This window comes from Giraffa tippelskirchi, chromosome 10, assembly GCF_054371585.1.
Source record: "Giraffa tippelskirchi isolate mGirTip1 chromosome 10, T2T-mGirTip1v1.2.pri, whole genome shotgun sequence".
Lineage (NCBI taxonomy): Eukaryota > Metazoa > Chordata > Mammalia > Artiodactyla > Giraffidae > Giraffa > Giraffa tippelskirchi.
In genome coordinates, this window is record NC_137284.1 from 25,432,152 (window position 1) to 25,564,528 (window position 132,377).

Here is a 132,377-nt window from a genome sequence, read left to right on the forward strand (position 1 = left end):
TTATTACCCCTTATGAGCTCCATCACATTTTCAAAGCCAAGTCAAATGACATAAAAATACATTATAAGCAATGAGACTGCCATATAAAACAGTTTCAGGATAACTGTATTCCAAATAGGTTGCAGTGCTTAACATCTATGTAACATCCTAGACAACTTTTTGATTATCCTCAAATATTATTCTTTAACTCATTTGTTTATTGTCTGTCTGGCACACTAGAGTGTAAACTTCCAGGGGTTGCCAATACAAAATAGCACATGATCCAATAAATTTACATCAGTTTAGTAAAAAATTGAATCAACTCACAGGCACAACTAGAATCACAAAATCAATAGAATATGAAGTACATGATATTTCTATTGCCTTTTCTTCCCTCACCCTTCAGTAACTTATTAAATTCTTGATTCATTTACTCAAATATTTGATGAGGATTACATATCTAGGGTCTGAGGACACAGAATTGAAAAAACAAACAAAAATCACTGCCCTCAATAATTTTATATTTTAGCTGAAGGAGACAGACAAATGAATATAACAAATAAGCAAACTACAATTGACCATTGAATGATATGGGTTTGAATATCACAGGTCCACTTCAATGTGATTTTTTTTTTTTTTCCCAGTAACAAAAACCCAATTTGATCAGAGGTTGTCTGAATCCATGGATAAGAAACCCAGATTTTAGAATCTGGGTAGACTGTGTCGGGGATAGACTGACCTAACCCCGCCTTGTCCAAGGGTCAACAGTATATGGTAAGTTAAATTATGGGAAAAATAAATCAGAGTAAGGAAATAGGAAGTATCAAGAGAAAAGTGGTAAATTTAAATAGGGCCATCACCACAGGGAACACGTAAGCATAGAGTCAAAGGCTGTAAGTTGCAATTTGTCAGGATAGGTTTCATTAAATATGGTAGTTGTCGGGATCTTAGTCATAGCATGATGGGCCAGAAAGAGGTTTTAGAGATTTCTTTGTGATGGGGGCTCCCAATCGGAAACTAAGCCACAAGTTTCCAAAGAGATTCAAATATTGATACAACTGAGAATATCGGAGTAAGCCTGAATGTGCCAGAACTCAGTTCACCTGCACTCTTTCTTTGTTTTAGTTTGTTAGTTTGCTTGGTGTATGTTTTACTTCATTATGTTTTATTTTGTGTGTGACCACAATAAACGAACACTAGAGGAAAGGAGGGACTATGTTGGAAGATTAACTTCCTGACCCAAATCTGTAAATATGTGTCTTGCTCTCAAGAATGAATTTAAACTGTCGCCTCACACATTAGCTGGTGCAAAGCAAGCACTTAGACATTGTTAGTGATCAAGATCCTTTTTTATTATTGTTATCCTCATTATCTCTTTTAATCCTCATGGCAGAATTTTGAAGGAGGTCCTAGCATTACTTCTATTTAACAGATAAGAATTGGAGAAGGAAATGGCAACCCCCTGCAGTATCCTTGCCTGGGAAATCCCACGGACAGAGGAGCCAGGTGGCCTACAGTCCAAACAGGTCTGTCGAGGGCTCCAAAAGGCATTATAGAGTCAGACACAACTTAGCGACTAAACGATGATGAACAGAGAAGAATACTGAGAGTAGAGAGAGTAGATTAAGCTAACTTCTCAAGTGAATCTAAATATTCTATTACAATTATATTCAATTAAATTATACTAACAAATTTAGTTGTCATTTGAGAGAATGGGAGCTTAGAGAAGACATTGTACTTCCTGCTCCATCTCCTCTAGTTGCCATTCATATTTTCAACAGGAAGAAACAAATAAATCTCCCCACCCAGACTTCTTTGTAAAGACTGCAAGGATTTCCCTGTCCAAGTTTACTGTCACCTCCCCTTAGGCAGAGAATCAAAATGGCTTAAAAATGTTTTGTACATGGGGTACTAGCTCTAGTCATGGTCCAGAGCTTTTGTGATATAAGCTATTTTTTTAAAAAGAAACTCCAGAAATGTTGAAAATGTTAAAACATTTTAAAACAAAGAGAAATCAAGTTCAGAGATCCAGAGTTATCATGGTATCTCCTTCCTTTCAGAAGCATATTTGGCTGCTGAATTAAATAAGAACAGAAGGCTCAAGAGATGCTCTAACAAGCTGAAAAACAGCCAGAAAATGCACTAAAAGTACCAATTTGGAATTGTCTACTCTGTCTCCCTCGAAGATAAGTTTAAACATTTACATTTTTTAAAATTCCCTAATCTGACTTACCTCAATAATTGTTTCTCACACTTTCTGATTTGTAATCATTACAAATCAGTTTCTCTCCCAAAGGCAAAATCTGCAGAAATATATATATGTGTGTGTGTATATATACATACACTCACATATATAGATGCTTATCTATATTCATTCCAAGGCAGTCAACAACTGACATGGTTTTTCTCTATTTTTATGTTGCCCACAGAAAGGCTGTAAATTAATGTAGTGCCTCCTTGCCACCTAGTGGGAAACTCAGTATTGATACTTCTTCCCTACTTCTTGTTTTCCAAGAAATGATGAAAGTCTATGCAAACCACAAAAGAAAAGGGGAAGGCTTTATCTCTGCCTTCAGCATAGAATATCAGAAATACAATAAATATTCTAGAGAGAAGTCTTTTCAGAAGTTGGATTTGCAGGAGTAACATTCTCCCAAGTCTAAAGTCCAATATTCTTTGATATGATTGCCCTATTATTTTTTCTGTATTTATCTTTTAGATTTCATTTCATCAGATCAATACTGTATATAAAGTCTTATTCTGAAGAAAGTGAAAGTGAAGTCACTCAGTCGTGTCCGACTCTTTGTGACCCCATTGACTGTAGCCTACCAGGCTCCTCTGTTCATAGGATTATCCAGGCAAGAGTACTGGAGTGGGTTGCCATTTCCTTCTCCAGCAGATCTTCCCAATCCAGGGATCAAACCCAGGTCTCCCACATTGTAGGCAGATGCTTTACTGTCTGAGCCACCATGGAAGTCCCTTATTCTGAAGAGCCCCTATAAAATCGGTTACATTCAAATTCAGTGTGCCTGTCGACTTCACATTCACTTAAAAGAAAAAAATCCAAAGCTCAAATGTCCAATAATTTAAAATCCACATCAACAACTTCCTATTAGCTATCTATTTTATACATGGTAGTGTAAATATGTCAAATATTACTCTCTAGGGAGCTCAGCTCAGTGCTCTCGGATGATCAAAGGGATGGGATGGGGCAAGAGAGAGGTTTAAGAAGAAGAGGATATATACATACTTGCCACCTCAGGCAAAGAGTTGACTCATTGGAAAAGACCCTGATGCTGGGAAGGATTGGGGGCAGGAGGAGAAGGGGACGACAGAGGATGAGATGGTTGGATGGCATCACCGACTCAATGGACATGGGTTTGAGTGGACTCTGGGAGTTGGTGATGGAAAGGGAGGCCTGGCGTGCTGCAATTCATGGGGTCACAAAGAGTCGGACACAACTGAGCAACTGAACTGAACTGACAGCTGATTCATGTTGTTGCATAGCAAAAACTAACAACATTGTACAGCAATTACCCTCAAATTAAAAAAATATCCTTTGGTAAAAAATGAAATTCACATCAATAACAGTAAGCACTACAATTTAATGAGGAGTTATGATATAATACAATAATATAAGATGTAATATGATAATGCATGTGAAATGCTGAGCACAGTGACTGTCAAATAGTGAGAATCCAATAAATGGTAGTTATTTGACACCCAACTCTTTGTTAATTACCTCACATGTGTTATCTTTGTTTATCTTCACTAATGCCTTCAAAGGAATAATTTTTACCCACTTTATAATAAAGGAATTGAGACACTTCCAATGATAAATGGGGAAGCCATAATATGATTTTTACTATACGACAAAGGTCCATATAGTCAAAGCTATGGTTTTCCCAGTCAGTCAGTTCAGTTCAGTCGCTCAGTCGTGTCCAACTCTTAGTGACCCCATGAATCACAGCATGCCAGGACTCCCTGTCCATCACCAACTCCCGGAGTTTACCCAAACCCATGTCCATTGAGTCGGTGATGCTATCCAACCATCTCATCCTCTGTCGTCCCCTTCTCCTCCTGCCCCCAATCCTTCCCAGCATTAGGGTATTTTCCAATGAGTCAACTCTTCGCATGAGGTGGCCAAAGTATTGGAGTTTCAGCTTCAACATCAGTCCTTACAATGAACACCCAGGACTGATCTCCTTTAGGATGGACTGGTTGGATCTCCTTACAGTGCAAGGGACTCTCAAGAGTCTTCTCCAACACCACAATTCAAAAGCATCAATTCTTCGGCGCTCAGCTTTCTTCACCGTCCAACTCTCACATCCATACATGACCACTGGAAAAACCGTAGCCTTGACTAGACAGACTTTTGTTGGCAAAGTAATGTCTCTGCTTTTAAATATGCTATCTAGGTTGGTCATAACCTTCCTTCCAAGGAGTAAGCCTGGCATTCTGCAGTCAGTGGGGTTGCAAAGAGTTAGACATGACTAAGAGACTGAACAACAACAACATAATATGGCTTGTGTCTGAAACTAAAAGTCTCTTTTATAACTGTACTCATATTGCCCCAAAAAATTAATAAAAGCTCCTAATAAGTAACAGTTATCTTGAGATATGATTCCATGGCAGTATTGTCTACCTTTTACTCAAGAGAGGTATATCTCTGGATGTCGGGTTCCTATAGATCAGAGATGAGGGGAGGGGAGGAAGCAAAGTAAAAAGGCCATTAATCTTGATGCTTTTGAACTGTGGTGGTGGAGAAGAATCTTCTTGAGAGTCTCTTGGACTGCAAGGAGATCCAACCAGTCAATCCTAAACTAAATCAGTCCTGAATATTCATTGGAAGGACTGATGCTGAAGCTGAAACTCCAATACTTTCACCACCTGATGCGAAGAACTGACTTATTTGAAAAGACCCTGATGCTGGGAAAGACTGAAGGCAGGAGGAGAAGGGGACGACAGAGGATGAGATGGTTGGATGGCATCACCGACTCGATGGACATGAGTTTGAGCAAGCTCTGGGAGTTGGTGATGGACAAGGAAGCCTGGCGTGCTGCAGTCCATGGCATCACAAAGAGTCAGACATGACTGAGTACTGAACTAAACTGATACCTTTCTACTTCTATGGGTGCTTGTATGTTAGACCAAAGAGCAACAGCATTTAACCAAAGTGCCACGGGCTGTGAATAGATTAATAAAGATCTTAATGAGACCCAGTGATCCAAGAGAGATCCCCATTATTTCAGAGGACTGATGATAGACTTGTTACTATTCAAAACAGTGGGTTATCATCATGGTAGTCTGAACATCATGGGTTGATGGGTGAAATATCAACACAATGAAGGAGGAAGTATGGTGTGCTGGCATGTGAGAGTCCATATAGGATGGTAATAATGAGTATGGGTTCTGGAGCCAAATAAGCTGGGTTTGATGCCTCTGTCTCTGTCATTTATTAAATCTGTTGCTATGAAAGCTACTTAACCCCATTTGCCTCAATTTCTTCATCTTTAAAAACAATACTACTTGCCTCACTGGATTATTGAAAGAATTAAATAAGTAATTTAACTAAAGCCTTTAGAAGGTGATGTCTAGGAAATAGTATCAATACCTTCAACATCATAATCAATCCCAGCTAGAAACTGGATGGAATCTTAATTAATGGCACTAACTACTACCTTAATTTCAAAAGCTCCAATGATGCTTTGAAGCTGCTGCTAAGTCACTTCAGTCGTGTCCGACTCTGTGCGACCCCATAGACGGCAGCCCATGAGGCTGCCCCATCCCTGGGATTCTCCAGGCAAGAACACTGGAGTGGGTTGCCATTTCCTTCTCCAATGCAGGAAAGTGAAAAGTGAAAGTGAAGTCGCTCAGTCGTGTCTGACTCTTAGCGATCCCATGGACTGCAGCTTACCAGGCTCCTCCATCCATGGGATTTTCCAGGCAAGAGTACCAGAGTGGGTTGCCATAATATTATTTTATTACTGAATTTTTTAACTGCAGGATTATAATCACAGGACATTTTAAGTTTCTTTGTAAGACATTTATCAAAGGTATGGTTTAATATAGAATCAAGATTAGAGACTGAGAATATTCTACAGAGAGAAAGTAAGGAACAGCAATGCAAGCAAAGATTAATGGGGCTCATCATTGGTAATGAAGCAAGTTAAAAAGCTGAGAATAGATTAAAACTCTTCCCAATTAATAACAGGCATTTAAAAATTTCACACACATGGTCACATCTATTATCTCATTTAATCTTTATGCTAAACCTTTGAGACAGGACAAAGATTATTTCCATTTCTTTGAAGCAAATACAACAAATTTTAAAAATTACATCTGTACCATAGGGAAAAAAAAATTAGGATGCAAACTTAAGTTGTCTGATCACTTATCTGAAGTTCAGTGTTTTTTTTTTCCTTCAATAGATTTGTGCTGAAGACCAAACAAGGGTTTTACTCCATGCTGTGTCTATAATGAAAAATCTCTTCAACACAAACTATGCCTTCTTGGGAATAATGGCTAGTAGGACTGAAAGGTCACAAACATCTCTCTGGTACAGGAACTGAGTAAGTTGTGTTCCCACACATCTACTTGTATGGGTCTACTTCCTACTCTTTGTACCTCTCAAGAAAATATATCTTAGTAGAGGTAGCTTTAGGCTACTCCACCTAATAGACTTAGGTCCTAAACAACATGTCAGAAGATTTTTGAACATTGTGGTCAGCTGTGTGCTGTAGATACTCAATTACTCTAGTTGCTGTGTCTCAGAGGCAGCTTGTTTTCTAGCCACTAAATAATACTGCTTAATTTCAAAGTAGTTAACATTGATTTGACTGGTTTAAGCCAATACAATTTACGTGCTCCTGTGCTACATAGGTCACTGGAGACTAATTTCCACAGTATTTCCAACAACTCCAATATAAGTAAATCCATATAGCTGATCCTCAATTCTATCACCTGTAAAACTAAAAGGTTAATAGTAAATAATTCATTGGGTTAACAGAACACTATATAGGTTTTTGTACAGAAATACATAATACAAGGTAGGTGCTTAAAAAATATTATCTTTTGTCACTATTTTTACTATTACTATTCTATTATACATATGAGAAAGTTAATTACTTAACCAAGATCATACATGTGGTAAGGAATATTGGCTGACTCTGATTTCCAGAGCCAGAAATTTTAGCCCTTCATCCATCCTGAAGCAGAAATGTAATTATGTCTGGCAATGAGACTGAAGCAAAGGGTCAATGAAAATAGTTAGAATGGTGAGCGTCAGAAAGGGAAGAAAAAACTTTAAAAACCTTTGCAATAACTTGACTCGATGAAAGTAATGACTAGATTCAGTGAATAGAAATATAAGCTAACAAGCCTCAGGGCAAAAATGTAAGAACAGGGATTATTATCTTAATGGCTCATTTGCTTCTAAACATTAAACCAGTGAAGGGTGGAGAGGGTATTGAGAACTAACACACATCAGAAACCTTCTGTGCCTAAAAGAAATCAGAGAGAACATTGAAAGGCAATATGAGCAGATATAATAAGGTGACACAGAAAAGGAAAAGAAATTTACAATGGATATTTTGTTTTTTACAGAAAAGCCAAAAGGAATCTCCCAAATATACAAGAAATGGGGAAAAAATGAGAATAGTCTTACAAATTAGTGTTCAGAAAAAAAATATGAAAAAGAACGTGACATAAAAAATTTTGCCCATCAAAGGAAGCCATCAAGAGAATGAAAAAGCAACCTGCGGAATGGGAGAAAATATTTGCAAACCACATATCCAATAAGGGGTCAATATCCAAAATATACAAGGAACTCATGCAACTCAATAGCAAAAATGCAAATAACCCTACTAAAAGTGGACAAAGAACCCAAATAGAATTGTTTCCAAACAAGAGATACAAATGGCAAATAGGCCATAAAATGGTGTTCAACATCACCATTCATCAAAGAAATACAAATCAATACCCCAGTAAGGTAACACTTCATACCTGTTAAGGTGGCTATTATCAAAAGGTCAAGATATAATCATTTCAAGAGCACAGGGGAGGCGAGCAGGAGTGATTCTGAAGAAGTGTAATGATTGGCTGACCCTCACTGACAGAGAAAGCTCAAGTTTTGCAAAATTTTGCAATCATAGGTGAAAACCTAAGCTTGTGCACCTAGCTAGAGAGAAACGTGACCATATTTCATTTCATTGTCAAATTATTTCTAATCTATATTGGGAGATTTTGAATAGTTAACATAAAGACCAAATTTTCTAGATCCACTTACGGTCTAATACTTAAGAAGTACAAAATGAACTAGCCCCTGTAACATACTATGCAATGTGTCTCAAACATTAGAGTCTAAATTTCTGGACCATTTTTTGTAGCTTGTAGTCATCAGTGGCAATGTACTGGTTCTTTAGATGCTGTTAGACATTGGGTTAGGCTGGACAGCTATGTGTGTTTTTCTGTTTTGCATTCAAATAAAACAGATAATAATGATAAATATTTACAAAGAACCAATAAAGTTTTCATATGTTGTCTCAGGTATTCCCACATGTCTAGTAAAGAGTGAGTCACTTTACACTAACAATGAAATATCAGAATGAAGTAAAAAAAATCCCTTTTAAAAGTGCATTAAAAAATAATTAGGCATAAACCTGAGGGAAGAGGTGAAAGAATAATATGCTGAAAACTATGAAGCAGTGAAAAGGGAACTTAAAGATGATTCAAAGAAACGGAAAACTAAAAACTGATCTACCATATAACCCAGAAACCCCACTCCTGGGAAAGACATGGAGAAAACCATAATTCAAAAAGATACACGCATCCCAATGTTCATTCTGACAGTGTTTACAATAGCTAAGACATGGAAGCAAACTAAATGTCCATCGACAGAGGAATCGATGGAGAAGATATGGTATATACACAATGAAATACTAGTCAGCCATAATAAAGGATGAAATAATGCCATTTGCAGCAGCATAAATGGACTTAGAGATTAGCATATTAAGTGAAGTTAAGTCAGAATGAGGAAGACAAATACCATAAGATATGACTTATGTGTGGAATGTAAAATACGATACAAATAAATTTGCTCATGAAACAGAAATAGACTCAGACATAGAAAACAAACTTATAGTTACCAAAAGGGAAAGGGGGTATGAGAGGGATAGACTAGGAGTTTGGGATTAACAAACTACTATATATATATATGTATAAAATAAATAACAAGTCCTACTGTATAGAACAGGGAACCATATTCAATATCTTGTAATAAGCCACTATGAAAAATAATATATTCATATGTGTGCATATCATTTTGCTGAACAACAGAAACTAAAACAACATTGAAAATCAACTAAACTTCAATTTTTAAAAGAGAGTGAATGAGACCTAGCGAAGAAAAGGGCAATTGGCATCAAATATGGTATATTACTTCTCATATGGGTCAAACTTAGAGTCAACTAGTATGTGAAAGTGTGCAAGAAAGTGAAGTAGCTCAGTCATGTCCGACTCTTTGCAACCTCACAGACTGTAGCCTACCAGGCTCCTCCGTCCATGGGATTTTCCAGGCAAGAGTACTGGAGTGGGTTGCCATTTCCTTCTCCAGAGGATCTTCCCGACCCAGGAATCAAACCCCGGTCTCCCACATTGTAGGCAGACACTTTCCCATCTGAGCCACCAGGGAAGCCTTTTCAACTTACATGTTTGTCATCATCATTTCAACTAAAATCCTGTGACACTCCTGTGTGGCACTTCTGTTAGAAATTTGTCTACACAGCATCCTAGCTAACTGTTAACAAAATGATCATCATGTGCGTTGCATAGTGGTACTGTCTACTTAACACCTGACACCCATTGACAAGTGCATTCAAAAACAATAAAGAAACCAACAATCATTCCTAGACTCCACATCAGTTTTTATATGGTGATTCTATTTATTAATCAAATGGCTGATTCAGGTAGGTTCCTAATTCATGTTAAACTATTCTAACTTTACCTTTCTCTTGCCAAACAAATGAAACATACAAAAGCTACTGGTTTGGGGTGTCTCTGAGCTAAATTCAGGCCTTATAAGGACGAACAATACATACACTTCATGTCCATAAGTGTATATGCTATTTTATTGCAAACCCAACACTCTTATCTCAAGACTGCTTTTCACTCTTAAAAATTATTAAGGATCCTAGAAAACACTTTTATATGTGACTTATATTTATTGATATTTATCATATTAGAAATTCAATTGAGATACTTTGTAAATATTTTAAATAACATTATTAAATTTATCACATGTAAACAAAAATTACATTTTTGTGAAAAAAACTATATTTTCAAAAAAAATATTGACACGTGTGGCACTGATTATAGTTTTAAAATCTACTTAATCTCTTACCTAACGGAGGACAGCTAGATTTTCTTACCTACCCTTGCATTCAATTTTTTATGACATCACCTGTGACGTAGCCTCTGAAAAACTCCACTGCACACCCATGAGAAAATGAGAGTTCAAAAGGCAAATAATGTCTTATTATTGTTACAAAAATAATTTTTTATCTTGTGCAGTCCCTGGGACCATATGTTGAGAATCATTACTCTACTATATAAAGCAAGTTAAATAAGTAATCACATTAGGTAACTACAGCAATAGCATCATTCAGAAACTGCTACTAGGGCATAGAAGGAAACTGTAAAGCAACTGTTGCTTAAAGGCACTTACTTGTTGAAGAAGAGTGGATGGTACCTAAGGTAGAGAGAACACTGCAAAGATGTACAGGTGAGAAATAACATAGTATATAGGAATAATAGGAAGAAACAGCAAATAAAAACAAAGGAAAGTGATAGATAAAACTGGGAGAGCAGACCTGTGGTAGAACAAGATCATTTCTGTATGCCTTGCTTAAGAAATATTTGGATTCTATTTGTGTAATATACAGAAATTTTTAAATTACAGAAGTGACAAGTGTGACATGGTGGTTTAAAAAATATTTGAAACTTCAGCAATGTGACATAAAGTAATTAACTTAGCCATTTAGCTCTCATCCATAAAAACTGGAACAATACTATCACTCTCCATTCTCTTAGCAAACTTATAATGTTGCTTGGAGACAGAAATGATAAAATGATTTTAGCTCACAATCTCAGCTCTCACACAGTATAAATGCTACATAAACATCAATGATTATTACCATCATTGTCACCACATATATATTTTAGAAATGTAATTCTGGAGGCAGAGAGGAGATAGAATGGGGGTAAGAGTAGAATAGGGAGGGCAGAAGAAAGCTGTTAGGAGTCTGAAATACACTCGGTGAGAGATGATAGGAAATTATCTAAGCTAAAGCTGTGACTCAAAGAGGGGTTGAACCCGACAGACACTGAAGGTAATGAAATAACGAGATATGGCAACACCTTGGGTAGGAGAGAAAAACTCGTGGCCTATTTTTAAAGCTTCTCACCTAGTTTAATTGGTGAACTGGGCTAAAGTCAGTAGTCAAGACTGGAAATAAAACAAGATGTTCATTTTACCTTGTTTTGCAGGAGGAGAGAGAAAGGAAAATGAATTTGAATGATAAAATTGTGAAAGGTGCTGAAGAGTAAGACAGTGTCCAAACACAAGGAGATTATCAGTTCATTTCAGTCACTCATTTGCTTCTGACTCTTTGTTACACCATGGACTACAGCACACCAAGCTTCCCTGTCCATCACCAACTCCTGGAGCTTGCTCAAACTCATGTGAGCCATTTGCAGAAACTCAAACTCTATCAACTCGGTGATGCCATCCAACCATCTCATCCTCTGCCATCCCCTTCTTTTCCTGACTTCAATCTTTTCCAGCATCAGAATATTTTCCAATAAGTCAGTTCTCTGTATCAGGTGGCCAAGTATTAGAACTTCAGCTTCAGCATTTGTCCTTCCAATGAATATTCAGGACTGATTTCCTTTAAGATTAACTGGTTTGATCTCCTTGCAGTCCAAGGGACTCTCAAGAGTCTTCTCCAACACCACAGTTCAAAAGCATCAATTCTTCAGTGCTCAGCTTTCATTATTGTCCAACTCTAACATTCATACATGACTACTGGAAAAACCATAGCTTTTACTATACAGACCTTTGTGGGTAAAGTAATGTCTCTGCTTTTTAATATGCTGTCTAGTTTCTCATAGCTTTTCTTCCAAGGGGCATCTTTTAATTTCATGGCTGCACTCACCACCTGCAGTGATTTTGGAGCCCAAGAAAATAAAGCCTGTCACTGCTTCCATTGTTATATATAAAATTCCCAGGAGGTTATAATCAAGTTAAAAAACAAGCAATAGCTAAGCAATGTGCCACTTTTTCTAAGGAAAGGAAGAGATCAGAGAGGAAGAAAATAGAGCAACAAGGTTTATGAATGAAGTACCAAATGAATGAATCTTCTTCCCAAAGAACTGCTCTATCTCCTGGGTTCTTTAACCAAATAAGAGGCCTAACCATGGACTGTAGCCCTCCAGGCTCCTCTGTCCAAGGAATTCTCTAGACAAGAATACTGGAAGGGATAGCCATTGCCAGGGGACCTTCCCAACCCAGGGAACAAACCTGGGTCTCCTGCATTGCAGGTGGAGAACAAAATACACTTTTTAAATTAGTCGACCCTTGAGGCCTGTTCTGACAAAAGCAACTGATGCCAAATCTACATAGAGCTTTTCTACTGAGATGGTTGGAAACTGAATTAATTTCGTAAGAAAAAATTTCCCCTTGTATACGTGTCTATAATTCTAGATTAGCCCAGACTTCAGCTGTAGCTCATGTTCAGTGGTTTTTAATCTGAGTTTGCTTTATGCGTTCACTGTGAGAAGATTTAACCTCTTTTCCCAAGGAGGAAAATGTACGTTTGTTTGTTTTAATAGAAAAGGTAGACAAAAATCCTTTCCCTAAAAATGTATTATTATAATCCTATTTGCTTGACTGACTTTCTGTGAAACATAAATTTTAAAATACCGAGGCGCTGGAAGGTCACAACAGAATACCTGTGGTTATTGTGGAGGATAAACCATTTACCTTGTGAGTTTACATGGTTTTCTATGCGTACTGATTGTAACAATCTATGCCAAATCAAAAAAAAAAAAAAGTGAGACACTATTAATACACCTGAACTAAGAATGATTCTGAATCTTGATTAACACATTAATAAACGTGAAATTTTCCCCAGAAACTCCATTCATAGCTTCTACTCTTAATGTGGAAGGCAGTGTATTAAAAGGCAGAGACATTACTTTGCTAACAAAGGTTTGTCTAATCAAACTTATGGTTTTTCCAGAATCAGGGATGGATGTGAGAGTTGGATGATAAAGAAGGCTGAAGGCAGAAGAATTGATGCTTTTGAATTGTGGTGCTGGAGAAGACTCTTGATATTCCCTTGGACTGTAACAAGATCGAACCAGTCAATCCTAAAGGAAATCAGTCCTGAATATTCATTGGAAGAACTGATGCTAAAGCTGAAACTCCAATATTTTGGCCACCTGATGCGAACAGCCAACTCTTTGAAAAATACCCTGATCCTGGGAAAAATTGAGGGCAGGAGAAGGAGGTGACAGAGGATGAGATGGTCGGATGATATCACCAACTCAATGGACATGAGTTTGAGCAAACTCCAGGAGACAGTGAAGGACAGGGAAGCTTCGCATGCTGCAGTCCATAGGGTCACAAAGAGTCAGACACAACTGAGCAACTGAACAACAACTGTGAATGTATGTATGTGTGTGTGTGCTAAGTTGCTTCAGTCATGTCCTACTCTTTACCACCCTATGGACTGTAGCCTGCCAGGCTCTTTTGTATACGGAATTCTCCAGGCAAGAATACTGGAGTGGGTTGCCATGCCCTCCTCCAGGTGATCTTCCCTACCCAGGGATCAAACCCACATCTCTTATGTCTCTTGCATTGCAGGCAGATTCTTTACCATCTGAGTAAAAGAGTTCAAATAGTAGTAAATAAAATCAATTTCAAATGATAAAGTAATAATTACCTATAGAAAATGAAGTTTTAAGTACCACTAATGTTTTCTGGCTGATGAGGAGGAAATACTGGTACCAAGTCAGAAGGGAAGAATTAGGAAGGAGAGTTAGCTTAGCAGAATAAAACAGATTCTTCTGTGATAAGAAACTTTGAGGTAAAGCAAATGTTGAGGCCTATGGGTTAAAATATTAGTCAGGGAAGTAGGTAAGAAAGTAAGACTGGAAGTAGAAGTGACTTCTGGTCTATGTGGTTCCTTTATACCTCAATATTCTAGGAAATTAAGGATTCTCACTTGGTATTTATGCATCCAATGTGATTCTAACACATTATATTCTGAAGCTCATATTCTTCAGTTGAATGATGAAATGTTTTATCAAAAAAAAGTTAGCATCAATAAAACATGAGCAAATAGAGTTCTTGATTAAGGCAGTTAGTTTATTGAAAAGCCATTATTCCTTCTTCATGATTTTTTAGAAGAGCATCTAGTTTATTTTTGTTAGAAAAGTCACTTCTTTAAGTCATATAGATTATGGCAAATTGTGGAAAACAAAAAAATAAGTGAAAAACTTGAAATTGCTGCTTATACATAATCTCAGACAATAAAATCGAATGCCAATAATTTTTCTTCGTGTTACTTAGGACCACACCTAAAAAATGTGAGGGTTTTTTTTAGCTTTTTTTCTTGTTCAGGATTCTTTGAAATGTGATCTTTATTTTTGAAAAATCTTTGTAAGGCTAGTCCTTTCTACCCATCTAGTCTGCTTCCTTAATTATGTTTCCTTTACTAATAATGCTTTTTATTTCCTTATACAGACTTAAAGCCTTGTCTGGTATTCTTTTATTTCAGTCTGAGGGTTCCCTTTGATATTTCTCATAGGTCGTTTACTAATAAGAAATGCTTTCAGATTCTATTTATGTGGGACTGTCTTAATTTTTTTTCACTGTCACTGTGTATATTATAGAATTCTTGGTTGACAGTTTTTTGCTTTCAGCACTTTGTTATACACTACCTCTTAGCCACCATAGTTTTTGATAAAAAGATATCAGTTAACTTTCTGAGGATCTTTTATATTTGAGGAGTTGTTTTTATCTCATTATTTTCAAGATTCTTTTTGTCTTTGTCTTTCAATAGTGGGGTATTTGAGCTTAAGTAGAAGTCCTCTTGGTTTACCCTATTTGGAGTTTGTTGAGCTTCTAAATGTTTATATTAAGGTTTTTTGTCAGATTTGAGAAGTTTTCAGCCATCATTTCTTCAAATATTTTTTCTGCCCTTTTCTTTCTTTTCCTTGTGGGACTTCCGTTATGTACGTGTTGGAGTACTTGTGGTTTCTCAGAGATCTGAGGTCATGTTCAGCTTCATTCTTTTTCTCTTGCTGTTACTCAGACTGGATAATCTCAACTAATCTATGTTCAAATTTACTGATTCTTCTGAAAGGTCATATCTTCTGTTGAGTCCCTGTAGTGAATTTTTCATTTCAGTTACTGTACTTTCTAACTGAATAATTCCCTTTTGGTTCTTGTCTGTCATTTCTAGCCCTTTATTGTCTACTTGGTGAGACATTATTCTAAGATTTTCCTGTACTTCTGAAGAAATGGTTTCCTTTAGTTGTTTGAATGTATTTATAATAGCTGATTTAAACTCTGCCTAGTAAGTCTCCATTTGTAGTCCCTCATGGTCTATTGCTACTAAAATATTAAATAATATGATATAGTAACTCTGAGAATCAGATTCCCTCTCCTCAGGGTTTGTTGTTACTGCTGTTTGTTCTTGTTGTTGTTTATTTCTTTAGTGACTTTCCTGAACTAATTATGCACATCTGTATTCTTTGTTGCATATGACCACTGAAGTCTCTGCTCAGCTTAGTAATCAGCCAATAATCAGACAGGGGATCTCATCAAATGCCTTGGAGCCTCTCACTCCTTGTTGAAATGCTTTGTATGTATGTTAGGGAATGCCTCCAATGTTCCAGCAATTTGGAATTTTGCCTTAACCTCCATGTTCTGTTGGCACAGAGACTCAATGTCAGGCAGAGGTTAGAGAGTAGGGCCTCTCAGGTATTCTATTGACATATCCACAGCCCCACATGTACATATGGCCTTCTAGATCCCTAGGAATATTTTGGAACTTTTCAATACTCCCTATGGAAATCATATTCTCCCAATGTTTTTCTAACTTTTTATTGATGTATAGATTATTTATAATATTATGTTAGTTCCAGGTGTATGGCATAGTAATTCATTATTTTTAGAGATTATATTCATTAAAATTTATTAAAGATACTGGCTATAATTCCTTGTGCTATGTAATATATCCTTGTTGCTTATCTATTTTGTGCATAGCAGTTTGTATCTGTTAAACCCATACCCATATCTTGCCCCTCTGCTCTTGCCTTTCTTCTCCAGAAGTCACTGCTTTGTTTTCTACACGTGTGAGTCTGTTTCTTTTTTGCATATCCATTCATTTGTTTGTTTGTTTGTTTTTTAGGTTCCACGGTGATATCACACAGTATCCATTTGACTTATTTTGTTAGACATAGTATTCTCTAGGTCCATCCACATTATTGCAAATGGCATTATTTTATTCATTTTAATGTGAATGTGAAAGTCACTCAGTTGTGTTCAACTCTTTGCAACCCCCATGAACTGTAGCCTGACAGGCAACTCCATCCATGGGATTTTCCAGGCAAGAATACTGGAGTGGGTTGCCATTTCCTTCTTCATTTTAATGGCTAAGTAATATTTCATTATGTGAGCTTTGTCGCTCAGTCTTGTCCAACTCTTTGCAACCTCATGGACTGTAGCTTGCCTGGCTCTTCCGTCCATGGGATTCTCCATGCAAGAATACTGGAGTGGGTAAGCCATTCTCTTCTCCAGGGGATCTTCCTGACCCAGGGACAAAACTCAGGTCTCCTGCATTGCAGACAGATTCTTGACTGATTGAGTCACCAAAGAAGTCCAAAATTCCTTTTTATATATATATACATACCATTATATATATATATATATACACATTCCATTATATATATATATATACACACACACACACAAACATATATATATATATATATATGCAATATTTTCTTTATTCATTTCTCTTTGTTGGACATTTGTGTTGCTTCCATGTCTTGACTATTATAATAGAACTGCTACGAACATTTAGGAGCATGTGTCTTTTCAAATTGGTATTTTCATTTTTTTCTGAATATATGTACTTAGGATTGGAGTTGCTGAGTCATATGGTAGGTATATTTTTAGCTTTTTGAGGAAAGTCTATAGTGTTTTCACAGTGGCTGTACCAATTTACATTCCCACAAATGCTCCCTTTTCTCCACATCCTTACCAACATTGTTATTTGTAGACTTTTTGATGATAGCTCTTCTCACAAGTGTGAGGTAATATCTCCTTATGGTTTTGATTTGCATTTCTCTAACAATTAGTGATGTTGACTTCCTTTCATGCTCCTGTTAGCCACCTGCATTTCCTTTTTGGAAAAACACCTATTGAGTTTGACTGTCACTTCTTCATTGAGTTGTTTGGATTTTTCCTATTGAGTTGTATGAGATATTTATAAATTTTGGATATTAACATCTTGTTGAGCATATCATATGTAAATATTTTCTCCCATTCTGTTGGATTTTCTTTCATTTTGTTAATTATTTCCTTTGTTGTGCAAAGACTTTAAACTTTAATTAGTTATCATTTGCTTATTTTTGCTTTTATTTCTTTTTTTTTAGGAGACATCTAAAAATATTACTATGATTTATGTCAAAGAGTCTTCTCTGTTCTCTTCTAAGAGTATTATGGTCTCTGGTATTACATTTCAGCTTATAATCCATTTTCAGTTTATTTTTTATGTTTTGTGAGGAAATGTTCTAAACTCATTGTTCTACATGTAGCAGTCCTGTTTTCTCAGTGCCACCCACTGAAGAGACTGTCTTTGTTCCATTGTATGTTTTTGCTTCCTTTGTCATAGATTAATTGATCATAGGTGCATGGGTTTATTTCTGAGCTCCCTAATTGGTTGCACTGATCTACATGTCTGTTTTTGTGCCACTACCATAATGTTTTGATTTCTGGAACTTTGTAGGATAGTCTGAAATCTGGGAGGGTGATACCTCCAGATTTGTTCTTAAAGTAGGTATAGAGGGAAAAGTGCATCTCAATATAATGAAGGCCATTCATGAAAAACCCAGTTAATAGTGAAAAGCTGAATGCCTTTACTCTAAACTCAGGAGTAAGACAAGGATACCCATTCTTACCACTTTTATGTAACACAGTATTGCAAGTCCTAGATTCAGCAATTAGACAAGAAAAAAAAAATAAAGTCATCCAAAATGAATGGGAAGAAATAAAAGTCTCACTATTTGCAGATGACATGATACTTCATATAGAAAACCCTAAAGTCTCCACCCCAAAAATATCAGAATAAATGAATTCATCAAATTTGTAAGATAAAAGGTGAATATACAGATTGGCTGCTTTTCTACACACTAATAATGAACTATCAGAAAGAGAAAGTTTTTAAAAATCTCATTTTAAATAATATCAAATAGAATAAAACAACCTGGGGATAAACTTAACCAAGGACATGAAAGACCTATAGTCTGAAAACTATAAAACATTGATAAAGGAAATTGAAGATGATACAAAGAAATGGAAAACTATCCCTTACTCTTAGATTAGAAGAATATTGTTAAAATAGCCATACTACCCAAAAGTGAAAGTGAAGTCCTGTCCAACTCTTTCTGATCCCATGGCCATGGGATTCTCCAGGCAAGAATACTGAAGTGGGTTGCCATTTCCTTCTCCCAAAGTAATCTACAAATTTAAGACAATCCTTAACAAAATATCTCTGACATTTTTCATACAACTAGAACAAATAATCCTGTAATTCATATGGAACCACAAAATATCCAGAGCCATCTTGAGAAAAAAGGTCAAAGATTTTCTTTTAAGCATTTTATTCCACCTCTTGTTTGTCTCAAAAGGTATTGGGATCCTCAGGCAACAGTGATGCTAAACAATAGCCAATAATTATTTTTAACAAAACCACTAAAGGCTTTTATCACTGAGTGAACTCTGAGTTAGGTCAAATAAAGACAGGCACTGTGAATGGGGCTTTTCTAAGGAGCTGCAAGACAAAATCAAATAATGATACATTCTCTGAAGATAAGGCTGCTCAGGAGCTTCAAATCCATTCCATCCTTCCAGGCGCTACTAAGTAACTGTTGTTTTTCACAGCTGTCAGGGTTGCAAGCTTGCCTATTTTCAATGCTATCATAGAGCTGGGAATTTGGGAATGAGAACGTGGTGAGTTAAGTGTGTCAAAAATTGATGTTCTTATATAAATTTAGCAATTTTTCTTGAATAAATTCTCCTCAGATTGCTGCAAGACTTAGATTAATTTCCAAAGTTCTGGAAATGTTGATTTTGAATTTTTAGCCATTATTCTCATTCTTTTACAGAGGAATGGATTTTCAAAGTAATGTGTCTACCATTCCTTAAGTGCTCCTTCCTTACATCTTTTAACAGCCAGCTTTTAAAGTCAGAAACTATTATTTGCTGTTCTAGCATTTGATGTATCTGTCTCCAATATTTGATTAGTAAAGTCACGTTTCATTAAATAATTCTTTTCATTTGGTGTTTTATTCATATTAATATTGCCAAGGTTCTGAAGCTAGCCAAACTATCAGCCATGCTGAAGATAACATAAACCAGCATCAATTTAATGAAAATATTTTATAAGAGACTCACTATAAAATGACAAAGATCAAACTATCCACATTATGAAGACTTTCACAAGCTACAAGCAATGATCTATACTTTGTAACGCAGGCTAGATAGCAGAGCAAAATCCTATTGTTCTGGTAAATTTGCTACAATGCATTACTTAAAGAATGATAACCATTAAGCTTCAATGTAAAAGATGGAAATGATCTATATCTTAAGCTAACCTGAAGTGAAAGAGACAGAAGATTTCAAAGAAAAGATTCTAAGCAAAATACAATAGAATCTGGATTAAACTAGTTGGAAATATTGAAGAAAATGGATAAAGACATTGGAATGTTGATTTTCAGAGATGGTCCCCTGTGACTGCTGAAAGACAGATATCTTTCACCTTCATAAATGTTAACAGACATATATAATTCAGATTACATTTTATTAAAATATTCTGTACTTTTCTATGATTACTGATTTTGATTTAGCAGTGTCATTTTATTCTTCCAATGTACGTTTTTAATACATGGAGCTGTATTTCTTCAACTGTCCTCTAAGCTAGATTACATGAAAACAGGGAAAAATTCAATCTACTTAATGTGTTTTACAAATAAATTTTAAATTGTTTGGTTATCGGTTATGTAGAACATGAAAAAGTCATAACAGCTTAGTTCCAAACTCTCACCTCGTTGCTGAATGTCCTCAACAAGAAAACTAATTTCTATTCATCCAACCTGCACGTGGATACTCAGAATGATGGGAAATTCAGTCTTGCACATAGTCTGCTTCTGCTTCTACTGCTGCTGCTGCTAAGTCGCTTCAGTCGTGTCCGACTCTGTGCGACCCCATAGACGGCAGCCCACCAGGCTCCGCCATCCCTGGGATTCTCCAGGCAAGAATACTGGAGTGGGTTGCCATTTCCTTCTCCAGTGCATGAAAGGGAAAAGTGAAAGTGAAGTCGCTCAGTCATGTCTGACTCTTAGCGACCCCAGGGACTACAGCCTACCAGGCTCCTCCGTCCATGGGATTTTCCAGGCAAGAGTACTGGAGTGGGGTGCCACTGCCTTCTCCGTAGTCTGCTTCACAATGGGTTAAATTAGGTTGTTGGAAATGTCTTTTTAAAATTTACTCTAAATCTGTGTCACTATAGCATTTGCTATGATTCTGCACTCTAGACCAGGATTTCTCCATTTCAAGATTATTAAGATTTGGGGTTGGAAAATTATTCATTGTGGGGGCTGTCCTGTGCATTGTAGAGTTTAAGGAGCATCCTGGCCTCTACCCTCTAGATGCCAGAAACACATATTCCCCCCTCATTCATGACAATCAAAAGTGTTTTTAGATATTACCAGCTGTCTCCTAAGGGGTAATACCACTCTAGTTGAGGACTACCTGCCCTGGAGTAATTCAAAAGAACCAAGAATGTATATTAATAATGATACAGTCTCAATATCTTACTCTGCCAAGCAGTGTGAACTTGAGCAAATTATGTTCCTTTTCTGAGACTCAATTCCTTTACTTTCAAAGTGGGACCAATACTATCTACCTCGCAGAAATGATCTCAGATGCAGACAAAGCAGATGCAAAGCACACAGTATGCTTCTTAGTATTCAGTAAGTGATCATTAAATGCGACTTCATTTTACAGCCTCTAAAAAGTTCTTGCTGGTTGATTGACTCTGATAAATAGCTATATATTAAATCATATACAATTTAAAGAAAAACTTGAGCAGTATATGACTACAGACTTTACAAATAAAAATAATCATTCCTGCATTCTGAAGCATTCATGGAAGTGTGGGCACACTCTCCTCCTAAAAATATTCAAAGTGAAAATGGATTTCAGCCCACAGACCCACATTGTACTTCTATGACCTTAAGGGCATTGCCAACTCTGTTGACACTATTACACTTTCCTGCAATCCGTTCTCAATAAATGTTATGTATGCAATTAAATATAGACAGAGAGCATTTTAGGGAAGAATAGGAAGAATGCATTTTCACAAATCAAAAAAAAAGCCCCCAAAGTTTTCAAAGAAAAGGACACTGTTAAAATATTGCCAGAATTAGTTATATTCAAATGACACAGAATATTTCAGTGTGTATTGAATTGTATATGTTATTACAATTTAAGAAAGGATTTGCTGCATTCAGAGGTAAAGTTAGACCAAAGACCAATTTTATAAACTCTTTTCTTTCCTTTAATATTAGTCTTACTAGATAACTTACAGAATACCCAGTTAAATCTATCACATAAACAACACATCAATTTTTAGTGTAAGCATGTCCCAAATATCACATGGGCCATCCACATACTAAAAGATTATTTGTGTTTATTTGAAATTCAAATTTAATTGGTATGAAAGGAAAATCCAAACGGAGTTTTTATTGCTAAGAGAGTTTTCTAAAAATCAGCTGGGAGGCCATTGAGGAAGTATGACTTATGTACAACTCAGCCCAGATGGGGTGGTACCTTTTGAATGCTTATTTTAATGCAGGCATCCAGAACATGTGTCCAATGTTCCAGAAATTCAAGATACTTATAGGATGCTTACACTAAAATAATTTGGGTTAACCTAGCCCTTATGGACAAATATCTCCTTTCTTGCATCAGAGTCAATCATAATTCTTGAACAGCCTTGCGAATTTTATCTTCATAAAACCCTGACTTGAAGCATTCTTTTTGTTTGTTGCTGTTGTTCAGTCTGTAAGTCATGTCTTACAGGGCATGACATACCCAACTCTTTGCAACCCCATGGACTGCAGCACACCAGGCTTCCCTGTCCTTCACTATCTCCCAGAGTTTGCTCAATTTCATGTCCTCTGAGTCCGTGATGCTATCTAACCATCTCATTCTCTGCTGCCCCCTTCCCTTTATGCCTTCAATCTTTCTCAGCATCAGGGTCTTTTCCAGAGTTGTCTGTTTGCATCAGGTGGCCAAAGTATTGAAGCTTCAGCTTCAGCATCAGTCCTTCCAATGAATATTCAGGATTGATTTCCTTTAGGATTGACTGATTTGATTTCCTTGCTATCCAGGGGACTCTCAAGAGTCTTCACCAGCACCACAGTTCAAAATCATCAATTCTTTGGTGCTCAGCCTTCTTTATGGTCTAACTCTCATAACCATACATGACTACTGGAAAAATCATAGCTTTGACTATATGGACCTTTTTTGGCAAAGTGATGTCTCTGCTTTTTAATTCGCTCTCTAAATTTGTCATACCTTTCTTTCCAAGAAGCATGTGTCTTTTAATTTCATGGCTGCAGTCACTGGAGTCTTGGAGACCAAGAAAATAAAATATGTCACTGTCTCCAATTCTCCCCCTCTGTTTGCCATGAAGTGGTGGGCCAGATGCCATGGTCTTAGTTTTTTGAATGTTGAACTTTAAGCCAGCTTTTTCACTCTCCTCTTTCACCTTCATTCGGTTTTACCCAAATCTATGTCTCCCAAATTGCAATTCTTAAGACCCCAAATAAAGTTTTTTGTTTTTGCAGCCTTATATTGATTATTATTCTACACTGGGCATCTTGTTTTTGCTTTTTTTTTTTAATTTTTTTTTTTCTAATACTGGCAAACCTACTGCTCAATAAGCATTAAAGTTAATCCAGGTTCTCATCATCTTTGCTCTGGAATACATGTTCCCAGTCTTTGTTCTCATTCATCTTCTCTACTCCAAAAAGCACAGAATGGTGTGTTGCTCTCCATGGACAGAAGATCATGTCCACACACACCATCTTTCAAAACGATGTACTTCAACGTGCGTTTACTGCTTTAACTCCCCCCTCTCCTCCAAAACACACAAATAAACACATTTCTTCCCTGACAGTCTGTGCTCCCGCCACATCATAGCTTTTGTATGATGCTCCTTCTGCCTGTAATAAGCTTTCTTTCCTGTATTCTCCCATCTTCTGCCTACTCTACACCTATTCACATGTCAAGTTCAAAATCAAATGCAACCCCTTTCTGTAGGCTTCCCCTCCTGCAGACAGAGCTAGGGAGTTTCTTCTCTATGGAATTGTGTTTTAACCTAACTATACATCTATTCCCATTGTGCTATTTATTCTACATTTGAATTACAATTCAATATGCACTGCCCTGCAATAACAAGAAATGGGGTAGTGCTCTGTTAAAAGTGGGTTTCTTCACATACTCTTTATTCTTATAATTGGATAGAAGGCAAGTTAACATTTCATCTTGGTGTGGGGAAAGAGATAGGAGACTGGCAAGAGATACTACAGGCAACCCGATCTTGAAAGTATTGCAGGGGTAAACTGTGGATACTTGTCTCCAGTGTCCCCTGGGTACAACTTCCACTGACTTGAAAGTAGCACAAGCTCCTATCCCAAACCATCCAGAAACTTCCTAAATCTCTAACAGTGTCCATAAGTGTCTCCATTCTTATTTCAGCTGGAACAGACAAGCACCACTACTTGACATTAAATTACAACTCTCAAAGAAAAATACAGGCTGAATTCTGGAATATGAGGAAGGTCATTCAATGCAGACTTGCATTCAGTAACCTTCTCATAATGATACTTACTTTTTCATAAGAGTTGCTATTTGAGGAAATGAACTTATTAAGTTAAGGCTGGATATTCTGTGTTATTTTCCCCCCAAATACTTGCTGTGTTGGACAATGACTTCCTTACATACAATATGTATGGTTTACTCATCTCTGTAATCTTAGAGGCCAGCATAGTATCGGAATCAAGAGAAGTAATTCATAAAAGAATATAGGCATTTAGTATATCACTTGCTCTATCGAAACTGGAAACTAATTTGGTTTTAGTATGAATATACAAATTCATCCAAATTGCAGAAACATGCCATTGATATCAACACTCATTTCAACACCACTTATTTCCCGATTAAAAAGATATTTTTTGACATTCATTTTGATAGTTAACAAACCTTCTTGTATTGATTTTGATCACACTATTGTCATGTTCTAAAAACATCATACTTGACAGTGTATATTTATGAGTAAGGTGCCCTAGGTTCCAATTAAACACACCTCCAGGGAGTTTTTTTACAATTTAACTAACGATCACTAAGGTGCAGGTTTGAGTTAACTTATATACATACAAACTGAATTGTTTATCCTTAAGTGTTTTTAAATAATAATTTTTAAAATAATTTCTAACACCAACACTACCACCATATCTCCTGATAAGGGATGGTGGTATGCACATGTATTAAAATATATAAATACTGAAGAAACCTCAGTTCACAAAATCACTTGTCATTTTAATATGATTGCATTTCAGGATTTTTTGTAATAGTCCCTGTTTTAAGGATTTAAACATTTCTATCATTGAGTAATAGCTATATATTCAATGAAATAATTCACACAGTTAAATGTGATTTAATTTACATATCTCTTTAGGAGCTCTCCTAATGATAATTTTACTTTTTAAAATAAATTCCTCTGAAGACCATGTTAACTGCTTTATTTCAGAAATATGGTAATCTACAAAGCAGCCCTTTCATATTCATCCTTACCCAAAACACTCATGCATTGCTCCATATCTACAGATACTTTGAATTTAACATTTTCCAACCCTTTTGACCTTTTCTTCATTCATTTTATTCTCTTTCCTCTTTTCCTTATTGGCTAAGCCTGTCTTCTATAAGCTTCATGAAAATGCAAGAAAACACCTGAACTTTTTTTTTTAAGTGCTATTTGGCTGCATTGAATTGCTCTCCAGAACAATGCTGTATATTATATTACAATGACATAGATTATAACAAGCATGGAACTCTTTTCTCATTATGATGAATATAATGAGATTTTCAAATCATATTGCTAAATTTCCTATCTCCTCCTTAGATGCCCTACATAGCCCTGCTTCATGATGCTATTATCTTTTTTGGAAATTAAAGAAAAAACAGCTCTCAGTTTAAAGAATGTACCACATACATTTTATATATGTATGCTGCAGTTTCTCTAATTTAGGAGATATTTAAAGAATGTACCACATACATTTTATATATGTATACTGCAGTTTCTCTGATTTAGGAGACATTTCCCTATCATGGAATTGCTCAGTCCATACTTAATCTGTTTGCCATTGAGTTTATAAGAATTTTGAATCACTAAAGATGATGATGATGTAGGGGGGTGGGGAGCAGGTTGGGAAAGAAAGGATACATGTATACGTATGGCTGAGTCCCTTCACTGTTCACCTGAAACTTACAGGAACAGAATGAAGGGACAAAATAGGTGATTAAATAGTTAATCCCAGGAGATTATAAATAGAAAAATATGGGAAACTCCTGTAAGCTAATGATTACTCCAGAAAGTAGGTTTGCCTAACCACAAAACCTAGCAGGCTTGCTTAGCAACAAAACCATGCAAGAGAAGCACAGAACATAATCCTAAATGATAAAACAACGATGGCATGAGACCCACATCCAGCTCAGTGAGCTCCGTAAGCTACTGACCCTCAAACGGACTCTGTGCACACGAAAAAACAATCCTTTACGGGAAGATAGCTTTTCAAATAAAGAACTAAAGAGCCTCTTGATGAAGGTGAAAGAGGAGAGTGAAAAAGTTGGCTTAAAGCTCAACGTTCAGAAAACTAAGATCATGGCATCTGGTCGCATCACTTCATGGGAAATAGATGGGGAAACAGTGGAAACAGTGTCAGACTTTCTTTTTTTGGGCTCCAAAATCACTGCTGATGGTGACTGCAGCCATGAAATTAAAAGACGCTTACTCCTTGGAAGGAAGGTTATGGCCAACCTAGATAGCATATTTAAAAGCAGAGACATTACTTTGCCAACAAAAGTCCGTCTAGTCAAGGCTATGGTTTTTCCAGTGGTCATGTATGGATGTGAGAGTTGGACAGTGAAGAAAGCTGAGCGCCGCAGAATTGATGCTTTTGAACTGTGGTGTTGGAGAAGACTCTTGAGAGTACCTTGGACTGCAAGGAGATCCAATCAACCCATCCTAAAAGAGATCAATCCTGGGTGTTCATTGGAATGTCTGATGTTGAAGCTGAAACTCCAATACTTTGGGCACCTCATGCGAAGTGTTGACTCATTGGAAAAGACCCTAATGCTGGGTAGGATTGGGGGCGGGAGGAGAAGGGGATGACAGAGGATGAGATGGTTGGATGGCATCACCGACTCGATGGACATGGGTTTGGGTAGACTCCAGGAGTTGGTGATGGACAGAGAGGCCTGGCGTGCTGCAATTCCTGGGGTCGCAAAGATTCGGACACGACTGAGCGACTGAACTGAACTGAACCGAGCTTTTCAAATGGAAAACGCTCATTGTTCTGAGATCTGAAAATATTTTTTCCAAAGTGCTATGACAGTCCTGGCCTGATCATACAGGGAGAGACATCTCCTGCTTTCAGTCTTTCACAGCATCAGGGTCTTTTCCCATGAGTCAGCTCATCACATCAGGTGGTAGTATTGGGATGTCAGCTTCAGCATCAGTCCTTCCAATGAGTATTTAGAGTTGATTTTTTTTAGGATTGACTGGTTGGATCTCCTTGCTGTCCAGGGGAATCTCAAGAGTCTTCTCCAGCACCACAATTTGAAAGTATCAATTCTTCAATGGTCAGCCGTCTTTATGGTCCAATTCTCACATCCATACATGACTACTGAAAAAATCATAGCTTTGACAATATGGACCTTTGTCAGAAAAATGGTGTCTCTGCTTTTTAATACACTGTCTAGGTTTGTCATTGCTTTTCTTCCAAGGATCAAGCGTCTTTTAATTTTGCGTCTGTAGTCACTGTCCGCAGTGATTTTGGAGTCCAAGAAAATAAAATCTGTCACGGTTTCCACTTTTTCCCCATATAGTTGCCATGAGTGATGGGACCAGATGCCATGATCTTAGTTTTTTGAATGCTGAGTTTTAAGTCAGCTTTTTCACTCTCCTCTTTCACCCTTATCATCAGCTATACTCTAATACAAAATAAACAGTTTAAAGTTTGGGAAAAACAAAACAAAAAGATGACATGTAGTGTAGTGTGAAGAAATCCAAAGTAGGAGTCAGCTGATCTGAGTGCAGTTTCAGCCATGTATCAGTTTCCTATTGCAGCTGTAACAAATTAACACAAACTTATCAATCCTGAATATTCATTAGAAGGACTGATGCTGAAGCTGAAGCTCCCATATTTTGACCATCTTATGCAAAGAACTGACTCATTAGAAAAGATTCTGATCCTGGGAGAGATTGAAAGCAGGAGAAGAAGGGAATGACAGATGATAAGATGGTTGGATGGCATCACTGACTCAGTGGACGAGAGTTTCACCAAGCTCTGGGAGATGATGAAGGACTGGGAAGCCTGGAGTGCTGCAGTCCATGGGATCACAAAGAGTCGGACATGACTGAGTGACTGAACAACAAATGTCTTAAGACAATATAAATTTATTATCCTATAATTCTGCAGGATGCAAGGCTGATACAGGTCTCACTGGGCTTAAATCAAGATCTGAGCAAGGCAATGTTTTTTGGAGGCTCTAGGGGAGAATCCATTGCATTGACTTTACCAGGTTCTTTTTCTTGTGGTCCCCTTCCTCCATCCTCAAAACCAGGAATTTTGTATCTTTCCAACCAGGGAAGACAGAGAAGCCTGGGGTGCTGCAGTCCATGGGGTCGCAAAGAGTAGGACATGACTGAGCAACTGAACAACAACAACAACAACCATTCTTTCCCATTAACATTCCCTCTGACCCTGATCTCCTTGGGAAAGGTGAAATTAGAACCATATAGATCATCCAGGATAAGGATCTCATTTCAAGGTCTTTAACTTTTATCTTATTTGCAAAGCCCCTCTTCTTCACGTAAGGCAACATATTCACAGGTTACAGGAATTAGACATGGACATTTTTTGTGCCTTGTTCAGTTGAGTTCAGTCACTCAGTCATGTCCGACTCTTTGCGACCCCATGCACTGCAGTACTCCAGGCCTCCCTGTCCATCACCAACTCCCGGAGTTTACACAAATTCATGTCCATTGAGTCAGTAATGCCACCCAACCATGTCATCCTCTGTCCTCCCCTTCTCCTCCTGCCTTCAATCTTTCCCAGAATCAGGGTCTTCTCAAATGAGTCAGTTCTTCACATCAGGTGGCCAAACTATTCGAGTTTCAGCTTCAGCATCAGCCCTTACAATGAATATTCAGGACTGATTTCCTTTAGGATGGACTGGTCGGATCTCCTTGCAGTCTAAGGGACTCTCAAGAGTCTTCTCCAACACCACAGTTCAAAAGCATCAATTCTTCAGTGCTCAGCTTTCTTTATTGTCCAATTCTCACATCCATACATGACCACTGGAAAAATCATAGCTTTGACTCAACAGACTTTTGTTGGCAAAGTACTGTCTCTGCTTTTTAATATGCTGTCTAGTTTTGTCATAGCTTTTCTTCCAAGGAGCAAGCGTCTTTTAATTTCATGGCTGCAGTCACCATCTGTAGTGATTTTGCAGCCCCCAAAAATAAAGTCTGTCACTGTTTCCACTGTTTCCCCATCTATTTCCCATGAAGTGATGGGACCAGATGCTATGATCTTAGTTTTCTGAATGTTGAGTTTTAAACCAACTTTTTCAATCTCCTCTTTCACTTTCATCAACAGTCTCTTTAGTTTTTCTTTGCTTTCTGCCATAAGGGTGGTGTCATCTGCATATCTGAGGTTATTGATATTTTTCCTGGAAATCTTGATTCCAGATTGTGCTTCATCTAGTCCTGCATTTCTCATGGTGTACTCTGCATATAAGTTAAATAAGCAGGGTGACAATATACAGCCTTGAGGTACTCCTTTTCTGATTTGGAACCAGTCTGTTGTTCCATGTCCAGTTCTAACTGTTGCTTCTTGACCTGTATATGGATTTCTCAGGAGGCAGGTCAGGTGGTCTGGTATTCCCATCTCTTTCAGAATTGTCCACAGTTTGTTGTGATCCACACAGTGAAAGGCTTTGGCATAGTCAATAAAGCAGTAGTAGATGTCTTTCGGGAGCTCTCTTGCTTTTTCAATAATCCAACGGATGTTGGCAATTTGATCTCTAATTTGTCTGGCTTTCTAAATGAAGTTTGAACACCTGGAAGTTCACAGTTCATGTACTGTTGAAGCCTGGCTTGGAGAATTTTGAGCGTTACTTTGCTAGCATGTGAGATGAATGCAATTGTGTGATAGTTTGAGCATTCTTTGGCATTGCCTTTCTTTGGGATTGGAATGAAAACTGACCTTTTCCAGTCCTGCGGCCACTGCTGAGTTTTCCAAATTTGTTGGTATACTGAGTGTAGCACTTTCACAGCATCATCTTTTAGGATTTGAAACAGCTCAACTGGAATACCATCACCTCCACTAGCTTTGTTCGTAGTGATGCTTCCTAAGGCCCACTTGACTTCTCATTCCAGGATGTGTGGCTCTAGGTGAGTGATCACACCATTGTGATTATCTGGGTCATGAAGATCTTTTTTGTATAGCTCTTCTTTGTATTCTTGTCCCTTCTTCTTAATATCTTCTGCTTCTGTTAGGTCCATATCATTTCTTTCCTTTACTATTCCCATTTTTGAATGAAATGTTCCCTTGGTATCTCTAATTTTCTTAAGAGTTCTCTAGTCTTTCCAATTCTATTGTTTTCCTTTATTTCTTTACATTGTTCACTGAGGAAGGCTTTCTTATCTCTCTTTGCTATTCTTTGGAACTCTGCATTGAAATGGGTATATATTTCCTTTCTCCTTTGCCTTTCATTTCTCTTCTTTTTTCTCCTTGTAGTAAAGTAGTAGTAAACTATTAACCACTTACTCTTGTTTTTCTCTTCAGCAAAATGAGGATAATTAATCTTTCTGCCAACCAGAGTGGTATTTTTTTCACTTTATTCTTTGTCCCTATTCCTAAGAATTGTCATGAAGACTAAATGTGGTAATAAGTGTGAAGTTCTTTGTGTTAGAAATCAAGTGTTTATTAGTCCTGCACTTGAATGCAGTTTGCTAAGTTATTGATTAATTCATGTAGTCAGTAAATAACTATGGAGTACTTACTATGACTCTAACATTATTCTATATCTTATAGACATCATGGTAAACCAATAGACAGGGTACCTATTGTCATGGAGTTTCAGTGGAAAGATGGGCAAGTTTTGGTAATTGAAAAAATACTGAGTGACTACTCCTGTTAGAGTGGACAAGGACTACATTTCTAAGGAAGAAAGCAGAAAGTTCCATGACAAGATTGGAAATAAATTCAGATTTGCTTTGCAAGACAGTGGAAAGAGGATTCCAGGCAGAGAGAACGGATCTAAGATGAAACAGCAGGAAGGCCTAATAGAGCATAATGAGCAACAGGGAAAGAGGTAAGATCAGTGGGATAGGCAAGTAGTTGACAGCGTTAGTAATTAAGCAGTGAGAAATGCTGAGGACTGAAATATATGTTCATGTGAAGACCATTGAAGTTTCCCTGTTTCTATTTTATTGATCTTAAAAGATAGGTGCTGGAGAGGAATTTATTAAAGTCAATACAGTTTCTTAGATGAATCTGGATAATAAAGTAACATAATATTAAATGATTCTGTAGGAACCTTGGAAAAAATAAAACGTTAAAACCAATACTTAAATACTATCATGAATGCCATTCTCTTATTAGAGAGTCCTGAGAAATACTTGGTCTTTGACAACTGTGATCTGAGAATGAATGAAATATTGTCTTCATCTAAATATATCTTTATCACATCACCATTACTCTTAAAGATGAAGTTTAGCTGAGTACTATATTCTAGTTGGGTAATGTCCCATTAATATATTAAGATCTTTTTTCACTATCTTCTGACATCAATTTTTACTGAAGAAAATAAAATTGTATTCCTTAGTAGGTAATTGGCCATTCCTGTTTTTACCAATTATTATTTTCCTCTTACCTTTGGTTTTTGAAGTTTTACTATGAATTGCCTAAATTACATCTTTCTAAAACTTCAATATGATTTTCAAATTGAGAATATATATCTTTTTAAAAATCTTTTAATTATCATCTCCTAAAATGTTGCCTCTTCCACATTCTCTCTTTCTTGAATTTCTGTTAGATATATGTTGGCCTTTTTTATTCTATCCTTCATGTCTTTTCATCTCACAGTTTTCTTGCCTGGAGAATCCCATGAACAGAAGAGCTTGGCAGGGTGCAGTCCATAGGGTCACACAGAGTCAGACACAATTGAAGCAACTTAGTATGCACACACATATTGTTGACTTTCATACTATGAGATGGGGAACTCCTCCTGTGTACTTTGGGTTGTTTGGAACTTGATAGATTTTCTAAAGCTAAAAACTTGATAGATTTTCTAAAGATGACTCTAAAGAGTCATCTTTACATACTTACTTAATGAGTATATTTATTTTAGGCTAGTTGGTTTGGTCTTATAATATTTTGCTTAATATATATGCAGATATTTTTAAAAGTAAACTTATTCTTTTAGTTATTTTTTTCTCATATTGTCCTCACTCAACTTTTGGATCAAGACTATGTCAACCTCATAAGAGATCTTAGATAACTTTCCTATTTTTATTTTCTGGAACAACTTGTATTAGATAAATATTAATTCTCTAACTTCTGTGTATGGAAGTTTTTGTGGAGAAGGTGTTATAATTTCATTTCCAGTGTTCTCTTTTTCTATTTCTCCTTCTGTCAATTATTCCATTTTAAAATTTTTTGTCTATTTTATCTCTCAAATGTATTGACTAATGCTTTTTATAATAATTTTACTGATTCATCTCTTAAAATAGATACTGTTATTCCCTGCTGTGTCATCTCGTATTTTTTTTAAAAAGATATTATCTCCTCTTGTCCATTTTTTTTCCCCCCAGTCTTACCTGAGCTTTGTCAATAATGTTAGACTTTCAGAAAACTATGCTTTGGTTGTATTATTTATCTATTTGTATTTCCTATTTCCTTGATTTACCCTTAACTTTACTATTTCTTTCTTTCCTGATTCTCTATGTCTGTCTGATCTTCCCAACCCAGGGATCAAACCCAGGTCTCCTGCATTGAAGGCGGATTCTTTACCAGCTGAGCCACAAGGGAAGCCCCAAAAATACTAGAGTAGGTAGCCTATCCCTTCTCCAGGGGATCTTCCCGACCCAGGGATGGAACCCGTGTCTCTTGTATCTCCTGCATTGGCAGACAGGTTCTTTACTATTAGTGCCACTTAGGAAGCCCTAAAAGCTATATATACAGAACTCAATATTTTACAATAAAAATTAATAAAGCACAATGCCTATCTAGACATATCCTGGAAAAATCTCTGAATTAGATGAATAAAGAAAATCCTCTAAGCATTTATGCAGAAAAAGCAGTTAATCGAAAAAGAACCAAGAACCATGTTTGGCTCAGTCCCCACCTTAAGATGCTTAATGTCAGAAAACAATGAAGTAATTTATAGAGAATTTGAGAAGGGAAATAGTGTGATCTTAAGAGACTACAGTCAGTCAATTTATGTCTTACACATCGAAAACAGAAAAAAGATATTCTCAAATATACAAGAGCTAAGTCTATGTCACTCGCTTAACTCAAGTGACCAGAAAGCCAAAACATTAACACACAAGTGAAAAAATGTGTAAAGAAAGCCTGGACAATGTTCCTATGGGGGTATACAGAAATGCATCCAAATCATTAGAACAGTGTCGCTGGCAGTGACTGCTATAGAGATTAAACCCAGCACAACACTGAATCTGCCAAAGTGGAAATATTTGGAATTCCTTTCACAATGACACTAAAATGAAGCTAATGTATCTTGTTCAATGAGATTAATACTGTGTGAATAATTTCCCCTAAAAATCATTCTCAGGCAAGTTTATCAAAAAGTTGAAAAGTCTAATAACTATAATTGTAACTTTTTAATTGAAGAACTTAAGTCATTCTTGAAAAAGAATTCTTACAAAGAAACATGCCAGAATGTTGAAGTGAATTTCCTTGGTTATTTGCGTAAGACTGACTTCTTTATTCATGATATTTTTCTGCAGTTTAATTTAGTAGTAAACAATATTACTTTGTAAATAAGAAAATAAACTTCATATGAAAAAGAACCAGGAATTTCCTGGCAGTCCAGTGTTTAGGACTGCACACTTCCACTGCCAGGGGACAGAGTTTGATCCTTGGTCAGGGAACTAAAATCCCACAAGCCACACAGTGCAGCCAAAATAAATAGATATAAATTAAAGTTCAAAATTAAAACACAAAATAAATAAGCAAATGTCCAAATCTAGATTTCCCAAAGAAATGTAAATTATTAATTATAAGCTCAGGTCAATTGTTCCCCTCATCTTCACCTTGTTCTCCTGAACTATATTTCTAGAAATTGTTCTTATCTATTGAAAAAGCAAAAAATATCTCTCCAGGCAACAGAAGATGACAGAATATACAACGAGGAAGGGAATTTAGGTATATTTAGTACAGTGTTTCAAAATCAGGAAGGATTTTGGCCCAGGGACATATGACAATGCCTGGAGACATTTTTGGTTGTCAAAACTGGGAACAGAGTGGGCTACGAGCATCACATGTTAGAGATGCTGCTAAACATAATGCACAGGACTGCCTCCCACAACAAAGTAGCATCCTTGATTAAACTATATATAATTATATATAATATATAAATTATATTACTTAATATATATTACCATATATTAGATTTTATGTATACTTAAACACAAGTGCAAAGAAATTGCAAATGCTGTCCAAAGTTGAACAACTATTCTATAACGAAAAGAGTAAGCAATGAGTGATAATGCAAGTGATCACAGAAGAGTATAGTTGTTTCTACCCTTGAAGTAGAGAAATGGCCAAGGTGAGGCTCTGAATTGTTCACGTGGACCATTTCCATCTTTTCTTTATCTTTTCTTTAGGCAAAGGTCCATGCAGCCCCCCAAGTGGGCAGATGCAGATTTTTCCTGCTGTCCATCTGTCTCCCAGTCCATGACACTGGCCCTGAAGCGCATCGAGGTAGTTATTCCTACTGAAATGTATAAATGAGAAAATGCTTTTCCTCCATAGTTAATGAGGACCTAAAGAAGGGTGCAGATTTTTTAAGTCTCTGCCAGATGTTGTTTAATAATATCATCAGCCTTTGAGGAGAATAAATTATATCTGCCGTCTGCCAGGTCATTGGCCCTAAAAGTTTATAGTTTCATTAATTTTCTTTATGTGGACACAGACAAGGCCTAAGCTTCAACCCCCTACTTGTTCTTTATAAGCACATTTTCCTCAGGCCATTAGATACACGCAGATATAACCAAGTTGAAGCTATTTGGGGCAAGGGTAGTATCTGAATTTGAATTTTCTTCATGTTAAAGTCAAAAAATTATGGATAGCCACTCAATTAGAACTCTCAAGTTTGAATCATGTTGTATTTAGTCGGGGGCCATTGGGTCTGTGAGGCTGAAGCAAATTGTGTGAATAGGAGGTACCAATTTATAGGGGTTTCAAGGAGAAAATAAACAATGTTATCAAGGGGAAGTCTTATTAATATTCAGAAAAAATAATATCAAGGTCCAATAAAGGTAAAGCAATAAATGAGACATTAACAATGAAGTAAGATATCTGATATTTCAGAAATAGGACAAAGTTAAGCTCAGGCCAAAAACCATTAATAGGTTAAGAACCCTTTTTGTTGTCTTGTTAAGGATGCTTTTTCTATGTCATTTGAGAGGGGGGGGGGGAGAATTTCCTTAAATGGACCAGTCAATCTTAAAGGAAATCAACCCTGAATACTCATTGGAAGGACTGATGCTGAAGCTCCAATACTATGGCCGCCTGATGCAAAGAGTCGACTCTTTGAAAATCTGATGCTGGGAAAGATTGAGGGCAGGAGAAGGGGGTGACAGTGGATGAGATGGTTGGATGGCATCTCTAACTCAATGGACATGAGTTTGAGGAAATTCTGGGAGACAGTGAAGGACAGGAAAACCTGGCATGTTACAGTCCACAGGGTTGCAAAGAGTCGGACATGACTTAGTGACTAAACAACAGCAACAAAGGGACTGTACAAGAGTCCAATAATTAGGATTCAATTTTGGTTTTAACAAAAATTTTAAAAGCTGAAGTTTAAGAAGGAAACTTGTATTTCTTTGGTATAGAACACAAAAGAAGGGAGCTCAGTAGTGGAACAGGGATTGACAGTACATCCAGACTTCCCGAGGAAATAGATTGAAGTAGATTGTAGTAGATCAAAGGACCTCAGGATGGAGCTAGGGAGTTAGTGTGAAACAGATGTAGATTCTAAAGGTGTAAGCAATCACGATTCCTATATATTCAAGTGACTCAACTTTGAATCCAACCTAGGTTAATATAAAGGTCAAATTTGAGAGGGAGTACAAAAATATTGGATTGGGGAAGCTCTAGATTGCTTTCAAATCATAAAACCTAAGTATTGTAATTCCACGTAGAAGAAATAGGTTGTTGTTTGACAGACATGGTAGAAAGTATGTGTGTTTTGGAGCAAAACAGATGTAGGTTTCAGCTCATGCTTTTTCTCATTCCTTGATTTCTAGATTTTTCATCTGTGTCATGGAAAAATGAATACAAATCTCATCCAGTAGTCATCTCAATTAGAGACCCAGAAGAGTGTCTGGTCCATGCAAGATCTCAATAAGTGAGCTATTTGCTTATTGCTAAAGCTTTTATATTCCACCTCAGGCTTAGTGTTCATGTATTTAGCTTCCAGTCTTACATGCCCTGCCACATACTCCTCACGACACATCCTCAGCCTTTCCCTGAACTTGATACTGATCACAAAGCCTATTCCCATACTTCATCAGCCTTCTTACAGCTTGATGCAAGTTCTAGCCGCCCCAGTCAATTTTCTCCTCCCCTTCACTATGCTTTAATCTGTCATCCTTGGCTCAATATATTCCCTGGCAACTCTAAAGGTGATAAACATTGCACCTTGACCTGGGCCCCTGACCTAGAGTAACCATAAGTCCCAGCTTACCTGAAACAGTCCCCACTGGTGTGTCTGACTTCCTATCCAGTTAAAGATTGGTCCATAGTTTTCAACTTTTATGAAGTTTCATTATTAATAATTGTATGAAAGTACACTGGAATGGATTTGGCAGGCCTCCCTCCACTTGGTACTCTCAGTTTCTGCCGTGGTTTCTCCTAGTAGTGTGTGAGCTGCATGGACAATCAACAGAACACTCACTGTAACAGGAATATAAATCTGAAATATAACCAGTGATAATCCCTCTCTGGTTTCATGATCACTTTCAGGAGCTCCATTTCAAGAAGAGCATATAGGACAGTCATTCATAAAATAAAGTGATCTCAGACCTAAGTAGCCAGGCACAGCTAACTCCTTTGGTTTAAGGTAATAGGGGTGATAGCTCCTAGTTACTCAACACATTAGCTTATTTTACTGTGCCATGGCATGCAAAATATATTAATCAGGCAGACCACCAGCTAGTGGGGTTAATGGGAATCAAAAGATACTATGGTTGACTTGTACATACAATATGCATGGGATATAAAGGCTAAGCAATCCTACCATAGACCAGAGAGTATTTGGAATGCTCTTGTTAAAACAGCTCTATGTGGTACAAATCTAAAACTGTTTGTGTGATTTTTAAGTAACACTTTAGTTTACAATAAACGCCTTGGCAGAAATGAGTTAAAAAATGAAAAAGTGTCTAGAACTGAGTTTTCTTTTCTCACAAAAATTCATGTTTATGTTGTGCATAAGTGGGTGTTCAGTCATGTCCAACTCTTTGCAACCCCATAGACTATAGCCTTGCCAGGCTCCTCTGTCCATGGGATTTTTCAGGCAAGAATGCTGGAGTGGATTGTCATTTCCTCCTCTAGGGCATCTTCCCGACCCAGAAATCGAACTCATGTCTCTTGGTCTCCTGCATTGCAGGCAGATTCTGTACCTCTGAGCCACTGGGGAAGCCTGGTGCTTATGTTACTTGCATAAAATATTTGTCAATATTTACAATCCACCATGGAGGCCAGAGTGACATCAGTGACCACACAAAGACATAAATCTGTAGAAGAAACATAGATGTCTATACTTCAAAAGTTAGTCATTAAAAAAGACGTGCCTGAAAATGACAATTTAACATTGGCAACTGTGTGTTTACATATTGTTGTGTGAAGCATGTCTGTTTGATTAGATCAAATGGCTGTTTTTCAAAATTACATTTGTTCATTTTCAATTGCAAGTTTTCTTGGACATATACACAAACAAAGGATAGTAGTGTGCTAACTCTATTAGCAGAAGAACTTTGCAAAGAGTTTTATATGACAACAGTTTTATATCTGAATCATCAAATACTTGAATTAGAAAAATCACTTAAGTCCAATATTTTAATTATTTCAACAAATTCATAGAATCATAGTGATGCTATTTAGAGTTCATTCCATCAAAGATAAAATATCTGACATAACTTTAAATACTATTACAAACTCAGTTTAAAAGTGAAATATTGAAGAAAAGTATCTGTTATTAGGATGACACGAACAGATACTTTGGTGGATCACAATGTTATGATGAAAACAAAACAATGTTCTTAGAGATCTATGGAACAGAAATCTACTTGGAATTAGTTGTACTAAAAATACAATTCACATTTATATTAAACTGTGCTATTCTACTGATTAAAATAAAAGTTGCAATTGTCAAGATTTACAAATTCATATATACATGTGTGTTTGTGTGTGTATGTGTGTGTGTGTGTGTGTGTATATTTATATATATTCACACCTACAGAGAGAAATGGTAATACACAGTAATTAAACTATAACTTTTTTAAGAAAAGTTCGATATTATATATAAAAAAAAATGCTTTAGGATGGCAGGTCTAAACTCTATACTATGTTTCATCAATTGAATTTTAGAAAAGTATCACCTTTTAAGAATCATCTTCTATGTAAGCATAAGATTTTTAGTATTATTTAACTTTTTTGTTAAAGAAAATATTTTAAATATTAGTACCTTTTTTTAATTTTTAAAATCTGTTGAAATTTTCAGTGAAAATGTTCAAAAAATGGAGCACAAAACAATGCTGCATAACAAGAACTGAACAAAGTAATAAGATCTAAAATGGTTTGCAAACATAATTTTGAAATTCTATAATTCCACTTTAATACACCTGATTCTTGGAGAAAGTTTTTTGATGGTACTCTCACTCTCAATTATATGTGATACATTCTGTACCATGTTGGAATGAAAGTAAGAAACCCTATCATGTTATATATTTAATTTTGATGATATTTGGAAAAACCACCACAGAGAAAAGTAATTAGATGATTTTGTCCTGTAAAAATATGTGAGGAGGAGAAATGCTGTGAATAAAAACTCAAAGTACAGTGAAAACATTGGACAGAACTATTTATACACATCAATATGAAACAAAAATCTGAATTGAGAAAATGCTTCATTTAGAGTAATTTGTTCTAAGCCTACCAAGATTATTGTACATGGTCAAGAGATTATTTTCTCTCAAACTACAGTCCACCAAAGAGTCAACTGAAGATGTTCACTCTTTCATTGAGCCCAGGTGGCTCAATGTTAAAGAATTTGCCTGCCAATGCAGGAGACACAAGAGACATGGGTTCGATCCCTGTGTTGGGAATATTCCCTGGAGGAGGAAATGGCAATCCACTTCAATATTCTTGCACAGAAAATCCCATGGACAGAAGAGCCTGGCAGACTACAGACCACAGGGTCACAAAAGAATTGAGCATGTTCACAACTGAGCATGCACACAAGACACAAGACAAGACTCTCTCAAATGTGCTAACCAGAAGACTATAGGCAATTTCATCAAAACTTCAATAAGTCTACATTAAAATACATTGTTCAGATAAATATCAGTGATACAATATTAAAGATAGATATAGCCACAAAACCAATTCAAGCATGTGAAAATGTGCTGAGAATAATTATCATACTTGCCTATTTTTTTAATGCTCGGTCAGCGTAATGAAGGGTGAGTGATATTTGTGTTAATAATCCATCACATCTATTTCTAACTAATTTTGAAAATAGTTTTAAGCATTATTATGAAATTCGGGGAGTAATGAACAAGCATTTTAAAATACGTGTATATAGATAGATAACACTACTATGTATAAAATAGATAACTAACAAGGACATACTACAGAGCATGAGCAACTATACTTAATATTTTATAATAACTTATAAGGGACAAGAAACTGAAAAAATACACACACACACACATAAAACTGATTCACCATACTATACACCGAAATTAACACAACAGTAAATCAGCTATACTTCAATAACGTTAAAGTATATATGTATATTTATAGTTACTTTAGAGCATCTTTACATTCTCAGAAGCGCCCTGCTTTGGGTAATAAATCACATGGTAAACCTGCCTAGCTTATTTTCTTTTACGTCACCTTCTTCTCCTAAATTGGGTTCAGCCAATGGATGAAAAGCTCACCTATATAAGCATCTTATAAAGAAAGGCAGAAGAGTTAGGGAGAGAGAAAAGAGGGGAAAAGGAAAGGGAGGAGGAGAGGAGGTGGAGGAGAAAGAAGGAAGGAGCGAGGTAGAGGGAAATGTCTCCAATATCTGGTGGGAAAAAGGGTCCAAAAGCTGCCATGATCTCTGTTATACCATTTCAAATTTTCCTTCTGCTTTTCTATTTTAATTTTTTTAAACTGAGATATAATTTACTTATAGTCTAATGCAAGTATCTGGTCCACATACTTCTCTACAAATTTTTATCTCTGTATGCACTATATGGCCACTACCCAGGTCAAGATTTATACCACATCCATATCCCAGAAAGCTCCCTCCTGTGCATCCCAGGCAACATGACCACAACCAAATCAGACAGAGGAAATCACTACTCTAATTTCTATCACCATAGATTAATTCTGCCTTTGTCCTTGAAATTCAAATAAGCATAACCATACAATATGCACTCTTTTGTGTCTGACTTACTGTGTTCAAAATGTTTTTGATATTCATCCATGTTAGCTTTGTTATGTTTTTGTATCATTCATTCTCTTATTGATAAATATTTAGGTGGTTTTCTTCTTAGGGTTATTACAACCAAAGCTATTATGAATATGTTGTACAAATCTTTTTGTGGATATATCAGCTTTTTTCTCTTAGATATATATATATATATAAGTGGTGAATGGAAGTGTAGTGATATTGTGGTTTTAATTGGCAATTCTCTCATGAGTAATAGTGTCAAACAGCTTCTTCATAAGTCTATGGTTCATTTGAATATACCCTTTTTGAAGGGTATATTTCTCTTCTGCTACTGAGTGTAGGGATGGTGTCTTTTTCTTATTGACTCATAGGAATTCTATATATTTCCTGAATATGAGTCCTTTGTCAGTATTGTGTACTTTATTATGAATATTTTCACCCAGTGTATAGTTTGACTTTTCTCTTTTTCGCCAGTACTTATTGATGAACACTAGTTTTTAACTTTGAAGTCAAATTTATCATTTTTATTCTTGGTGCTTAATATCTTCACCTATGCTAATGTCACAAGGACATTTTCCTATATTTTCTTCCAGCTCTTATGTTTAGATCTATAATCTACCTCAAATTAATTTTCATTTATGGTGTGAAGTAGGTGTCAAAGCTTATTTCTTTTTCCACTGGCTATCTAATTATTCAAATGCTACTTATTAGAAAGACTTTCCTTTCTCCCATTGAATTTTATTAGTGTCTTTTGTCAAAATAATTATTTTTTCTTTACACCAAAACAGAGAGGGTGAATCACTTTGCTAAACAGTCATTATGCAATTCAGCACACCCTGTCCTTCAAAGAGGAGAACAGAGAAATCTGAGGCCACCTTGGGGATAAAAGCAAGTTGAACCTCCATTCGCTTTTATAATCAAAAAAAGCTCATTGCTCTTGCTCATTTCTTTATAACCATTTCCCATTCACACAAGGAGTGCCAAGCTGCTATTTTTCCTTCCAATTTTTATGTTAATTGTGTGATTCTTTGATCGAAACAGTTATTAATAAGCATATATGGTTCCTGGATGGCTTTAAAATCTCTTCTGATTGTTCCCACAGTGACACATCCTTAGTACAATGGTTTGTACTTGGAAAAGTTCTAGCTTGGGAAACCAAACACAAGTCCTTCCATTAATTGGCACTGTGGATGACCTTGAGCATGTCACTGATCAATCCTTATTCTTAATGTCCCCATTTAACAAATGATAGTGTTAGATGGTTGATCTAAAACCCTTTCACTCTGACATTCTAGGATTCAGTGAGGGAAGCGGAGGTTTTGACTTGATTAACTGCATCTCCTTCATCACCTGTTAGTGTGTTTGGTAGCAGAGGAAAACTGAAAGGTTTTTTCCCTCCCCTATTTCTTTCATTCAACTACCCAATCCAATTAACTACAATTAAAATTTGTAGTTTGTAATTAGTGTGTCTGATAGGTTTGTTAAAAACCTCATAAGTGTAAATCTTTGGCCTCCCTTTTTCAGGCTTGGCAGCTGTCTTACTCCTTTAAATTTGAGCTCTGCTCACCCATTTGTGCCACTTCTGATTCATTATTCCCTGTTCTTGCTTATTGATGGTCTTTCCTCCTCCCCACTTTTCTCCTTATAGTGATAACACATTGCTTAAACAGAATTTAGGAAAGATTTTAAATTACCTGGAAACTATTCTATTCAAGGAAGAATGGAGCATTGTTACAGGACTTCAAGCCCAGTTGAAATATGTCAGCATCTCAGACACATGTTCTAAACACTTCCCATGCTGTATAGCATAAATCTGTATGTCATGAGACATGACTCCTCTTGTGACCTGTGAAAACTGATTGTCAATCACATGTCCTGAGAAGTGCCAAGAAAATCCCTCACACCCCAATATATTTCCCATAGTGGGACATGTTCACTGATGCTTGGTTTTGTAAATTTTATTTTTATTTATTTCCATTTTATTGAATGTATGTGCATCAAAACAAATTTATAAGGAATCTAAATTTCGTGAGGGCAACGATTTTTGTCTGCTTTTTAAATGTTTTTAATATCCCTATCACCGAAAATAATGCTATAAAATAATAGATGCCAAATAAATACTTCTTGAAAGAACTTATAAGTTAAAAGTGAATGAACAAATTACATTAATTTAATTATAATGTGTAATTTGTTATTTTACCTCAAGACTCTTGTCCTCTACTACTAAAGATGCATTATGAAAACAACATCCTTCAGTACTTACTGATGCCAGCTTTATGTCAAGGTATTAATAGGCATCCCTTCATCTACTGCTCAAACGGTTTTATGAGGGAGTCACTATTATTTTCATTTTTTAATCACTAAATTCAGGCTTAGAAAAAATAAATAACTTATTGAAGGTATTAAGGTTAGTAAGTGGTAGAACTAGCATTATAATTCAATTACAAAAAAATGAGACACATAACAGAAAAACTTAGACATCAAGAAAAAAGCAATTCTACCACCCTAATGTAACTATCATAACTATTTAACTACTTAATAACTACTTATTAACTTAATAACTACTTAAAACTATTAAATTAATAACTACTTAACATAATTTCTTCCCTGATAACTCCGTTGGTAAAGAATCCACCTGCAATGCAGGAGACCCCAGTTCAAGTCCTGGGTCGGGAAGATCAGCTGGAGAAAGGATAGGCTACCCACTCCAGTATTTTTGGGCTTCCTTTGTGGCTCAACTGGTAAAGAATATGCCTGCAATGCAGGAGACCTGCTTCCAAGGAGCAAGTGTCTTAATTTCATGGCTGCAGTCACCATCTGCAATGATTTTGGAGTCCAAGAAAATAAAGTCTCTCACTGTTTCCATTGTTTCTCCATCTATTTGCCATGAAGTGATGGGACTGGATGCCATGATCTTTGTTTTTTGAATGTTGAGTTTTAAGCCAGCTTTTTCACTCTCCTCTTTCACTTTCATCAAGAGGCTCTTTAGCTCTTCTTCACTTTCTGCCATAAGCATGGTGTCATATGCCTATCTGATGTTATTGATATTTCTCTCGGCAATTTTGATTCCAGCTTCTGCTTCATCCAGCCCGGCATTTTGCATGATGTACTCTGTATATAAGTTAAATAAGCAGGGTGACAACATACAGGCTTGACGTACTCCTTTTCTATTTTGGAACCAGGCCACAACAGTCATTCCAATTAATATTCAATGTTGATTTCCTTCAGGATTGACTGAGCTCCCACAAATGCCTCACATTTGTGACATCACAAATCTGAATCCTGATCAGTGGGACAACAGAGCTCTTTCTTAATCACTATGCTTAATTAATCAACCATTGTCTTTCCTAGTCCCTACCTCCGGGTCAACTTTTTGTTTTTCCTCCTTTTTGTATCTATACCTTTCTTGGCACAATGTTTCCAATCAAGATCTCAACCATTTTGTGATTATAATTTTGATTTTCCACTCTAGCAATACACTTGATGTGGTCCAGAGACATGGTTATTATAGTGGCACCTCAATCAAGAGCTGAAATTTTGATCTTCAAGCCTTTCCCATTCCCCAAAACAAACAGAGCACACATCTTCTCACTTTCTAATGCAAAATAATCTAGACTTCGTTAGACTTTCCTGGAAAACAAATCATGCTTTAAGGAGATTTCCATTAATATAAGTAATATTAAGTAAAAATAGAGGAAGAAGAGTTGGCCCTTAGATTGTATATGCTACATGAGCATCCTTCTGTCACAAGTCATAGTATATTTATCTCAGATTTCAAGGGATTTATCCCCTCTTTTAAGACTAGTCATTGACATTTTGAGTATAAAAATGTTTCCAGACTTACTTCCTCATTCATTATTACCTTCCCTCATGTTGGAAGATAAGGACTGAGACTTTTCTTGCATTCACTACATAAATGTTGGATTAAAACCCAAAGTGCCTGTAAAATATCCAACTCATTAGTTGCCATTTTAAAAACTTTTGCCAGTTTTATTAAAGTATTCTTTTAATCCAAAACTCAAATATTTAGTAAATATCTCCAAAAGTATGGCTAACACTTACAAAGGACATTTATTGAGTGCTTACTGTATGCTAGGTACTTGGGTAAAAGCTTTACATGCATTAGTCCACTTATCCTCACAACAGTCCTATAATATAAGGTATTTTTATTATCACCATCTTTAGGATATTAAGGGTAGGTTCCCAAAGCTATTAAAGCCTAAGTTCAGACGATTCACTTTCAAAGTCTAGAAAATTATCCATCACACTATACCTACTTTTCTATTTTTAGCCCACATTTATTGATTAAGGGAAAGCAGATTTTTTTAATGTTGGTAGATGAAGTCATCACAAGATGATTGAATTAACAACAGTTCAGTTCAGTTGCTCAGTTGTGTCCGACTCTTTGCAACCCCATGAACTGCAGCACACCAGGCCTCCCGGTCCATTACCAGCTCCCGGAGCCTACCCAAACTCATGTCCATTGAGTCGGTGATGTCATCCAACCATCTCACCCTGTCATGCCTTTCTCCTCCTGCCCTCAATCTTTCCCAGCATCAGGGTCTTTTCCAATGAGTCAACTCTTCGCATGAGGTGGCCAAAATATTGGAGTTTCAGCATCAACATCAGTCCTTCCAATGAACACCCAGAACTGATCTCCTTTAGGATGGACTGGTTGGATCTCCTTGCAGTCCAAGGGACTCTCAAAAGTCTTCTCCAACACCATAGTTCAAAAGCATCAATTCTTTGGTGCTCAGCTTTCTTTATAGTCCAACTTTCACATCCATACATGACCACTGGAAAAACCATAGCCTTAACTAGACGGACCTTTGTTGACAAAGTAATGTCTCTGCTTTTTAATATGCTGTCTAGGTTGGTCATAACTTTCCTTCCAAGGAGTAAGCTTCTTTTAATTTCATGGCTGCAATCACCATCTGCAGTGATTTTGGAGCCCAAAAAGATAAAGTCTCTCACTGTTTCCACTGTTTCCTCATCTATTTGCCATATAGTGATGGGACTGGATGCCATGATCTTAGTTTTCTGAACGTTGAGCTTTAAGGCAACTTTTTCACTCTCCTCTTTCACTTTCATCAAGAGGCTCTTTAGTTCTTCTTCACTTTCTGCCATAAGGGTGGTGTCATCTGCATATCTGAGGTTATGGATATTTCTCCCGGCACTCTTGATTCCAGCTTGTGCTTCATCCAGCCCAGCGTTTCTCATGATGTACTCTGCATATAAGTTAAATAAGCAGGGTGACAGTATACAGCCTTGATGTACTCCTTTTCCTATTTGGAACCAGTCTGTTGTTGATATTAAAACTGAAAAGTGTTTTAATTATCAAGTCTAGCTCTCTTTTTATTCAAAAAAGGGATAAGATAATATAATTCATAGAGAGATCACATATTTGTCTGAAATAATGCAGATTATCTGGGATTTGAACCCAGATTTCCCAACTCCAGTGCTAATTTCATACCATTACACAAAATCAGATGTACCCAACCTTTTAAGACAATGTATTCTTGATTTTGCTTAGCATGATTTTCAGCTGTTTTTGATTATTGGAAAATTTCATCAAGGCAAAACTGTCTAATCTACCAACTGCCTTCACTCATTTATACAAAGCCAAGCTTAAAAGAGTCATCCTGGGATAATTAGAAGAATAAGAATTTTTATAATCAATCAAGGAGACAAAATAAATTATAATCAAATCAATCTTATACATGTCATAAGGCAAACTATGTACCTAGTCATACTGTGGGCTCCCCTGTGGCTCAGTGGTAAAGAACCTGCCTGCCAATGCAGGAGACTTGGGTTCAATGTCTGGGTCAGGAAGATCCCCTGGAGAAGGAAATGGCAACCCACTCTAGTATTCTCACCTCGGAAATCCCATGGACGGAGGAGCCTGGGGGGCTACAGTCCACAGGGTCACAAAAGAAACAGACATGACTTAGTGACTAAACAACAAGAAAGTCATACTATAAACATTTTTTTAAACTGCTATTCTCTGGAGAGGATAACGAAACTTGCCCATTAATAGGGTATATATCTTAATTTTCCCTCTGCCTGGAATATTCCATTCTTCAACAAGGCTTCTTCCACACTGCACCCAAACCTTCAATCTTCCCTGCTAATTTATTCATCTTTGTTTCCTTTTAAAATCCTCTCCTTTGCAGACTTCTCTGACATCCACCATACTGTTAGTATGGTCAGGCATCCTTCTGTGAAGTGTCATAGAATCAAGGATTTACCTCTTCATACAGTATTTATAAGAGAGTACCTAGTGATTAATCATCTGTTTTCTCCCCAGGACATTAGCATATTTAAAGTGACATTTTGTCCTATGTCCCCATACTTAAATCACTATGTATTTCTTGAATAAAAAATTGAATGGACATCATGAATTTGCAACAAGTCATACCCTGCCCAGCTTGGCTTCCTGATGACCACCATTATTCATTGGCAAGGGCTCTGGTGACCATGAAATGGAGCAACAATAAGAGGCCTTATCTTATTACATATTATATATGATAAAGGAACATGAACCATCATCACAATTTTGTATGTCCATACGCCTTCCTAAAGCTAACTTCTTCAGCTCACAAATTCTCCGTGAATGCTGAGAGAGTGATTCCAATCTTTTATATTCTTGGCCACACTTTAAATTCTAGAATTTGAATCTGTACTTGAAGATTACATTTTATTCACAGGTATTCCGCTATTTTCTCAGTCCCCTGTCAGCACTCGGTCATTATTGAGTTGAATATTTGCCTATGTTGCTTCCTTTACTTGATAGGGATCCCTTCTGTGCTTAGTCACTCAGTTGTGTCCGACTCTTCACGACCCCATGGTCTGCAGTCTGCCAGGCTCCTCTGTCCATGGGGATTTTCCAGGCAAGAATACTGGAGAAGGTTGCCATATCCTCCTCCAGGGGATCTTTCCAACCCAGGGATCAAACCCAGGTCTCCAGCATTGTGGGCAGATTCTTTACCATCTGAACCACCAGGGAAATAAGCCATTTCTATTTCATACCACTCTTCTTGCCATCTAGCCACAAGGACTCACCTATATAAAAGCTTACACAGAGTCCTCAGTTCAATTCCACCTGCTGTAAGTCAAACTAATACTACGTGTACTCAGTTGCTCCCAAAGAAAATTTTACACAATTAAAATTTGACAGCTGGCTCAACAGTGAAGAGTTTGCCTGGCATTTTTTACCACAGTTAATCTGTTGAAAACCACACTCCTAAGAGGACTTTTCCCACCTGTACTTCTCTGACCACCCATGAAAATCATTCCACCATAGTCTTTTGACCTCAGGAGCTCACCTCTCCCTCAAAGAAAAGTTGTAAAAACATAACCACAAAACAGGGGGTTCTTGATTTTCCATCCCAGCAAACTCTTCCATAGAACCATTGTTATCATAAATGTTCCCATTAATGCCAGCATTGTTTTATTAGCTACACAATTTGTTTTGTGGCAAGTAGGTGTTGAAGAAAGGAGCCACAGAAAGTCACCTAGTTTTCTGGAAGTCTCAAGAGCAGTTTCCCTGATACTCTCTGGTATGTCCTTTCCACACATCATGATGAACCACTTTTCTTCCCTTTTTCTTTAATGGCAATGAAGAAGTGAAACATCAAGACTCAGCTAATATGATAAATTAGTGATGTTTGGAGATCTCTATGGATTTTTTTCACTTTATAAGGCCCAAACCCACACAGTGATTCTTTGCCATTCAAAATGTATGTGTTTACAAGGGGCAGGGAATGTGGTAGGTGGGTAGATGTGCACACACTTGTGTTTAGCATTCAAGTGCACTTAACAAGAACTAGATTTCATCTTTTTCCCTAACAGAATTTTTTAAAAACCAACAAAAGCCATCTAGTATCTTAGTCCCTAAATCCCAGCTGGACTAACAGATTAACAACGTTTCTTAGCCAATAACTAACCTTATATCTGTACCTTCCATTCCTCTCATTCTTACTATCCCTCCTGTATGTTTTGTCATGAAAGCAAAACTTTGATTTACCAAAGTTAAATTTAATGAAAGAGACATGACAGACCAGATATAAGTATCAAAAATGATAAACAGGAGGAAGGAAGATGGACCTCTGCTTTATTTCCAAAGCACTTTTTCCAACCCTCTATACTAGTACTTACTATTATGGAATTGTAAATATAATGCAATGGCTTGCCTACCCATGTTTGATAAGTGATGAACGAACAAATGATACAACATGGATTGTTCAGAGCCTGGAAAGTTTCACAGTACCATGAGAAACTGAATTCAGTGCTGAAGAATAACTAAGAATTGGGTCATCCAGATGTAGAAAGTGACATGAATAAAGATAGAGAAGAGGGAATGAATCTGACTCAATAATGGGACAGGACTGTGTGCTCGTCCCAGCCTATCACAAACGTTGTGGGTGGACATGCTCTTGTAGTTCTTATTTAGATTGTAAGATGCCCTCAGCATTAACCATTAAGAAACTTTGGAGGGGAAAAAAGATTTCTTACCTATAAGTACTTGACCATAAAATGCACTCCTAGGGGCATATGGAGAGGCTGTGGATAGAGTGAAGAGAGAGCCTAGGTTTTGTTTTTTCTTTCTAAAGAAAGAAGGAACTTGGGGTTCTACTTTTATTGGATTCAGGGGTAGGGAGCCTAGGGTTTCATGGACTTGCTCTTCATTGGTGAGTGTAAAATATAAAAGTGGGAATTTAATGTGAGAGAGGAGTAAAAGCAAGGGACTCAAATGGTCAGTTATCTAAATCAACCAATATCTGTAGACAATAAAGGCAGGGGCCAGGCAGGAATAGCTCACCTGGCACTTTAACTAGACCTGTGGCTGGCAATCTGTTTATTCAAGATGGCTGTCTTTGAAGTCAATGCCTCTTTGAAGTGGATATTTCAGCAATCAAAGCTTTTGTCAGAATGGCTACCCACTCCAGCATTCTTGCCTGGAGAGTCCCATGGCCAGAGGAGCCTGGCAGGCTACAGTTCATGGGAACACAAAAAGCTGGACATGAGTGACTAACACTGCATTATAAAACAAAACAAAAACTGTCACATTTACCCTGCAGACAGTAGATCAGTCCAGGCACAGAAATAAAGACACTTTTAGAATCCTTCTTTAGAATTTGAACAACCTTTTCTACTTTTACCAACCCAATACTTCAAGTGAATGACTCTGGTCCTTTCAGCTCTTGGTGGCTGCCAGTTATATGGAGGTTACAAAGAAATATGAATAAATAAAAGGAAAACCTGGAAGGGTACATACATCACAGTTCTATTAAGTCTTACTTACTAGAAAATAAAGCTATTTCATTAACAGTTTCATTAATTATTAAGAAAATGTAAATAAGTTGGGAAAGCATTACTTGGGAGATGCTGAGTGATTAGTTACACTTTCTAACTAGAAATTTCTAGTAGGAAATGTCACCTGGAACGTTATCATTTAAATCTCAGTAATGAACACAGAAACTAATAGGAACTTTAATGCAATACCAAAGAATCAGGGAAATAAATGTCACCAGAATGCAGAAAATAAGATCTCTTTTGGCATCTATCATTTAATTTGACTTTGCTTCTATCCTAGCCTTTAAAAAAATGAATAGTCCCTAATCACAGTGTCTAGGTCTACTGAGGAAGCCATTGTCTTCATTAATTTCCTATTACACAGCAGAAGATGTTACTGAGAAGTCATTGCCTCAGGAGAAACTTGGTAACACATTCATTTTCTTAATCAGTCTGCATTCACTGAGTACTTACTATATTCTGAGCAGTGAAGGTCTCTGAAGAAGCAAAGAAAATGGCAGTGATGACTACAAGGCCAAGTAGGACTCAGTTGTCCACATTCTTAACAGTTGTCCGAGAGCCCTCCAGATCTGAGACTGAGTTTTGAGCTTAGCGTTTCTTTAAAAAAAAAATATTTTAAAGTATCTTATGCTCTTGTTGAGACATCATCCTGCCCCCCAGGGCATCTACTGCGTATGTTGGAGCGGCCCTAAACCAGTCCTTCTCTCTCGTGTTCGCCCTGACAACACCCATCTCACGGGGAAATAGATTTGTTCAAGCCTTCTTCAGAAGGCATGATTCTGTCAGTTCTTGCTCTCTGTCCCCATTGCAGAGTCTGGGCTCATGCTTTTGTCTCTCTTATACTCCCAATGATCTGTTTTGATATTATCCTCCTAATGAATTTACTGCTAGCACCTTCTCCTGGGGCAAGTGTGTATGTGTGTGTGTGTTTCATGAGCATATCAATTTTACACAAATAAATTTGGAGGTGATTGCCAGTTACCTTTGAACCCACCATTCATTTATTCATTCAACAAATTTGCACTGGGGTCATAATAATGAGCAAGATAAAAATGACTTTTGCTAATATATAGCTTAGAGTCTAATATATATTTAAATATGTAAAATCTAAAACTCTTTTCACTGAGAAACCTATAAAATATATTTGTCTTTACCAGAACAGAACTGTAAACAAATTTGCTTTAAGTCTGCCTGGTACTCCACCTATACTTTAAAAATCCCTTGATTATTCCTTGGCTTAGAATATTAGTGTTTAGAGATCAAAAGTGTTCAATAACTTCCCAAAATTAGTTTAGGTTATTGAAACTAACAATACTAATACATTATTTAATAATAGCATACTATGTGATAATTATTACTCTACATTATTATTATTAATGGGGTAAGGGTATTTATCTCATAGAGCTGCTGGTGTAAACAGTAAATGTGTATATGTATATATAATACTCAGCATATAGAAGTCAAAAATGTTGATGCAAAAAATGTTGATACATTTTTTGTGCTAATATTCATCAAAAAAAGAATTAAATATCACAAATCAATGTAATACTACAGTGTTTCATCAAATTATGTTCTTTAAATATATCAATCCATAGCATTCTTGATCAATATTTAAAGTTTTTGATATCAGAATTATCACAGAATTAACATTTTATTTAAAAATCAAATAATTTTTCACCCTGATTCTTGATCCATAAGAGTAAAGAGCATCTGAGGATGCTGTACCTCTGCACCCCACTGAGATCACTGCTACAGCTTATGATAAAATAAGGAAGCTCACAAGCAATACATATGAGTGCACTTGTCTGAGCTTCAAATGCTTAGAACTAAGGCTCCTGGAAGACATTTCTTACAGGTTTCAAACATGAGGTACCATTTCACACCCGTCAGAATGGCTGCTATCCAAAAGACTACAAGCAATAAATCCTGGAGAGGGTGTGGAGAAAAGGGAACCCTCTTACACTGTTGGTGGGAATGCAAACTAGTACAGCCACTACGGAGAACAGTGTGGAGATTCCTCAAAAAACTGGAAATAGAACTGCCATATGACCCAGCAATCCCACTGCTGGGCATACATACTGAGGAAACCAGAATTGAAAGAGACACGTGTACCCCAATATTCATCACAGCACTGTTTACAATAGCCGGGACATGGAAGCAACCTAGATGCCCGTCAGCAGACGAATGGATAAGGAAGCTGTGGTACATATACATCATGGAATATTACTCAGCCATTAAAAAGAATACGTTTGAATCAGTTCTAATGAGGTGGATGAAACTGGTGCCTATTATACAGAGTGAAGTAAGCCAGAAAGAAAAACACCAATACAGTATACTAACACATATATATGGTATTTAGTTAATCGGTAAAGATAACCCTGTATGCGAGACATCAAAAGAGACACAGACAAATAGAACAGTGTTATGGACTCTATGGGAGAGGGCGAGGGTGGGATGCTATGGGAGAATGGCACTGAAGCATGTAAATTATCATATGTGAAACGAATCACCAGTCCAGGTTCAATGCATGATACAGGGCGCTCGGGGCTGGTGCTCCGGGATGACCCAGAGGGATGGGATGGGGAGGGAGGTGGGAGGGGGGTTCTGGAAGGGGAAAACATGTACATCCATGGTGGATTCATGTCAATGTATGGCAAAACAAATACACTATTGTAAAGTTAAAAAATAGATAAATAAACTAATTAAAAAAAAAGAATTTAGATCTTCTACTTTTCTATTATAAAGACTCATGACTTCATCAGACTCCTCTCAACCTTGTGAAATTCTGATTCCATCAAGCTACGCATTTCAGAGAAGGTTCACAATGATACCTATTATTCCATGGTCTCTGTTTGTTTGAGGTTTCATAAACACTTGGCACCCCTTTCTGTCTTGAACTTTCCTCCTGCCCTCTAACATAGTCCTGTCCTCCCACAAGATATGGGGGATTTTGACACTCCCAAGTTTCACACGTGGTGAAGGCTGACTTGATGGCAGCTGCCATTTCCTAATCCCATTCCCAAATAGCCATGTCATCTGGCAGATGACGTTCAACAGGTGTGCATCATGTCCTACAAGGTCTGTGACCGCCAGAAGAGACACAGCTAGAAAAAGATCTAACACTTGTGTTGACCTGCAGGCGTTTGTCATAGCCTGGCAGTCTGTCATGGCCATGGGTAGAGATCCAAATAGAGAACAAGAGGGCGTGCTGCCATCTTAGCAGATGGGCTTGTAGAAAAGTAGCCAAGAGTCTCTATAATAAGTAACATGGACACAGCAGCAGGACAGGATGTGCAGCCAATAACATTCAATTGGCTCTTTATCTGTTGCCTAGAAACCTTGGGTTCACAAGCAACATCCTTTTCTAATTGTGACTTGAGCTGGGGACATTCCCCTCCTAAGAACCAGCATCTGTGATTGCCACGGAAAAGTGTTGAGCAGCAGCAGGCCAGCTGAATCTTTGAAACCAACTGAGCCAACAATGAAATCTGCACTTGGGATGAGACTTGCCTCTCCCATAGCTAGGTCAACAAAGGCAGTCTGTTCACCACAGCTGAGAGGTAAGGAATAAAGATGGATCGTTGCATGTTTGTGTTCTTTCCCCCTGGTTTCACTCTGAGCAAAAAACCAGATGAGGCACAAAATGGTCAAGAATAGATCCACCCTGTAATGACAGTCCAGATTCAGCTGGCCTGAGTCAGGGCTGGAAAGGATAGAAAAATAAATGAGAGAAAACTGGCCTCTAGAAGATCATGAGGCTTGGACTCAGGAGTCAGATCATCCAGTTTCAATACCAGCACCCCACTTATTAGCTTGGTAACTATGGTTAAGTTACTAAACTCTCTGGGCTGCTCTCCACCATTTGTTTTAGCGATCATGGTTGATTTTTATAACTAAACATTTAGGCCACTTGCTTTTTCTCTTCCTGGGCCTTTAAGTTTCCAATATGTTTTAAATTCACCAATAAAGAGTGAGCCCTCAAAACTCTAGATCTGCACCCTTGACCCGAATAAAAGCAAAAGCCCAGACCTGCACATGTCTTCTCTCTCTGTACCGGCAATCTTGTTGTGTGACCCTAGATGGACTGTGTAATTTGCGAGATTTTTATATAATAAACTTTTCTCTTCCAAAGTTTCCTGATGTTGATTGCTAAGGGTGACTTTCAGTCATAAAAGAATCACCAGGACAAGGGCAAGTCTAGGTACGACATTAGTTATTAATAGACTGAGACCTGGACAAAACAATACTACTTATTACAATATCCAACATAACTAGAAAATAAGTTACATCATCTCCATTCTGGATTATTAGAATAGCCTTTTCCCTTTCTCTATCTTTTTAAAAATTAACTTAATATTTTTATGTTTCCATTTTATCTTCTTTATTGAGCTATTAGCCCTACCTCTTTGTATTTTTTTTTCAACTATTGCTCTAGGGTTTTACTGCATACATTTACTATATACATCTTAGTTTTTTCTTTTCCTTTCTTTCTTTTTTTTCTTTTTGCCTTACTGCCAGCTTGTGGGACCGTAGTTCCCTGACCAGTGATTGAATCCAGGCCCTCAGCAGGGAGAGTGTGGAGTCCTAACCACTGGACTACCCTGGAAATTCCAACACGCATTTTAACTTATCATAGTCTATATTCACATAATATTTAACAGTGCATATATAGTATAGGAATGTTGAAAAATAGACATCCATTTTCTCCATCATCTACATTGTGGTATTATGATACATTTCATATCTTTATAGTTATAAACATCATTTACTATTTTTTTGCTTTAAACAATTATTTTTAGAGAAATTAAAAATTAGAAAAATTGTATTATACCATTTCCCACATATTTACCATTTCTTGTGTTCTTTATTCCTTTCATTTCAGTTCAATCACTCAGTCGTGTCTGACACTTTGTGACCGCATGCAATGCAGCACACCAGGCTTCCCTGTCCATCACCTGCACCTGCGGCTTGCTCAAACACATGTCCATCGAGTTTATGATGCCATCCAATCATCTCATCCTCTGTTGTCCCCTTCTCTTCCTGCCTTCAGTCTTTCCCAGCATCAGGGTCTTTTTCAATGAGTCAGTTCTTCCCATCAGGTGGCCAAAGTATTGGAGCTTCAGCTTCATCATTAGTCCTTTCAGTGAATATTCAGGACGGATTTCCTTTAGGATTGACTGGTTGGATCTCCCTGATGTCCAAGGGGCTCTCAAGAGTCTTCCCCAACACCACAGTTCAAAAGCATCAAGTCTTCAGCTCTCAGCTTTCTTTATGGTCCAACACTCACATCCATACATGACTACTAGAAAAAACATAGCTTTAACTGGACAGACCTTTGTTGGCAAAATAACGTCTCTGCTTTTTAATATGCGGTCTAGGTTGGTCCTAACTTTTCTTCCAAGGAGCAAACATCTTTTAATTTCATGGTTGCATTCACCATCTGCAGTGATCTTGGAGCCCAAGAATATAAAGTTTCTCACTGTTTCCCCATCTATTTGCCATGAAGTGATGGGATCAGATGCCAAGAACTTTGTTTTTTGAATGTTGAGTTTTAAGCGAGCTTTTTCATTCAGCTCTTTCACTTTCATCAAGAAGCTCTTTAGTTCCTCTTCACTTTCTGCCATAAGGGTGGTGTCATCTGCTTATCTGAGGTTATTGATATTTCTCCCAGCAATCTTGATTACAGCTTGGGCTTCATCAAGCCCGGCATTTCGCTTGATGTACTCTGCATAAGTTAAATAAGCAAGGTGACAATATACAGCCTTGACTTACTCCTTTCCTAGTTTGGAATCAGTCCGTTGTTCCATGTCCAGTTCTAACTGTTGCTTCTTTGCCTGCATATAGATTTCTCAGGAGGCAGGTAAGGTGGACTGGTATTCCCATCACTTGAAGAATTTTCCACAATTTGTTGTGATCTACACAGTCAAAGGCTTTGGCGTAGTCAATAAAGCAAAAGAAAATGTTTTTCTGGAACTTTCTTGCTTTTTCTATGATCCAGTGGATGTTGCCTATTTGATCTCTGGTTCTTCAGTTCAGTTACTCAGTCGTGTCCGACTCCGCGACCCCATGAATTGCAGCACGCCAGCCCTCCCTGTCCATCACCCACTCTCGGAGTTTACCCAAACCCATGTTCATCGAGTCAGTGATGCCATCCAACCATCTCATCCTCTGTCATCCCCTTCTCCTCCTGCCCCTAATCCTTCCCAGCAATAGGGTCTTTCCCAGTGAGTCAACTCTTTGCATGAGGTGGCCAAAGCATTGGAGTTTCAGCTTCAACATCAGTCCTTCCAATGAATATCCAGGACTGATCTCCTTTAGGATGGACTGGTTGGATCTCCTTGCAGTCCAAGGGACTCTCAAGAGTCTTCTCCAACACCACAGTGCAAAAGTATCAATTCTTCGGTGCTCAGCTTTCTACATCGTCCAACTCTCACATCCATACATGACCACTGGAAAAACCATAGCCTTGACTAGACGGACTTTTGTTGGCAAAGTAATGTCTCTGCTTTTAAATATACTATCTAGGTTGGCCATAACCTTCCTTCCAAGGAGTAAGCGTTTTTTAATTTCATGGCTGCAATCACCATCAGCAGTGATTCTGGAGCCCAAAAAAATAAAGTCTGACACTGTGTCCACTCTTTCCCCATCTATTTCCCATGAAGTGATGGGACCAGATGCCATGATCTTAGTTTTCTGAACGTTGAGCTTTAAGCCAACTTTTCACTCTCCTCTTTCACTTTCATCAAGAGGCTGTTTAGTTCTTCTTCACTTTCTTCCATAAAGATGGTGTCATCTGCATATCTGAGGTTATTGATATTTCTCCCGGCAATCTTGATTCCAGCTTGTGCTTCTTCCAGCCCAGCATTTCTCATGATGTACTCTGCATATAAGTTAAATAAGCAGGGTGACAATATACAGCCTTGACATACTCCTTTTCCTATTTGGAACCAGTCTGTTGTTCCATGTCTAGTTCTAACTGTTGCTTCCTGACCTGCATACAGGTTTCTCAAGAGACAGATCAGATGGTCTGGTATTCCCATCTCTTTCAGAATTTTCCACAGTTTATTGTGATCCACATGGTCAAAGGCTTTGGCATAGTCAATAAAGCAGAAACAGATGTTTTTCTGGAACTCTCTTGCTTTTTCGATGATCCAGCGGATGTTGGCAATTTGACCTCTGGTTCCTCTGCCTTTTCTAAAACCAGCTTGAACATCTGGAAGTTCATGGTTCATGTACTGTTGAAACCTGGCTTGGAGAATTTTGAGCACCACCTTGCTAGTGTGTGAAATGAGCGCAATGGTGCGGTAGTTTGAGCATTCTTTGGCATTGCCTTTCTTTGGGATTGGAATGAAAACTGACCTTTTCCAGTCCTGTGGCCACTGCTGAGTTTTCCAAATTTGCTGAAATATTGAGTGAAGCACTTTAACAGCATCATCTTTTAGGATTTGAAATAGCTCAACTGGAATTCCATCACCTCCTCTAGCTTTGTTCGTAGTGATACTTCCTAAGGCCCTCTTGACTTCGCATTCTAGGATGTCTGGCTCTAGGTGAGTGATCAAACTATTATGGTTATCTGGGTGGTGAAGATCTTTTTTCTATAGTTCTTCTGTGTATTCTTGCCACCTCTTCTTAATATCTTCTGCTTCTTTTAGGTCCATATCGTTTCTGTCCTTTATTATGCCCATCTTTGCATGAAATGTTCCCTTAGTATCTCTAATTTTCTTGAAGAGATTCATAGTCTCTTCCATTTTATTGTTTTGCTCTATTTCTTTGCATTCTCACTTAGGAATAGTTTCTTATATCTCCTTACTATTCTTTGGGACTCTGTATTCAAATGGGTATATCTTTCCTTTTCTCCTTTGCCTTTAGCTTCTCTTCTTTTCTCAGCTACTTGTAAGGCCTCCTCAGACAACCATTTTGCCTTTTTGCATTTCTTTTTCTTGGGGATGGTTTTGATCACCACATCCTGTACAATGTTATGAACCTCTGTCCATAGTTCTTCAGGTACTCTATCTATCAGATCTAAGCCCTTAAATCTATTTATCACTTCCACTGTATAATCATTAAAGACTTATTCCTTTATGTATATCTAAATTTCCATCTGGTATTATTTTCCTTAGTCTAAAGAACTATCTTTGCTACATTTAAAACAAATAACCAACAAGGAGCTACTGTATAGAACAAGGATCATTGCTCAATACTCTGTAATAATCTAAATTGAAAAAGAATTTGGAAAAGATCAGATACATGTATAACTGAATCATTTCATTGTACACCTGAAACTAACACAACATTGTTAATCAACTATAGTCTAATATAAAATAAATTTTTTAAAAAAATTTTTTGAGTGCAGATCTGCTGATAATGGATTTTTTCTCAGCTTTATTTGTCTGAAAAAAAAAAAAAAACCTATATCTCCTTTACTTTCTAAGCTTATTTTTCAGGTTGCAGAATTCCACATTGACAGTTCTTTTCTTTCAGTTTATTAAACATGTCATTCTATATTGTCTTCTGGTTGTGAACCATCTTTGTTCCTTACTCTGCAATGTATTATTTTTCTTAGGCTGCTCTTAAGATTCTCTTCTCATCCCTGGTTTTCAGCAAGTTGATTACGGGGTATCTTAAGGTAGTTTTCTTTACATATAGTCATCTTAGAAATCACTGGAGTTTTTGGATATGTATGTTTATAGATTTAATCATCACATGTGGAAAATTTTCAGCTATTTTTTATTCAAATATTTTTCTCCCTTCACCTCTCTTTGTATATACTCCACATAAATGTATGTGGTTAACCAGAAAAATAGAAGAAAAAGAACCATCTGGTGCTAATTTGAGACAGCTAGGTGTTATTCAAATCTAGATATCAAGTATGAACTTAGAAATATATACTTGGAGCTCAGTACGGGTCTAATGAGGAATTAGAAATCTTCACAGAATATCCAAAGTTAGGTTTGAAGGAACATTAGTTCTGCAAGATGTTCTTCTAAAAAAGGGCTCCACAAAAAATAGGTTTGAGTAAGGCCTCATACTGGATCTTCTTGAAAGTGAAAGTGATAGTCACTCAATCATGTCTGGACTCTTTGTGATCCATGGACCATAGTCTGCCAGTCTCCTCTGTCTTTGGAATTCTCCAGACAAGAATACTGGAGTTGGTAACCATTCCCTTCTCTAGGGGATCTTCCCAACCCAGGAATCGAACCCAAGTCTCCTGCATTGCAGGCAAATTCTGTACTGTCTGAGCAACCAGGATTTTATTAGTGAGTAACAATATTTGCTATTATGCCAAAGGCCATGCCAAGATCTATTGTTAAAAGTCTATTTTCTTCTTCTTCTGACGATTGTGTATTGCATCTAGAAAGATGGTACTGATGAACCTGCTTGCAGGGCAGCAGTGGAGATGTAAACATAAAAAGCTGAATTGTGGACACAGTGGGGGAATGAGAGGGTTGGATGAACTGAGAGAATTGCATGGAAACATACCTACATATCACCATATATAAAATAGATAGCAAGTAGGAATTTGCTGTTTGACACAGGGAGCTCAACCCAGTGCTCTGGGACAACCTAGAGGAGTGGGGTGGGTTGGGTAATGGGAGGCAGTTTCAGGAGGGAGGGGACATATGCATACCTATGACTGATTCATTTTGATATATGGCAGAGGCAAACAAAAGATTATAAAGCAATTACTCTCCAATAAAAAAACTTCTATTGTCTTCTAAACTTATTAGTACATATACTTTCTAAATCAGCAGTCCTCTTTATACACCTCAGAATACCATATTTGGGAATTATCAGCTTTAGGTGAAAGAGCAATATTCCCCAGGAAGACTATGACAAGTAAAGTGGTAAAACAGAATTAAAAAGATTTTTCTGCAGTTTGTTCTGTTATACTGAGGACAAATAAAGTGGGAAAGATATGTTCAGTTGGCATGCCCTAACTAAAGGAAGGTAAAGATACCAATGTGGAAATACAGGGGAAAACTTGGCATGATGAAGAAAATTATTCTCCTAGGGGTATAGCTACCTAATCCATCTTTTCTGAAGTAGCTGGAAAGTGATACCAGAAAGCAGCTGTTGTAGATCAGGGAGACAGTATCTCACAGTACCTAAGAGCTGATCTAAGCAGTGGGTGGCAGTAAGCAAGTTTCTTAAACTCTTTAAGGCCCCAAATCCTCATCTGTAAAATGTGAATAAGAATAGTCCCTAAATTATAGAGTTTCAGCCAGAAATAAATGAAGCAATGAATGTCAAACATTTTGCATAGGTTTTGTCCTGTGGTGAATGCTCATTAAATATTAGCTTCTATATATTTTTTACAAACAAACATGCAAGACACAGAAGAAAGAGAAACTCATAGCTTTAGACTTAAGAAGGTTTTACTAGCAAAGAGAGGAGTATATAATCACAAAATTAAAAAGAAAGACAAGAACAAGCAATGTGTCAAAATACAGAGACCGAAGTTTGAGTCCTGTAACTTTCCATGGTATTCTAGGGCTTGCAAGGAAGTCAGCTCACTTATGTATTTCTCAGTTTCTTCTTCTTCTAAAAGTTGGAATAAAAATACTCTCTTCTCAAAAAATTAAATGACACTGCAAATGTAGTCTTTGCAAAAGTACACACATGATATAAGAAATATTAGATAAGGATATTTGTATTAGTTGAGGTTCTCCAGAAAAATGGAATCCATAGGAAGAATAATAAGTTACAGGTATTGACTCATATGGTTACAGAGGCCAAGAAGTCTTATGATGTGCTGAAGTTGTCAAGCTGAAGAACCAGGAAAACTCGTGGCATAATTCAGTCCAAGTATGAAGGCTTGAGAATCAGAGCATCAGTCTCAGTCCTGAACTGAAACCAAAGGCCTATTGTCAGAGAGGTGGAGAAGATGGATGTCTCAGCTCCAGCAGAGAGAAAAAAATGGCCTCTCCCTTCACCTTTTTGTTCTATTTAAGTCCTCAAAGGATGAAAGGATTAGATGCCTTTCCTTGCCTTGGTGAGGGCTATCTTTACTCAGTCTGCTAAGCACTAATCTTTTCTGAAGATACTTTCATAGACACGTTCAGAAATGTCTTGTAGATATCCAGGCTTTCTTTTCCAGTCAAGTTGACACATTAAACTAACCATCACAATATTATTAATGGAAATTGTATCAGTTCAGTTCAGTCGCTCGGTCGTCTCCAACTCTTTGCGACGCCATGGACTGCAGCATGCCAGGCCTCCCTGTCCACCACCAACTCCCGGAGTTTACTCAAACTCATGTCCATCGAGTCAGTGATGCCATCCAACCATCTCATCCTCTGTCGTCCCCTTCTCCTCCCACCCTCAATCCTTCCCAGCATCAAGGTCTTGTATAACCATAAATAAAAGAGCAGCAATGTCTAGTCCAGATTCCATGAGAACTATTATCACCATATACATATCAAAGTGTAAAGTGATGGAGAAAGAGTTTCAGTGGTTGAACAAGAACTCCCAGACATGTGGAGAAAGAGCCAAGGCTAGAATTTCAGTTTCTTTGGCCTCATATTCAGTTCTCCATGTACAGACTTGGAACTGTTACAGCTCTTCCTAAGTCTGGATCAGAGCTGCCACTTTACATTCTGGTCATGAGATAATCCCTCTCTGCTGTTGTATTGATGATTTGCTGCTGGCTAAAGGGCCTAAAGCTACACTGTAACAAAACCCACATATCTCCCCTGAGGTCAATGATATTGACAGTTTCTGCCTGATTTGGAGGTGCTTTATCCCCATGCTACAATAAATCTGATTTAGTCTCTTTCTCCATGCCACTGATAATTCGGACTTTGGCAGGAGCATGCATCATGCCACAGAAACGGAGTGAAGAAGAAGAACTAGATTCTGAGATATAAGTGTGATATATGATGAAAGATTTTGCAGTTAGGCTTCTCTTTTTTTTTTTAACTCTAGAAAGAGGTTACCTCCAAAGAAACTTAGAAATATTTTTTTTAACACACTAGATCAAATCCCACACAAATAGATTTTTTATCAACACCTAATCTGGCCCACTAATAGCCTGTTCAACCAACTGTGCAAACTTAGCCACAAAAGCACCTTTGTACATGGTGACATAGGATGGAGAAGGAGTTAGGAAGGGTAAAATAATAAAGTATATCTTAAGAGAAATTCCATAAGGTACCTCAGAAAACAAGGTAAAAACCTAGTTGAGGGTTATGGAAATAGCAATTATCTTTTCCCATAAGGTTCTTTGGGTATTATGCATCTCCATTCATGATGCATGAACCAATCATGAATGTGTACATAACTCCCAAAACAGATTTAAAAAGAAACACAGAAACAGCCTCAACCTACCTGCTTCTGCTAATTTGTAGTGGTGGTCTGTTTTGCTATTCTCCACTCTTCTGGTAACAGGAAAGCTGCTGTTTCTATTAAGAATCAATGTTTTCACATTCCACATGGTCTTGGTGTAGCTCTCAGTTATAGCTATGAGCATGAGATTTAGGCCAGTCAATCAGAGTACTTCATGTCTCTAGTTACAGTGATTGGGTTAAGAATGGACACATGGCATAAAGAAGTATAAGCCTTCCAGATAATTGCTATTTGGAGACTGATGGGGTGGGGAGGAGGGAATCTGCTTCTTTTTTTCTTAGACAGAAAAGCTCAGAACTGAACCTACATGTAGAAGGAAGAAGAGCTGAAAGATGGAAACAGAAGAGATAGACAACAATGAAAATGTCGATAGTATGATATATGTCACTTAATTTTGATATGCAGAATCAAGTGGTTCAAGATATATAAACCTATATATTCTCCTTTAGCTTCAGGAGTTTAGATTTCTGTGGCTTTTGGTTAAAATAGCGCTAATACAAGGAGAAGGCAATGGCACCCCACTCCAGTACTCTTGCCTGGAAAATCCCATGGACGGAGGAGCCTGGTGGGCTGCAGTCCATGGGGTCACGAAGAGTTGAACACGACTGAGCGACTTCACTTTCCCTTTTCACTTTCATGCATTGGAGAAGGAAATGGCAACCCACTCCACTGTTCTTGCCTGGAGAATCCCAGGGACGGGGGAGCCTGGTGGGCTGCCTATGGGGTCGCACAGAGTTGGACACGACTGAAGCGACTTAGCAGCAGCAGTAGCAGCAGCAGCAGTGCTAATACTGTATATCTTATATACTGTAATATAGTATATTTTGAAGTCTTTTATGATCATAATCTCTAGGGCCATGTTTTAGCAGTACAAAACAAATATAAATCAACTCGCTTGTGATACTCCTTTTGACTAGGGGACATGATTTAGACAAAACTAAGAATATGAGATAGAGGAATTCTTTAAATATTGCTGATCTGAGTCACCTCAAAAGTTTTTCTTTAAAAGAACACTGAGGAACCAAATTAAGTAAATGCACCATAGAGGTGGCAATAAGTATTCACTCCCCTACCCTTAAGAATAGCATTGATTAAAGTTGATAAGAGATTATTTCACCAACTGCATTTTTCTACATAAGTGATGGAAATGCAAAGTTATTTTGAAATATTATTCAATGTTTTTATCCAAGATATTTCTCATTACCCAACCCCTTCTCCTAATCAGAGCAACTAGGCTTCTTGTCTTTACTAATCCAGCTATGGGAACGATCCAACAGAATGCTTCATTCAGTTTGTAACTTTCGAGATGTAAAAACCTAGACAGAAAAGTCAGAGGGAATAGAAGAAAGCTGAGAGGGGTGATATTTCTGAGAAACTTTTCCCAGAAATCCTAAAGTAGAAACTGCTATGGGGTATATGCCTGTACAGCCCCCGGCCTCATCCCTTCCCCTGGTTTCCCATAGCTTCAGAGTAGACAGAGAGAGCAGTCGATTGTTTTCCATGTTCCCAGGAGGGGCTCAGAGGCAGCATAAAGAGCCGACCTGGAGCAAAGGACAGCACAGCAGCAATTTTCAGGAATCAATGGCCCAGGACTAGGCCAGATGACTGATATCACAGAAGACATCTGCATGTACAGATGACAGTCGGGGGCCAGAGAGCACTGTGCTCTGCAACAGGAGCTACGGAATTCAGCGACCATCCTGGGGGGAAGGGGCAGGACCTTGAACTGATTGAGATTTTAGCTCCTACCATCAGGGGAATGAGCTCTTGAAACAGAATACTGAGTTACAGAAAAACAAAGATTACATGTCTCAACCACTAGACAGAGAATCATATTCACCACTGAACTGTTAAAAATTTTTTCAGAGTAAATAACTGACACAAATTTTAAGTCTTTTATTTAATATTTGCATTTGAAATTATGGATCACTAAAGTTCTGTGTTAAATAAAAAAATAACTTACGTTGCAGACAGTACAGAACTCTGAATCACCATGGCCTCTAAGCTTTTGCATTTCTTGGACTTGTGCCTGGAGATATTTTCCTCTTTCTGTTATCAAAGAATCTTCTATCCTAAGCCAGCATATCATTAAGGAACTGTAAGGTTTCTTATGTTAACAATAAGGAAGGCTAAACTCAAGAACGTGGCCCACTCAGCATTCCTGCTGTACAACTGTCAACTCCAAACCTACCCCCTTCCTCAAACAGAAAGTCAATAGAACCCATCTGCATACAAAGCGAAGCCCTGAGCAGTAGGGAAAAGCAATTCCCTGTGCTCTACGGGGATGCAAAGAGTCAGAGATGACTAAATGACTAAACACATATGCATGCCATACCAGGTTAGAATTGTCTACTACAAAGAAACAATATCTTTGAGTTATTCAGCTGTGATGCCACGTTATTCATTGTGCTGTGCTGTATTGCTCAGTCATGTCTGACTCTTTGAGACCCCATGGACTATAGCCCGCCAGGCTCCTCTGTCCATGGGGATTCTCCAGGCAAGAATACTGGAGTGAGTTGCCATGCCGTCCTCTGGGAGATCTTCCCAACCCAGGGATCAAACCTAGGTCTCCCACATTGCAGGCAGATTCTTTACCATTTGAGCCACCAGGGAAGCCCATATTATTCTTTTTTTTTTTTTCTTTTTAATAAGGAAATAATACTTGTTGGATACAAAATACACATTAGGAGTTAAAGCACATCATGCTTTATGTATGTTACCTCATTTAATCCTATCTGGTAGGCTTTATTATTTCCATTTTAAAATGAGACCAGTGAAGCTCAGAGGGGTTTAGTGACTGATCTTAGGTCATATAATTGATCAAGGGAAGATTCTGAATTGAAGTAAAATTAGCCTGGCTTTGAAGCCTGTGCACTTCAACTTTACCACACATCTCCCAAATCTAAACCATATTAAAAGGTTCAAATTTTGAGTCAACTGAAAATTCATTAAACACAGTGTGAAGTCTGAGCAATGCTCACACTTGCTATTCTTTGACCAAGCGTCCTCTGCCCCTATATATTCATAAAGCTGAGTTTTCTCATCTTCACATCTAAGCTAAAATATTACTTCCTAAGAAAGACCAACACTGATGACTTTATTCAAAGTGGACAAGGAGCCATACAGCCCCTAGCCCCTGTCACATCGGTGGTATTGTTCCCTGTGTTTATCACTTCCTGAGATGGTCTTTTTCATCTATTTTCCATCTCCTCCCGCAGGAAATTCCCCATGTGCCCTTTAGCAGGTTTCTGATTTCCATTCTTATTCTCTATCCTGATATCACAGTAGACAGAAGGATATTTTTTAAATATAAGCCAATTATTACATTCCTCTACTCAAAGTCCTTAAAGTCTTCCTATCCCCATTCAGAGTGAATACCAAGTACTTATCTCTTTCCGTGTCTAAGAGCCTCTCCCTCTACTCTCTCCGATTCAGTCTGCTCCAATCATTTCTCCAAGAACTAGTCTCAGGGTCTGAGCCCTTGCAACTCACCTGCCTGGAATAGTAGTTACCTTGACATCCTCACTCCTCACTCTCTCACTTCCTTCAAGTCATACCTCATCATTGACCCTGGTGGCTTAAAATATTAAAGAGTAACATAACAAATTTTCACTTTTATATTTAAAGTTACTTTCCAGGCATCCTCACAAGGCTAATTGTTTGATTCTACTAAACTTCAAGGATGCAGGCTTCTAAAGGAGGAAGCAGAAATTTGCTCATCTTGCTATTTCTAGGAGAAAAAAAAAAAAGACAGAATTTAATATACCCACCTACTGGCCAAAGATTTAAACAACCTCATTTGTTTTGGTTTTATTTTCCCCCCACCATTTTACTTTTCTTTCATTTCTCTAAACTAACATCTATATATATCCTTCATTGGTTCATATACTTATTCATTCACTCCTTTATTCAATGTACAGTTTCAAAAACCTTTAAGTAGTCAGTAGTGGAGATACAAAAATGAACAAGAGCCAGTTCCTGTCCTCAAACACCTCACAAAGTCAAGGAAGAGGCACTCCTAGAAACTATTAGAATGGACATCTTGCCATGTGCCATCTGCTGTTTCCATGGTTCACTTAACTCTGCCAGAAACTGAGAATTACACAAGTAAAAAGAATATTCTGGAATCTCACTTTTAGAGAGCTAGTAAGAGATATACTACATTGAAGAAATTTAGTGTTCATACAAAATTCAGTTCAGTTCAGTCGCTCAGTCGTGTCCAACTCTTTGCGACCCCATGAACCACAGCACGCCAGGCCTCCCTGTCCATCACCAGCTCCCGGAGTTCCCCCAAACCCATGTCCATTGAGTCAGTGATGCCATCCAACCATCTCATCCTCTGTCGTCCCCTTCTCCTCCCGCCTTCAATCTATCCCAGCATCAGGGTCTTTGCAAATGAGTCAGCTCTTCACATCAGGTGGCCAAAGTATTGGAGTTTTAGCTTCAACATCAGTCCTTCCAATAAACACCCAGGACTGATCTCCTTTAGGATGGACTGGTTGGATCTCCTTGCAGTCCAAGGGATTCTCAAGAGTCTTCTCCAACACCACAGTTCAAAAGCATCAATTCTTCTGCGCTCAGCTATCTTTATAGTCCAACTCTCACATCCATACATGACTACTGGAAAAACCATACAAAATAGTATGCTCTTTTTTATATATATTTATATTTATATAATTTATAAATATATTATATAATTTATATATATATTTACATTTTAAGTGTCTCAGTCATAGAGATTTGATTATGGCTCAATACTTTTCTTAATCTACAGTTTGGCATCTGTCTAACCTGTCACATAATTGATACCTTTGATGAAATCCAAGGGAAAGAGCAGGAGAAGGCTAGAGCCAAATTTAATATTTGTTTATTTATGATACTATGTAGCTAAATCACACATTTCTGCTGATTCCTGCGCCTGCCTTCCACCCACCCCAAAAATTCCTCTTTCCTTGGCGCTATTGGTAAAGAACTCTCCTCCCAGTGCAGGAGACATAAGAGACAGAGGATCAGTTCCTGGGTTGGGAAGATCCCCTGGAGGAGGACACAGCAACCCACTCCAATGTTCTTGCCTGGAGAATCCCATGGGCAGAGGAGCCTGGCAGGCTACAGTCCATAGGGTCTCAAACAGTCAGACACGACTGAGTGACTTTCACTTCACTTCAAGTCAATTTATATCAAAATACTCCCATATAAATAATAGTATATTATGTAGATATGTGTTTGTGCATGTGTATATTATGCATGTTTGTGTGTGCAAATTAACTTTAATTTGCACCCTAGGGACAGCTACTTAGTACTTCAAGTACTGCAATCAAGGATCTATGTTCCAAAGTGACTGTGCTAGCATTTCAAATATTTTTGCTAAATATATTCTAATAACACAGGTGTTAATTTACAAAGAGAATGTTGATTTCCCCCATTAGTAAAAATAAGAGGTGCCCAAGATCTCTTGTTGACTACAAATATTTTATAAGCTCCAGTGCTTTTTCATGAACCAGACACCCAAAACAGCCAAGTGCTCAACACCTTGAAAACATCACTTTAGGTCTAGAACTTCTTTAGGACCTGGGTCCCCCTGGTCTAACAGATATTTTTATCACCTTATCCAGTTAGAAGGTGATTCACCTAGTGTCCATTTTAGAATGAATCATTCAAGCATGGTATATTTGGAGTGCTTGCAGCCATAGAATGGTGTGATGCATGACAGAAACAATAGTTTGTGCCTGATCAGAAGTAAATGTATAAGTGATATAAGAATATGGTAGGAGATCCTGGAACATCTCATGAACTGTGAGGTTGTGAGCAAGGGAACTCTACAAAACCTACTGTCTCTAACCTCAGAGGCTTCTGTTCCTGAGATTTAAATCAGTTTACACAATAGGCTTTCACCAAGGACCACTGTCCTTGTTTTGTTTTGTTTTTTCTTTTCCTTTTTGCTATTAAATTTATTTTGTATTGAAATATAATTGCTTTACAATGTTGTGTTAGCTTCTGCTGTACAACGAAGTGACTCAGCTATACATATACATATATCCCCTCCTTCTTGGACCACTCCCACCCAGTCACCCCAGCCACCCCCGCCACCCCACCCACCTAGTTCATCACAGAGCAGCAAGCGGAGCTTCCTGTGCTTTGTAGCAGGTTCCCACCAGCTATCTATTTTACACTGCCTTTCTTTAGTCTACTTTGGATCATAAGTCTGGGACATGGAGCTACAACAAACAATTTTTCCTCATTTACAAAATGTTTTTTAGTTTTGGAAATCATTTTAAACCCATGTGCATGTGTGCACGCTAAGTCACTTCAGTTGTGTCCTATTCTGTGTGATCCAATGGACTGTAGCCCACCAGGCTCTTCTATCCATGGGATTCTCCAGGCAAGAATACTGGAGTGGGTTGCCATGCCCTCATCCAAAGGATTGAACCTGTGTCTCATGGGTCTCCTGCATTGCAGGTGGATTCTTTACTGCTGAGCCATCAGGGAAGCCCTTTAAACCCCTATAGAGGAGTGAATGCCTCACAAAGCATCAATCACCTGAGACAGTTCTGAGGGATCATCTTCCTTGAATAGGGTCTGGGGTACAACGGAACTAACATAAGCTAGATTAGCCATAGCTCCATTATCATTTAAGAAAACCTACTGTAAATGCCTCATGACTGATGCTGTAAGAAATGAGTGTAACACACACACACAAAAAATAGCCTTTTAAAATGTCTGTTAAAATAAGCACAAACCAATCCTCAGTTATTTAAACAGATAATCTCAAAGAAGGAGATAGAATTATCTACTTGTGTTCCCAATTTCCTAGACTATATTAGTGAGGGGGAGCTTAACAGGAAAAAAAATAAATAAAATGGTATTTTGAAACACCTTAAATCTTCATAAAGTTTATCTGCTTCCAAAATGATGTGAGTAGAGGGGCTAAGGGCACGCAACAGGAGCATGAGATTGCTCCCTGAAGGTAATTGGTATGTGATTATTACTTTAAATTGTGTGCTGCATAATTTCTTATTGTTCATTGCTGCCACTTCATTAGAATCTGAAAAGAGTGAAACAAGCCAAAAATAAACTGCAAATTCCCTAAAATGCTAAATTATTCTAATAGCACTAAATATCTTTAGATGTTTTGGTAATCAGTAAAAAAAAAAAAAAAAGTGAGGTTTGAAGGCTAGGGTTATATTAAAACTCATCTTTATTATATGATTTAAGTTAAACTGTGTACAAAGTAAAAACATCCTAGATAAAAGCACAATGCACACACAAAGAGCACAGTTGGCGATTCACCTGTTGGAAGAGAATGGCAAATAGAAGAATTTCAGTCTAGGAATTGAATTGTCATGTCACTTTTATCTACAATGATCAAATCAGCTACATAATCTCTTAATCTTTATTGTGAAGCAGAGGATTAGCCAGGTTCTCCAGAGAAATAAAAGCAACTGGAGATATATATTTATATGATGAGATTTGTTATAGGAATTAGCTTATGCAATTATGGAGGCTGAGAAGTCCCATAATCTCTATATTTGCAACCTGGAGAACCAAGAAAGCCAGTGTTGTAATTTAATCTGAGTCTGAACGTCTGAGATCCAGGAGCCCTGGTGTCTGAGGACAGAAGATGAATGTCTCATCTTAAGCAAATTCATCCTGCTTCTGCTTTTTTGTTCTAATCAGGCCCTCAATGAATTGGATGATGCCCACTGACATTGATGAGGGTAATCTTCTTTATTCAGTCTACTTATTCAAATGTTAATCTCTTCTGGAAACACTCTCACAGACAAATCCAGAAATGATATTTTACCAGCCATCTGGGCATCCTTTAGCCCAGTCAAGCTGACACGTAAAATTCAACATCACAAGCAGTGTAAAGCATAGAATTGAAGCAATTCCCCAGATAATTCAAATTTGAAAGGGAAACATACACACATTTTAGTTTAAAATAATCAGAGATATAGGTATATTTTGAATATAACTAATTCTTTCATTCACAAGTAATCAACATAGAGTGGAGTTTCTGTGATAATTCTGGTACAGTGACTCTTAAAGACATTCAAAACAGCCATGCCCCTCTATTATTTTTCAGATCTGGAACAATTCCTTTCATCTTAAAAATTTGACTTGGGTAGTTTTAGGACGTTAAGACTTTTTACTCTGTCCACATTAACTTTGTTTCTAAACAAACTGAAATTTGCGATTAAAGGAGAACAATTAAAAGAGCTTACTGGTCCTTTTTTTTTGTCTTTTGGTTGTTGTTATTGTTGCTGTAGACAAGAGCAGAATCATACTGGGAGCAGGTTTAGTGTTTTATATTGGTTTTCAAATGGATATTGGTAAACAACAGGGTATTGAATATCACGTGTCGTAACTGCACAGTATCTCCCAATCCACTCACTCTCCACTCATTTCAGGCAAAAGCAATTCCTCATCTTTTGAACTGCACCAGTAGAACTGCCATGCTTCTATATTACTTGACTTCTGCTTCAGCTTTTACTTCTACATGCTGAGTCAATCAGAGCCCTTATCTGAGATTTATGGAAATCTGAGATAGAGTAGCTGCTGGAGGCAGAAGCTTAAAACTACAAAATTCAGAAGCTGTTACTGGCCTTTTAATTGCCAGCCAGGAGAAATCCATCTACAGTTGGGAAAAATTAAGTTAACTCAAACAGCAAGTAGGGGAAAATAAAAAAAATAAAAAAGGAAAGTGAATCCTGATAGTAATTGAGACTCGGCTCTATTCCTTCCCTTTCTACAATTTTACATTGAACCATTCCTTGGATCCTTTGAGTCAATAAATTTCTACTTTAGCCAACTGTGAATTGGGCTTACCAATCTGCACCTAAGCTAGTATAAATTGACATATAAGACCTGATTATTTTATCAATACCAGCATAAACCAATCAAGGATAACACATTTATTACAACATGGAAAGAAATCTCCATGAAATCACATTTTAATCTGCTCTAAAACTGACATATAAATAAGATGAATCTTCTTACATACACCCCAGCCCCAAAATAAAACAGGTTGTTTAATACTTCACATCAGGTTGTGTTACCCTAAAGTCTGAACATGCAATTAGAATTTTCAAAGTACTGTAAATCTGGATTTAATTCCATATTGGTTTAAATTTGCAAAGGTTTAAATTTTTTAATGCCAAGCTTGTTTCTGCTGCTGCTGCTGCTGCTACCTCAGGGCATTTCCACAAGTTGTTTCCTCTCTCCAGAATATTTTTACCCAGATACTTTTGTGGCTCATTCTACCTCATTAAGTAATAATAAAATAGCACTATCTTTGAGATACTTTTTCATACCAGTTATACAAAGTAGACTATTCCTACCTCTAGCTAGTTTTTATTATGCTATCCTGATTTTTCATTATAGCACTTTCTGAAATTCTTACCTATTTCTTATTTTTTCATCTATACTTTGTCTAGACTTTATATTTCATATAAAGAAACATATCTGCCTTGTTCATGAAGCATCTAGAACAGTGCCTGGCACTGTAGGTATTCAATAAATATCTACTAAATGAAAGGAAGGGAGGAAAGAAGATGGAAAATCAGAATGCAAATTTGATGTGCTTGATTTTATTCTTTGATTTTATGTTTTTATTAAATAGAAAAGATTTCAATATTGGGAATGCATACTGGGATTATTATCCAAGATTATTAGCTGGCTACCTACAAAACCTCTGAGGGACTGCATCTCTCAGGACACCATATTTTCAGAGTGTGAGTTTCCCATCTTAAAATTCCAGAAGCTGCATATTCTTATTTATCCAAGTATGATCCAATATTCAGTGGTAGCCAAACACTAAGTTAATCACATGAGGCCATTTTAGCATCCAAAATGCCACCATGTTGCTTTATAATGGATGAGAGTAATGCTTGTATTCCATCCCAGTTTCCCAACCTTCCCACATGTCATATCTAACCTCACTTTCTACTAGTATAATGGTGCCAAGTAGGTTGATTGATAATCAAACTATTTATTGATAAAAACAAAATTCAAAGAAATATTTTAGTCCTAGGAATCTACTGAAACCTTAGCAAATGCAATATATCAAACTTAACTATACCCGAGAATGGTTAGGGCATTCCAGGTGGCATTAGTGGTAAAAAGAATCCGCTTGCCAATGCAGGAGACATAAGAGACACATGTTTGATCCCTGAGTCAGGAAGATCCCCTGGAGAGGGCATGGCAATCCACTCCAGTATTCTTGCCTGGAGAATTCCATGGACAGAGGAGCCTGGCAGGCTACAGTTCATGGGGTTGCAAAGAGCTGGATATGAGTGAAGCAACTTAGTATGCATACAAGCATGCAAAATGTTAAGAGATACACCAGTTTGATCCAATATACTCTATTGCTTTCCTGAAAAACACTGAATATACACTTTTAAACTCTTTTCTCTATGTAAGGCATTTCTCTTATGTTAATATGTTTTTCCTTTTATAAATATTCTCTTTATATCCCTGTTCACTACAGGATTTATGTTTCAGAGTTGAGTTTACTTAGCTAATTCCCACGATAAAAAGCACCCCATAACTTTAGCCTATACAAATTAATTTTAATACCCACCTTTTAAAAAGCCTAATGAAGTCCTTATGATCTTAGATACTGTTGGAGAGAAGGAAATTTTCCTCTACCCTTTTAGGTTTTTCTGGTTAGTCTAAGAATTAAATTGACATGGCACAGATTAAAAAGAGAAAATCTAACAAAGTTTGATAACATATATATATATATGGGAGAAATTAAAATTATAGTAAAATTTAAAGATGCTTGCTCCTTGGAAGAATAGCTATGACAAATCTAGACAGTATATTAAAAAGTAGAGCTATCAATTTGCTGATAAAGATTTGTATAGTCAAAACTATGGGTTTTCCCGTAGTCAGGTATGGATGTGAGAGTTGGACTATGAAGAAAGCTGAGCGCTGAAGAATTGATGCTTTTGAACTGTGGGGCTGGAGAAGACTCTTGAGAGTCCCTTGGACTGCAAGGATATCAAACAAGTTAATCCTAAAGGCAACCAACCCTGAATATTCATTGAAAGGGCTGATGCTGAAGCTCTCATACTTTGGCTACCTGATGCAAAGAGCCAGCTCATTGGAAAAGATCCTGATACTGGGAATGATTGAGGGCAAGAGGAGAAGGAGGCAACAGAAGATGAGATGGCTGAATGGCATCACTGACTTGATGGACCTGAGTTTGAACAAACTCAGGGAGATAGTGAAGGACAGGGAAGCCTGGCATGCTGAAGTTCATGCGGTCACATAGAGTCAGACACAACTTAGCAACTGAGCAACAAAATACATGGGAGAGACCCAAGAGTACTGAGTAACTTTCCAAAATGGCTGAAACTCTCACTTTAAATAACATCTTCAGCTAAACACAAAATAGGATGGTGGGGTAGGGGTTTGGGGCTACAAAGGGGAGAAAAGCAGTTCACATGAAATGGAAAGGCAACTGCTTGGTAAATAAATATTTGCTGAGCCTTGAAAAGACAGTGGGACATAGAGAAGAACTTTTAACAAATAGACTGCTGGGTCTTCTTTGCCTACCACACTAGTTCATACTATAGTTACCTATGGTGATAGCACTAGTCCTGAAATAGACCCTATACCTAAATTCTTCAGGCAGTAAGGGGCAAGGTCCAATATCTTCCCAAAGTCTTTTGGGCCTTGATTGTTTTCAGCTCGAAATAATCCACATGCCAAAGAGATATTTTGGGGTAGCCAATTTGGTTTTCCTTGACTTACAATGGAGAAAAATCCCCATAAACACATTGCTAGTTGAAAATGTATTTAATGCACCTAACCTAGCAAACATCATAGCTTAGCCTAGTCTGTTAAATGTCTTTGAATCAGTTACATTAGCCTATAGTTGGGCAAAATCATCTAACCCAAAGCCATTATCTCATGCAGTGTGTTTTGTTGCTATTCAGTCCCTCAGTTGTGTCTGACTCTGCAAATCCACAGACTGCAGCATGCCAGACTTCCCTGCCCTTCACCATCTCCCAGAGCTTGCTCGAACTCGTGTCCATCAAGTCAGTGATGTCATCCAACCATCTCATCCTCTGCCATCCCCTTCTCCTCCTGCCCTCAGTCTTTCCCAGCATCAGGGTTTTTTCCAATGAGTCAGCTCTTCACATCAGGTGGCCAAAGTACTGGAGCTTCAGCTTCAGCATCAGTCCTTCCAATGAATATTCAGGGTTGATTTCCTTTAGGATTGTAATATCTCTTATAATTGACTGAATGCTACACTGAAAGTAAAAAGTAAAATGGTTGTATGGGTACAGAAAGCATTAAGTGTCTTGGCTGTTTACCCTCATGACTGCATGGCTGACTTGGAGCTGTGGCCTACTGAAACTGCCCAGGATCACAAGAGGGTATGGTACCACATACCACTAGCCTAGGAAAAGATCAAAATTTTACTCCAGGTATGGTTTCTACTGAATGCACATTGCTTTCACACTACCATAAAGATGAAAAACCCAAAACTGAACCATTGAAAGTCAAAAACTATTAATAAATAGAACATGAACAAATAATACATACAACTCTAAAACCTCTTCCACTCAGTTATATTCTACCCAATCTGTCTCCTCTAACTTCACCTCTTTCCTGTATTGTTCTTGCTCCCTTAATACTAATCAACCCAATAGGATAAAAACAAGTGTCATTAAGTGAGAAATTAAAGTAATAATTGGCAGTTTTTCTCTTTCTTTAATAAAATGTTGTTTTTAGAATGCTAAGCAATTGTCAGAAACAATGAATTAGAGCTACATACAGCAACAAAGAAAGATTTTTAAACTGTAGGATTGATTTAAAGAAATAAAAAAGCATAATATTATTCATGTAAATTAAAACACATGCATATAAAATATTGTATGAATGCTTACATGTGAACCTACATAATAATATTGCATGGATTTTCAGTGAATGCTTATATGTGAACCTACATAACAATATTGCATGGATTTTCAGTTGAGATATACATATCCAAAGGCCTATATACAAAACATTAGAGTAGATGTCAGATGGATGGGGGATGGGAGTAAAGAATGGAAGTGTGTATCAAGTCAAAACAGGGTAAAGCAAGAAAAGATAGATGTTAGTTATCTGTCATAAACTACAGGGTATGCTTCAAGAAAATTAGAGATACCAGGGGAACATTTCATGCAAAGATGGACTCAATAAAGGACAAAAATGGTAGGGACCTAACAGAAGCAGAAGACATTAAGAGGTGGCAAGAATACACAGAAGAACTGCACAAAAAAGATCTTCACAACCCAGATAATCACGATGGTGTGATCACTCACCTAGAGCCAGACATCCTAGAATGTGAAGTCAAGTGGGCCTTAGGAAGCATCATTACGAACAAAGGTAGTGGAGGTGATGGAATTCTAGTTGAGCTATTTCAAATAGTAACAGATGAGGCTGTGAAAGTGCTGCACTCAATATGTCAGCAAATTTGGACAACTCAGCAGTGGCCACAGGACTGGAAAAGGTCAGTTTTCGTTCCAATCTCAAAGAAAAGCAATGCCAAAGAATGTTCAAACTACCGCACAATTGCACTCATCTCACACGCTAGTGAAGTAATGCTCAAAATTCTCCAAGCCAGGCTTCAGCAATATGTGAACCATGAACTTCCAGATGTTCAAGCTGGTTTTAGAAAAGGCAGAGGAACAAGAGATCAAATTGCCAACATCCGCTGGATCATCGAAAAAGCAAGAGAGTACCAGAAAAACATCTATTTCTGCTTTATTGACTATGCCAAAGCCTTTGACTGTGTGGATCACAATAAACTGTGGAAAATTCTGAAAGAGATGGGAATACCAGACCACCTGTCCTGCCTCTTGAGAAACCTGTATGCAGGTCAGGAAGCAACAGTTAGAACTGGACATGGAACAACAGACTGGTTCCAAATAGGAAAAGGAGCACATCGAGGCTGTATATTGTCACCATGCTTATTTAACTTACATACAGAGTACATCATGAGAAACGCTGGGCTGGAGGAAGCACAAGCTGGGATCAAGACTGCTGGGAGAAATATCAATAACCTCAGATATGCAGATGACAGCACTTTTATGGCAGAAAGTGAAGAAGAACTAAGAGCCTCTTGATGAAAGTGAAAGAGGAGGATGAAAAAGTTGGCTTAAAGCTCAACATTCAGAAAACTAAGATCATGGCATCTGTTCCCATCACTTCATGGCAAATAGATCAGGAAACAGTGGAAACAGTGGCTGATTTTATTTTTCTGGTCTCCAAAATCACTGCTGATGGTGATTGCAGCCATGAAATTAAAAGATGCTTACTCCTTGGAAGGACGGTTATGACCAACATAGATAGCATATTTAAAAGCAGAGACACTACTTTGCCAACAAAGGTCCGTCTAGTCAAGACTATGGTTTTTCCAGTGGTCATGTATGGATGTAAGTTGGACTATAAAGAAAGCTGAATTCCATAAACATTTATTTCAGATTCAATAGAATGGGTGAGAAGTAGGGGTAATAATATGTGCCAGTTTATGTGGTTGAGGTATTAATTTAAAACGTAAAGATATTTGTGCCCATGAAAAAGCTAAAGGAAGTAAAAAGATAATGAGAAAACTGCATATTTTCCCCATGGGGTTAGGGTCAGGTGGGCTAAACTGACAAATACATGTAACAGTATGCTGCCGCTGCTGCTAAGTCGCTTCAGTTGTCTGACTCTGTGCAGCCCCATAGACAGCAGCCCACCAGGCTCCCCTGTCCCTGGGATTCTCCAGGCAAGAACACTGGAGTGGATTGCCATTTCCTTCTCCAATACATGAAAGTGAAAATTGAAAGTGAAGCTGTTCAGTCTTGTCCAACTCTTAGCGACCCCATGGACTGTAGCCTACCAGGCTCCTCCGTCCACGGGATTTTCCAGGCAAGAGTACTGGAGTGGGTTACCATTGCCTTCTCCAGAATCTTATTCTTCCTGGCAATCACCTCTCCCAAATGCATTAAGTAATAGTTCAGGAAACACAGAATACCATACCATATAAGTAAACATACTACTCACACAGAGTAGAGAATACCTCCTAGGGGTGAGACTGGAGAACTCATAGAACTTCAACAACGGTTATCCCCAGGAGATGGGAATTTTGGCAGGACCGCTGAGCTTGTATGTTGCCCATGTCCAAAATCACAGCTCATGTTGATCCTGTGTGTGTGCTAAAACATTTTTTAAGTGTCTTGATACTCATTTTTAATACATGAATACATACAAAATACTAAAACAGTGCCTGACATATGAAAAGTGATCAATCAATTCAATTGCTGTACTAAGTATATATTCCATGCCTACTACTTATCAGGCATTGTTTGAGGTTCTATAGAAATACCAAAGAACAAAATAAGCAAAAATATAGGACTTCATCAAGGTTACATTTTAATAGGAAAAAACAACCCTAAATAAATAACTAAGATATATAGTATATCAGATGGTGATAAATGTATGGAAAATGATGATTAAAAAAAACAATTAAGGCAATAGTAACTATAAGGTCAAGGTGGGGATTTCAATGTAAACAGAATGGATTGTGACATTGGGGTAAACACCTAAAGAAGGTGAGGGACAGTCATGCAGATTTGTGCTTTGAGGGTTCCTAGTCATCTAGCACACATCTTTGAACTAATCCATGGCACTGTGTCAAGTCCTATGTGCAAAATCATAAAAGTGGCAAACAAATATTGAGCATTTACTATGAGCCTGGGACTGCACTAGCACATTCAATATCTTACTTAATCTTCATAAACATGGTTTATGAAAGAAGTAGAACTTAGAGAAGTTAAGTGTTTCGCACAAAGTCACTCAATTACCCAGAAACACCACCAGGATTTGACCTGAGGGCTTAGATACCAAATCTGTTATCTGAACCTCATGTTATTTACTGAGCACCAGACGATTCTGTGCTCCCATAGAATCTTATATTTTTCCTGGATGGCATTTAACATTGTACTTAAACTATCGCTTGTATAATTACTTCTGGAATGTTTTGGGTATTTTTCGTACTACATTACACACAGTAGGAAGGCAGGGACCTGCTGAACTTCTCTTCCTCACCACTGAATTTGTAGCACCTAACATCATGTCAAAGTCCATAGGAGGTGCTCAATTTAGGTCTTAAGAATTAATCAATCCAACATATCTAATCATCACAATTTCTTTGCAACATTTTAGTGGTTGCAAGGAGAACATGTTACTTTTCCCATCTTTCAAAGAAATATTTAATATAGAAAAGTTAAAGGCCTTGACATTCTGAGAAACATGATCAAAGTAGGGCTCTTGGAAGATTATTCCATAAGTGTTTGCAGTTGATTACTATAGTTTTGTCTGTTCAGGATCTATTCTTCAGATATAATGCCCCAATTGCTCTTTGGAATATCACCTCTCTTTCATAATTGCTCCCTTTGTGGGAGTCTACCCCATCATTTAGCTTCAAGGATGATTGAATGAGTGTTCTAACATCCACAGATCTATCCTCTAGCCTCAAGTGTAACTAACGCAAAGCAAGCTAAAAAGACTCAATCTTAAATATTCACTTAAACTTTTGGAAAAGAGACACTTTGCTTCTCTGAGTTGTTAACATGTTAGAATGTGTATATGGAGTTACTCCTACTCATCTATGCAAAATCATAAGAAGAATCTGTCTGAAGAAAGAAACCTGAAAAGGGGAAAAGAAGGTCTCATTTATCTTCTATAAAAGATACGGGAATAAGCATACTCTCAGCAACAATTGCTTGTATCTAAATATATCCATCTTTTTTAAAAAGTTTTTATTGAAGTATAGTTGATTTACAATGTATTAATCTGCTGCACAGCAAAGTGACTCATATATATATATACATATATATATATTCTTTTTCATATTCCTTTCCATTATGTTTTATCACATGATATTATATATAATTCTCTGTGCTACTGAGTAGGACCTTGTTGCTTACCCTATATATAACAGTTTGCATCTGCTAATCCCAGACTCCCAATCCTTCCCGCCCCCAATGCATTCATCTTTAAAGCCATGCCCCGGGACTTTTTCTTTATGTGAACAATAGATGCATTTTATTTTGTCCTTGAATCAGTTTGAATTAGCATATTAGTTAACAATTGCTTACTATGCTCATAATGAATTACCCCAACTTTAATGGCTTAAAACAACAAAAATCACATTATTTCTCACAATTTCTAATAGTTAACAACATAACATGGCTCAGATGGAATTTTCTGGCTCTGAGTCTCTCATACTATTGCCCATAGGTCTGATGCTATAGTCATCCAATGGCTTGACTGAAGTGGAGAATCCCTTTCTAAGATAATTCACTGACATGGCTGACAGGTTCATGCTGGCTACAGGCTAGAGTAGGGGGTCTCAGTTTCTTTCTTGAGGGCCAATTCACAGGGCTTCTTGGGTGCCCTTGTAGCATGATAATGAGCTTCTCTCAAAGTGAGAGAAGAGCCTAAGACCAAGGCTGAAATATCTTTTACAACCTAACCAACTAAACTTGAAAGTCAAACCATCACTTCTGCCATCTTCTATAGGTTACACAAGGTCAGCCTTAATTCAGTGGGGGAAAAACGCTCAAAGAAATGAATACCAGAAGATGAAGACATTTTAGAGTCATTTAGAAGACTGATTACCACAACTAGTTTTCACTGCACTGTAAAAAGTCCTGTCTGGAAATTAGAACACTTCCTAACACCACACACAAAGATAAAATGGATTAAACCTAAATATAACATCAGAAACCATAAAACCCTTTGAGGAAAACATAGGCAAAACACTTTATGACATAAATCATGGCAAGATACTCTATGATCCATCTCCTAGGATAATGGAAATAAAACAAAAATAAACAAGTGGGACCTAATTAAACTTAAAAGCTTTTTCCACAGCAAAGGAAACCATAAACAAGGTGAAAAGATAACCCTCAGAATAGGAAAAAATAATAGCAAATGAAACAATTGACAAAGGATTAATTTCCAAAATATGCAAGCAGCTCATGCAATTCGATACCAGAAAAAATGAACAACCCAATCAAAAAGTGGACTAAAGAGCTAAACAGACATTTTTCCAAAGAAGATATATAGATGGCTAATAAACACATGAAAAATTGAACTGACTGAAGATGCTCAACATCACTCATTATTAGAGAAATGCAATTCAAAACTACAATGATATATCACCTCACACCAGTCAGAATCAGTTCAGTTCAGTTGCTCAGTCAAGTCTGACTCTTTGTGACCCCATGGACTGCAGCATGCTAGGCTTCCCTATCCATCACCAACTCCAGGAGCTTGCTCAAACTCGTGTCCATTGAGTCTGTGATGCTATTCAACCATCTCATCCTCTGTCATCCCCTTCTCCTCCTGTCTTTAATCTTTCCCAGCATCAAGGTCTTTTCTGATGAGTCAGTTCTTCGCATCAGATGGCCAAAGTGTTGGAGTTTCAGCTTCAGCATCAGTCCTTCCAATGAATATTCAGGACTGATTTCCTTTAGGATTGACTGGTTGGATCTCCTTGCAGTCCAAGGGATTCTCAAGAGTCTTCTCCAACATCATAGTTTAAAAGCATCAATTCTTCAGTGCTCAACTTTTTTTATAGGCCATCTCTCACATCCATACATGACCACTGGAAAAACCATAGCTCTGACTAGGCAGACCTTTGTTGGCAAAGTAATGTCTCTACTTTTAATATGCTGTCTAGGCTGGTCATAGCTTTTCTTCCAAGGCGCAAGCATCTTTTAATTTCATGGCTGCAGTAACCATTTGCAGTGATTCTGGAACCCTGAAAAATAAAGTCTCTGATTCCATTGTTTCCCCATCTATTTGCCATGAAGTGTGGGACCAGTTGCCATGATCTTAGTTTTCTGAATGTTGAGTTTTAAGCCAGCTTTTTCACTCTCCTCTTTCACTTTCATCAAGAGGTTCTTCAGTTCCTCTTCACTTTCTACCATAGGCGTGGTGTCATCTGCATATCTGAGGTTATTGATATTTCTTCCACCAATCTTGATTCCAGCTTGGGCTTCATCTAGCCCAGTACTGTGCATGATGTACTCTGCATATAAGTTAAATAAGCAGGGTGTCAATATACAGCCTTGGTATACTCCTTTCTCCATTTGTAACCAGTCTGTTGTTCCATGTCCTGTTCTAACTGTTGCTTCCTGATCTGCATACAGATTTCTCAGGAGGCAGGTCAGGTGGTCTGGTATTCCCAACTCTTGAAGAATTTTCAACAGTTTGTTGTGACGTACACAGTTAAAGTCTTTAGCGTAATCAATAAAACAGAAACAGATTTTTTTTTCTGGAATTCTCTTCCTTTTTCTATGATCCAATGGATGTTGGCAATTAGATCTGATAGACAGAGTGCCTGAAGAACTATGGATGGAGGTTCATGACATTGTACAGGAGGCAGTGATCAAGACCATCCTCAAGAAAAAGAAATGCAAAAAGGCAGAATGGTTGTCTGAGGAGGCCTTACGAATAGCTGAGAAAAGAAGAAAAGCTAAAGGCAAAGGAGAAAAGGAAAGATATACTCATTTGAATGCAGAGTCCCAAAGAATGGCAAAGAGATATAAAAAAGCCTTCCTCAGTGATCAATGCAAATAAATAGAGGAAAACAGTAGAATGGAAAAGACTAGAGATCTCTTCAAGAAAATTAGAGATACCAGGGGAATATTTCATGCAAAGATGGGAACAATAAAGGACAGAAATTTATAGGGACCTAACAGAAGCAGAAGATATTAAGAAGAGGTGGAAAGGATACACAGAAGACCTATACCAAAAAAGATCTTCATGACCCAGATAACCACGATGGTGTAATCACTCACCTAGAACCAGACATCCTCTAATGCAAAGTCAAGTGGGCCTTAGAAAGCATCACTACAAACAAAGCTAGTGGAGGTGATGTAATTCCAGTTGAGCTATTTCAAATCCTAAAAGATGATGCTGTGAAAGTGCTGCACTCAATATACCAGCAAATTTTGAAAACTCAGCAGAGGCCACAGGACTGGAAAAGGTCAGTTTTCATTCCAATTGCAAAGAAAGGCAATGCCAAAGATGCTCCAAACTATTGCACAATTGCACTCATCTCACACGCTAGCAAAGTAATGCTCAAAATTCTCCAGTCAGAACAGCCATCATCAAAAAATCCACAAATAACAAGTGCTGGAGAGAGTGTGGAGAAAAGGAAACCCTCTGGAACTGTTGGTGGAAATATAAATTGATGCAGTCACTATTGCAGACAGTATGGAGATTCCTTAAAACCTCAGAATAAAACTATCATATGACCCAGCAATACCACTTCTAGGCATATACCCTAAGGAAACCAAAACTGAAAAAGACATATGTACCCCAATGTTCATTACAACACTATTTACCATAGCTAGGACATGGAAATAACCCAGATGTCCATTGACAGATGAATAGATAAAGAAGCCATGGTACATATATACAATGGAATATTATTCAGCCATAAAAAGGAACACAGTTGAGTCAGTTCTAATGAGGTGGATGAATCTAGAGCCTGTTGCACAGAGAGAAATAAGTCAGAAAAACATATCATATATTAACACATATATGAAATCTAGAAAGATGATACTGATGAAACTATTTGCAGGGCAGCAGTGGAGACCCAGACATAGAGAACAGACTTATGGACACAGGGGACAGAGTAGGAAGGAGAGGGTGAGACTAACGGAAAGAGTAGTATGGAAATATGTACACTACCATGTGTAAAATAGTCAGCCAATGAAAATTTGCTACATGACTCAGGGAACTCAAACCGGGGCTCTTTAACAACCTAGAGGTGGGATAGGGAGGGAGGTGGGAGAGAGGTTCAAGAGAGAGGGGACGTATGTGTGCCTACAGCTATTTCAGGTTGATGTATGGCAGAAACCAAAGCAATTATCATCAACTAAAAGCAAATACACTTTTTTTAAAGTCCTGTCTGAATTTATAGGTTATACAAGTTTTATAAATGTTATATGTACTCTGATAAAAGTTTCAAAGACATACTAAAGAAAACTAACCTCATCAAGGTAAGCTCCAGGGAGAAAGCATACTTGAATCAGGCCTTGAAATTTGTTTAATTTCCTTTTTAGGTAAAGATGAAAAGAAGACATTTTAAGGCTGAGAAAAAATAAAGGCATAAAGAAGTATTAATATAAATTAATATAAGTTAATAAAGTAGTCTGTTATGATTGAAGTGAACAGAGGGATCCAGTGGAAAATATCGCAGTCAATGATTGATGAAACCGCTTGTGTTAGGGCCCTGCATACTTTTTAAAGAGCTTATATTTAATTTGGTAGCAATTTTCCTCAAAAAAATAAAAGAAATATTAAGGTGACTGGAAAGGGAAAGGGTAGGCCCAACCCTAGTATCTCTGTACAGACATTGCTACACTCAGATTTACCAGCTTCTCAGTAAGAAGGTTGTTGGTATCTTACATGATTCCTTGCAAAACCTCCATGGGCAAAGACCTGATTCTTATCTTTTCAATGTCAAAAGCTCTCTCTTATTCATTTATTCAAAGTTTATTAGATTCTTGGGGACTAATTAATGTGAATCAAACTCACTACATATTGATTAGCAACTTGAAATCTAATTTCTTCACTTATAATGAGAAACATTATTGCCTCATGGACCAAAATTCTCAAGTGGATAGTGTATTCTTTTTCTAGTGGGCAAGATTTCTTGGGAAATAAATTAATATGAGAAAGTTGCTTGGTAAGTGCAGAAATGATGGAAAGGAAATATGATGATCTTAATGAATTTATAATTAATTGATTTTTCTGTGTGTTTATAGCACTTGACTTATTTGCTCACTCCACAAATATTTACTCAGCATCTTCTAGTCCCTCATTCCTATGAGTTGCTAAGGCATGTTAAAATATATGAAACTTAGCCTCTGCCATCGGCAGGAGGACAAATGGGGAACCAACATTAATCAAGATCTTAGTATGTGCCACACCTTATACTAGGTGATTTATGGCCATATCTCTTTGATTTTACATAACTCTAAAAGGAATTTAGATTTTACTTTGCCCTTCAAAGATGAGAAAAAACTTTAAATTAAAAATTCAATTTTAGCAACTTACACAAGATCATAGAAGTAAGTAGTTTGGTGACTAAATATATTTGTCAAAACTCATTAGATTGTACACTTAACTGGGGACTTGTATCATATACTTCAACAAAAATGATTAAAGGAAACGATTTCAGAGAGCCAAAGAGATTTGTGAAGATGGGGAAAAAATGTTTTACATACTGTAAGTTCTCAACCCCCAACCAAGGAAGAAAAACAAAATGGTACTTCCTTTTCCTCAAGTCTACTTAAAGGCACATCCATGGTACCACTTAGAGAATCAGAACTGTATTCCTTAAGGTTCCCAGATAATTAGGCCTATGCAATATTTAAGTTCATATGTCAACTTGGCTAGACTGTAGAGCGCATTGGTTTTTTGGTCAAATACAATCTAGATGTGGCTGTAAAGGTATTTTTTTTCTACATGTGACTAATATTTTAAATAGTAGACTCTGGATAAAACAAATTAATCTCCATAGTATGAGTGGGTCCGATCCAATCAGTTGAAGCCCTTAACAGCAAAGACAGAAGGTTCCCAAAGGAAGAATTCTGCCCCCAGAGAACAACACAAAAATTCTGCCTGAGTTTCCAGCCTTCAGACTCAAAACTAGAATATCAACTCTAGTTGATATCTCCAGTTTGCCCTATGGATTTAGGACTTGCTATGCACCACAATTATGTGAACCAATCCCTGAAAATCTCTCTCTTCATCTCTCTATGTACATGTTATATCTATTCCTATACTTATATCTATGTGTATATTCTATTGAACCTGTTTCTCTGAAGAACCCTGACTAATACAGATTTTGCTACACAGAGTAGTTTTCGAGGGCCAGAATCTTAAGGATGAATTTTTTGATTTGAGAAATCTAAATGCAATGAAGACAGTTGTATCCCAGGGCACCAGGGACCAAGTACAGGAATTTAATTTCCAAAGGCAAAATGGGATATTACTTTAGTAGACAGCAGAGTCAAAGCTGTTGTCTTAATAGTTGCCTCACAGAGATCTTCTAACATTAGTTGATTGATCACGGTGTCCCTAGAAGTTAAACATATGAGTAGTCTACTTCTTACTCCAATTTAGAGAACTTGGAAGAGTTCAAGGTCAAGTACACCAAAGTCTAGCTTGAACCATATAAACAGATTTTAAAAATTCCCAAACTTGAGTCAGTTTACAGATCAAGAACACCTTTAAAGAAAGAGAGACCAGGTCCCCTTAAGGAAGGAACCAGCTATGCTGCTAAAAATGTATACTATTAATCTTTCTCCTAGCTTTTTTCCAAAGGGAAGGTCTGTTACCAAGGTGACTGTACAGTGGAGAAAAGAAAATTATCAGAAGCTTCAGAGAGATTAGTAGACCCTGGCTCTGAACTGACACTGATTCAAGGAGACCCAAAAAGTTGCTGGGATTCATTAGAATAAAGGTTTATAGAATTCAGGTGATTACTGGAATTTTAGCTTCAGGTCCATCTTAGAGTACATCCAGTGGGTAACATGATGGCTAATTTTATGTGTCAATTTGGCTGGACCACGGTGCCCAGATATATGGTCAAACATTATTCCAGATGTTTCTGTGAGGGTGCTTTTGGATAAGACTTACATTTAAACTAGTGGACTCTGAGTAAAGCAGATCACTTTCTATAGTATGGTTGGTCCTCATAAATCAGTTGAAAAGCACAAGAGGCTGACCTCCTTTAAGCAAGAGGGACTTCTGACTGCCTTCAGACTTTATCTGCAATATTAGTTTTTCCTGGTTTGCTAGCAGACAGCCTTTGAACTCAAATACAGTTCTTATCTAAGCCTCCAGTCTGCCAGCCTCCCTCATGCCATATGAGACTCACCAAGCTTCCACAATCATATGAGTCAATTTCTCAAAATATATAATTTTAAAAAATTTAAATATATTTAATATAAATACATATTTAAATATGTGATACATGTATGTATGCATGTATGCATATATATGTATGTGTGCATATACATATTGCCTATTGGCTCTGTTTCTCTAGTGACCCTAATAATACAGTCTCCAAATCCATCCTGTAGTTATTTCCCCAGTTTTTCAGTGCATTATTGGAATAGAAATATTCAGTAACTGACAAAATCAAGAATACTCATGTAGATTTCTTGACTTATAGAGTATATGCAATTACGGTAGGAAAGGCCAAGTGGAATCTTCTACCTAAGTAGAATTGTCTCTACCTGGGAAAACAGTAAACCAAAAGCAATACCACATTACGAGAGGGACTGCAGAGATTAGTGGCACTATTCTATTGGTTTCGTTTCTCTGGAGAACTCAGAGAATTCAGTTTGACTCAAACCTGGGAATATAAAGCAAGCCAAGTTAGCAGGATAAAGTTGGCTTTACCTGCATTTCCAATTTGTTGGGACAAGAAATGAATATTTCCCTGGATCAATGTGGGTCACTTGAGGTCATCTTGGTCCTAATGAATAGGGCTACTTAAAAATGTAGGCATCCCCACTAGCTAGAGTGGACAGGGGATTCCTAAGAGTGTGAAAATGAGTCAACGGTTTCCACCCAGACAATGCCTAGGTCAAAGGAACTGTTAAATAAAAATCCCTGGTATTGGGAACTTTTCCAGAAACATAAGAAAGCACATCACCAAATTCAATCCATAAATATTTACTGAACTCCTGTTCATGTGTGTGCTCAGTCGCTCAGTTGTGTCTGACTCATTGTGGTCCTCTGTCCATGGAATTTCCCAGGCAAGAATACTGAAATGGGGTGCCATATCCTATTACAGGGGATATTCCCAACCCAAGGATTGAACCCATGTCTGCTGTATCTCCGGGATTGGCAAGTGGATTCTTTACCATTGCACACTTCAATTCAGTCACTCAGCCACGTCTGACTGTTTGTGACTCAATGGACTGCAGCACGCCAGGCTTTCCTGTCCATCACCAACCCCTGGAGCTTGCTCAAACGCATGTCCATCGAGTGAGCGATGCCATCCAACCATCTCATCCTCTGTTATTCCCTTCTCTTCCCACCTTTAAACTTTCCCAGCATCAGGGCCTTTACCAAGGAGTCAGTCCTTCGCATCAGGTGGCCAAAGTATTGGAGTTTCAGCTCAGCATCAATCCTTCCAAGGAATATTCAGGACTGATTTCCTTTAGGGTGGACTGATTGGATCTCCTTGCAATCCAAGGGACTCTCAAGAGTCTTCTCTAACACCACAGTTCAAAAGCATCAATTCTTCGGTGCTCAGCTTTCCTTATAGCCCTACTCTCACATCCATACATGACTACTGGAAAAACCATAGCTTTGCTTAGATGAATTTGCTTTGCTGGCAAAGTAATATCTCTGCTTTTTAATATGCTGCCTAGGTTGACATAGCTTTTCTTCCAAGGAGCAAATGTCTTTTAATTTCATGGCTGCAGTCACCATCTGCAGTGATTTTGGAGCCCAAAAACATAGTCTCTCACTGTTTCCATCATTTCCCCATATATTTGCCACGAAGTGATGGGACCAGATACCATGATCTTAGCTTTTTGAATGTTGAGTCTTAAGCCAGTTTTTTCACTCTCCTCTTTCACTTTCATCAAGAGGCTCTTTAGTTCTTCTTCACTTTCTGCCATAAGGGTGGTGTCATCTGTGTATCTGAGGTTATTGATATTTCTCCCGCCAATCTTGATTCCAGCGTGGGCTTCATCCAGCCCAGCATTATGCTTGATGTACTCCGCAAATAAGTTAAATAGGCAGGTGACAATATACAAACTTGACATACTCCTTTCCCAATTTAAACCAGCCCATTGTTCCATCTCTGGTTCTAACTGTTGCTTCTTGACCTGCATACAGATTTATCAGGAGGCAGGTCAGGTGGTCTGGTATTCCCATACCTTGAAGAATTTTCAACAGTTTGTTGTGATCCACGTGGTCAAAGGCTTTGGCATAGTCAATAAAGCAGAAGTAGATATTATTCTGGGACTCTCTTGCTTTTTCGATGATATAACAGATGTTGGCAATTTGATCTTTGGTTGTTCTGCCTTTCCTAAATCCAGTTTGAACATCTGGAAGTTCACAGTCATGTACTGCTGAAGCCTGGCTTAGAGAATTTTGAGCATTACCTTGCTAGCATGTAAAATGAGTGCAATTGTGTGGTTGGTAGTTTGAACATTCTTTGGCATTGCCTTTCTTTGAAGTTGGAATGAAAACTGACTTTTCCAGTCCTATGGCCACTGAGTTTTCTAAATTTGCTGGCATACTGAGTGTAGCACTTTCATAGCATCATCTTTTAGGATTTGAAATAGCTCAACTGGAATTCTATCACCTCCACTAGCTTTATTCGTAGTGATGCTTCCTAAGGCCCACTTGACTTCACATTCTAGGATGTGTGGCTCTAGATGAGTGATCACACCATCGTGATTATCTGGGTTATGAAGATCTGTTTTTGTATAGGTCTTCTGTGTATTCTTGCCACCTCTTCTTAATATTTGGAACCAGTCTGTTGTTCCATGTCCAGTTCTAACTGTTGCTTCCTGACCTGCATACGGGTTTCTCAAGAGACAGGTCAGATGGCCTGGTATTCCCATCTCTTTCAGAATTTTCCACAGTTTATTGTGATCCACACAGTCAAAGGCTTTGGCATAGTCAATAAAGCAGAAATAGATGTTTTTCTGGAACTCTCTTGCTTTTTCGATGAACCAGCGGATATTGGCAACTTGATCTCTGGTTCCTCTGCCTTTTCTAAAACCAGTCTGAACATCTGGAAGTTCACGGTTCACGTATTGCTGAAGCCTGGCTTAGAGAATTTTGAGCATTACTTTACTAGCATGTGAGATGAGTGCAATTGTGCGGTAGTTTGAGCATTCTTTGGCATTGCCTTTCTTTGGGATTGGAACGAAACTGACCTCTTCCAGTCCTGTGGCCACTGCTGAGTTTTCCAAATTTGCTGGCATATCGAGTGCAGCACTTTCACAGCATCACCTTTGAGGATTTGAAATAGCTCAACTGGAATTCCATCACCTCCACTAGCTTTGTTCGTAATGATGCTTTCTAAGGCCCACTTGACTTCACATTCCAGGATGTCAGATATGCGGATGACACCACCCTTATGGCAGAAAGTGAAGAAGAACTAAAGAGCCTCTTGATGAAGGTGAAAGAGGAGAGTGAAAAAGTTGGCTTAAAGCTCAACGTTCAGAAAACTAAGATCATGGCATCTGGTCCCTTCTCTTCATGGGAAATAGATGGGGAAACAGTGGAAACAGTGTCAGACTTTATTTTTTTGGGCTCCAAAATCACTGCTGATGGTGATTGCAGCCATGAAATTAAAAGACGCTTACTCCTTGGAAGGAAGGTTATGGCCAACCTAGATAGCGTATTTAAAAGCAGAGACATTACTTTGCCAACAAAAGTCAGTCTAGTCAAGGCTATGGTTTTTCCAGTGGTCATGTATGGATGTGAGAGTTGGATGGTGAAGAAAGCTGAGCGCCGAAGAATTGATGCTTTTGAACTGTAGTGTTGGAGAAGACTCTTGAGAGTCCCTTGGACTGCAAGGAGATCCAATCAATCCATCCTAAAAGAGATCAATCCTGGGTGTTCATTGGAATGTCTGATGTTGAAGCTGAAGCTCCAATACTTTGGGCACCTCATGCGAAGTGTTGACTCATTGGAAAAGACCCTAATGCTGGGTAGGATTGGGGGCGGAAGGAGAAAGGGACGACAGAGGATGAGATGGTTGGATGGCATCACCAACTCGATGGACATGGGTTTGGGTAGACTCCGGGAGTTGGTGATGGACAGAGAAGCCTGGCGTGCTGTAATTCATGGGGTCGCAAAGATTCGGACACGACTGAGCAACTGAACTGAACTGAACTGAACTTCTTAATATCTTCTGCTTCTCTTAGGTCCATACCATTTCTGTCCTTTATTATGTCCATCGTTGCATGAAATGCTCCCCTGGTATTTCTAGTTTTCTTGAAGAGATCTCTAGCCTTTCCCATTCTTTTGTTTTCCTCTATTTCTTTGCATTGATCACTGAGGAAGGCTTTCTTATCTCTCCTTGCTATTCTTTGGAATTCTGCATTCAGATGCTTATATCTTTCCTTTTCTCCTTTGCCTTTAGCTTCTCTTGTTTTCTCAGCTATTTGTAAGCCATCCTCAGACAACCATTTTGCCTTTTTGCATTTCTTTTTCTTGGGGATGGTATTGATCACTGCCTCCTGTACAATGTCACGAACCTCTGTCCATAGTTCATCAGGCACTCTGTCTGTCAGATCTAATCCCTTGAATCTATTTGCCACTCCCATTGTATAACTGCAAGGGATTTGATTTAGGTCATACCTGAATGGTCTAGTGGTTTTCCCTACTTTCTTCAGTTTAAGTCTGAATTTTGCAATAAGGACTTCATGATCTGAGTCACAGCCAGCTCCCAGTCTTGTTTTTGCTGACTGTATAGAGCTTCTCCATCTTTGGCTGCAAAGAATATAGTCAATCTGATTTTGGTATTTACCATCTGGTGATGTCCTTGTGTAGAGTCACCTCTTTGTTATGACCAGTGCATTCTCTTGGCAAAACTCTGTTAGCCTTTGACCTGCTTCTTTTTGTACTCCAAGGCCAAATTTGCCTGTTACTCCAGGTATCTCTTGACTTCCTACTTTTGCATTCCCGTCCCCTATAATGAAAAGGACATCTTTTTTGTGTGTTAGTTCTAGAAGTTCTTGAAGGTCTTTGTAGAACTGTTCAACTTTAGCCTCTTCGGCATTAATGGTTGGGGCGTAGACTTGGATTACTGTGATATTGATTGAATGGTTTGCCTTGGAAATTAACAGAGATCATTCTGTCATTTTTGAGACTGCATCCAAGTACTGCATTTCGGACCCTTTTGTTGACTGTGAGGGCTACTCCATTTCTTCAAAGGGATTCTTGCCTGCATTTGTAGATATAATGGTCATCTAAATTAAATTTACCCATTCCAGTCCATTTTAGTTCACTGAAATTGCACACTTGGGAAGCCATTATTGAGCTCCTGCTGCTGCTAAGTCGCTTCAGTCGTGTCCGACTCTGTGTGACCCCACAGATGGCAGCCCACCAGGCTCCTCCGTCCCTGGGATTTTCCAGGCAAGAATACTGGAGTGGGTTGCCATTTCCTTCTCCAGTGCATGAAAGTGAAGTCGCTCAGTCGTGTCCGACTCTTCGCGACCCCACGGGCTGCAGCCTACCAGGCTCCTCCATCCATGGGGTTTCCTAGGCAAGAGTACTGGAGTGGGGTGCCATTGCCTTCTCCAATTGAGCTCCTAGACAGTGTTAAGTACTGTTTTAGATTCTGAGGATATACTAGTACACAAAACAGACATAAATCATTGCCCTCATAGAACTGTCATGCTAGTGAGGTGTGGCGGACATACATAATAAACATGAGAATAAAAAGCAGAGCAAGGGGGTCAGAAATGTCAAGATAGATGAGGTAGGCATCATTGAGAAGGTAACAATCTAAGCAAATATGTCAATGAGGTAATGGAGTAAGTCACAGAAATATGAGCAAGGAAGAGACAGAACATTCCAAGTAGAAGAAGCAGTATAAGGACTCCAAAGATGGAAATCTTAAGTTTCACTGTTTTCTCAGAATGAACCAGTAAGGGGGAAGTCTTACCTTTGAATGAATATTGAAATGCTTAATTAATATCTTAGAGTGGACAATCTCTAAATTAAAGCCACATTTACAACTTTAAGGAATCATAAAGCTATTATCTGAGTGTAAGGCATTAAAAAGCAGAGACATTGCTTTGTCAGAGACATTACTTTGTCAATACAGGTCCATATAGTCAAAGCTATGGTTTTTCCATTAGTCATGTATGGATGTGAGAGTTAGACCATAAAGAAGGCAGACCTCCGAAGAACTGATGCTTTTGAACCATGGTGCTGGAGAAGACTCATGAGAGTCCATGGACTGCAAGATCAAACTAGTCAATCTTAGAGGAAATCAATTCTGAATATTCATTGAATGGACTGATGCTGAAGCTGAAGCTTCAATACTTTGGCCACCTGATGTGAAGAGCTGACTCACTGGAAAAGACACTGATGCTGGGAAAGATTGAAGGCAGGGGAAGGGGATGACAGAGGATGAGATGGTTGGATGGCATCACTGACTTGATGAGATGGACATGAGTTTGAGGAAGCTCTGGCGTGCTGCACTCCATGGGGTCGCAAAGAGTTGGACATGACTGAGCAACCGAACAACAGCAAAGGAGTAAAGTCATAAGAAATATGCAAGTTTCTGTCCATGGTCACAGAAATATTTCCCCTAGTAAATACAGCTGGAAAGAGCATTTAGAGACAAAACAAAGTTGCTAATCACTCTTAGAGCATAGCAATTATCTTAACTATTAGTTTACGCATTATGATCTTTTTCACATATCTACTTAAGCTAATCCTTATTCCCACAACCATATGAAGAGAGAAACTACTGGTGTTGCATTTTTTTTTTTTTGCAAAAAACTTTCAATTATGAGGAAGTTAGCTAGAGGACAGAGCTCTTACGAATGTGAGAACAGTGAAGCTTAAGATTTCTGTAAGATTTCCTGCTCAACACTGAGCAAATTCAAATAACCAATTGCTCTCCACTGATATTTCCATTTTTACTGCAACCACAGGAATAAATGCCCTTGATTAGGTGCTTGGATAGACTGTGATAAGGCAAGCCACTTAGGAAGATATTTGAGTGGCTCAAACCCTTACTTATTTTTCAGCCACAGCTCATCAGCTCCACTGATAAGCTTCAGTACCAACTTTGGGGTTGAAATGTCATGATGGTATACAATATTTTCTTTGATGGCTCGAAAACTCCCTGACTTAATTTACTTCAATTTTCCCTTTTTATTGTCGAGTTCTCTTCTGAAAAGATGCATCAGGCTTTTATAACTGTATTAGAGGTGGAAATTATAATCCTTGCCATTACAAAGCACTCACAAAAAGCATCAAGTGTTGAGATATAAAAAGAGCTGTCAAAATGATCTTGCAATAACTAGTGTTCTGGCTGCTTGAAGGAGCCTAAAAATATTCACCAGCATGCAAGCCCTCCTCCCTAGACATACATAAGAGGATGATGCAGAGTCACAGGCCAGCTATTTGTTATTTAAATAGAACATTAATATAATAGAAGGTATTTGCTTGTTTCAGCAAGACTACTATCCTAAACTTTGTAGAGTAATACCTTACCTTTAATAGCACAGTTCAGGGATCATTACAGGCAACAACCACAATATGTCTAGTATAGTAATGGATGGTAGCTCAAATTAGAATTTTCCACCCCATATCAGGAAATTTGTAAAGATGACCTGTAATGATAAAAGCCTCAAATATCAGGTCTTCTACCATAAGACTTTGAGCTCAAAAACAGATTGAGAGCAGCAGAAATGATGCACTTTCCCAGAAGATTGTCAGGCTGTTTAACCAGCCAAAGTTCCTGGGACCTAGCTAGGACTTAGATGTTTAGTTTCATCTCTCTTTGCTTTCTCATTATAGAAGATGAGACAAAGCCATTCCATCAAGGAGACTCAAAATTTTCTGCTCATCCTCAGTGTGCAAGATGTAGAAGACTCAGACAAGATATCAACCTTGATAAAATTGCATTGCAAAAGGTACACTGAATACTTGTTATGCCCATTTGGACCACTAGAATTGTTTTTGCTTTCCCTCCCTCTCTCGTAAAGAATATTTGTTTCTTTGTATTTTCAATTCACACATTTTTATTGTAGAAAACCTTAGCATTTTTAAAGAAAAAACAGGTTTCCCATAATACTTCTAACCCATGAAAACTCTTATTATTTAGGCATGTATGTACAATATGTAATATTTTATATATAGACAAAGCCAAAAGTTGAAAATCTGGATACCACTAAGATAGTATTTGTAGATATTTCCAGAACTGATTATTCAAATAAGACTAAGAAAAGAGAGAAAGCAAAAGATTTTTGAAATTAAGAAAAATATATGAAGAGCTGAATCTACTTAGTCTTTCACAAAGTAAAATCTGAATTAAAAGTAGGATGGAAGTAAAAATTTTAAAACATCTATTAAGTAATAGGCACTATCTACTTTACTATTATAAGCTAGTGAGGAAAAGGAGGATAACTTCAATATTTTAAGTCAGGCAGTGTGCTAAGTACTTTACGAGTGCTATTATTGAATACATTTAATCCATATAACATTAGGCTTCCCAGGTGGCTTAATAGTAAAGAATCTGCCTGTCAATGCAGGAGATGCTCGTTCAGTTCCTGGGTGGAGAAGATCACCTGAAGGAGGAAATGGCAACCCACTGCAGTATTCTTGCCTGAAAAATCCCATGGACAGAGGAACCTGGCAGGCTACAGTCCATAGCGTTGCAAAGAGTCAAACACGACTGAGCGACTGGGCACATAATATGTTAGGATGTCCATTTGCAAATGAGTAAACTTAGATTTAAAAGTTTTCAAGATCAGATCGCTAAGTAGATCTAAGATTATATACACACATCTGTCTAAGATAACACTTAGTTATTATGCTTTACTATCTCCTTGTGAGCTATGTTTAATCACTAATTTTAGAGCTCAGAAATTGAGGGTCAGATCCATCATGACACACAGCCAAGGATATTCAATTCCAGATCTGCTTTGCACCAAAGTTCTAATTTAGCCAACCTCAAGGAACTAAATAAACAAATATCTCATTGTTAAAAAACACATGTCTTGGGTCTGAAAACACGAATTTTTTAAAAATCTATCAAAAAATGCTAATTAAATGAATAGAAAAGAAGCCTCTGATTATTCTTCTAGGTAAGAAAAGCAAAGGTCCTCACCTATTCCAAATTATAAAGACCATTTCTTCCATTCCAAAATAACCAGTCCTGAAAAAACACCCACTCTTTAGGTCAGGATGTTAAATATAATTGATTATTTCTGTTTCACTGGGAGTAATTAGAACATGCAATCATCAACAGGGCAAGCCACTTGAAACAAATCCCTTAGAAATGCCAATGAAATAATGAGAAATTCTGCTCCGAGCAATTGCCTGAAATATCAGTCCCTATAACAACTGATGGTTCCACTATATAAATTCTGATCTACAGATTTTAGGATATCCAGCATGCATTTAAGTGTAAATACATGCCAAATATCTCTTTCAATAATGAGTCAGAAAAATTCTCTGTGAAAAGAACTGTACTGAGATCTAACGTACAGAGTCAGAGGTTTTTGTCAAAGTATAGAAATTAGAGGTTAGAAATTTCATGGGCTTTTTTTTTTCTTTTGTTTCTTTATTTTTAATTTATTTTCCTCTCTCGTAGGCTTTATCAAGTCAATTAGGCTAGGCCAGTTTTACTGCTGAACTGAATGCTGAAAAGATTGTATTCTTTAAAAAAAAAAAATTGTTTTTTCACTTTTGGCTGCACTGGATATTCATTGCTGCACGCAGGCTTTCTCTATAGTCGCAGCATGCGGGCTTCTCATCATAGTGGCTTCTCTTGCTGAGGACCGTGGGCTCTTGTTGTCCGGGCTTCAGTAGTTGTGGCACGTCGACTCTAGGGCACAGTTCATTTGCTCTGTGCCACGTGGAAGTCTCCTGGACCAGGGATGGAACCCATATCCTCTGTATTGGCAAGCAGATTACTAACCACTGGATCACCAGGGAAGTCCCAAGACTATACTATTTAATATACTCATAGGAAATGGCAACCCAGTCCAGTATTCTTGCCTGGAGAATCCCATGGACAGAGGAGATTGTGGGCTACAGTACATGGGGTCACAAAGAGTCAGATATGACTGAAGTGACTCAGCACAGCACAACATCTTAAAAGTGAATAAAATCTAAGCCAAGGAATATATGGATTTAATATCTATCCTCCAGATTTAAAATATAATTAAAAATAAAAACATTCTGAGAACTGAATTGGTTTTGGGTAATGTATATTTCACTTCCCGTTTGAGCGGATCTATTCCCAATCTTGAGTCCTAATTGATAAGTAAAATATAGAAAACTTTCATCAAAACTGAAACACATTAATTGATAATAGCTATCTCTAGTGTTTCCAATATAACTTTCTGCAGTGATAGAAACATCTCATATCTGTACTGACTGACACAGTAGCAACTAGCCATGTATACTTAATGAGGATTGGTCCTCAATGTTTATTAGTGTGGTTGAGAAATTAAATTTCAAATTGTATTGAACTTTACTTTCTTTGCACTAAATTTAATAAAAAATTTCACACCAGTAAATTTGACAACTTGAATAAAGTGGACAAATTCCTTGAAAGACCCAAAGTTCACCCGGGAAGAAATAGCAAAGCAGAATATCCCTATATCTACTAAACAAATTTAATTTATAATTAAAATACTTCTCTCAAAGAAAACTAAGCTCAGGCGACTTCACTCATCTACTAAACTTTTAAAAATAAAATAATTGTTAGTTGCATACAAATTTTTCAAGAAAAATTTACAAGGAGGAAACATTTATACCTCATTTTGTGAGACCATAATTACCCTGATACCAAAACCAGACAAAAATATTAGAGGAAAACAAAATCACAGACAATATCCCTCACGAATACAGATACAAAAATTCTTAGCACATTTTCAGCAAATTTAATCCAACAATGTATAGAATGGACAATAGATCATAATCCAAGTGGGATATATGCCAAGAATGTAAATTTGACTTAATATTTAATAAGTCAATGTAATTCATTATATGAGCAAACAAGTCCACCCAAATGGGTACAATTACATCAACAGATGCAGAAACAAATTTTTCAGAATTCACTCTGGGTAAATTCTCAGCAAAATAAGAATGGAAAGAATCTTCCTCAACCTGACAAAGCACATCTATGAAATTGATAGGCGCTTAAATTGTTTCCATATATTGGCTACTGAGCTATTGCAAATAACACTGTAATAAACACGGGCATGCAGATATCACTTCAACCAAGTGATCTGGCTTCCTTCAGATATACACCCAGAAGTGGAATTTCTGGATTATATGGCAGTTCTATTTTTAATTTTTTAAAGAAACTTTATTGCTTTTTGTAGTTGCTGCACCAATTTACATCTCCACCAACAATGCACAGGGTTCCCATTTCTTCACATTCTTGTTAATACTTGTAATTTCTTGTCATTTTGATGGTAGCCATCTCACAGGTATGAGATGTATCTCATCATGGTTTTGATTTGTCTGATAATTAGTGATGTTGAACACATTTTCCTGTATCTGTTGGCCATCTGCATGTCTATTTCGGGAAAAGGTTTACTCAGTTTCTCTGTTCAATTTCTAATGGGATAATTGGGAGGATGTGTTTGGGGGAAGGGATTTGATTTGTTTTGGGATTTTTTTTTTTTTCTTGCTGTTGAGTTGTATGAATTCTTTGTAATTTTGGATATTAGCTCCTTATCAGCTAAATAACTTTTAAATATTTTCTTCCATTCTCTAGGTTGCCTATTCACTTTTTGATAGTTTCCTTTGCTGTGCAGCTTTTTAGTTTGATGTAGTCCCACTTGTTTATTTTTGTTTCTGTTGCCTTTGTTTTGGTGTCAAAAAAATCATGGCCAAGACATGTCAAGGAGCTTATCTCCTACATTTCATTCTAGGAGTTTTATGCTTTCAAGTCTTAGGCTCAAATCTTTAATCCATTTTGATTTTGTTTTTGTGTATAGTGTAGTAAATGGGTTCAGTTTCATTCTTTTGCACGTGGCTGTCCAGTTTTCCCAGAGCCATTTATTGAAGAAACTATGCTTTTCCCAAGTATATTTTTGGCTTCTTTCTTGTAAATTAATTGACCATATATATGTGGGCTCTTTATTCTGTTTCATTCTGTTCCATTGATCTATATATTTGTTTTTATGCCAATTCCATACTGTTTTGATTACTATAGCTTTATAACTTATTTTGAATTCAAGAGTATGGTAGGCACAAAAAACTTTGGAAAATGATAGACATGTTCCTGATTGTGCTATTTTTCACAGGTGTACATACATCTCAAAACTCAAATTGTAAACTTTAAATTATGCAATTTATTGTATGTCAAAAAACCTCAAAAAGTTGTTCGTATTTTGTTTAAATAATCACTTGTCAAGTGGGTACAGCATTAGATAGTGCAGATGTAGACTATCAAAGCATTCGGAGTTATTTACAAAGTTAATGAAGTCAAGTGTCACAATCAAATATGATATCTGCTCTGGATATGAGAGAGGAAAAGGAAGTACTTGGTTATGCTTGTCAGTACACATCATTATGTGACTTCTTCCAGGATTCCAATTACCTGGTATTGGAATTCTGTATTCTGATCCAGTCATGGCAAAATGTAGTAGAATTTTCAGGCCATTCAAAAGGATACGATAAGTCCTTTGCCAGTGTAAAAAGGGAAGTCTGGAGAGGTTGATAATGAAACAATACTGCTAATCAACTTTAACACCTTTCTTGGTATTTTGAATATCATCATTTTGCAATAAATCCTTACCATTGTCATAATTTTATAGAAACATGATTGGTGCTTAATTAATTTAAATGTGCTACAAGTTTTAAAGAAATAATCCTATCTACCTAGAAATAGGCTAGTGAAACATAAAGTTTTTTTGTGTAGTTTTGGTTTTCATTCTTATCCTCTAAAACATATAATAATCCTGGAAGGAAAGAAAAGAAGAATGTCATGGCTATAAGACTGGGAAACACTGAAACAAGTTTACCTTGCAAAAGCTCTATCTTGCTTTTCAGGATTCATAAGAAATGAAGTGTTAATGCTATAGGTAATACACGGGTAAGGGAAGGCAATAGTAAAGGTCTTATTTAAGCAAATCAAATATTACTTTCTGAGAGTTAAAACTATAAAATAACCACATGGTTAAGAGCAGTATATAATGTCAATATACAGAGAAAAAAATATAGCTTCCATGGCAGCAAGATGAGAGTGTAATTCAATTTAGGGTATTAGCATAACTAAAGAAATAATGTCAAGTATAAAAGCATCAAGCAGTGATGAAAACACAGAAAAATAAAGGCCAGGAATATATTATTTTCCCAAGTCCTTCCACCACTAGCCAGAGAAAGAGTGCCCTGTCAAGAAAACTGAGTATCTTTTTGCCTTCAAACTTACCTATTCCTGGCGCATATTAAAGCATCAGGGTTTCAGAACTCAAGGAAAACAAAGCTGTTCTATCCAACAACCACTGTTCTCTTTCTTCCTTGTTAAAATATACTGATTTTATTCCATTATCAGGCAGCCATATGTTTCAGAGAAATGTAAACCTGTTCCAAGCTCAAGGAGTAAATAATGATGGGCTTTAATATCAATAAGGGAGGTTTGGAAAGTACAAGCGAAGCAAAGCACTCCCTTGTTATCCCTAGAGATACTGTCCTCTGGAAGTGACACCTGAAACTGTGGCAGCTATCTTGACACCATGAGGTTGATCAACTTGAGAGGACAAGCCAGGAAGACAAACTGATGAAATCATATCTCTGATGGTATCATACAGGCACTGAATTCAACAACGCTAGAACCTTCCTACCTTTATTTTAGACCAGGATTACCAATCTCATCACTATGGACACTTTCAGCTCTATAGTTTTCTGTTGTTGTTCTGGGGGGCTGTCTGTGCATTGTAGGGTTAATAGGATGGTTAGCAACATATCTGGTCTCCACTCACAAGATGCTATTAGCACACTCTGCCAATAGTAACAAGCAAAAACGTCTCCATGCATTGCTAAATGTTCCCTGGTGTCAAAACTGTTCCCAATACTGCCCGTAGTTGTGAACCACTGCTCTAGGTTTATTGTTCTAGGAGACAACATATTTTCTCTATTGTTTTAGGCATTTTAACTGGATATGCAGCCAGAAGTATTCTAATCTAAAACCTTGTGTCATCAGTCATTACTTTAATCTATTTTAAACTTCTCTATTTGTGTTCTGGTATTTGCAAAATCTTTAAAAAAAAAAAAAAATCTCATCATTCCTCTTTTTTTTTTTCTTTTCTTGCTTTAGACTGTCCTCTTCACCTTTTCCTTTTCTCCTCCTCATTTGTCTCTTCATTTGCTTCCTCCTGTCTCTCTCTCTCCTTCCCACTTTCTTTCTTGTCAGAAAAAAAAAAAAACACACATAAGCCTGAATAAACAACTGTAAGAGTTAGCTTTGGTAAAATTGACCCCATTATGAGGCATGTATTAAATCAAAGAAGTTGGAGTGACAAGGTCGTTTATCAACTGATTGTTGAACAGAATGGCAACAAATGAATTACTGCGTCTCCTCATCTTTCTCAGAGGTAATGTCAAACATGAATCATATATGCTGATTTGGAATCTCCTACGAAGTGTAACAAAATATTCTGCTCACAAACTGGCTTGAGTCACTCCAGGCAAGGCCAGAGTAGACTTAGCATATCAGAGGAAGAAACTACACACAATGACATTGTTCAGGGGTCATTTGTGAAAGACTCTTACTCTTCTCTACTTCCACTGACCTCACAATGTCATAATCCTTTCATAATAATAACTATTGTCTTTACTTTTCTATATGTTTCTGAAACAGTTCTTACATGAAACTACGATGAAATTTAGCATTACTTTGAAATGAGCTTGAAATGAGTTTAAGACATATATATATTGTACTAAGTGGCTGTGTTACAAATCAGAGAATATTCTTTCCCTAGAAGTCTTCTGTGACAGATATAATGTAGATATAATTACAGATTGTCAGTAACAAATTTTGCTTCAATTTAACATAATTAAAAGTAGTTCTAGCAAATTCAGTGTTCCTTTTTTTGTAGTAAGGATAACTTAATGTCTTCTTCCTGTAGTTACAAAACTATAAGCCTAATGGAGCATTTCTGTTTCAGAATTAAAGTGTCATGTTTGTCAAGGATGCATCTAAATCCAATGCCAAGGCTTTCATTAGCTATGTTATGACAATTAAATAACAGCTTTACAATCTAGGAGGCAAGTAAATACCATATTTTGAATGGAATTTCTAAATAACTGAAATCTTAAAAGACATATATAGCTTTTCAAACACTCTATGATTATAATACCTGGCAGATTTTATCACCTGAAGAAATTTCTGTTCATCTATACAACAGCTCCAGTAAATGGTCATTGAACCAGGATTGCAAAACTCTATTGTAAAGTATTGCATTCAATTTTTGGATACCTATGATATAATTGCTTTCTTCCTCTCTTTTCCTTTCCTTCCTTCTTCCCATAATACTTACTAAATGAAAATATGTGACAAGTTCTGTTAGGTCTATGAATATAAAAAGGAACAAGATAAAGTCCCTAACTTCAAGTAGCTTACAGCATACACTGAGGCAAAGTAATATTAAAAGGCAATATAGGACGAAAAGTACCAAGACAGAGACAATACTCTCAGGCATATTGGAAGTAAAACTCAGCAAATATTACTGGATATCTATTGTTGCCTAAGCACTGTAGTTAGAGCTAGGGAGCTCATAGGACAATTCTTATAGTAAGATAAGTAACTTTAATTCACTGCTCTCTAAAAACACGCAGAAAAATTCTCATCCTTTTGGCATGTTCAACAGTCTTGTCAAAGAATGTTTTATCTCCTCTCTCCTTGGCAGGCATTCAACAGCAAACTGTGTATGATTATCCCCTAATATTAATTTAAAATTTTCTGATGATGGGAAGAGGAGGAAAGTTTGTTTGGAATTTTCCATCTTTATTTCAGCTTTGAAAACAAAGCACTGAAGATTGTGGTCCTTTACAATTTCACTTTCCCAGAATATGTCCCGTGAACAGTGGTATTAACAAGTCATGCTCATCATCAACACAGAAGTCAGTGCTCAGATTAGCATTTGAGATCACTTGCTCCACTTGCATTTCAGATGGTAAAAGATGCCAAGTTCTTAGGGGTCTAAGGTTATCAAAGTTGAATTTTCTGGATGACATAAAATAGAGACTAGCTTTCCTTCATTTCCTTTACTTTGGTAAACATTTGTAAAAGCATGACAGGGAGTTTAGGATTTGGTATATACATTGTTAAGAAATGTGAATTAACTGAATAAGCCATGGCTTATGACTCAGGAGCCCTGGATTCTATTTCCAGTTATGCACTAACTAGATTTGTGACCTTGAGAAAGTCTCTTAATTATTCCAAGTCTGATACCATCAACTGATTAATGATGATATGAACCAACGATCCCCTAACATCACATCCTATAATTTTGAAAGAACTTTATTAAATAAATAGTTAAGTCAGAGAATCATATAAAAAATGTGTCTATAACTCTTTCCTACCCTTCCCCGACTGGCCCTCACTCAGTAAATTTAAGGAATTCTACATTTTCCCCACATATTTTAACTGAGTATGCCATAGGACAAGGGTGGCTCAGCCAGAACTGAAAATAATTGTCTTCGAAAATACAAAATGACATGCTAGATTCCTGATAAACATTTTCCCATTCTATCTTGTAATCACTTGTTTTGTATTCCTTTGTCTCATCTTTCCCACACCATTATCAATGTGTTGTTTTAATTGCTGTGTAACCAAATAGTAGCTGACGTCTTACTATGTGCCAGGAAACATTCTAAGCGTTTTATAGGCACTAGGCACAGTGCTTGGCAATCTTTTAAATATTCAGTATCAAGCAAATTCATAAGTAAATTTAAAATGATTTCTCAATAATTACTATATCCTATGACAAATCTATGACCTATTGTCTTTGTCATCTGCTAATTTTTTTGCCTTGAACCAGTCTACTTTTTAATCTCTCTCATTTCCTTGTCTAGAAAAGGGAGAAGTAGTTCATGAAGTGTATGTTAGGATCAAGTGAGATTAAAACAAAGTTTGTTTTGATAAATACATATAAAACTAGTATAGGTTTAATAGCTATTGCCTATTCTCATACTTGAGATGTCTGAAAAGGTAGGTCAGCATTATAAATCCCAGACATGGTAGCAGGAGAGAAAGAAGAATGTAAAGAGGGAGGCTGAGAAAGGTGAGCTCCTCTTGCCAACCATTCACATCTTATCATCACCAACATCATCATTCCAAACATCGAAACCAAAAGTCTAAAGCAGGGGTCACAAAATTGAATGCTCACATGGTCTAAACAAGTTTTAGAAGTGTGGCAGATGGAGGATACGATAAAATTCAGAGAACATAATTCATTTTAACTGGGCTACCATTACTCCACTCTAATGTACTACCAGACCTTCCAAATCTTGCAAAGTAGCTAGAAATTTATTGTCTGTTCAAAATTACCTATTTTTTAAGATGCCATGTAAACCAAACACAAAAGACTGCAAATCATATCTGCCCTTACATTCATTTTCTGACAGTAGGCCTCAAGTCACTCTGACATTTTATAGGTAATCATGTCTTATAATTTTAAGTTTATCCTTTTCTCTCCATATCCTCACTTTCACTGAAGACTAAGCCCTTGTCATCTCATGCCTACATCATTGCAGCAATCTTCTTAATGGTTTCATTCCTTTTTTGCCAGGTTAATCTTTCTGAAACACGATTTTAATCAATTTAATCCCACATTGAATCATTTAGAATGACTCCATAGTATCTATCACATTAATTCCACATTCTTCTACCTGATATTGAAGATTCTCTCTAGTTAGATCTCATTTTATTTATCTGATCATCTTCTTATTGTCTATAAAGACAAAAATAGATTTTCAGGAGGCTAGTCTCCTTCTGTCCTTGTAACTGCCAAGTCTGTTTTCCCTGTGCCTTTGCTCTGCTAGTCCTTCAACCTGGAGTAAGTCCTGACCTGACCTCTCCGTGCCTATCAAACATCCGTTCTTTTCATGAAGGTGCTAGGGACATTATAGGATGATCAAATAGTTAGCTTAGAAATCCCATTAGGGAACTGTAGATAGAGAGGGAAATTTAGGGGGCTTTGGGAGACCACAGCAAGACTCATGATCACTCAAGAAAGTAATGGGAAAATTCTGAAACAACGTGGGCTTGCTTGACTCACAAAGTAAAGCAAGTTGCTTAGCATCAAAGTCAGACTGCTTGCTTAATGATAAAACCAAGCTAACTTGCTTGGCAACAAAACCATGCAACAGAAGCAAAAGACATGCCCCCAAACAAACAAATAATGGTGGCAAGAGACCTACATCCTGCCCAGTCAACTCAATGAGTTAGTAACCCTCAAAACATGTTCTTTGACCCATAAGACATACTTTTTGCACAATGCTCTCCAAACAATAAAACAATAGTAGATAATAAGGCCTACAACCTTCCCAGTGGTGTCGTCAAGTTCAGTTCAGTTCAGTCGCTCAGTCATGTCCGACTGTTTGCGACCCCATTGACTGCAGCACACAAGGCCTCCCTGTCCATCACCAATCCCTGGAGTTTACTAATGATCCTAAAAACAGGCTCTGTGCACACACAAAAAAATCATTTATGGGAAGGTGACTTTTCAAAATGAAAGACTCTCATTGTACTGAGACCTGAAAAGACTGTCCAAAGTACTATGATAGTCCTGGCCCAACCATATATGGAGGGAAAGTAAAGTTCCCTGCCCTACCTGGGGGAGGAACTGATGGTGGGAACGTGATGTCTACTCAAGAAAGACAAAGAAGGTCTTCTCCCCTTCCCCTCTCTCCCTCTGATTATAAAAATGTAACCCACTGAGTACTCAGGGCAGTGCAACACTTGCCTGCCCGATTGTGAACCTTAAAAGCATCCTATTCTAACAAATTACTTATCTATCACTTTGCCTCTTGCTGAATTCATTTCTTTTTTTTTTTTTAATAAATTTATTTATTTTAGTTGGGGGCTAATTACTTTACAATATTGTAATAGTTTTTGCCATACATTGACATGAATCAGCCATGGGTTTACATGTGTTCCCCTTCCTGGACCCCCCACCCACCTCCCTCCCCATCCCATCCCTCTGGGTCATCCCATTGCCCCGGCCCTGAGCCCTTGTCACATGCATCGAACATGGAATGGTGTTCTGTTTCACATATGATAATATACATGTTTCAATGCTATTCTCCCAGAACGTCCCACCCTCACCTTCTCCCTCAGAGTCCATTTCTGCATTGAGACATAAAGGACTGTGGTCCCTGAGCTCTTCAGAGTCCTGGAAATGCTACCTAATGGTTTCAAAGACCTCCTTGACATCTTCACCCATATTAAACATGCCAAAAATACACGACTTTCTCTGAATTTCTATGTCACATACCTTCGGAAATAAATATTCACAGCTTAACAGCCTCCAATTATTCTCTAATTGCATTATATGTTAGAACATAGATGCGTGAATAGGAAAACTTGACTTTGGTTTAGAGCTTTATTGTCACACAGACCTGGATCCAAGTCCAGAATCTACCATATAAGAGTTATGGATTTGGGGATTTGTGAATCAATCTTATTTGAAATAGTAATAATAGATAACATTTATTGAATATTCATTATTCCAGACTCTCTTATAACTACCTATATCTATTAACTCAGTAATCATCACAATAACACCCAAACTAAATAAGTTTCTTATTCCCATCTAAGATAATTTTCTTATTTCCATTTTCTTATTCACATTAAAAAAAAAAAAACTGAGAAAACTCAGGTGCAGAGAATAAGATTAAATAACTTTTCCAGAATCACAGCTAATACAGGTTAGAGTCAGTATTTGAAATCCAGCAATCTTTGTGTGAAGACTACAATTGTAACCACATTGCCATGAGAATAATACAATACCTTCCAGAGAGGGTTGGTACCAAGTTGTAGCAATAACGGTCAGAGCAGCAGTTTCTGTTTCACCTTTGGAGAATGATTTCTGTTCTCTAGTGTTAAGGGTTCATTCTATTGTATCTACTTAACTGGAGCTTTGGAATACACAAATGAGAATTCATAAAACTTTGACTGCTATTTATTATATTAAATAACTATTTAAAAACTAGTTATTCAGAACTAGTTTTATTAACTCTATTATACTGTGAAGGACTTCTCACTCTATCACTAATAAATTCTTGAATTTTTTTTTTTATTTCTTTCTTCCTGCACCATTGTAATCAAGGCCAAAACAGTCAGTTGGGACTTTTAACCTGCCACAGATAATAGGTTTAATAAATTACTAAATAATTCAGCAAATAGACTCCCAGACCTAAGCTTATGGTTTCTATCTTTAACCTATGGGGTATCATTATGGCAAAACATGTGCAATTTTAACTAGATTTAAAAATATATATATTTGGAGGAATGTAGATAGCACCTACATAGTTGCCTTGTGGATCTCAAGTTGGGAATTATTACATGGATTGGTAGACAGGCTAAGCTGGGGTTCATTTACCTCTCACCCTTCTTCCCCACAGACTTAAATATCTCAAATGACTTTCAACTCACCCAGGAAAGGCTGTAGTTACTGCTTTCCGATTTATCTACAATTGATCTTTATGTTTATTTTTTCAATCAGTCCTATGAAGACTTTCTCCTTTGATTCATATAAAATCTTGCTGTGAATCTGTTCTGATTGATGATCCGAGAGAAAAGAGTGATAATTCTTCAAGTGAGGAGCTTTAGGACAGCTGACATAAATAGTTCAACGGAGACTAAATGAGGCAGAGTTCTCTTCTGGAATGCAAATATCCTGACCTCACAGGGAGAGTGGTTTACGGGCCACTGAGAAAGATTTTGTTCAAATAAAATTTGGAACAGAATGCAGAGAACTGCTCAGGAGTCCTGGCTACAACAATGAGGACTTCTCACCCTGGGACCTATGAGCTCTAGATTTCTGGGGGAATTCTTAAGACTGGCAGCCACATTTGCTTGGGAAAATGTAGGAAAATTATATTGGTTTTATAGCATTCCCCACACTTAAGCAGTATCTTCTAGGTCCCAGTCTAACTCAGACTGAAAACATTCTTAAAGGTTTTAAAATTTTTCAAATTCAAAACAATTTTTGTTACTTCTAGCTAATATAATCCCCTTCTCAAAACCATAGCATATTAACAAATATAGTTGGGAAGAAGAATGAAAGAGCTAGGGGATGATGAAGCAGAGCTATGAATCATTATGGTAACATTGCCCTTTTCCTAAGAGGCTTTATCTCACCCTTTTAAATTCAAACTAGGATATAACCAGAATTCTTGGCAGCTTGTGCTAATCATCAAAAATCCAAAATTCTACACTTTCATTTTCCAAATTGAGGGAAAGAGAGATTCCTCACCTTTCTACCTCTAATTTTGTTTATACAATGTTGTGGTGAGGGCCAAAGTGTGGAAGTATATTTGTTTAATAGGTGTAATCTTAACTTGATTAGCTATGAAGGAGAGGAGCAAAGGACAGTTACTACTCAACAATGTGATCATTTAGTGCTGTTCTGCATAAAGATGAAAATTCCCATTCTCTTCTCACTTCACTAATAACTCTATCATTAGGCTTCAATATGGTTGATTATAACTCAACATTATTCTATTCCAAAGTAGTAGCAGCCATTAAAAAAAAAATTAAAAAATGACTACAGAGGTGGATGGCTCAGAGGGGGTATTTATTAGGCTTTAATTTAGAAATAATAATCATGTTAACAGTGGCCTTATTCTGTTTTTTCCTGCTTGATCTCTCTTCCTCCACAATAATGCTTGCATGCATGCTAAGCTGCTTTAGTCATGTCCAACTCTTTTTGACCCTATGGACCGTAGCCCACAGGCTCCTCTGTCCATGGGATTCTGCAGGTAAGAATACTGCAGTGGGTTGCCAAACCCTCCTCCAGGGGGTCTTCCCATCCCAGAGATCAAATCTGTGTCTCCTACGTCTCCAGCACTGGGAGGCAGTTTCTTTATCGCTAATGCCACTTAAGTGAGTGAGGCAAGCAAGCCTGAACCAGCCCATACAGTAGGATGGATGCGTACATGGGAAAGGAGTTCATCTTTTCTAAAGATAAGAGACATTGCCCTTAGAACTCTGGAAAAGAAGAGAACACTTCTGGAAAACCAAATCTTTCATTTTATCCTATATTTTCTAAGTGAAGAAAAATCATAAAAGATTTGATTTGTTGACAAATACTAATGGGAAATAACTAAATCAACGTGAGGAAAAAGTGAAAATATATAGGAGAAACCATCCCTGAAGTTGGCTCTTTTTATCTCATTTCTCTTTACAAACCTATAACAAAGGATCCTGAGCCAGTGTTTCATAGCACTCTGCCATGCCACCAGTGGACTGAGGGTCTGCCCACATACCCATCCCCACAGCCTTCTTCAAGGCCAGGTGTGGCCTGGGGAAGCCAGAACTGTTTATCTTTTATACAACCAGACCTATTCAGTATCCCCAATGTGCCTTCAAGTACTATCATTTTTCACATATGCCATAACAGGATAAAATTTAAGAAGTATTTGCTGGCAACAATTCTGCATAAGACTTCTCCATGGGATAGACTATACTAAATTAGCCACTTCTCTGTGTGTGTGTATGTGTGTGTGTATGCACGTGCCTTCAGAACTAGCCTAAACATCCCTAACACTGTTTGAGGACAGCAAACCAATAGTACAAAATTTTGCAGCACCATGGTACAGAATACAATGCTCCATACACAGCGAGATTTTTTATAATAAAATGCTGGTTGATATCAATCCGTTTGTGTCAAAATGAATAAGACTAGAGACACATCACCCACTCTCTCAACTGAGGAAGCACTTAGACAAATTCAGATTTGTTGCAGTTGTTCAGTTGCTAAGTCGTGTCGGACTCTTTGCAACCCCATGAACTGTAGCATGCCAGGCTTCCCTGTCCTTCACTGTCTCCCGGAGTTTGCTCAAACTCACATCCATTGAGTCGGTGATGCCATCCAACCATCTCATCCTCTGTTGTCCTCTTCTCCTCCTGCTTTCAATCTTTCCCAGCATCAGGGTCTTTTCCAGTGAGTTGGCTTTTTGCATCAGGTGCCAAAGTATTGGAGCTTCAGTATCAGTCCAGATGAAGAAATGATTATTACTTTCAGCATTTAAGCCACATTTCATGTGTTGACCAAAGTTCCAGAAAAGATTTTGCTTCAATGTTTCCAATTATGTAAATGATGACTTGCATAACAATATTTAAACAAGGGTTAGTATATAGATAAAACTCAAACTGGAGGCCAGAGAGCTGGAGGCTGGTCCTCAAAACTGCTTTAAAAGTTGTTCTATTGTATAAATTTTAAAAAATCTCTTCCTTTAGTTTTTAAAGTCGTACAGTCTATGGGTTCCCCCTGCTGGCTCTTTTAACAGTTAGAATTAGAAGCTAAAACACTTCTGATCCCTGCACACTGAAAACCAACTCCAGAGAGAGGAAAGGCATCTGAATGGTGCCTGCTACTGGAAGATTCTAGTTTGAAAGGGAAGACAGATATGAAGCTAGAACTAAGTCTAAGCCAAGAACCAGTGAGATTCAGTCCATTATCATTGACATGTTCACCCACTTAACGTCTTCATGAGATGGTTTCCAGTACTTAAAATCTAGATTTAGTTTCACTTGAAAGACAGCCAGCTGTGAGTCAATATTCCCCCAGATGAAGTGTACTCACTGTAGTTTTCCATAGTTACCAGGATTCCACATTGACCGATTGTCAGTTGTTTATTATCATCAGGCATAAGCATTTAGTTTTTAGATATTTGGCCAGTTTCATTCATTATTGCTTTGTGTTCCAATTCTACCAGGTATTTGAGTCTTGGAATTCTGCTTTGACACATAATTTAAAAATCACTTTCACTAAAAACTACCATTGACTGTTTCACATCCTCAAACCTCAAACCCTTTCCAAGCTATGTATCTTGTTATTTTGACATAAAAAGAGATAACATGCATGGGGAAACTATGCTAAGAAAACTGTAATTCAGGACTTAATTGCTTATAATGAGACAGCTCCTATCATTTGGTGTTTTAAACATGAGGATAGTACATATAGAGAGTCTTCTTAAGGAAGAAAAACTATCAAAAGAATATAGTTTAGAGTTACTGTGTCTTTTCTGAATCCATTGCCACAGCTGCAGACGAGAGCAAGCAGTATCCAGAAAACGTAATCAGTCAAATAGAAGAAGAAAAATGTACTATGTGTGACTAAGAAAGGGATGAAAGGAATATTTGAGGTCTTTCAAGAGAAGACCATATAATCTTATCAAGACCTGCTGAAAGCAGGCTAGAATTTAGGAAATTTAAACCTCCTTTTAAACTGCATTTGGATTTTTTTTTTTTTTAAGCAAAGCTTTATTTGGTCTGTTATGATATGCCCCCAAGAAACTTGAACCTTTATTTGGTCTGTTATGATATGCCCCCAAGAAACTTGAACCTTTATTTGGTCTGTTATGATGTGCCCCCAAGAAACTTGAACTTGCTCTCTGGGCTCACAGCTCTTTGATAACAGTGGCCTTGGGCACTGACGGTTCACCAAAGCTGTTGTTAAGTTTACTTTGCTGTATATTTGACGTAAAATATGTCTTTTGGCTTCTGGGTTTAGCTTTTTATTTTATCTTTTTCTCTCTCTTTTTCCTTCTTATAAGTACTGGAACAATTAAATAAGGGCTTTCTGAGGACTTTCCGTCCAATTCAAGCTCAGTTTCTTTCCTCCACCCACCTCTCATTGCCCATTGCAATTACTTTCTATTCCCCCATCTCAGTAGCTATTTTATTAAGAGATAGCAAAATAGAGCAGCATAAAGATTATGGCCTGGGAGTGAGGACTCCAGGTTCCAAATCATATCTTTGCCACTGACCACTTTCTGAGCTGGTTTCTTCTATCAGTGAAATACAGAGTTTGAAATACAGAAATACAGAAAAAATTAGACATCTATGCACATGTGCTTACCTAGTTTAATATTTTTAATTAAAAATATACGTGAGTTAAAGGGTCCACAGTTGGTATATGAGAATTATCTATGACTCAAACGCAAGGAAGGTTGTATCACATCTGTTTTCCTTTTGGCAGCAAATATTCCATCCCTCTAGCTTTGTGATGACATGTTAGTGGAATGAGACCTGAACAGCTCAAATTGCATAATGAGCTACTATCAGCATCAAATAAAATAAAAGCCAGTTAGCCTGATACCTGGGGAGTTGGTCTCACAGAGAAACAGATAGTTAGGTCCCAAAGGCTCAAAAGATCATGAATGGTAATTACATTCAAAACAAAAATTTTAGGGAACTCCTTGGTGGTCCAGTGGTTAGGACTTGGAGCTTTCACTGAGGTGGCTAGGGTTCAATTCCTGGTGGGGGAATTAAGATACCGCAAGCTGTGTGGCAAACTGGCCATATTTAGGGGTGAATAGTGGGTGCCAGGTATTAGATGATAGCACTCTCATGGCAGAAAGTGAAGAGGAACTAAATAACTTCTTGATGAGAATAAAAGAGGAGAGTGAAAAAGCTGGCTCAAAACTCAATGTTATAAAAACTTAGATCATGGCATCTGTTCCTATCACTTCATGGCAAATAGTGGGAAACAGTGGAAGCAGATTTTCTTTTCTTGGGCTCCAAAATTACTGTGGATGGTGACAGTATCAAAGCTATGGTTTTTCCAGTAGTCATGTATGGATATGATAGTTGGACCATGAAGAAAGCTGAGCACCTAACAACTGATGCTTTTGAATTGCGGTGCTGGAGAAGACTCTTGAAAATCTCTTGGACTGCAGGGAGATCCAACAGGTCAATCCAAAAGGAAATCAATCCTGAATATTCATTGGAAGGACTGATGCTGAAGATGAAGCTTCAATACTTTGGCCACCTCCCGAGAAGAGCCGACTCATTGGAAAAGACCCTGACGCTGGGAAAGGTTGAAGGTAAAAGGAGAAGGTGGTGCAGAAGATGAGATAGTGAGATAGCATCTAGCATCACTGACTCAATGGACATGAATTTGAGCAAACTCAGGGAAATAGTGAAGGACAGGGGAGCCTGCAGTCCATGGGGTCACAAAGAGTCAGACACAACTTAGGGACTGAACAACAACAACAGATATTAGCTGATCATTAATATCTTTTCACATTTTAATATTCCTGTCCTGGTCCTTCTTGCTAAAGCAGTATTTTTCAAGAGGTATTTCATGGAATTTCACTTGGTGTTTTAAAATAAAAAGAAAACACAAAGGGTGGGGTTGGGGAATAAAGGAGAAAAGAGGGGAAACTATTTATTTGGGATATGCTGAATTAAATGAAAAATATTTTTAAAAGGAATTCTTCCCAGAATCTTTAATATAAAAAAAAAAAAAGTGCTCTGCGAATTTGCATAAGCTGATAACTACGTTTGTTCTCCATGATATTTGGTACCCTCCATCAAGGGTCATTTACAAATGTTTTAGGGCAAATTTTGATCATCATGATAGCTGTGGACCCTCCTTGCACTTGAAGGCCAGATAGTGTGGATGCTGAATGCCCTGAAATACTTGGGACAATACCACACAACAAAGAATTGTTTGGCCCCAAATGCTAGTAACCTCTCGTTGACACTGGCAGAGAATGTAACATCCCCAAAGGAATTTGACCACAGAGCCTTTAATTTGGAGAGCAACTTGTGAAACTCATATTTTCTGGGATTTATTTTGGGAAAGTTAGCTTAAGGTCTATATTTCAAGGCTTAGATTCTAGCACTAACCAACATTTTGCCTGACCCCCCACTTCTGAATTTCTCTCTTTTTAAAAATTGAGTTATAATTGACACATAACATTCTACTAGTTTCCCCTGTACAACATAATGATTCGATATTTGTACATACCACAAAATGAACACCAAAAAAAGTCTGGTTAACAACCATCAACATACATAGTTACAATTTTTTTTCTTGTAGTGAGAACTTTTAAGATGTATTCTTTCAGCAACTTTCAAATATGCAGTACTGAATTTCTCTTTTTAACTAGGACTTAGTGAAGAGTAAAATTATTTCAAGCCCTTTCATCAAGGTGAAGTGAAGGCAGTGGAAGGGAGATGGGTATTTGTGAGTAAAAATTCTGCTTTGAGTCCACAGTCAGAAAGCTAACTTTGTCTCTTTAGAATATTAATGTCTCACTCCTCTTTCCTCAAGTGTTAGGATGACTTTATAATCAAAACCGTTCCACACTGTAGGAAAAATTGCTCAAGTGGAAAAGAATCATTGTCTGGCTACTGGGATTGGTGTCAGGACTTTGACCAAAGATGAAAAGATGCAGAATTGGAAATGTATTGGAAAACAAGTCTAAGTCTTACATGTGTCTACATAATCAGCTGTGGCATTTCCCCACCCCTACATCAAGAAGTCTGTTCCTTTCCACTTTCACAGAAACATTCTCAAATTGTTACCCTTTTGGGACTTTCCCCCACCTTAGGGGTTGCTTGCATACAGTTCATCATGTGATTTCATTTTCAAATGAAACGATAAAAGGAGAGTAGAAGCGGGGATAAATGAGGGATGTGAGGGACATTTTCTTTATATTTCCACCCAAAATGATAGCTTCTTTATTTAGTGCAAAAACTCCTGGATCAACTTGGACAAATAATTTATACTTTTGGTATCTCAGTTTCCCTATCACTAAACTGTTTTCCAAATTATTTAAAGTGACTAAAAATACCTACTTCACAGAACTTAAAGTATAAATGAAATGAGATCAGGTAGCAAAAGTCCTTGATCCTAGCATATAGTTAAATACTGATTACATAGTAAAACTGTTCTTTTTTTTTTTTAATAATAACAAAGCAGATCTTTTGACTCTTCTCATCTCGTATTGTGGAGAAGGCAATGGCAACCCACTCCAGTACTCTTGCCTGGAAAATCCCATGGATGGAGGAGCCTGGTAGGCTTGCAGTTCATGGGGTTGCTAGGAGTCGGACAAGACTGAACGACTTCACTTTCACTTTTCACTTTCATGCATTGGAGAAGGAAATGGCAACCCACTCCAGTACTCTTGCCTGGAGAATCTCAGGGACGGGGGAGCCTGGTGGGCTGCCGTCTATGGGGTCACACAGAGTTGGACACAACTGAATTAACTTAGCAGCAGCAGCAGTAGCAGCATCTTGTATTGACTATATACCACACTCAAAAGGAGCCCTCCTGCTTTCAGGTGTAGCTAAGAAGATATCTTTTTCATAACAAGCTCAGACAATCCTGGTGTAAACAGACAGCAGCTGGCTTCTCCTACCTCCCAGGCTTGCTTTGCTCATTCCCTTTTCCATCACTCAAAACCTCAATCAAGAAGGCACAGCAGCAGGGAGAATGGATACATGTATATATACGACTGAGTCCCTTTGCTGTTCACCTGGAACCACTGCCACATCGTTAACCGGCTATACTCCAATATAAAATAAAAAGTTAAAAAAAAAAGGCACAGCAGCAGAGGCCAGCAAATTAACAACTTCTCTAATATTCAGTTCTATTAGATTTAATACTCTCTTGTTGATCTGAATTGATCCCCAGGGTAATTATAAATACCATTAGATTTTGTTCGTCTTTATTAACTGGCCCATTTGGCAGCTTGTGGGTAATAGTTGCATAACTGACTCTGTATGGAAGAATAAAAGGATCCACAGTCATAAGACCTGACTGCAGCTGTATCCAGCAACCAGCCCACCCTCAACGTTTTTATGAAGGGAGAATCTGAGGCCTAGAGGGGGCTGCCACTTGTCTTGGCCTCACCGTGGGTAAACTACAGAACTCAAATCGTGTTGTTTCCTTCAGAACACAGAGTATACTATTTTAGCTTAGTGCTTCTTGTAGTCATAAGCCAAAAAAAGCAGGAAAATTCAGTTATAAGGACGTTACTATACTAGCAATATATTTAGCTTAAATTCAGAATGTAGTTATGTTACATCAGGAATCCTTGAGTATTGGACTACATAATACTGAAATGGAGCAGGACGCTATGGTCCTTGCACCCCAGTATTCTCTGCCTGCCATTTATCTGTGCAAAAATTTTAGCCAAAGAATAAGTTTAATCAGAGAAGTGAGAAAATGCAGAAACAAAGGAAAACAGTCAAAGGAGACCAAATAATGTAGTCATTAGGCATAGCCAAGAACCTTTAGTTCCTTCTCAAGGGCTGTAAATAATATTTTGAGCCATATCCTATGAGTTGTCTTATCGATACTGAAACCCCCACCAGGTAGAAAAAGTTAACTACATGACAACCAGATTGTAGCCATGACATAATCTGCCACAATTCCAATAATTGGCCTCAAGGAAATGGAAACAAACTGGCCCTGGAACTGAAGACCAGCTGTAGCTAAAACAGTCAAGATGACACTGATGATCAGGCCACTGATAACCAATTTCAAGATGACTGTCAGAACTGACTCTGCTGTTTCTACCTGTAGCCCCCTCGCTCTGTCTATAAAAGCTATTGTCCCCTGATTTTCGGGGGAGGGGAGAGTCTGCCTTTGGACAGGTGTTGCCCTCCCCCACCCAGCATCCTAAATAAAGCAAACTTTCCTTTCCACCAACCAGGCCTCTTTATTGGCTTTTGAGCGGCGAGCAGCAGAACTCCACTTTCAGTTACAATACCACCTCAACAAAACAAAACAGAGACCCACTCATTCAGGTCATGAGATAAAAACATCTAGAAAGGGAACTTGCTCAGGTTAGTCCAGAGGCTGACCTTCCCTGGGGTGGGATGGGATGGCGAGATCTTCTTAATCCAATTCTCACAAGCACCTTGCCATTAAGCTCTGCCCCTTTTATCACCTCCAAGAACACTCTGGCTTAAGAAAGACAAAAGCTACCCCTTGTTAGACTTAATACAATGAAGATAAAGGGAAGAATCTTCACCATCTCCACCTACTTAGCTAAGGGAAGCAAAGGGGCAGTGAATCTGCCCTCCCTGGACTCTTCCCACAGCCCTTCTCCTCAGAACTTCTGTAGCATCTCCAGGGCAGTACCAGGAGTCCAGGGCTGGATCTCCACAGCCCAGGCTCCAACACCTCCCTCGCTTTCTAAGCAATTACCTGAAGGAAGCCTTTCTCTACCTTCCATATCTCCCATCTTTCAGCCTCTTTCGAGTAACCCTAGGCTTCCTTTTCACTTTTCTCAGTTGTCTTTCAGTACAATTCAGTCGCTCAGTCATGTCTGACTCTTCGCGACCCCATGGACTGCAGCACACCAGGCTTCCCTGCCCATCAACATTTCCCAGAGCTTGCTCAAACTCATGTCCATCCAATGGGTGATGCCATCCAACCATCTCATCCTTTGACATCCCCTTCTCCTCCCACATTAAATCTTTCCCGGCATCAGGGTGTTTTCCAATGAGTCAGTTCTTCGTATCAGGTGGCCAAAGTATTGGAGTTTCACCTGCAGCATCAGTCCTTCCAATGAATATTTAGGACTGATTTCTTTTAGGATGGACTGGTTGGATCTCCTTGCTGTCCAAGTGACTCTCATAAGAATCTTCTCCAACACCACAGTTCAAAAGTATCAAATCTACAGCGCTCAGCCTTCTTTATAGTCCAACTCTCACATACATAGATGACTCTGGAAAAACCATAGCTTTGACTAGACAGACCTTTGTTGGTAAAGGAATGTCTCTGCTTCTTAATATGCTGTCTAGGTTGGTCACAGCTTTTCTTTCAAGGGGCAAGCATCTTTTAATTTCATGACTGCAATCACCATCTGCAGTGATTTTGGAGCCTAAAAAAATAAAGTCTCTCATTGTTTCCATTGTTTCCCCATCTATTTGCCATGATGTGATGGGACCAGATGCCATGAACTTAGTTTTCTGAATGTTGAGTTTTAAGCCAACATTTTCACTGTCTTCTTTCACTTTCATCACGAGGCTCTTTAGTTCTTCTTCACCTTCTGCCATAAGGGTGGTGTCATCTGCATATCTGAGGTTACTGATATATCTCCTGGCAATCTTGATTCCAGCTTGTGCTTCACCCAATCTGGCATTTCACATGATGTACTCTGCATATAAGTTAAATAAGCAGGGTGACAATATACAGCCTTGATGGACTCCTTTCCCTATTTGGAACCAGTCTGTTTTTCCATGTCCAGTTCTAACTGTTGCTTCCTGACCTGCATACAGATTTCTCAAGAGGTAGGTAAGGTGGTCTGGTATTCCCATCTCTTGAAGAATTTTCCACTGTTTTTTTGTGATCCACACAGTCAAAGGCTTTGGCATAGTCAATGAAGCAGAAGTAGATGTTTTTTCTGGAACTCTTTTGCTTTTTCGATGATCCAACAGATGTTGGCAATTTGATTTCTGGTTCCTCTGCCTTTTCTAAAACCAGCTTGAACATCTGGAATTTCATGTTTCACCTACTGTTGAAGCCTGGCTTGGAGGATTTTGAGCATTACTTTGTTAGTGTGTGAGATGAGTGCAATTATGCGGTAGTTTGAACATTCTTTGGCATTGCCTTTCTTTGCAGTTGGAATGAAAACTGACCTTTTCCAGTCCTGTGGCCACTGCTGAGTTTTCCAAATTCATTGACATATTGAATGCAGCACTTTCACAGCATCATCTTTGAGGATTTGAAATAGCTCAACTGGAATTCCATCACCCCCACTAGCTTTGTTCGTAGTGATGCTTCCTAAAGCCCACTTGACTTTGCACTCCAAGATGTGCGGCTCTACGTGAGTGATCACACCATTGTAATTATCTGAGTTATGAAGATCTTTTTTTGTATAGGTCTTCTGTGTATTCTTGCTACCTCTTCTTAATATCTTCTGCTTCTGTTAGGTCCATACCATTTCTGTTGTTTATTGTGCCTATCTTTACATGAAATGTTCCCTTGGTATCTCTAATTTTCTTGAAGAGATCTCTAGCCTTTCCCATTCTATTGTTTTCCTCTATTTCTTTGCACTGATCACTGGGGAAGGCTTTCTTATCTCTCCTTGCTATTCTTTGGAACTCTGCATTCAAATGGGTTATATCTTTCCTTTTCTCCTTTGCCTTTAGCTTCTCTTCTTTCCTCAGCTATTTGTAAGGCATCCTCGGATAACCATTTTGCCTTTTTGCATTTCTTTTTCTTGGATATGGTATTGATCACTGCCTCCTGTACAATGTCATGAACCTTCATCCATAATTCTTCAGGCACTCTGTCTGCCAGATCTAATCCCTTGAATCTATTTGCCACTTTCACTATATAATTGTAAGAAGTTTGATTTAGGTCATACCTGAATGGTCTGATAGTTTTCCCTACTTTCTTCAATTTAAGTCTGAATTTGGCAATAAGGAGTTCATGATCTGAGCCACAGTCAGCTCCCAGTCTTGTTTTTGCTGACTGTATAGAGCTTCTCCATCTTTGGCTGCAAAGAATATAATCAATCTGATTTTGGTATTTACCATCTGGTGATGTCCTTGTGTAGAGTCGCCTCTTGTTTTGTTGAAAGAGGGTGTTTGCTATGACCACTGCATTCTCCTGGCAAAACAGTTAGCCTTTGACCTGCTTCGTTTTGTACTCCAAGGCCAAATTTGCATGTTACTCCAAGGCCAAATTTGCCTGTTACTCCAGGTGTTTCTTGACTTCCTACTTTGGCATTCTAGTCCTCTATAATGAAAAGGACATCTTTTTTGGGTGTTAGTTCTAGAAAGTCTTGTAGGTCTTCATAGAACCATTCAACTTCAGATTCTTCAGCATTACTGGTTGGGGCATAGACTTGGATTGCTGTGATATTGAATGGTTTGCCTTGGAAATGAACAGAGATCATTCTGTTGTTTTTGAGATTGCATCCAAGTACTGCATTTCAGACTCTTTTGTTGACTATGATGGCTACTTCATTTCTTCTAAGGGATTCTTGCCCACAGTAGTAGATATAATGGTCATCTGAGTTAAATTCCAGTCCATTTTAGTTCACTGATTCCTAAAATATCGATGTTCACACTTACCATCTCCTGTTTGACCACTTCCTATTTGCCTTGATTCATGGATCTAACCAGAGAAGGCAATGGCAACCCACTCTAGTACTCTTGCCTGGAAAATCCCATGGACGGAGGAGCCTGGTAGGCTGCAGTCCATGGGGTCGCGAAGAGTCAGACACGACTGAGCGACTTCACTTTCACTTTTCACTTTCATGCATTAGAGAAGGAAATGGCAACCCACTCCAGTGTTCTTGCCTGGAGAACCCCAGGGACGGCAGAGCCTGGTGGGCTGCCGTCTATGGGGTCGCACAGAGTTGGACACGACTGAAGCAACTTAGCAGTAGCAGCAGCATGGATCTAACATTCCAGGTCCTATGCAATATTGCTCTTTACACCATCGGACTTTGATTCTGTGGACTTTAGTGGCTCATTAAACTCAGACTCTAATTTATTCCTCTTTCTTTGAGGGAAAAGAAGACATAATCTTCAAGCCAACCAGGGGGTGAGGAGAAACACATTCAGTTCTAGCAGGTTAGCAAAGAAAGGCAAGAAAAGCCAACCATTTAAGTTTCCATCCTAACCTCACCTGAAAATTTATCGTCTCTCCTAATTGTAAATGTGAGGCACATGGTGGGAGGCACATAATTCTAATCCAAGTTCCTCACTCTCATTCAGTGAACTAGCTCTCTGCTCTCCGTTTCTGATCTCTTCAACAGGGTTTCTTCCTGGTAAAACCTCTCACCTCCTTTAACCTTTAGTCACTTCCTTCTTGTGTTTCTTTTTAGACTTATCAACTCCAACTCTTGAGAGCTGACAGTAGCAGGAAAATGGGGCAGTGGGATGGCCCATGACCGTCATCTAGGACAAGACAATAACCAGAGTATCTATCGCCAGCAAAGCCCCTTAATAGTTCCCGAGAAATAAAAATAGAGACTGGATAATAAAAAAAAAAGTCTAACCTTTTTTTCCTTCGTGCTTCATGTAGTTTCACTTGCTCCTAAGGAACTGCATGTGGAGGCGTTGCACTGGACACTTCAGACCAGGGTTCCGAGTGGAAACGTCTGCACCCAACTCGGACAGCTCAGTTCAAGATGGTGGCCGCCCTGGGCAGAGACACTGGCCCAGTACCTGGAAGGATCTAAGCAGCGCACCTGTAGAGCCCTGCGGGAACTCCGCCCCTCCACCCCGCCCCAAGACAGTCTCCGCCCCTCCACCCCGCCCCAAAGACAGCCTCCGCCCCTCCACCCCGCCCCAAAGACAGCCTCCGCCCCTCCACCCCGCCCCAAAGGCAGTCTCCGCCCCTCCGCCCCGCCCCAAAGACAGTCTCCGCCCCTCCGCCCCGCCCCAAAGACAGCCTCCGCCCCTCCGCCCCGCCCCAAAGACAGCCTCCGCCCCTCCGCCCCGCCCCAAAGACAGCCTCCGCCCCTCCACTCCGCCCCTCCACCCCGCCCCAAAGACAGTCTCCACCCCTCCGCCCCGCCCCAAACCCTATAAAGCAGTCCCGCCCAGGGCCTCTCAAAAAACCTGTGCTCTAGAGCAGCAGTTCCCAACTTTTTGGCACCAGGGACTGGTTTCCTGGAAGACAAATTTTCCATGGACCAGGGGGCTGATTTCAGGATGATTCAATCGCATTACATTTATTGTGCACCTTATTTCGGTTATAATTATATCAGCTCCACTTCAGATGATCAGGCATTAGATCCTGGAGGTTGGGGACTCCTGCTCTAGAGCACGAAGTCGTCCTCTTCATTTGCTGATCCGCGTGCAATGCTTTTCTTTGCTTCTGAATCTGATGATCTTGCTCTCCTTGTATTGGCTCCAATGTCACCAGGCAGGAGGACCCTTGTTGGAGTCCAACTCAAAAGGGTGGGTAACACATACCCCTCTGTTAAATAGGGATGATAACAGGGTCTAATGTATGTTGTCAGTATGAAGATGAAAAGGCGACACTTCATGTGAAGTATTTAGCCTGATCCTGGCACATAAAATTGTCCAATAAACGTTACTAATATTATATTTTTACAACTAAATTTTCCTCAGACAATGGCCTCCTCCCTTCCAGTGAAGAATTTAACTTACATAATGTACTCCTCCTGGTAACACGATTCCCATGGTATCTTTAGAAGAAAAATGTATCAGTTAATTATTTTGCCTTGGTTCTCTACCAGCTATGAATTTAAAATAAGAGTAAAACAGAGACTCCCTTCCATTCACCTAATAAGAGCCTGTTGTTAACCAAGCATTCTCTAGGCCCAAGGAGAGGGGAAAAAGAGGAAAACATAAGCAAAATCTTGAGACCAAAAATTTGCAGCATCACTAGAAAATCAATAGTGCTTAAGCTCTTTGGGGGCTAAACTGAAGTTCACTTTTCCCTTTCCTTACATGTCATATTTGTATTCAGCAAAACTTTAGGAAGAGAATAATTCATAAGCCTTGCTTCCATAGTTTCTCTTGCCAAAGGAGTGGCTTCTTGGCCTTTGACTGATTCATTAATAATCAGCAAATACTGATTTACATGGTTCCTATTTCTCAAGTGATCTGATCTGGATGGCATTACCCTGAACTATAAGATTTCTGACTAGACATTTCCAAAAAATGTTTTTACCAAAACCTGGAATCAGAAAATTGCCCCCCACCCAGTATTAATATACTAAGAAAGTAATTCAAGCAAAACTTTCTGTATTTCATATCCTTCAGGAGATTTATATAAGTAATATATAAAGGTATGTAAAGCACAATGAAATGTTCCATCAGTAGTGTCTGACTCTTTGGGACCCCATGGACTGCAGCACGCCAGGCTTTCCTGTCCATCACCAACTCCTGGAGCTGGCTCAAACTCATGTCCATCGAGTTGGTGGTGCCATCCAACCATCTCATCCCCTTCTCCTCCCGCCTTCAAACTTTCCCAGCATCAGGGTGTTTTCCAATGAGTCAGTTCTTCGCATCAGGTGGCCAAATTATTGGAGTTTCAGTTTCAGCATCTGTCCTTCTGATGCTAAAATAGCTATGAAATGTAGCTACTTTATTAAATGGTCATTGCCAATGTAAGTAAGAATAATAATGACGAACCATATCTCGAAACATGGTTATGAAGCTCCCAAAAGAAGAAAAAAATTTCAAATTCAAGGGATTATCTCTAGAAATAAAATCCTTACTATCGAGTTAAATATCATGGGGAAGTAACGAGTTACACGGAGAACCCAACTGGGATCTACACAGAGCATTTAAATGAGTTCTGATTTTGAGAACAAGTATAGAAAAGAGGTGTCTTAAAGAAAAATCACACTTGACAAGATGAGCAGAGAGAAACTGATTTCAATACCATTACCCACAACAGACTTAGATAGCTCAGTTGGTAAAGAATTCACCTGCAATTCAGGAGATCCCAGTACAACTCCTGGGTGGGGAAGATCTGCTGGAGAAGGGATCAGCTACCCATTCCAGTATTCTTGGGCTTCCCTTGTGGATCAGCTGGTAAAGAATCTGCCTGCGATGCGGGAGACCTGGGTTTGATCCCTGGGTTGGGACCCACTCCAGTATTCTGGCCTGGAGAATTCCATGGACTGTATAATAATTACAAAGAGTTGGACACAACTGAATGACTTTCACTTTCACCCACAACAGGCGGGAGCTGCTACTGCTGTTTAGTCAAAGTCATGTCCAACTCTTTGTGGCCTCGTGGATTGTAGCCCACCATGATCCCAGGCAAGAATACTAGAGTGGGTTGTCATTTCCTTCTCCAGGGGATCTTCCCGACCCAAGGATTGAACCCATGTCTCCTGGTTGGCAGGCAGGTTCTTTACCACTGAGCCACCTGGGAAGCCCAACAGGGGAGAGACCAGAGACCAAATCTGGATACCCAGCTCCTTTGCGAAAAACAGTTGGAGAAGATTTAAGATCTGGGGTGGAAAGAGTAAACCATCTGTGTTTGCTAAGCAGCCAAATTCAAAGGAAATGGAAATTTTCTTCTACCTTAAGGACACGAGGTAGTTTTACAATTTGCAGCAAGGGGCCAGCTGCAGATAGTCTCAGCCTACCAGGGACTGATGATAGGGGTCCAGCGTTTCTTCATAATTACATTTCAAAGAGATGATTCTCAAGTCCTTGACAAAGACAGCATACTAGGCTTGTAAAACTAGCAGTTGGCTTTTTACATTTCAAAGGAGTAGGGGAAGGATTTGGGATTACAGATTTTCTAAAGTAAATACTCCACGGGCTTGCCTGGAGGTCCAGTGGTGCTCTCAATGCAGGGGAAGAATCCCTGGTGAGGGATGATCCCACATGCCTCATGACATGGCCCCCAAAATTTTTTTGTAATTTCAAAAAAGAATAAAGTAAATATTCCAAGAAAAGGTTGGGGTTCCAGAAGAAGCCAAAGTTCAGCCAGACTGAGGGGAATGTTAAGACTCTCTTGGTCAGGAGCCCTTCTTTTGCATCTTTGCAACCTCGTGAGAATGTCAAAAAGGCTAAAGCCTGGACAGAAGCAGCACACATCCATGACAGAAAGACAGTTAATACACCAGGAAGACTTTTGACAACCTGCGAGATGGGAACAGGGTGAGTTTGCACTTAAGAGTTGAAAAATGAACACACGTTTCCAAGAGTACAGAAATTTTACTCTGAATTGCACTTGAATTATGTGGAGACACCTGAAGAGGCATCAGACCTTAGGACTGTTAAAGTTCCTCCCAATGGAACTGAGATGGGAGAAAAGGGGTCAGGGCACATTTTAAAGAATGCCAGAGCTGGGAGACTAGACAGAATCAGTTAGAAACAATTAGGCCCAAGACGGTGAGAGATTTGACTTCCAGGAGACCTTGAGTCTCTTTATTGGAATGCATTAGCAGGCTACACACCAGCAGGTGATGGCAGTTCTGAGGTCAATCATAAAAGGCCAAAAAGTGGGCGGTAGCCCAGTTCCTGGAAATCCCCACCCCACTCACTAACCTATGAAATTACCCAGCCCGTAAAAACTAACAACCCCAAGTTTCAAGGCCTCTGGCCTTCTGAAGCGGCCCACACTCTGTGTGCAGCGGGTTTCTCCCAGGGCCACTCTTGCCTTTTGAAACTGACTTCATTCTATCTACTAGAATGTGTGTCTATCTAAACAAATTCACTTGTTAATCCACTATTACTTTGTCTCTTGCTGAAGTCCTTCTGTGCTGAGACTTAAAGAACCTGAACTTCATTAAGTCCTGGGACCAGGTGTGCAAGATCTCAATTAAAAGACAGTGGGTTGGAGTCGCAGCTCGTAAGTTCAAGATCCAATCTGGATTGTAACTGGGTTCAAGTCCCATCTGAGTTGTGCAGTTTTGGAAAGAGCAAAAACACAGAAAGTAAAAACTATGTTTGGAATCTCAAAAAAATAATAATAATAATAATAATGATAAGTGCTTACATCTAAAAACTCAATTTCTCCCATCTTCTGACTTTTGATGTTCATTCAGTAAATGATTACCCGCTGCCTAGTATGTCCAGACACTCTTCTTCTGTATCTTTTACTTTCTCGGTGCTTACATTTCTTGGGAAGATACAGACAAACAAACAAGTATGTAAATATATATCAAATGGCTATTAAATGCTAAAAATAAATAACATAATAAAGTTTAAGGGAGAAGGACAAAGGTAGGAGTGATGCTGCTGCTGCTGCTAAGTCGCTTCAGTCATGTCCGATTCTGTGTGATCCCATAGACGGCAGCCCACCAGGCTCCCCCGTCCCTGGGATTCTCCAGGCAAGAACACTGGAGTGGAGTGCCAGTGCCTTCTCCGAGGAGTGATGGGGAGAGGGCAAAACTCCCAGAGGCTCCTTCCCCACATCTCTCCCAAGTTGGACTTTGCATGCTGCCTTCATCACAATGAACTTGTCTCATATTCTGTTTGTTCTCTCTGACAATGATAATAGAAGGTGCACTAAGCATAACAGATCATTGACAACATAATTTAAAAGTGACCCATAGTCTGCCCATTAGCACTGAAATAGATGAAATTTTAGTACATTTCAAAACAAGAGCAGAGACTTTTCACTCCTGCAATGCTGATTCCTATCAATTTATAACATAAACTTTGTTACAAATTTGCTTTAAATGCTGGCTGTTTTTGTTACCAAAAGGAGTGTGGGGTCCGGCTGCCTGCCACTCAAAAGACAATAAACAAGCTGGTTTGGTGGAAAGGAAAGTTTGCTTTATTTCAGATGCCACAACTGGAGGGGAGAGCAGAAGTCTGTCCAAGTCTGACCAGTCTTGTCCACTGGTCACCACTGGCAACCAGTGGGGCAAGAGCTTTTATAGACAGAAAGAGGGGGATGCATGCAGAAACAGGACAGTAAATTCTAACAGTCACCTTCTACTTGGTCATCTTGATTGTTTTAGGTACAGTTAATCTTCAGTTCCAGGGTTGATTTGTTTCCATTTCTTTGCAGTCAGTTCTAGGAATTGTGGCAGCTCACTTCCTGGGTACAGTCTGGTCATCATGTAGGTAACTTCTCCACCTGGGGTTTCAGTCACAGGATGTGGCTCTGAATATTATCTATAACCCTTGAGAAAGAACTAAAGGTCCTTGCTATGCTTAATGAGTACATTATTGTTATTTTGTCTCTGACTGTTTTCCTTTGCTTTTGCGTGTTTTCACTTCACTGCTGCTGCTGCTGCCGCCAAGTCACTTCAGTCGTGTCCGACTCTGTGCGACCCCATAGATGGCAGCCCACCAGGCTCACCTGTCCCTGGGATTCTCCAGGCAAGAACACTGGAGTGGGTTGCCATTTCCTTCTCCAATGCGTGAAAGTGAAAAGTGAAAGTGAAGTCGCTCCGTCCTGTCTGACTCTTAGCGACCCCATGGAATGCAGCCTATTAGGCTCCTCCGTCCATGGGATTTTCCAGGCAAGAGTACTGGAGTGGGGTGCCATTGCCTTCTCCGCTCTGATTAAACTTATTCTTTAACTAAAGTTTCCACAGACTAAAGGCAGGCAGAGGATATGGGGAGAGGGGGGCTCGGGTAAGGACCATAAGAGTCCTGCTCTGCTTCATTTTCTTTGAAGTCAGCTCTTCTGAAAATTGAGCTTCCTTGCATGAAAGTAAGAGCTCTACATAGTGCTTCAATTTATCTGGGTGTTTTTCTTTGAATAATGAAAAGCAACAATATGTATATTGCTTTTATATATTAGTATATTGTGTACTCATATTTACTTATAAGAATAGATCGTATTTCACATTTTAAAAACCACTTTTCTAACTATTCATTTATTTAATCCTCATAAAAATCCTATAAACATTTTATCATCCCAATTTTACAAAGGAGAGTAGTGAAGCTCACTGATGGTAGTACCTAAAGTCCCACACCTGGCAAGCATCAACGCTACTAACAGACAAACAGAAACAGTCATCTATCAGTTCATTTCAGTTCAATCGCTCAGTCGTGTCTGACTCTTTGCAACCCCATGAACCGCAGCACGCCAGGCCTCTCTGTCCATCACCAACTCCCAGAGTCCACCCAAACCCATGTCCATCGAGTCGATGATGCCATCCAGCCATCTCATCCTCTGTCATCCCCTTCTCCTCCTGCTTTCAATCTTTCCCAGCATCAGGGTCTTTTCCAATGAGTCAGCTCTTCCCATCAGGTGGCCAAAGTATTGGAGTTTCATCTATGGTTTTGCTGAAAAGGGCCTCCATTTCAACAGTGCTCTGTTTCTCAGTTTAGAAATGAGACGTTTAGACAAGGTATGGTTTAGGTCCCTTTTAGCTCTAAGTTTGTGGTTTTGATTTGGTGTTTTTTGTAATTACAACTTCAGCTCTAGATCTATATAGTACATCTTACATTATTGAAGGGACTGCAAGGAGATCCAACCAGTCAATCCTAAAGGAAATCAGTCCTGAATGTTCACTGGAAGGACTGATGCTGAAGCTGAAACTCCAATACTTTGGCCACCTGATGTGAAGAACCAACTCATTGGAAAACACCCTGATGCTGTGGGAAAGTTTGAAGGCAGGAGAAGGGGACAACAGAGGATGAGATGGTTGGATGGCATCACTGACGCAATGGACATGAGTTTGAGTGGGCTCTGGGAGTTGGTGATGGACAGGGAGGCCTGGCATGCTGCACATGGGGTCACAAAGAGTCAGAGACGACTGAGCGACTGAACTGAACTGAAGGTCATGTACACACTGCTACATTCAAAATGAATAACCAACAAACACCTATTGTATAGCACATGGAACTCTTGCTCAGTGTTATATGCCAGCCTGGATGGAAGAGGGCTTTAGGGGAGAATTGATGCATTAATATGTATGGCTGAGTCCCTTTGCTGTTCACCTGAAACTACTCCAACATTGTTCATCAGCTATGTGTGTATGCTAAGTCACTTCAGTTGTGTCTGATTCTTTGCGACCCTATGGACTGTAACCCCCCAGGGCTCCTCTGACCATACGCATTCTCAGGCAGGAACGCTGGAGTTGGTTGCTGTGTCCTCTTCCAAGGGATCTTCCTGACCCAGGGATCAAACCCATGTCTCTTACTTCTCCTGCAATGGCAAGTAGGTTCTCTACCACTAGCATGACCTGGGAAGCCCATTAATCGACCGTACCTCAATACAAAATAAAAAGTTTAAAGTTTGGAAAAAATCTTTTTTAAAAAAAGACGTTTTGAAGGCATAATTATCTATCAAAAGAAAAAGTCAACTGTCATGTTCCACTTCTATGACATTAAGAGGCTGGATGAGAATATATCTAAGATATTTCTCAGTTCTATTAGTCTTCAAAATGTTTTGTAGAACTCTAAATTCTGTAGAATTCTGTATTTTTTATTGTACAAAACAGTTTGTTTTTCTCTTTCTATTGTAAATATGGTTACCATTATTTATGCATTTTTTTTTCTGTAAATTCACAAGAAAATCTCTTTGCATTCCCTGAGCAAACACGCACAAATAACTTCAGAGGCTCAGAAGCAGCCTCTCTGAGCCTGCCAACAAATACCGAAGTGGAGATCTGCCTTTACTGGACTGATTGATTTAAATATAGCTGATTCAAGAATATTAAAGTGTTCTTTTCCCGACCTCAAGTGATATTTCATTCATCTCACTAAAAATTTATTCTCTAACCAAGGACTCAAAAGAAACCACATTTGAGTGGTTATGCTCTATGAAAAAGGTTATATCTATATTGCATGTATTCAGAACAACTTGGGAAAATTTCCAGGCCCTTCTGCACTAAAAGATGTGATTAGTGGTGGCATTATAAAACCACAGTCGTTGCTCAAGATCCATACCCTTCTCTTCATTTAAATGATGTAGCTACCCACTTCCAAATATAAAAATATAATTTATAGTATACAGCTAAAAGAGCAAGCCAAAAAAGCAGAGAGGAAACTCGACAACTCAGCAGAATTTGTATCCTATTCATTAGCATCTGTGTTTGTGAGGCCTGAAATAGAGGAGGAGAATGCCAAGTCTCCCTCCCTCCCTCCATGGTGCGCGGTAAATCTTGTCTGCCTTCGCCGCTTTCAGTGTCTCATCTGTAAAATGAGGGGCTGGGCTAACTTAGTGGCTCCTGAACCCCAGACGGCAGAAGGGGGGAGGAGGAATACTGACACCCACGTGTACACACACACATTCTATCAGCTTAGCACAGGATCAGCACAGGGGAAGGGAGTAAGCAGAAAGCTGTATTTTTAACCAGCTGTGAAAGAAGCATTGATGATCGGTAAAGAACTCCTGCCCCCTGCAGTGCTAGCCCGATATCCCAGTTGCCCATTGCCTTCTAGTTTCTTCCCAGCTTTCAAAAAAAAAACATTATTTCCTCCACTGACACCTGTCAACAACCCCTCCACCTCATATTGTGCTTGTGCTAAGTCGCTTCAATCGTGTCAGACTCTTTGCAACTCTGTGGACTGTAGCCCACCAGGCTCCTCTGCCCATGGGATTTCCTAGGCAAGAATACAGGAATGGGTTGCCATTTCCTTCTCCAGGGGATCTTTCGGACCCAGGAATCAAACCAGCCTCTCTTGCAACTCCTGCATTGGCAGGCAGGTTCTTTACCACTAACACCTGGGAAGCCCCCACCTCAGATTCCCAGCCCTGAATATGCAGGTAAGCACTCAAGTATGCTGGTGTACTTTTCACTTTATAGATGGATCTGCCTTCCGGTAATTGCTCCATAATTATCTTCCTTCCCCTAATCCTAGGAGCAATCCCATTCCACCTAAGTAAGAATTTCTTGACTGTAATGAAGAAAATATTTGAGTCAACTAGCATAAAGTTTAGAATTCAGGTTTGGGAATCAGAAAACGACCCTGTCACGTAGTGTCTTACATTAAGCAAATCATTTGACCTCCCTAAGCCTACTTTTTTTCAACTGTAAAATAAGGCTAATTTCACCTTTTCACCAGGTTCTGTTGAGCACATAGTTTCTGCCCAATGTATAAAGCCATTGTTTTTGTTATCACTTTAACGAGGGAAAATCCTTTCAGAAGAGCATAATTTGGAGGGGGAAAGCAACTTTAAATTGGAAGAACTCATGGTGTAATATATATATATTACACTGGATTGGGCATTGGAAGACCTGGGAGGACCTGGTCCCATTTCCTCATTGTGTAAACTTAGGTAAGTCCCTTAACCTCCCAGATAGTAAAATAAATTATCATATAGCTTTATGCTTTTTTTCTAGTTAACAATCTATTTCTTTTCAGGGCCAAATTCATAATTCATTTCTTGCTATATGAAAATGGAGCTGGTCCCTTTAAACATTTTTTTTTCCTTTGTCAGAGGACACAGTGTTAAGCTTTATCAGTAGAGGGCGCTGGCGAGACGTTGCAGAAAGAACAGGATTCCGTCCCGGTTATGCTGTGCTTTCTCAGCAGGCTTTTGCAGCCCTCAACTCCGGTAGGGAGTGAGTGTGGCTTTTTCAGAGCCTGGCTTCGGCAGTGATCGGTGGACAGAAGCTTCCCCCAGAACCCCCAAGCCCAGGCAGTTTTCTACTTTAAATGAGACAGTTTTGTAAATAACTTTCCCCAGCCCATAGAAAGTGGGTTTCCTCCAAGTTACATTTGTTCATATTTAATACATCAGGAGTGGCTCCAGGGAACTTCAAAATGTTATTATATATAGTGAATGGGCAGAACACCATGCGTAGACACAAAATTTTTATTTCCTTCATTGACTTGTTATTACATTTCAGCTAACCGCCGTGATAAAAGGCAAAACAAAACAAAGGTGGGTCAGTCAAGGAAAGCAGATTGGATACCCATAAATTATTGGTAACCAATCATGATACACGCTCAACAATGTCAAAACGTACTTACTTCTGCATTTGTCTGATCAACTCAGTCTTCTTCCTTTACTTTGACCTGCTAATCTAACCTCAAATCTTAACTCGCCCTTCTTAAAATTTAGCAGTGTAGTATAGTTGCCTTTCTCTTCTCCAGCGGATCTTCCCCACCTGGGATCGAACCTGGGTCTCCTGCATTGCAGGCAGGTTCTTTACTGTCTGAGCAGACAATATCACCATTTAAGAAAAAGCACAAGAACTATGTATGTTTATATATAAATATAAATATATATATATATATACACACATACACACACAAGTGTTCCTGTCACTTGCCACCAAATAATCAAATTAGGCATATATACTGAACTAAGCTAACAGTGTTTCTCCTTGGTTGAATAGAAGTGCAGCCGCTTGCCTGAGGTCAGTGCCTCTGTCTATGCTTTCAATTTCATCATCGTCACTCTTCTCTGGAAAATGGCATGACTGATTATCCCCCGGAATCTTTTTCTTTTTTATATATTGCAACATCTCTCTGATTCTTCTATTAGTGTTTAAATATCCTCCAGTCTCTCTGATGTAAAAATGGAAATCCCAGGAATTGCCTGGCAGTCCAATGGTTAGGATTCTGTGCTTTCACTGCCAAGGGTGAGGATTTGAACACTGATCAGGGAACTAAGATCTACAAGCCATGCAACACAGCCAAAAATTAAAACTAGAAACCCTTCTCTCCATTCTATATCCTGTACCAGTTAATAGCCTATCTTTTGTCTCATCTTTAAGGTCAAACTTCTATAAAGAAATGTTTCAACTCACTCCTCTAACTACAGTAGTCTAGATTTTCACCTCTATCATTCTGCTAAAACAGGTCTCATAAAATGCCCTCAAGACTTCCTATTGCTAAATCCAATGGGTATTTACAGGCCTTATCTTCTTAAACTCCTCAGCATTGTTTGATTCTTCTGTGCACTCCTTGAAATAATTTCTTCCTCAGGATGCCAGGACCCAATATTATCTTGATTTGGTTGTAGCTACAGCTGTTAATTTTGAACTCTTTTTGTCTCTTTTACTTAGCTGTGTAATGTTGAAGCTCCTAGAAGTTCTATCAGAGACACTACTATATTGTCATTTTTCATGTTCTCTCTTGGAAGCATCATCTATGCCCATGTGTCTATTCCTCCCTAAACATAGATGAGTCCCATATCTTATCTCCAGCTCAGATCGGTTCCTTGTATCTCAAGTATGAATTTCCAACAGTCAGCTTGGCAAACTGTCTCAAAATCTCTTCAAACACAATACATCCAAATTACAATCATGACTAGCCTTCCTTCTCCAAAAGCTTTATCCTTCTTTCAGTGATACATGTCTCTTCCATTCGGTTGAGTAAGACAGAAATCTGGGATTATCCTTGATTCTTTCCTCTCCCATCCATCACCTAGTTGAGTCAATTTTTGCCTTAAGAATTTCTTAAATGTATCTACTTTTGCTATCTCCATGGACACATTCCAGTCCAAGGCACCAGAATAATACATTATGCTATAGCCAGAGTGATCGAATGATGTCTGCTTAAACACTTGACTAGCTTTCTTTTTCTCTTAAGATGTAGATCAAAATCCTTGAGTAGTTTACACGATTCTGTCCCAGCCCCTACTCACATCATTCCTCCTCTGGCCTTTGTTTTCTTTGTTTTAGCCACACTGACCATCTTCAATTAATTAGTGTGCCACACTCCTTCTCACCCTGTGTTCTGCATGAGATACTCCTACTTCTCTGCTTTACTCAGATAACTCCCAACTTGTCTTCAGTTCCTACTACACTCATCTCCCCTAAAAAGCCTGCCTGATATTCCTGTCCAGATCAAATCTCCCTGTCGTATGTTCTCATGGTAACATTGACCTCTCCTTCACTAAATGTGTCACCTTCATCATGTTGTATTTTCTATACTGAAAGTGAAAGTCACTCACTTGTGTCCAACTCTTTGCAACTCCATGGACTATACAGTCCATGGAATTCTCTAGGCCAGATTATGGGAGTGGGTAGCCTTTCCCTTCTCCAGGAGATCTTCTGAAAACGGGTCTCC

General features: G+C 38.2%; 1 protein-coding gene across 3 annotated transcripts; it reads left to right on the forward strand.

Annotated features, from left to right (window-relative positions):
* Positions 1-53,289: 53,289 nt before the first annotated feature.
* Positions 53,290-121,075, forward strand: LOC145523454 (uncharacterized). Of its 3 annotated transcripts, none has more exons than XR_014066565.1 (3): positions 53,290-53,472; positions 93,851-93,966; positions 94,585-98,394. XR_014066565.1 is itself a non-coding variant. In XM_081533757.1 (3 exons), the coding sequence occupies exons 1-3, from the start codon at positions 53,394-53,396 to the stop codon at positions 120,664-120,666; spliced, it is 831 nt and encodes a 276-aa protein (XP_081389883.1). In that variant the 5' UTR covers positions 53,310-53,393; the 3' UTR covers positions 120,667-121,075. The 3 variants fall into 3 exon arrangements, 1 of the variants encoding a protein (XP_081389883.1); XM_081533757.1 differs by lacking the exon at positions 94,585-98,394 and adding an exon at positions 120,031-121,075 and having other exon boundaries at positions 53,310-53,472; XR_014066566.1 differs by lacking the exons at positions 93,851-93,966; positions 94,585-98,394 and adding an exon at positions 60,643-63,160 and having other exon boundaries at positions 53,335-53,472.
* The last annotated feature ends 11,302 nt before the right edge of the window (positions 121,076-132,377 follow it).

Bases quoted from the DNA above. Each gene is read 5' to 3' on its own strand.
- LOC145523454 (XM_081533757.1), top strand. From the start codon at position 53,394: ATGAAATCTGCACTTGGGATGAGACTTGCCTCTCCCATAGCTAGGTCA. The intron at 53,473-93,850 runs GTAAGGAATAAA...TTCTCATTATAG, and splicing joins CTGTTCACCACAGCTGAGAG to AAGATGAGACAAAGCCATTC. The intron at 93,967-120,030 runs GTACACTGAATA...TGCTTCATGTAG, and splicing joins ATAAAATTGCATTGCAAAAG to TTTCACTTGCTCCTAAGGAA.